General features: G+C 48.1%; 3 protein-coding genes and 1 pseudogene across 3 annotated transcripts in view; 3 read left to right on the top strand and 1 right to left on the bottom strand.

Annotated features, from left to right (window-relative positions):
- LOC140119837 (uncharacterized) overlaps nucleotides 1–3,777 on the bottom strand; it is a 17,913-nt gene extending 14,136 nt beyond the window's left edge. Inside the window, exons 1-3 of the mRNA XM_072139254.1 lie at nucleotides 3,684–3,777; nucleotides 2,021–3,079; nucleotides 1,887–1,944 (exon numbers count right to left, since the gene is read on the bottom strand). Coding sequence (XP_071995355.1) covers nucleotides 1,887–1,944; nucleotides 2,021–2,365 — 403 coding nt within the window. The 5' untranslated portion in view covers nucleotides 2,366–3,079; nucleotides 3,684–3,777. The remainder of the gene's footprint in view (nucleotides 1–1,886; nucleotides 1,945–2,020; nucleotides 3,080–3,683) is intronic.
- A 26,810-nt stretch (nucleotides 3,778–30,587) lies between these two features.
- LOC140116867 (uncharacterized) lies at nucleotides 30,588–128,339 on the top strand. Its single transcript, XM_072133303.1, has 3 exons — nucleotides 30,588–30,607; nucleotides 30,885–31,057; nucleotides 125,383–128,339. The coding sequence occupies exons 1-3, from the start codon at nucleotides 30,588–30,590 to the stop codon at nucleotides 126,957–126,959; spliced, it is 1,770 nt and encodes a 589-aa protein (XP_071989404.1). The 3' UTR covers nucleotides 126,960–128,339.
- Nucleotides 30,978–33,628, top strand: LOC140119847 (uncharacterized). The gene is made up of 2 exons (XM_072139270.1): nucleotides 30,978–31,057; nucleotides 31,534–33,628. The coding sequence occupies exon 2, from the start codon at nucleotides 31,701–31,703 to the stop codon at nucleotides 32,910–32,912; it is 1,212 nt and encodes a 403-aa protein (XP_071995371.1). The 5' UTR covers nucleotides 30,978–31,057; nucleotides 31,534–31,700; the 3' UTR covers nucleotides 32,913–33,628.
- LOC140119741 (uncharacterized) lies at nucleotides 46,030–104,683 on the top strand (annotated as a pseudogene).
- Nucleotides 128,340–144,179: the final 15,840 nt, after the last annotated feature.

Raw genomic sequence — 144,179 nt, 5'->3', positions numbered from 1 at the left:
ACACACAGTACATGCAGCACACACACAGTACACGCAGCACACACACACACACAGTACATGCAGCACACACACACACACAGTACATGCAGCACACACACACACACACACACACACACACACAGTACATGCAGCACACACACACAGTACATGCAGCACACACACACACACACACACAGTACATGCAGCACACACACACACACACACACAGTACATGCAGCACACACACAGTACATGCAGCACACACACAGTACATGCAGCACACACACACACACAGTACATGCAGCACACACACACACACACACACAGTACATGCAGCACACACACACACACACAGTACATGCAGCACACACACACACAGTACATGCAGCACACACACACACAGTACATGCAGCACACACACACAGTACATGCAGCACACACACACACACAGTACATGCAGCACACACACACACAGTACATGCAGCACACACACACACAGTACATGCAGCACACACACACACAGTACATGCAGCACACACACACACAGTACATGCAGCACACACACACACAGTACATGCAGCACACACACACACAGTACATGCAGCACACACACACACAGTACATGCAGCACACACACACACAGTACATGCAGCACACACACACACAGTACATGCAGCACACACACACACACAGTACATGCAGCACACACACACACACAGTACATGCAGCACACACACACACACAGTACATGCAGCACACACACACACACAGTACATGCAGCACACACACACACACAGTACATGCAGCACACACACACACACAGTACATGCAGCACACACACACACACAGTACATGCAGCACACACACACACACAGTACATGCAGCACACACACACACACAGTACATGCAGCACACACACACACACAGTACATGCAGCACACACACACACACAGTACATGCAGCACACACACACACACAGTACATGCAGCACACACACACACAGTACATGCAGCACACACACACAGAGTACATGCAGCACACACACACACAGTACATGCAGCACACACACACAGTACATGCAGCACACACACACACACACACACACACACAGTACATACAGCACACACACAGCACATACATAAGCACATCACACTATACTGGACATGTTTTGCAGTAAACTGCATCACAGTAGGCAGCAGCACTGCAGGAACAGTCCGTACAGACAAGCACAGGCACATGTCCTCCCCTTCCCTCTGTCCTGTCAGCCACTTCCTGAGCAAGAGCCTGTGGAGGGAGGGGAGACACAGCTAGTGTCCACATATACAGAATCCTGTGCACTCTGTCCTGCAGTGGGGCTCAGAGGCCAATGATGCAAGTGCTGCCTCTGATGTGTAAGGAACTTTCTTATGGATCCACATCAGAACTCATCAGTTCTCCTGCTAAGCACTGTCGGCATTCGCTGAAAGAGGAAAGTATCACGCATACTAATACACACAATACTATTTTTAAATTGGAAAACCGTTTGCTCAAGCGTCTTTCATACTTGTACAGGCATTAATGCGACCTCCACGCTCCTCATGTCACTTACATCCTCTCTGGGCATCACAAAGCTTACTCACATATAAAAGGAGGTCATAGCTTTGATCAGATCCTCTTCTCTATTGCTCAATTTCAGAAGATCCTCAATTACAAGGATTTTAATCTGTGCTTCACCTCCCCAAACAACTTCACCTCCCACCTCTATGTGATAAATAATACTTTCCCTTTTACCAGACACAGATTAGGAATAATTCACAACATCAATCTGTAGAGCGGCCTGTGTCCTCCGAGTGTAGAGGGATCCCAAAGCCATCGCTACAGAATATGATGGCGCTATATAAACATTTACTATTAACAAAGGCTCTTACCCTCCTCTGTCACTGATGAGGGGATTTCATCTCCACTTCTCGCTCCCCAAGAACTTTCCTGGAAAGATCCAACATGAAGAACATGAGAAAGATATCCATAATTCATAGAGTACATCAATCTATAGAAGATTTACCAAAACTTCCATTCCATCTATTGTATGACCCAACGGGATGTATTCCTCCGGTTCCTCTTTAATAACATGGAAATATAGAGGACTCTGAGATCTCTCTGGATCCTCTGGACAATCCCGGGAATCTCCAGGACTGGGACATCTCTCTGGTTCCTGTGTAATATCTCGGGAATCTCCAGGACTGGGACATCTCTCTGGTTCCTGTGTAATATCCCGGGAATCTCCAGGACTGGGACATCTCTCTGGTTCCTGTGTAATATCCCGGGAATCTCCAGGACGGGGACATCTCTCTGGTGGATTTCTCTGACTGGATCCATCTATAGGAAATATACACAGTGACTGATCCATTGTCTATATGTGATGATGAGATGATGGAGGAGGTGACCTCACACCTGCTCTGTCCTCTATAATCAGGAAGGTCTCCTCTTACCTGGTGATGTGAGGGGCTGGTGGTCCTCCATCATGATGTCCTTGTACTGGTCCTTGTGTCCTTCTATATACTCCCACTCCTCCATGGAGAAATAGACAGTGACGTCCTGACACCTTATAGGAACCTGACACCCACAATGACACAGTCATCACCCAGACCCCTCCCTTGTGTTATTGTACAATGTCCCAGCATTCCCGGCAGCGCTCACCTCTCCGCTCAGCAGCTCAGTGATCCTGGAGGTAAGTTCTAGGATCTTCTGCTCATGTATCAGTGAATGAGGTGGAGGCTCGGTGATGGGGCTCTGGGTCCATCCTCCTGACACACGGGGGGTCACACACTCACCAGACGACTTCTTCACTACTGTGTAATCCTGTGTATGGGGAGACACTGATCACTACATAGATCCTAAGAATCCTTCACCTCTCCAGTCATTTCCCGCTGTTATTCCTAGAGATAAGAGCCGTGTCCTGGGAGACTCTCACCTCTCCGGTTATCAAGGAGATCATCTCCAGGGTGAGCTCCAGGATCCTGGCCGCCATCTGCTCTCTGTCCTTCTCCCGGATCCCTGGTGGATCATTGATGGAAAGGATCATCTTTAGGAGAAACCTCTGGGAGTCCTGGATCTATAGAACCTGAGGAAACATGACAAGAACTAAGAGCAAACTCTATATGAAGCAATTGTGTCCATGACATGTGTGATGTGACAGATGGGGATTCTCCAGACACTGGAGGGGAGGTCACTGGACTGAGGGAGGAGTGATGGCGCTGGACTGTGCCGCTCCTCACTAATAGCACATACTGGACCCCACATGGAGGGACCTGGAGCATGCTGGGAGGTGTAGTCCCTCCATACAGTGTGTGTGCTCCTGGAGCATGCTGGGAGTTATAGTCTCTCCATATAGTGTGTGTGCTCCTGGAGCATGCTGGGAGTTGTAGTCCCTCCATATAGTGTGTGTGCTCCTGGAGCATGCTGGGAGTTGTAGTCCCTCCATATAGTGTGTATGCTCCTGGTGCATGCTGGGAGTTGTAGTCCCTCCATATAGTGTGTGTGCTCCTGGTGCATGCTGGAAGTTGTAGTCCCTCCATATAGTGTGTGTGCTCCTGGAGCCTGCTGGGAGTTGTAGTACCTCCATATAGTGTGTGCTCCTGGAGCATGCTAGGAGTTGTAGTCCCTCCATATAGTGTGTGTGCTCCTGGAGCATGCTAGGAGTTGTAGTCCCTCCGCTGGTCACTTACCTCTTCTCTCGTCAGTGCAGGACAATCTCTACCTCACACACGTCCTCCTGCTCACTGTCCACTAGTCATGTGACCCGGGGAGTGTGATGTCACTGAAGGGGCGGGATCTTCCGGCTGTATATTTGTATAGAGAATTGGTGGATGAAGGACCTGTGATGATGTAATAGATCATGTGATGAGTGTGGGCGGGGCACTAGGCTGGTATGCTGTGGCAGGATCTTTGTGTCAGGCAGTAGAGGCCTCTTCCCCTCGGTTATCGCTGGTCTCTTTGCTTCACTGAATTTATAGACAAGTTTTTAACTCCTTAACGCCGTAGCCCTTTTTTGTTTTTTCATTTCCCTTTTCACTCACCACCTTCAAAAATCTATAACTTTCTTTTCCCTGTGAGGGTTGTTTTCTGCGTAAGAAATTGCACTTCATAGTGATGGTAATTGAAATTCCATGGCGCAGGCTCACAATGAGAATTAATATATAAAGCTGAGTGTATGTATATATGTGTGTATGTATATATGTGTGTATGTATATACACTCACCGGCCACTTTATTAGGTACACCATGCTAGTAACGGGTTGGACCCCCTTTTGCCTTCAGAACTGCCTCAATTCTTCGTGGCATAGATACAACAAGGTGCTGGAAGCTCCTCAGAGATTTTGCTCCATATTGACATGATGGCATCACACAGTTGCTGCAGATTTGTCGGCTGCACATCCATGATGCGAATCTCCCGTTCCACCACATCCCAAAGATGCTCTATTGGATTGAGATCTGGTGACTGTGGAGGCCATTTGTGTCCAGTGACCTCATTGTCATGTTCAAGAAACCAGTCTGAGATGATTCCAGCTTTATGACATGGCGCATTATCCTGCTGAAAGTAGCCATCAGATGTTACAGGGTACATTGTGCTCATAAAGGGATGGACATGGGCAGCAACAATACTCAGGTAGGCTGTGGCGTTGCAACGATGCTCAATTGGTACCAAGGGGCCCAAAGAGTGCCAAGAAAATATTCCCCACACCATGACACCAGCACCACCAGCCTGAACCGTTGATACAAGGCAGGATGGATCCATGCTTTCATGTTGTTGACGCCAAATTCTGACCCTACCATCCGAATGTCGCAGCAGAAATCGAGACTCATCAGACCAGGCAACGTTTTTCCAATCTTCTGTCCAATTTCGATGAGCTTGTGCAAATTGTAGCCTCAGTTTCCTGTTCTTAGCTGAAAGGAGTGGCACCCGGTGTGGTCTTCTGCTGCTGTAGCCCATCTGCCTCAAAGTTGGACGTACTGTGCGTTCAGAGATGCTCTTCTGCCTACCTTGGTTGTAACGGGTGGCGATTTGAGTCACTGTTGCCTTTCTATCAGCTCGAACCAGTCTGCCCATTCTCCTCTGACCTCTGGCATCAACAAGGCATTTCCGCCCACAGAACTGCCGCTCACTGGATGTTTTTTCTTTTTCGGACCATTCTCTGTAAACCCTAGAGATGGTTGTGCGTGAAAATCCCAGTAGATCAGCAGTTTCTGAAATACTCAGACCAGCCCTTCTGGCACCAACAACCATGCCACGTTCAAAGGCCTCAAATCACCTTTCTTCCCCATACTGATGCTCGGTTTGAACTGCAGGAGATTGTCTTGACCATGTCTACATGCCTAAATGCACTGCCGCCATGTGATTGGCTGATTAGAAATTGTGTTAACGTGCAGTTGGACAGGTGTACCTAATAAAGTGGCCGGTGAGTGTATAACTAGTATGTAATTTAATCAATATTATAATATAATGAATATATAACCCTGTAATTTATTTATATACAGACCCCCATGTAACATAATTAAAAGCCGCAGTTTACAGCTCTTCATATTCAGACCCACAAGTAATTTATATACAGTTTCTTTAAAATCCAGCCCCAATAAACAGATACCCCCCAGTTTCATTCAATAAAGCCTTCCCCCTGGAAAACCGGTGGAGACTATAGCAACAAACTCAATTCAGACCAGGGAGGGGGCCAATGCCAACAAAAAGAAAGGAGAAGAGGCCCACGCAGTCTTCCGTCATGGGGGATTCACTTAGTAGTCTCGCCCGTACAATGGTAGTAGAGGCTCTATTGCGGGTGCGCCCATCTTTCTGGTGGACACGCCGAGAGGTATTGATGCCTAGCGCCAGAGCCACTGTGTTGCGCATGCGCCACTTAGAATCGGGGGACATAAGTTTTACGTGTACTGCATGGAGTACTTGGAGCCGGAGGTGAGCAAATCAAGCTCATGGCACACACATGTAATCACCCATCTTAAACGGAGGCACCACAACATACAGGCACCCCTGAAGAAGCCACAATTGGTGGCAATACATGTGGGGGATTTATCCACAGCCCCCCTTAGTGTGGACACTCACCGCACAGGTAACATAGGTTTACTCTTTTTGACTCATAGGGAGCGCTTGTGGTACCTTTTACTTGTACACCTATGGTAGACGTCTTGCATCACTTTCTAGCTCACTGACCATTGATTATAGGACACCATTGTTAAAGCTCCTTCTGTTTTACATAAGGCCTTCTGTCCATAGGGGAGCTGGTGGTTTCAGGATAACCAACACTATCATATGTTTGGTTTCCTTGTATCAGATCTCTTTTGTGACTTTGCTCACATTTTTTATGTTTTTATTCTTTTTTGTCTTTATTGTGGATTTTTTGTGATACTTATAAAGAAGTTCATTGTCTTGGTCATATGGCATGTACACTCACCGGCCACTTTATTAGGTACACCATGCTAGTAACGGGTTGGACCCCCTTTTGCCTTCAGAACTGCCTCAATTCCTCGTGGCATAGATACAACAAGGTGCTGGAAGCTCCTCAGAGATTTTGGTCCATATTGACATGATGGCATCACACAGTTGCCGCAGATTTGTCGGCTGCACATCCATGATGCGAATCTCCCGTTCCACCACATCCCAAAGATGCTCTATTGGATTGAGATCTGGTGACTGTGGAGGCCATTTGAGTACAGTGAACTCATTGTCATGTTCAAGAAACCAGTCTGAGATGATTCCAGCTTTATGACATGGCGCATTATCCTGCTGAAAGTAGCCATCAGATGTTACAGGGTACATTGTGCTCATAAAGGGATGGACATGGTCAGCAACAATACTCAGGTAGGCTGTGGCATTGCAACGATGCTCAATTGGTACCAAGGGGCCCAAAGAGTGGCAAGAAAATATTCCCCACACCATGACACCACCACCACCAGCCTGAACCGTTGATACACGGCAGGATGGATCCATGCTTTCATGTTGTTGTACCAAATTCTGACCCTACCATCCGAATGTCGCAGCAGAAATCGAGACTCATCAGACCAGGCAACGTTTTTCCAATCTTCTACTGTCCAATTTCGATGAGCTTGTGCAAATTGTAGCCTCAGTTTCCTGTTCTTAGCTGAAAGGAGTGGCACCCGGTGTGGTCTTCTGCTGCTGTAGCCCATCTGCCTCAAAGTTCGACGTACTGTGCGTTCAGAGATGCTCTTCTGCCTACCTTGGTTGTAACGGGTGGCAATTTGAGTCACTGTTGCCTTTCTATCAGCTCGAACCAGTCTGCCCATTCTCCTCTGACCTCTGGCATCAACAAGGCATTTCCGCCCACAGATCTGCCGCTCACCGGATGTTTTTTCTTTTTCGGACCATCCTCTGTAAACCCTAGAGATGGTTGTGCGTGAAAATCCCAGTAGATAAGCAGTTTCTGAAATACTCAGACCAGCCCTTCTGGCACCAACAACCATGCCACGTTCAAAGGCCACAAATCACCTTTCTTCCCCATACTGATGCTCGGTTTGAACTGCAGGAGATTGTCTTGACCATGTCTACATGCCTAAATGCACTGAGTTGCCGCCATGTGATTGGCTGATTAGAAATTAAGTGTTAACGAGCAGTTGGACAGGTGTACCTAATAAAGTGGCCGGTGAGTGTATCTTTCTTGTGTTTGTGATCTCTTCCACCATGGCTGCATCGTAAGGTGGATTGGAGAAAATGTCAGCTGCCCAATCTGCAGAGCTCTCGTCTAACAAGACTAGACGATCAGAATCCTCGGCCGGAGCATCTAAAAGCCGTCTACCATCGTGCCGCATACAGCTGCACATCGCAGGGGCCTAAACCTCAGACAGAACCCATCCAGAAACATCACTGCCTCTGCGCCAGGAGCTCTGTGACTGCTAATCCAGAGGCCGAATCAGGCAGCAACACCATCCCCTGCGCCAGTCCTTTATCTACTGCGCCAGAGGCCACGCCAGGAAAAATACAATAAAATTTAAAATCTTCAATTTCAAAATGTACTTTTTGCGTATGTTCTCCCTTGTAAGGTTAAATTTAGAGATATGGGGTCAGGTGCTGGGTTCTAGAGTCAGGGCTGGGTGCTAGACTCAAGGTTGGGTGTAGGAGTCAGAGTTTGTAGCTAGGGTCAGGTTGGGTGATCGAGATAAGGGTTTTGTTCTAGGGTCAGGATTGAGATCTATGGTCAGGGTTGGCTGCTATGGTCAAACTTGGTTTCTAGGCTCAAGGTTGATTTATAGGGTCAGTGTTGAGAGTTGTGCTCTGTGGTGGGTGCTATGATCAGGGTTGGGTGCTAGCATAAGGTTTGGGAGCAATGGACAGTGTTGGGAGGTATGGTCAGGGTTGGGAGCTATGTTCCGGGTTGAGTACTAGATTCAGGGTTGGATGCTAGAGTCAGAGTAGGGAGCTATGATCAGGATTGTGCATTAGTTACTTACCCACAATATTATTTGGAAGGAATCATTTGCAATTGGATTGAAAACTGGCTGAAGGATCGTATCCAGAGAGTTGTGGTCAATGATTCCTACTGAAAAGATGGGACATCCTATGAGGAAAGTAGGTATAATTTCTAGGCAATCGGAGCATTGCTCATCTGATATGGGTCCTTTCCAAGTGTCAGGCATTGCTCTGCTATTCCTCATCTAGTTTGCCTTGCCCTTAAGTTTGCCCTCAGTTAAGATGGTGGATGATGTCTCAACCGGATGCCATCTTACGGCCTCAAGCGGTAAATCAGTTTTCTTGACTACATTAGTGATAATTATATCCTGTTTTGGAAAGTCATCCCAAATTTTTGTTTTTTTCAGAGTCAAACTTTTAAGTTCTTTAGAAAGATTGAAACGTTTCTCAGGATCTTTCCATTTGTTCATGACCAGCCCTTTAAACGGGTGTTCCCACAAAGACAAGGTTCTTGTCTCTAGTTTACTGTTATTAACAAAAAATGCATTTCACAGATATAATTACAACCTGTCTCTATCAGTCCTGGTGTACACAATTTTGATTGTCTTTGGATATGACCAAAAATCTTCTTTTTTTTTAAACCAGGTATTTTTATTAAAAGTTTTCAGATTTTTAGGACACAATAAGATAAACACAAGAAATACAAGCTCACTACAGTGAGTAACAGCACATATAGCCCCTACGTAAACCTCTGGACTATGTTCGGATTCTTCTCATGAATAGCTTCTCTTGTCTGCACACTGCAGTGCTCTCTGCCTCCTGCCCCTCCCCCCTGCATTACAAGACCAGCTCAGACACAGGCACTTTCTGCCACCAAGCAGCAGTGTGCAGAGACTTACTCTACAAGCTTCAGATAAGATAAGCAGAGCTAACTGTGTATTATATTGATTGGGGGAGGGAGCAGAGCTGGAGTGTCATTGTATTTTATATCCATCTCATGGATCTTATCATCTCTCATCTCTCTTTCTATTTGTCAGATACTAGTGAATATTCAGAGGGTAAATGAAAGTGTATATAAACCTATACCCTGATAATCTAAGCACATTGTCAGCACACAGCATCTCATAGCACTAGAGGGATAATGAAGTGTCTGCTTGGAGAGTCCCCACTGTAACGGTACACAGACAACGGAAGGTACTTGGGAGTACCAGGGAGGAAAGTCTCTGTGGAAATAATCCCGAAGGAGGAGTCTGTGAACCAGTGGACAGTCTGGGCCACCGCGGGAAATGTAGATGGTACTAGCCGACACCCGGGACTGGAGTCTAAGTGGCACCTGGTCTTCACCAGAGCCCGCCGCAAAGTGTGATGGTCTTGCTGCGGCGGGATACCCCCAGAGAGGATTTCTTCTCAACCCTATTCCTTCTAAGGACAGGAAAACACAGGTGGCTGGTCGGGCGAGGGGCTATTTAGACTCTCGATTTCCTGACCCTACAGGAGAAAGGGGAGAAAAGTCCAGGGGGTCGTAAAGGGAGACGTGATGTTAAAGAGAACCTGTCCTGCAAATTAACCCAACCAAAATAAGGACTTCATTAAAAACTGTCTTTAGAAAGTATCGCCCTTATCCCTAAATGGTTCCTTTCCATGGCTGCAATGTTACACAACCTGTCTGTATCTGCAACATCTACTCTATGTATGTATCTGATCACATGAAATCACAGACAGTCTCCATGGAGGATGGGGAGGAGTAGAAATCCATGGAGGCTGCTGTGATTTCATGTGATCAGATACATACATGGGGTAGATGTTGCCAATGTAAGAGGACCTCAGATGATGTAATCCTGGTCACATGAGAAGAGGCATGGACATTGGGAGGAGTAGATGAAAGAAGCCGCCAAGTAGGACACGCCTCCTATGTTGCCAGGGAATGCAATATAAATTATGATTTATGGAGATGTGAGGGTAACAATTTTTAGCTAAAAGAAGGGGTCAGGTAGTTATTAGGGCTGTTACTGGCTGAATGTGTGAAAATGCGGGGACAGGTTCCCTTTAAATGTGATCAAAAAGCTTTATTAACCCCAGAAAATGAACAAATGCAGATCATTACTGAAACAAAACAAGAATCTTCCACGGCCACGTGTCCCAAGCCACGTTATGGCACTGGAAAGGAAATTATGCAAAAAGGGGTCCCCCTACCCCCCGATACTTATTTAATTGTACAAATGAAGGGCATGAGACAAATACACATTTAGTATTACTCTCCGTGAGGAAAAAATGGCTTTATTTTGTTTAGGTTCCAGAATGAAGACAGAAAATGTGTAACTGGGAAAAACCTCTGAATACTGGGCTTTTTTCTTAAATATACTGCATAGAAAGGGTTAATAAAGGTTCTGCAGCAGAACATTTAAAACCCAACAAAGGAAAAAACGGACACAATAACAACAGCTCAGGGACCGACAACAGCCGCGACAACACCCACCACCCACAGACAGCAGTCTACTCTGTACAGCACGTGATCGCCAGCACTGGTCACATGACATCGCCCCGCCCCATCCTGCATCATCACAGGTGACATCATCACAGGTCCTAGTCCTGCACCGAACGGATAATATATGATGTCATCACAGGTCCTTCCCCCAGCACATGTTCTGCACAGCACAGAGGAGGTTTCCTGCTCTACAGAGAGAAAGAGGAGACACAGAGGAAGAGGAGAAGTGTGTGAGGAGAGAAGAGGTAAGTGACCAGAGGAGGGACTACAACTCCCAGCATGCTTCAGAAGCACACGCACTATATGGAGGGACTACAACTCCCAGCATGCTGCAGGAGCACATGCACTATACGGAGGGACTACAACTCCCAGCATGCTGCAGGAGCACACGCACTATACGGAGGGACTACAACTCCCAGCACGCTGCAGGAGCACACGCACTATACGGAGGGACTACAACTCCCAGCACGCTGCAGGAGCACACGCACTATACGGAGGGACTACAACTCCCAGCACGCTGCAGGAGCACACGCACTATACGGAGGGACTACAACTCCCAGCACGCTGCAGGAGCACACGCACTATACGGAGGGACTACAACTCCCAGCACGCTGCAGGAGCACACGCACTATACGGAGGGACTACACCTCCCAGCACGCTCCAGGAGCACACGCACTATACGGAGGGACTACACCTCCCAGCACGCTGCAGGAGCACACGCACTATACGGAGGGACTACACCTCCCAGCACGCTCCAGGAGCGCACGCGCTATACGGAGGGACTACACCTCCCAGCACGCTCCAGGAGCGCACGCGCTATACGGAGGGGCTACATCTCCCAGCACGCTCCAGGAGCGCACGCGCTATACGGAGGGGCTACAACACCCAGCACGCTCCAGGAGCGCACGCGCTATACGGAGGGGCTACAACTCCCAGCACGCTCCAGGAGCGCACGCGCTATACGGAGGGGCTACAACTCCCAGCACGCTCCAGGAGCGCACGCGCTATACGGAGGGGCTACAACTCCCAGCACGCTCCAGGAGCGCACGCGCTATACGGAGGGGCTACAACTCCCAGCACGCTCCAGGAGCGCACGCGCTATACGGAGGGGCTACAACTCCCAGCACGCTCCAGGAGCGCACGCGCTATACGGAGGGGCTACAACTCCCAGCACGCTCCAGGAGCGCACGCGCTATACGGAGGGGCTACAACTCCCAGCACGCTCCAGGAGCGCACGCGCTATACGGAGGGGCTACAACTCCCAGCACGCCCCAGGAGCGCACGCGCTATACGGAGGGGCTGCAACTCCCAGCACGCCCCAGGAGCGCACGCGCTATACGGAGGGGCTGCAACTCCCAGCACGCCCCAGGAGCGCACGCGCTATATGGAGGGGCTGCAACTCCCAGCACGCCCCAGGAGCGCACGCGCTATATGGAGGGGCTGCAACTCCCAGCACGCCCCAGGAGCGCACGCGCTATATGGAGGGGCTGCAACTCCCAGCACGCCCCAGGAGCGCACGCGCTATATGGAGGGGCTGCAACTCCCAGCACGCCCCAGGAGCGCACGCGCTATATGGAGGGGCTGCAACTCCCAGCGCGCCCCAGGAGCGCACGCGCTATATGGAGGGGCTGCAACTCCCAGCGCGCCCCAGGAGCGCACGCGCTATATGGAGGGGCTGCAACTCCCAGCGCGCCCCAGGAGCGCACGCGCTATATGGAGGGGCTGCAACTCCCAGCGCGCCCCAGGAGCGCACGCGCTATATGGAGGGGCTGCAACTCCCAGCGCGCCCCAGGAGCGCACGCGCTATATGGAGGGGCTGCAACTCCCAGCGCGCCCCAGGAGCGCACGCGCTATATGGAGGGGCTGCAACTCCCAGCGCGCCCCAGGAGCGCACGCGCTATATGGAGGGGCTGCAACTCCCAGCGCGCCCCAGGAGCGCACGCGCTATATGGAGGGGCTGCAACTCCCAGCGCGCCCCAGGAGCGCACGCGCTATATGGAGGGGCTGCAACTCCCAGCGCGCCCCAGGAGCGCACGCGCTATATGGAGGGGCTGCAACTCCCAGCGCGCCCCAGGAGCGCACGCGCTATATGGAGGGGCTGCAACTCCCAGCGCGCCCCAGGAGCGCACGCGCTATATGGAGGGGCTGCAACTCCCAGCGCGCCCCAGGAGCGCACGCGCTATATGGAGGGGCTGCAACTCCCAGCGCGCCCCAGGAGCGCACGCGCTATATGGAGGGGCTGCAACTCCCAGCGCGCCCCAGGAGCGCACGCGCTATATGGAGGGGCTGCAACTCCCAGCGCGCCCCAGGAGCGCACGCGCTATATGGAGGGGCTGCAACTCCCAGCGCGCCCCAGGAGCGCACGCGCTATATGGAGGGGCTGCAACTCCCAGCGCGCCCCAGGAGCGCACGCGCTATATGGAGGGGCTGCAACTCCCAGCGCGCCCCAGGAGCGCACGCGCTATATGGAGGGGCTGCAACTCCCAGCGCGCCCCAGGAGCGCACGCGCTATATGGAGGGGCTGCAACTCCCAGCGCGCCCCAGGAGCGCACGCGCTATATGGAGGGGCTGCAACTCCCAGCGCGCCCCAGGAGCGCACGCGCTATATGGAGGGGCTGCAACTCCCAGCGCGCCCCAGGAGCGCACGCGCTATATGGAGGGGCTGCAACTCCCAGCGCGCCCCAGGAGCGCACGCGCTATATGGAGGGGCTGCAACTCCCAGCGCGCCCCAGGAGCGCACGCGCTATATGGAGGGGCTGCAACTCCCAGCGCGCCCCAGGAGCGCACGCGCTATATGGAGGGGCTGCAACTCCCAGCGCGCCCCAGGAGCGCACGCGCTATATGGAGGGGCTGCAACTCCCAGCGCGCCCCAGGAGCGCACGCGCTATATGGAGGGGCTGCAACTCCCAGCGCGCCCCAGGAGCGCACGCGCTATATGGAGGGGCTGCAACTCCCAGCGCGCCCCAGGAGCGCACGCGCTATATGGAGGGGCTGCAACTCCCAGCGCGCCCCAGGAGCGCACGCGCTATATGGAGGGGCTGCAACTCCCAGCGCGCCCCAGGAGCGCACGCGCTATATGGAGGGGCTGCAACTCCCAGCGCGCCCCAGGAGCGCACGCGCTATATGGAGGGGCTGCAACTCCCAGCGCGCCCCAGGAGCGCACGCGCTATATGGAGGGGCTGCAACTCCCAGCGCGCCCCAGGAGCGCACGCGCTATATGGAGGGGCTGCAACTCCCAGCGCGCCCCAGGAGCGCACGCGCTATATGGAGGGGCTGCAACTCCCAGCGCGCCCCAGGAGCGCACGCGCTATATGGAGGGGCTGCAACTCCCAGCGCGCCCCAGGAGCGCACGCGCTATATGGAGGGGCTGCAACTCCCAGCGCGCCCCAGGAGCGCACGCGCTATATGGAGGGGCTGCAACTCCCAGCGCGCCCCAGGAGCGCACGCGCTATATGGAGGGGCTGCAACTCCCAGCGCGCCCCAGGAGCGCACGCGCTATATGGAGGGGCTGCAACTCCCAGCGCGCCCCAGGAGCGCACGCGCTATATGGAGGGGCTGCAACTCCCAGCGCGCCCCAGGAGCGCACGCGCTATATGGAGGGGCTGCAACTCCCAGCGCGCCCCAGGAGCGCACGCGCTATATGGAGGGGCTGCAACTCCCAGCGCGCCCCAGGAGCGCACGCGCTATATGGAGGGGCTGCAACTCCCAGCGCGCCCCAGGAGCGCACGCGCTATATGGAGGGGCTGCAACTCCCAGCGCGCCCCAGGAGCGCACGCGCTATATGGAGGGGCTGCAACTCCCAGCGCGCCCCAGGAGCGCACGCGCTATATGGAGGGGCTGCAACTCCCAGCGCGCCCCAGGAGCGCACGCGCTATATGGAGGGGCTGCAACTCCCAGCGCGCCCCAGGAGCGCACGCGCTATATGGAGGGGCTGCAACTCCCAGCGCGCCCCAGGAGCGCACGCGCTATATGGAGGGGCTGCAACTCCCAGCGCGCCCCAGGAGCGCACGCGCTATATGGAGGGGCTGCAACTCCCAGCGCGCCCCAGGAGCGCACGCGCTATATGGAGGGGCTGCAACTCCCAGCGCGCCCCAGGAGCGCACGCGCTATATGGAGGGGCTGCAACTCCCAGCGCGCCCCAGGAGCGCACGCGCTATATGGAGGGGCTGCAACTCCCAGCGCGCCCCAGGAGCGCACGCGCTATATGGAGGGGCTGCAACTCCCAGCGCGCCCCAGGAGCGCACGCGCTATATGGAGGGGCTGCAACTCCCAGCGCGCCCCAGGAGCGCACGCGCTATATGGAGGGGCTGCAACTCCCAGCGCGCCCCAGGAGCGCACGCGCTATATGGAGGGGCTGCAACTCCCAGCGCGCCCCAGGAGCGCACGCGCTATATGGAGGGGCTGCAACTCCCAGCGCGCCCCAGGAGCGCACGCGCTATATGGAGGGGCTGCAACTCCCAGCGCGCCCCAGGAGCGCACGCGCTATATGGAGGGGCTGCAACTCCCAGCGCGCCCCAGGAGCGCACGCGCTATATGGAGGGGCTGCAACTCCCAGCGCGCCCCAGGAGCGCACGCGCTATATGGAGGGGCTGCAACTCCCAGCGCGCCCCAGGAGCGCACGCGCTATATGGAGGGGCTGCAACTCCCAGCGCGCCCCAGGAGCGCACGCGCTATATGGAGGGGCTGCAACTCCCAGCGCGCCCCAGGAGCGCACGCGCTATATGGAGGGGCTGCAACTCCCAGCGCGCCCCAGGAGCGCACGCGCTATATGGAGGGGCTGCAACTCCCAGCGCGCCCCAGGAGCGCACGCGCTATATGGAGGGGCTGCAACTCCCAGCGCGCCCCAGGAGCGCACGCGCTATATGGAGGGGCTGCAACTCCCAGCGCGCCCCAGGAGCGCACGCGCTATATGGAGGGGCTGCAACTCCCAGCGCGCCCCAGGAGCGCACGCGCTATATGGAGGGGCTGCAACTCCCAGCGCGCCCCAGGAGCGCACGCGCTATATGGAGGGGCTGCAACTCCCAGCGCGCCCCAGGAGCGCACGCGCTATATGGAGGGGCTGCAACTCCCAGCGCGCCCCAGGAGCGCACGCGCTATATGGAGGGGCTGCAACTCCCAGCGCGCCCCAGGAGCGCACGCGCTATATGGAGGGGCTGCAACTCCCAGCGCGCCCCAGGAGCGCACGCGCTATATGGAGGGGCTGCAACTCCCAGCGCGCCCCAGGAGCGCACGCGCTATATGGAGGGGCTGCAACTCCCAGCGCGCCCCAGGAGCGCACGCGCTATATGGAGGGGCTGCAACTCCCAGCGCGCCCCAGGAGCGCACGCGCTATATGGAGGGGCTGCAACTCCCAGCGCGCCCCAGGAGCGCACGCGCTATATGGAGGGGCTGCAACTCCCAGCGCGCCCCAGGAGCGCACGCGCTATATGGAGGGGCTGCAACTCCCAGCGCGCCCCAGGAGCGCACGCGCTATATGGAGGGGCTGCAACTCCCAGCGCGCCCCAGGAGCGCACGCGCTATATGGAGGGGCTGCAACTCCCAGCGCGCCCCAGGAGCGCACGCGCTATATGGAGGGGCTGCAACTCCCAGCGCGCCCCAGGAGCGCACGCGCTATATGGAGGGGCTGCAACTCCCAGCGCGCCCCAGGAGCGCACGCGCTATATGGAGGGGCTGCAACTCCCAGCGCGCCCCAGGAGCGCACGCGCTATATGGAGGGGCTGCAACTCCCAGCGCGCCCCAGGAGCGCACGCGCTATATGGAGGGGCTGCAACTCCCAGCGCGCCCCAGGAGCGCACGCGCTATATGGAGGGGCTGCAACTCCCAGCGCGCCCCAGGAGCGCACGCGCTATATGGAGGGGCTGCAACTCCCAGCGCGCCCCAGGAGCGCACGCGCTATATGGAGGGGCTGCAACTCCCAGCGCGCCCCAGGAGCGCACGCGCTATATGGAGGGGCTGCAACTCCCAGCGCGCCCCAGGAGCGCACGCGCTATATGGAGGGGCTGCAACTCCCAGCGCGCCCCAGGAGCGCACGCGCTATATGGAGGGGCTGCAACTCCCAGCGCGCCCCAGGAGCGCACGCGCTATATGGAGGGGCTGCAACTCCCAGCGCGCCCCAGGAGCGCACGCGCTATATGGAGGGGCTGCAACTCCCAGCGCGCCCCAGGAGCGCACGCGCTATATGGAGGGGCTGCAACTCCCAGCGCGCCCCAGGAGCGCACGCGCTATATGGAGGGGCTGCAACTCCCAGCGCGCCCCAGGAGCGCACGCGCTATATGGAGGGGCTGCAACTCCCAGCGCGCCCCAGGAGCGCACGCGCTATATGGAGGGGCTGCAACTCCCAGCGCGCCCCAGGAGCGCACGCGCTATATGGAGGGGCTGCAACTCCCAGCGCGCCCCAGGAGCGCACGCGCTATATGGAGGGGCTGCAACTCCCAGCGCGCCCCAGGAGCGCACGCGCTATATGGAGGGGCTGCAACTCCCAGCGCGCCCCAGGAGCGCACGCGCTATATGGAGGGGCTGCAACTCCCAGCGCGCCCCAGGAGCGCACGCGCTATATGGAGGGGCTGCAACTCCCAGCGCGCCCCAGGAGCGCACGCGCTATATGGAGGGGCTGCAACTCCCAGCGCGCCCCAGGAGCGCACGCGCTATATGGAGGGGCTGCAACTCCCAGCGCGCCCCAGGAGCGCACGCGCTATATGGAGGGGCTGCAACTCCCAGCGCGCCCCAGGAGCGCACGCGCTATATGGAGGGGCTGCAACTCCCAGCGCGCCCCAGGAGCGCACGCGCTATATGGAGGGGCTGCAACTCCCAGCGCGCCCCAGGAGCGCACGCGCTATATGGAGGGGCTGCAACTCCCAGCGCGCCCCAGGAGCGCACGCGCTATATGGAGGGGCTGCAACTCCCAGCGCGCCCCAGGAGCGCACGCGCTATATGGAGGGGCTGCAACTCCCAGCGCGCCCCAGGAGCGCACGCGCTATATGGAGGGGCTGCAACTCCCAGCGCGCCCCAGGAGCGCACGCGCTATATGGAGGGGCTGCAACTCCCAGCGCGCCCCAGGAGCGCACGCGCTATATGGAGGGGCTGCAACTCCCAGCGCGCCCCAGGAGCGCACGCGCTATATGGAGGGGCTGCAACTCCCAGCGCGCCCCAGGAGCGCACGCGCTATATGGAGGGGCTGCAACTCCCAGCGCGCCCCAGGAGCGCACGCGCTATATGGAGGGGCTGCAACTCCCAGCGCGCCCCAGGAGCGCACGCGCTATATGGAGGGGCTGCAACTCCCAGCGCGCCCCAGGAGCGCACGCGCTATATGGAGGGGCTGCAACTCCCAGCGCGCCCCAGGAGCGCACGCGCTATATGGAGGGGCTGCAACTCCCAGCGCGCCCCAGGAGCGCACGCGCTATATGGAGGGGCTGCAACTCCCAGCGCGCCCCAGGAGCGCACGCGCTATATGGAGGGGCTGCAACTCCCAGCGCGCCCCAGGAGCGCACGCGCGATATGGAGGGGCTGCAACTCCCAGCGCGCCCCAGGAGCGCACGCGCGATATGGAGGGGCTGCAACTCCCAGCGCGCCCCAGGAGCGCACGCGCGATATGGAGGGGCTGCAACTCCCAGCGCGCCCCAGGAGCGCACGCGCGATATGGAGGGGCTGCAACTCCCAGCGCGCCCCAGGAGCGCACGCGCGATATGGAGGGGCTGCAACTCCCAGCGCGCCCCAGGAGCGCACGCGCGATATGGAGGGGCTGCAACTCCCAGCGCGCCCCAGGAGCGCACGCGCGATATGGAGGGGCTGCAACTCCCAGCGCGCCCCAGGAGCGCACGCGCGATATGGAGGGGCTGCAACTCCCAGCGCGCCCCAGGAGCGCACGCGCGATATGGAGGGGCTGCAACTCCCAGCGCGCCCCAGGAGCGCACGCGCGATATGGAGGGGCTGCAACTCCCAGCGCGCCCCAGGAGCGCACGCGCGATATGGAGGGGCTGCAACTCCCAGCGCGCCCCAGGAGCGCACGCGCGATATGGAGGGGCTGCAACTCCCAGCGCGCCCCAGGAGCGCACGCGCTATATGGAGGGGCTGCAACTCCCAGCGCGCCCCAGGAGCGCACGCGCTATATGGAGGGGCTGCAACTCCCAGCGCGCCCCAGGAGCGCACGCGCTATATGGAGGGGCTGCAACTCCCAGCGCGCCCCAGGAGCGCACGCGCTATATGGAGGGGCTGCAACTCCCAGCGCGCCCCAGGAGCGCACGCGCTATATGGAGGGGCTGCAACTCCCAGCGCGCCCCAGGAGCGCACGCGCTATATGGAGGGGCTGCAACTCCCAGCGCGCCCCAGGAGCGCACGCGCTATATGGAGGGGCTGCAACTCCCAGCGCGCCCCAGGAGCGCACGCGCTATATGGAGGGGCTGCAACTCCCAGCGCGCCCCAGGAGCGCACGCGCTATATGGAGGGGCTGCAACTCCCAGCGCGCCCCAGGAGCGCACGCGCTATATGGAGGGGCTGCAACTCCCAGCGCGCTCCGGGAACATGTTGTCTGTATAAAGCAGGTGATATTATCCCGGGTTGGATTAGTAGGGTTTCCTTCCCTCCATCCGTGGTGGTGATGTTAGGCACCGGGGCTCCAGGCTTTTCTTCCGCCTCCAAGGATTCCGATGGTTAGTAACATCTAAGGGAAAGATACACAGACATAATTTCCTCGTTCTCTCGTGTAACATTTGTCTCCGGGTCTCCTGATCAGGAAGGTTCTGTCCTTCCCCGCTGCTATCACTCCTGCAGGAGGGGCTCCTTGGGTATTTTGGACCCAATATTTTAGCTCCCACATTGGTAACATCAGCAGAGCCTTTACCCCCCTTCTGGTGACTCCCGATGGGGCAGACCCTTCTCTTGGAGCAGTATAATTGATGGGAAGGAGCAATAACGGGGCAATTCTTTGATTTTTCTCCATTACTATCGTCTCTGTACCCGGATCATCTTCATCAGTGACTCCTCCCCGCACGACCCGTCCTCTCAGAGCAGAACCGGACCTTGTGGCTATGTGACCATAGGGATCTTTTACATCCTAAACCAGTGGGAATTGCCTGAACCTCACCTGAGGGGATCAGCTTCACCTCCACGGAGCCGAGATCCAAACCTGCCGGCTGTGGTGTAACCATACCTCCGGAATTCTCCAGTATACTACAGTATTGACTTGTATCGCAGTATATGGCATCTCTGCACAGTATACGTTACTGGCTCATTGTAACGAATCTTCTGAAACCATTCTGACGAAGACCCGAGGCTGCCCCGTCAACCCAACGCCGCCCCCCCCCCCCAATGACATTTGGGGATCAACAATTGGAGGTAACATTTTCCGCCGTTGCCAAAGAAGAGGTTAACAGCCGCGATCGATGCAAGCCCCGACCACGGGTGTTAGCGATGGGTGTTTGCTGCAAAATGCAGCCTGTGAGTCCTCTTCATACACCCTTCACAGCTCCGTGGCGGATATATCCGTCGCAGAGCGTGAAGGACTTAAGCAACCCACTCGTCCTTTCCCCGAGCCCTGCTGCGTGAGGAAGGCATATGATCGAATCCCCAAGAATTTTACCACCTGTGACGGTCCTTGAACTTTGGCTTCATCGATCTCCCACCCTTTCTCTCTCGTGTGGGCAATCGAGGCCGTCAATTGTTCTTAAACCTCCTCCTTGCTCTCCCTCTGAGTCATGATGTCATCAATATAATGGGGAAAAACGACATATTGATCCAAATGCCCTGCCACAATCCTGTGACCGATGGTTCTGGGCAAGTCTATGACGGCTATGACGGCACACCACTTACCTGAGTGACTCTGAATGGCTTCTACTATGGTAACGGTATCGGAGGTTCCATGACCCTTCACTCTTTTTGACAGGCCACACTGGTGGGTCTCATTACTCCCACCTCTACCAGAGATTTCATGGTTTCACCTATCCTTTTATGTCCTCCGGGAATTCTGTATTGTTTCATGGCAACTAACTTTGTCGCCGGAGGAATATATACCGGGGGCGTTTTTACTTTTCCCACAAAAACTTGGGACTTGCTTGAATTTTTTTGTTTTTCTAACCCCCCAAAAGCAAATTTTCCTTCTTTCAAATATAGTGCCATCCCTTAAAGAATATCGATGCCAATGGTATCGGGACCACCAATACGGGGTAGTTTCTAATGGGCAAGTTACCTATTTCAAGGAGCACTTTGGTTTGTACCCCTGTAATCTCCTTACCACCTAATCCTGCTATTTGTACTTTTAGGACCTTTTTAAATTTGTTGGGATTTCCACATATTAAAGTAGCCTCCGCCCCCGTATCAATCCAAGCTGGGACTCTTTGAACATTACCCTCCTTTCAATGGATGCTAAGATTAAAGGGGTTGTCTGAGAGTTTTGAAAAAAGCTAAAAGGTGGCCGGGAGGGGGCTACTTAAAAAAAAGTATAGATGTACTTACCTTGCAATGTCCTCCGGTGTCCCGCGCTGCTGTCGCTCCGGTCCGTGCGTCGGAGCAGCAATGGACTCAGCATCCGGCCGGCATACAGAGTGCTGTGAATAGGGACGGGTAGGCGTGGCCGGAAGCGGAGTCCAGCGGTGCTCCAGCGGCCATGTTTGTTTACATGGCGCACGGACCGGAGCGACAGCAGCATGGGACACCCGGAGGGCATCGGAAGGTAAGTACATCTTTATTTTTTTAAGCAGCCCCCTCCCGGCCGCCTTTTTGTTTTTTTCATAACTCTCGGACAACCCCTTTAACATAGAGGAGATCATCGCTTTTTATAAGCACGGGGGTTTGGCTGGCTGCTCATGCTGTTTCTTTATCTGATCCTGAATCTTTTCTCCATGTCTTGTGTTATTTCGGTTGCAACCGCGGCTGCCAGTTCCTCCCAAGGATCCACAGCTTGATAATCCGACCAAGACGTTTCCTTTGGCTTAGGAACGTCCTTCTTGGTTCCCCCCTATTTCTTCTTTTAGGGGCTCTCCTGTGCCTTTTTTGCTGACAATACTTTTTGTTTTATACGTTCCCCAGTTTCCATCCCATTGATATGTTCCTTTTTCACCCCAGCTTTCAGCAGAGCTTGGAACAGATCTTTCCTCGAGACCCTACTAGAATCCCCTTCTTATTTGTTCCTCCAATCTGAGTTATAAGGTTTTCTGTTCCCCGAGTGTTTTGGGGGCTGCGGGCTCTTTCCAATCTCCCATGTATTGGCTAACGTTGTGCTAATAGCTTCTCCAGTCATTGCTACCGTAAGGGTTAAAATGACAGCTTTATATGCTGGAGGCGCGGTCTAAACTAATCTATTTCTTATGCTGGCTGTGAGAGGGTAGTTCAGAAAATCATCCTCCGCCCCTAATACAGTCCTTCCTCTTTTAGTCTCTGAAGACCATCCCTTATAGCGGTGATGGCAAACCTTTGAGACCAATTGCCCAAATTAGTACTAAAACCCATTTATTTATAGCAAAGTGCCAACACCGCAATTTAAGCAGTAACTTATTGCTCTCTGTTCTACCATAACTTCAACAGAAGAAGGACCTCCATGGATAAACCGCCCGTCGGTACCTTCTCACTCTTTCTACAGTCCGAAGAAGCGAAGGATGTTTTGCGATCTACATTGCCTGTGACTGCAGGTGAATTCTTTAAGTTGTATCTGGTGAACTGGTTGGGGCAATGTGGCCTGGGTGCCCAAAGAGAGGGCTCTGAGTGCCACCTCTGGCACGCGTGCCATAGGTTCGCCACCACTGCCTTTTATAGTATACCAGGGTTTCTCATTCAACGGCAAATCTGACTCTGCCGGATACTTTTTCCGGAAACAGTGAGCCACAATTAAAAGTAAATTCTGCACCCTTATCCAGGTATCCACAAAGTGGGTCTTAAAAGAACACTGTATAATAGGGTTTCATAGTTTATACGGTTGAAAAAAGACACTTGTCCATCAAGTTCAACCAAGGAAGGGTAGGGATTGGATGAGGAAGGGATTTAGGGGAAACAATCCAATATAGCATAACAATCAATGTTATTTAGGTGTAAAAAGGCATCTAGACCCTTCTTGAAGCTCGCTGCTGTCCCTGCTGTGACCAGCGCCTGAGGCAGGCTATTCCACAGATTGACCGTTCTCATAGTAAAAAAGCCCTGTCGCCTCTGGGGATTAAACCTTGGTTTCTCCAAACGGAGACAGTGCCCCCTCGTCTTTTGATTTGATATAATCTGAAACAACTTACCACCATATTTTTTGTATAGACCATTCATATATTTATATAAATTAATCATGTCCCCTCGTAGTCGTCTCTTTTCCAGACTAAATAAATCTAGTTGTTTTAATCTTTCCTCATAACTAAGACCCTCCATACCCCTTATCATTTTTGTGGCTCTACGTTGAACCCTCTCCAGCTCCAGGGCATCCTTTTTATGGACCGGTGCCCAGAACTGGACAGCATATTCCAGGTGTGGCGGAACCAGTGCCTTGTATAGTGGTAATATTACATCCCTATCACGGGAGTCCATACCACTTTTGATACATGACATGATCCTTCTGGCTTTAGAGGCAGCTGATTGACATTGCATGCTGTTATTCAATTTATGATCTACTAGTACCCCCAGGTCCTTCTCAACAAGGGACTCTCCCAGATTTACTCCCCCAAGGACATATTTTGCCTTTGGATTATTGGCCCCCAGGTGCATAACATTACATTTATCCACATTAAACCTCATTTGCCAAGTGGATGACCAAACATTCAGTTTGTCCAAGTCACCCTGCAGCCTATGAACATCCTCCATAGACTGTATTACACTACACAGCTTGTACTACTACTCCCATCCTCCATAGACTGTATTACACTACACAGTTTGGTGTCATCTGCAAAAATAGACACAGTGCTATTAATTCCTACCTCTATATCATTAATAAATATATTAAATAGTAGTGGGCCAAGCACAGAACCCTGGGGTACACCACTCATAACTGGTGACCATTCCGAGTAGGAATCATTGACCACAACTCTCTGGATACGATCCTTCAGCCAGTTTTCAATCCAATTGCAAATGATTTCTGCCAAACCAATAGCCCTAATTTTACCCATCAGGCGTCTATGAGGGACAGTGTCAAATGCCTTTGCAAAGTCCAAGAACACAATATCCACAGCTGCTCCTCCATCCAGGCACCTGCTCACCTCTTCATAGAAGCAGATCAGGTTAGTTTGACAACTTCTTTTCTTAGTAAACCCATGCTGGCTGTCACTTATTATTCTATTTGATATCACATACTCCAGTATATAGTCTTTTACTAACCCTTCCAACACTTTCCCCACAATGGAAGTTAAGCTTACAGGCCTGTAATTGTCTGGCGAAGTTCTAGAGCCCTTTTTATATATTGGCACCACATTTGCCTTGCACCAGTCACTTGGCACCACACCAGACATTACGGAATCCCTGAAGATGTTAGACAGTGGTACAGCAATAATAGAACTGAGTTCTTTGAGAACTCTGGGGTGTAACCCATCTGGTCCAGGAGCTTTGTACATATTGATTTTATTGAGCTTAGATTGGATAATGCCTACATTTAGCCAGTCTACTATATTACAGGGTGCATGACCCGCACTGGCACCACCCAAGTCAGAAGTTCTCTCTTCTATTGTATAAACGGAGCTAAAAAACCTATTAAGTAACTCCGCCTTCTCTTGGTCTCCAGTCACCGATGCCCCATTTTCAGAATAAAGGGGTCCAACCTGTTCTGACCCATTTTTTTTTGCATTGATATACCTAAAAAATTTCTTGGGATTTGTTTTGCTATCTTTAGCCACCTGTCTTTCATTTTGTATTTTGGCTGATTTGATTTCCTTTTTACAGATTTTGGTAAGTTTTTTTGTAAGTATTGAAAGCCTCTGGTGACCCGTCAGATTTATATTTTTTAAATGCCCTCTTTTTCTCATTAATTGCCCTTTTAACTGTAGCTGTAAGCCACGCAGGGTGTAATCTCGCCCGTCTATACTTGTTACCTGTAGCCACGCGGGGTGTAATCTCGCCCGTCTATACTTGTTACCTGTAGCTGTAAGCCACGCAGGGTGTAATCTCGCCCGTCTATACTTGTTACCTGTAGCTGTAAGCCACGCGGGGTGTAATCTAGCCCGTCTATACTTGTTACCTGTAGCCACGCGGGGTGTAATCTAGCCCGTCTATACTTGTTACCTGTAGCTGTAGCCACGCGGGGTGTAATCTAGCCCGTCTATACTTGTTACCTGTAGCTGTAGCCACGCGGGGTGTAATCTCGCCCGTCTATACTTGTTACCTGTAGCTGTAGCCACGCGGGGTGTAATCTAGCCCGTCTATACTTGTTACCTGTAGCTGTAGCCACGCGGGGTGTAATCTAGCCCATCTATACTTGTTACCTGTAGCTGTAAGCCACGCGGGGTGTAATCTAGCCCGTCTATACTTGTTACCTGTAGCTGTAAGTCACTCGGGGTGTAATCTAGCCCGTCTATACTTGTTACCTGTAGCCACGCGGGGTGTAATCTCGCCCGTCTATACTTGTTACCTGTAGCCACGCGGGGTGTAATCTCGCCCGTCTATACTTGGTACCTGTAGCTGTAAGCCACGCGGGGTGTAATCTAGCCCATCTATACTTGTTACCTGTAGCTGTAAGTCACTCGGGGTGTAATCTAGCCCGTCTATACTTGTTACCTGTAGCTGTAGCCACGCAGGGTGTAATCTAGCCCGTCTATACTTGTTACCTGTAGCTGTAGCCACGCGGGGTGTAATCTAGCCCGTCTATACTTGTTACCTGTAGCTGTAGCCACGCGGGGTGTAATCTCGCCCGTCTATACTTGTTACCTGTAGCTGTAGCCACGCGGGGTGTAATCTCGCCCGTCTATACTTGTTACCTGTAGCTGTAAGCCACGCGGGGTGTAATCTAGCCCGTCTATACTTGTTACCTGTAGCTGTAGCCACGCGGGGTGTAATCTAGCCCGTCTATACTTGTTACCTGTACCTGTAAGCCACGCGGGGTGTAATCTAGCCCGTCTATACTTGTTACCTGTAGCCACGCGGGGTGTAATCTAGCCCGTCTATACTTTTTACCTGTAGCTGTAGCCACGCGGGGTGTAATCTCGCCCGTCTATACTTGTTACCTGTAGCCACGCGGGGTGTAATCTCGCCCGTCTATACTTGTTACCTGTAGCTGTAAGCCACGCGGGGTGTAATCTAGCCCATCTATACTTGTTACCTGTAGCTGTAAGTCACTCGGGGTGTAATCTAGCCCGTCTATACTTGTTACCTGTAGCTGTAGCCACGCAGGGTGTAATCTAGCCCGTCTATACTTGTTACCTGTAGCTGTAGCCACGCGGGGTGTAATCTAGCCCGTCTATACTTGTTACCTGTAGCTGTAGCCACGCGGGGTGTAATCTCGCCCGTCTATACTTGTTACCTGTAGCTGTAGCCACGCGGGGTGTAATCTAGCCCGTCTATACTTGTTACCTGTAGCTGTAGCCACGCGGGGTGTAATCTAGCCCGTCTATACTTGTTACCTGTAGCTGTAGCCACGAGGGGTGTAATCTCGCCCGTCTATACTTGTTACCTGTAGCTGTAGCCACGCGGGGTGTAATCTAGCCCGTCTATACTTGTTACCTGTAGCTGTAGCCACGCGGGGTGTAATCTCGCCCGTCTATACTTGTTACCTGTACCTGTAAGCCACGCGGGGTGTAATCTAGCCCGTCTATACTTTTTACCTGTAGCTGTAGCCACGCGGGGTGTAATCTAGCCCGTCTATACTTGTTACCTGTACCTGTAAGCCACGCGGGGTGTAATCTAGCCCGTCTATACTTTTTACCTGTAGCTGTAGCCACGCGGGGTATAATCTCGCCCGTCTATACTTGTTACCTGTAGCCACGCGGGGTGTAATCTCGCCCGTCTATACTTGTTACCTGTAGCTGTAGCCACGCGGGGTGTAATCTCGCCCGTCTATACTTGTTACCTGCAGCTGTAGCCACGCGGGGTGTAATCTAGCCCGTCTATACTTGTTACCTGCAGCTGTAGCCACGCAGGGTGTAATCTAGCCCGTCTATACTTGTTACCTGTAGCTGTAGCCACGCGGGGTGTAATCTAGCCCGTCTATACTTGTTACCTGTAGATGTAGCCACGCGGGGTGTAATCTAGCCCGTCTATACTTGTTACCTGTAGCTGTAAGCCACGCGGGGTGTAATCTAGCCCGTCTATACTTGCTACCTGTAGCTGTAGCCACGCGGGGTGTAATCTAGCCCGTCTATACTTGTTACCTGTAGCCACGCGGGGTGTAATCTAGCCCGTCTATACTTGTTACCTGTAGCTGTAGCCACGCGGGGTGTAATATCGCCCGTCTATACTTGTTACCTGTAGCTGTAGCCACGCGGGGTGTAATCTCGCCCGTCTATACTTGTTACCTGTAGCTGTAGCCACGCGGGGTGTAATCTAGCCCGTCTATACTTGTTACCTGTAGCTGTAGCCACGCGGGGTGTAATCTCGCCCGTCTATACTTGTTACCTGCAGCTGTAGCCACGCGGGGTGTAATCTAGCCCGTCTATACTTGTTACCTGTAGCTGTAGCCACGCGGGGTGTAATCTAGCCCGTCTATACTTGTTACCTGTAGCCACGCGGGGTGTAATCTAGCCCGTCTATACTTGTTACCTATTGGAATAAATTTAGAAGTATAAAAACCCAGGATAGATTTGAATTTCTCCCATTTAACATTAGTATCACCATGTGACAGTATCTGATCCCAGTCTATATCCTGTAGTGCAGCCCTGAATTTTTGGAAATTAGCCCTCTTAAAATTCTAAGTTTTCGATTTTCCTACCTGTTTCTGCTTTTTAAAGTTTAAGAGGAAAATAATTATATTATGATCGCTGTTCCCAAGGGGTTCCCGGATACTGACATTTCGGATACGGACAATCTCCGGGTCTTTGGATAGTGATAAACTTTCCCACATCTCCCTCATCCATCATTACTCCCGTTCCTCCATATTACTCTGACCAACCACTGCATCTCACTTTCTGCTGTTCTCTCTAATCTTTTTCTGATAGATCCCCCGAGTGTACTAGCTAAACCTATTATGGGATCTGTTGGATCCTCCCAATCCCACACATCCCACTTATCTGGATTCCAATATCCGGATGCTGCTGCAATCATTTTGTGCCCCTTGTTTTTGCTAACTTTGCCCTTTCTTTTCTTGTACTTATTCTGGGCTATTTTTTTTCAGCAGCGTTTTCTGCAATGTTCTGATAATGCTTTAGTTTATCATTCAGAAGGCGGCTATTACACTCCAACACCACCTTCGGTCACACGTCACGTTTACCGCATGCGTTTAAAAAACGCACTGCAACAGCTGAAGACAGATTTGCCTAATTAAACAGCTGTTAACGCTTGCATTCACTAAACGTAAATGTTAACGCTTGTGTTATCATTGCGTTTACGGTTGCGTTTGTAAACACGTGTTAACAGCAGTTTAATTAGGCAAATCACTCCATGCATTAAACGTGAAGTGTGACCGCACCCTCTGCCCTCCCAACTCAGTTAGTTTCTGCTCTAACTGAGACACTTTCCTTTCAAGTTGATTGCGCTCATGCAAACGTCTGTAGGCATTTGCCAATATCCAACATGGTCTGTCTAAAGCAACTGCATCACCTGACTTAACTGGGACCTCGTCTAGTATGTGTACTAGATCGAAGGGTTCCGACCCTTTTAATTTTGCTTCCCATGGTTCCACAGTATCATACAGAGTCTGGGACCAGCCCGGGACGGGCATGGTTTTGGTATCTTTCTTTTTCCGGAACATCTTAGCACCGTGCCAATTGTCAAAAATTTGCACCAATTTACGGTGTCCAATATGCTTCCACCCTATGTAGTTAATTTTAGGATATCCACTATGGTTCTTTAGATATCGCTTCCGATATCCTGCCGACTACGCCAATTTATGTATCACTGAGTCAGCTACGTGCGGGCAGAGCCCAAACATACGAAGCGCTCACCAACACACAGATTGGGATGATTAAAACCGTAATACTTTATTATTGAAAATTACATAAAACCGTATAATTATATCCTTATCACCTAGTTCTTATAATCATGAGAAGCAAACATCAATATATTTACCGGATAGTGTAGCATCACTTCCCTATCAGGGGACCTCGATATCACATCAGGGATGAGACAAAGGACAAGGTTTTACTCCATTTTGTATATTGCTTATTAGAAACTTAATAGGCCACATTGTCACATTCTAAATGATGTAATTATCATTCACACTCCAAATGCTTCACATTTGTATCACAAACTCCCAGCATGCTCCAGGTGCACCCACAAAGTCTCCCTCCATGCCCGTCCAGTATCTACTATTAGTGAGGAGCGGCACAGTCCAGCGCCATCACTCCTCCCTCAGTCCAGTGACCTCCCCTCCAGTGTCTCGAGAATCCCCATCTGTCACATCACACATGTCATGGACACAATTGCTTCATATAGAGTTTGCTCTTAGTTCTTCTCATGTTTCCTCAGGTTCTATAGATCCAGGACTCCCAGAGGTTTCTCCTAAAGATGATCCTTTCCATCAATGATCCACCAGGGATCCGGGAGAAGGACAGAGAGCAGATGGCGGCCAGGATCCTGGAGCTCACCCTGGAGATGATCTCCTTGATAACCGGAGAGGTGAGAGTCTCCCAGGACACGGCTCTTACCTCTAGGAATAACAGCGGGAAATGACTGGAGAGGTGAAGGATTCTTAGGATCTATGTAGTGATCAGTGTCTCCCCATACACAGGATTACACAGTAGTGAAGAAGTCGTCTGGTGAGTGTGTGACCCCCCGTGTGTCAGGAGGATGGACCCAGAGCCCCATCACCGAGCCTCCACCTCATTCACTGATACATGAGCAGAAGATCCTAGAACTTACCTCCAGGATCACTGAGCTGCTGAGCAGAGAGGTGAGTGCTGCCGGGAATGCTGGGACATTGTACAATAACACAAGGGAGGGGTCTGGGTGATGACTGTGTCATTGTGGGTGTCAGGTTCCTATAAGGTGTCAGGACGTCACTGTCTATTTCTCCATGGAGGAGTGGGAGTATATAGAAGGACACAAGGACCAGTACAAGGACATCATGATGGAGGACCACCAGCCCCTCACATCACCAGGTAAGAGGAGACCTTCCTGATTATAGAGGACAGAGCAGGTGTGAGGTCACCTCCTCCATCATCTCATCATCACATATAGACAATGTATCAGTCACTGTGTATATTTCCTATAGATGGATCCAGTCAGAGAAATCCACCAGAGAGATGTCCCAGTCCTGGAGATTCCCGAGATATTACACAGGAACCAGAGAGATGTCCCAGTCCTGGAGATTCCCGGGATATTACACAGGAACCAGAGAGATGTCCCAGTCCTGGAGATTCCCGGGATATTACACAGGAACCAGAGAGATGTCCCAGTCCTGGAGATTCCCGGGATATTACACAGGAACCAGAGAGATGTCCCAGTCCTGGAGATTCCCGGGATATTAAAGAGGAACCAGAGAGATGTCCCAGTCCTGGAGATTCCCGGGATATTAAAGAGGAACCAGAGAGATGTCCCAGTCCTGGAGATTCCCGAGATATTACACAGGAACCAGAGAGATGTCCCAGTCCTGAAGATTCCCGAGATATCAAAGAGGAACCAGAGAGAAGTCCCAGTCCTGGAGATTCCCGAGATATTACAGAGGAACCGGAGGAGAATGTCCCACTGGATCATCAGGTAGGTGGAGCTTAGGTTCCTGTGAATCCTCTATAGATGGATGTAATGAAGCTACTTACCTTCTCCAGCAGCAGTGGGTGAAGGGTCTATGGGGAGATGTTGGTTGGACATAACTATAAATGGTAGAAGAGCAGGAGAAGTGAATAATCTTGTCCCTGGTGTCCATGAGTCTCCACCTCAGGATCGGGTCACATCGGGTTATGCAGTAATATAACCGGAACATTGATGTTGATGTGTAAAATATTGGGATGAATGTGGATCCCGTCTCCTCCTGCAGGAGATTATTCCCCTTAGTTCCTGGTTCTGGAGGTTTCTGTCCATCACTTGGATATAAGAGAATCTCTGGAGACATCTCCTTGTTTTCTCAGGTCCTTCATGTTGGATCTTTCCAGGAAAGTTGTGGTGGAAGGAGGAGCGGAGAGGAAATCCCCTCATCAGTGACAGAGGAGGGTAAGAGCCTTTCATGTATCTTGTGGGTTATTCTTCCCTTATACATTGCAGGGAGAGGTCACATCCAGGGGAGGAGATGGAGATGACATAGACACCGGCTCATCTGTCTCTGGTCTCCTCCTCCCGTCTGGTATATCGGATGTTTCCTCCATGATGTCCAGCTCACACCTCACACCTTATCCCAACCCTCCCCTTCCTCATCCGCTATCACTCTCCTCTTTAACCCTTTGTTATGCACTGATCTTGTTCCCTCTTCCTGTATCTGTCACCCCATCCTATAGAATCCCAGAATCTCCGGCCTCGTCTCCTCTACTTTGCTCATCTTCTAATCACTGTCACACATCATCTCCAGGACTTCTCCTGACCAGGACTCGTTACCCTCAGATAACAGTATATTCCTGACCCCTCCCTTTATATCTGCCGGAACCTGGGAAAAGGGAAACTCACAATATTAATATCTTCCCTGTATATTCCAGGAGATGAAAGTCCAAGAGGTTCCCATGGACGTCCCCCCTCAGCTCCTTGTGGTGAAGTACAAGATAATCAGTCACATCTTTCCACCGGGGAGAAGCCATTTTCATGTCCAGAATGTGGAAAATGCTTTAGTAAGAAAGGACATCTTGTTCATCATCAGAAATCTCTAATGAATCAGATAAATCATCAGAAGACGTTTTCCTGTAGTGAATGTGGGAAAAGCTTTAAATCAAAAGCGCATCTTATACAACATCAGAGAACTCACTCAACGGAGAAATCATTTTCATGCCCTGAATGTGGGAAATGTTTTACCAATAAACCAGCTCTTGTTCAGCATCAGAGAACTCACACAGGAGAGAAGCCATTTCTATGTAATGAATGTGGGAAACGTTTCATACGGAAATCAGTTCTTGTTGAACATCAGAGAACTCACACTGGGGAGAAGCCATTTTCATGTACTGAATGTGGGAAAACCTTTAATAAGAAATCAAATCTTTTTGATCACCAAAGAACTCACACAGGGGAGAAGCCATTTTCATGCACTGATTGTGGGAAATGTTTTAACTATAAATCACGTCTTGTTCAACACCAGAGAACTCACACAGGGGAAAAGCCATATTTATGTAATGAATGTGGGAAATGTTTTACCCATAAAGTACCTCTTGTTATACATCAGAGAACTCACACGGGGGAAAAGCCATTTCTATGTAATGAATGTGGGAAATGTTTTACCCATAAATCAGATCTAGTTAGACATCAGAGAACTCACACGGGGGAAAAGCCATTTCAATGCACTGAATGTGGAAAATGTTTTGCTAATAATTCGGGAATCATTAGACATCAGAGAATTCACACCGGGGAGAAGCCATTTTCATGTACTGAATGTGGCAGATCCTTCAATAAGGAATCAAATCTTTTTGCCCACCAAAGAATTCACACAGGGGTGAAGCCTTTTTCCTGTACTGAATGTGGGAAATGTTTTACTAATAAATCGGAAATCATTGTACATCAGAGAAGCCACACAGGAGAAAAGCCATATTCATGTACTGAATGTGGAAAAAGCTATACAATTAAATCCAATTTTGTTGAACACCAGAGAACTCACACCGGGGAGAAGCCATATTCATGTACTGAATGTGGGAAATCCTTCAATAAGAAATCAAATCTTTTTGACCACCAAAGATCTCACTCAGGGGAGAAGCCATTTTTATGTAATGAATGTGGGAAATGTTTTAGTCACAAATCAAATCTTGTTCAACACCAAAGAACTCACACAGGGGAGAAGCCATTTTTATGCAATGAATGTGGGAAATATTTTCATCAGAAAGTACATCTTGTTCAACACCAGAGAACTCACACAGTGGAGAAGCCATTTTCATGAACTGAATGTGGAAAATGTTTTATCCGGAAATCACATTTTTTTGAACAGCAGAGAATTCACACCGGGGAAAAGCAGGTGTCATGTATCGAATATGGGAAATGCTTTAACCGGCGATCAAGTCTTGTTGACATCATCAGAGAATTCACACAGGGGTGAAGCCCTTCTCATGTATAAAATGTGGGAAACATTTTCACCGGGAATCTGCTTTTGTTAGACATAAGAGAAGTCACACAGAGGAGAAGCCATGTTAATGTTCATAATCCTAAGAAATGTGACTAGGTGAGATCTCTATTAATTTCCTGGCGGTAGATGATTTCTGCAGTATATATGTTTAACTAAAAGCTTACATTATGAACAATGGGGGGATTTATCAGGACTTTTAGGTCAGAAACGGGTGTGGGTGACCTGCAGTGGATGGGGGTGGGGGTGGCCGGCAGTGGAGTAGGAGTTCCTTTCCGCGCATGCGCCCCAGCTGCACTTTCACATGTGAAGGACCTGGCGCAGAGATAAACACTGCACAGCCGGGCGCTGGATAGATCTGGGGCCGGAGTTCCTTGATGTATAAGGCGGCAGTGAGGGGGCAGCGACGTCAGCGCATGAACGCCGGGATATGATAAATGACCCCCAATGTTTCTATAAAGTCCTGATCCCAATAATTTGTCAAGGTTTATTATTTATCTGTTACATTTTCAAATAAACAAGTGACCTAAGAACAAGAGACGCGCGGCCGTCATTTCTGATACATAATAGACATTACATACCGGGGAATGACCATAACAACAGCAAAACAAGACGTATCACATGGCAGAGACGATGGTCATATAAATACGGCCACTGCACGTCTCCAAGTCACACACCACACACCTGACATGTAGGAGAAAATAGACATCTCAGACGTCTCTACTTAGTGGGACCAGATTCTCTCTAATCTATAAGGACAATGCCGGTGAAGATCTAGAATCTGGTAGGAGACGCAGTTGTTAACCACCTCCAGGTTTCATCCAGGACATAATAACTTCTGCAACACCCCTGCCGATGCAAGGCAGAGGGGTTGTTGCGAATACGGCCCACCATGTAGCTTGCAGCCTGTGTAGGGTCTGATCAACCCCACAGCATGTCACTACATAACACAGATGAGCACTGCAGCGGTAGAGTCTGCCTGGTAAGGCAGGAGTTGAGTATTAAATGTGATGTCATATGTGTCAACCAATCACATGTGTTCAAATCTTGTATCTGTGAGCTGGGATGCAATTGGAGGAGTAGCCACCACCTGACCAGTGGGAGTAATAAAACCCCTGGTCAGGAAAGTTCTAGAGAGCAGTCTAGTCTAGTTAGACAGGAAGACAGACCAGAGCAGGAGAGCTCTGCTCCCTGCCTGAAGAGTGGAGTGAGTTAGCTAGTTAGAGGAAAGGGGTATCATCCTACCTTCAAGGGTGATATCTGAAGCAACCCAGGACAAGCTGAAGCATCCTACTAGGACACAGCTACCTCCCAGCCTGCCCTTTGCATCCAGGCTGGTGATCTACTCCTGTGGCTCCCTCCAACTGCATCTCCAGCATTCTACCATTTGACAAGGCACGTTGCTACTGTTCCTGTCGGTTCCAATAAAGAACTGTAAGTTATTTTTGTTCAACGTCTGCCTCCGTCTGGTCCCTGCTACTACAGCTGTCACCATCACGGGCACCCTGTCCACCACACAGAGACCCATACTCTAGACACCAAAGGGTTGCCCCAGGGAGATCCGCTATAGCAGCCTCTCCCTCATCATTTCTTGCTAACACCACCCTGCTGGAGACCTGCCAGGCTGTAGGAACGCCTTCCGGTTCCCCATACCAAGCACCGTGACACTAGCGTGCCTAGGCCGCAAATGCCAACCACTCAGGTACTGCGGGCCCCGGCTGTCTCTAGCCCCAAGAAAAGGCTAGGCCCCGGTGGGGGATGTTGCACTTCCAACAGAATAACAAAAACATTTTTTCATAATATCACTAAACCACATTGTTAATGATACCAAGAGTGAAGGACCCGCGGACAAGCGTATGTGCCTACAGATGCCGAGCAGCTGACGCAAGTATCATCTGAGATGGCCACCAACTTCTAGAGCCTAACAGGCGGAATATGGAAGGAGAGATTGTATCACTAGGTCCCTGGTGCTGAACACAGTTTAACAAAACTTCTTTCCAGTCATTCAGTAGGAAATGTCACAACACCGGCTTATAAATGCTTTGTCACATGACCCAGGGCCCGCAGCTTGTGTGACCTGAGAGATCAGCAGGTCCTAGGAGAGACTTCCTTACAGAGTCAGGTTATGGAACTCATATGGTCCCGCAAAATTGAGAACCCTAACTCTTTCCCATCAATAAGGAAGTGACCTTCAAATTTTCCCTTCACCGATGCCCATTTCTGCACCCAATCAGGGCCACATCTGCCATGAGCCAGGAAAAAGTTCCCACCTCAGGCGGCAGATTGTGGCTCCCCAGTGGGGGACAGCAGATCGCCAATAGCACGGCCTTACCAAGCGCTGACAAGACCACACTACCTAAAAAATCATAAACAGTGTTTTACATTTAATGTAATTGACAGACAAAGCAGTGAAGCACAGACCCGTCTGTGTACACCGCTGTGCATGACTCAGGCTGGCGTGCTTTATGGCCGGCCTGTGTCTCTTCACAGTAGACACGGCAGCTAGGAGAAGACGGTACGGAGCAGCAGGGGAGCGCTGGGGCTGGAGCGTGAAGTTAAGTATTATGTTTATAATTTTTTTTGGTTGTTATGGCTGTATATAATACTACAAGGCACTGTTCTACCATCACCAAAGAAATTTTTCTACACCTAGAGGAGAGGCGGCTCTACCATCACCATAAACAGGGGGCATCCTCTACACCTAGAGGAGAGGATGTTTTGCCATCACCATAAACAGGGGGCATCCTCTATGCCTTGAGGAGAGAAGGTTCTACAATCACCATAGACAGGGGACATCCTCTACACCTAGAGGAGAGGAGGTTCTACCATCAACATAGACAGGTGGCATCCTCGACACCTAGAGGAGAAGAGGTTCTACCATCACCATAGACAGGGGCATCCTCTACACCTAGATGAGAGGTGGTTCTACCATCACCATAGCCAGGTGATGGTAGTTATATTCCTGTACATAGGGGGCAGTATTATAGTAGTTATATTCCTGTACATAGGGGGCAGTATTATAGTAGTTATATTCCTGTACATAGGGGGCAGTATTATAGTAGTTATATTCTTGTACATAGGGGGCAGTATTATAGTAGTTATATTCCTGTACATAGGGGGCAGTATTATAGTAGTTATATTCTTGTACATAGGGGGCAGTATTATAGTAGCTATATTCTTGTACATAGAGGGCAGTATTATAGTGGTTATATTCTTGTACATAGGGGGCAGTATTATAGTAGTTATATTCCTGTACATAGGGGGCAGTATTATAGTAGTTATATTCCTGTACATAGGGGGCAGTATTATAGTAGTTATATTCTTGTACATAGGGGGCAGTATTATAGTAGTTATATTCCTGTACATAGGGGGCAGTATTATAGTAGTTATATTCCTGTACATAGGGGGCAGTATTATAGTAGTTATATTCTTGTACATAGGGGGCAGTATTATAGTAGTTATATTCTTGTACATAGGGGGCAGTATTATAGTAGTTATATTCTTGTACATAGGGGGCAGTATTATAGTAGTTATATCCTTGTACATAGGGGGCAGTATTATAGTAGTTGGCTTGTATATGGGAGAAGGTATTATAGTAGTTTTATTTTGTATATAGAAGGCAGGATTGAATGTGTTATTGTAGCATTATTCCTCCTGTACATAGGAGGCAGTATCAATATATCCTTTCTCTGAATTGTACATGTATAGCACAGGGGAAAGGTATTTATGGCTGATCGACAGGTCACATTCTTTGCACATTAGATTCACTTACTAGTAAAAGATGTTCTTGTTTTGCATTAAGGCCATCTACCAACACTTTGTCTGTTATGACCCCACCCACATTGTCTGACCACACCCACTTGTTTTGACTCCGCCCATAAAATGGGGCCACTTTTAAAGTTTTTCCAGGGCCATTTTAAATTCCCAGTCTGCCCCTGGCTGGATTGATCTGTGGAGGTCTTTTCACCCGTCATTACAAGAGTTCACTTGCCACACAGCTAGATTTCATGCTTTGTCTAGAATAGATTATATGTTTGGCACCCCTGGTATTCACGCAAATACGACCTGCCCCTCTGCCTGTCAGACCACAGCCCTATTATTCTCAGCTTATCATGGGGGATGGAGGGGAGGATGCTGAGTAACAGGATTCATCCCTTCTGGCTCACTCTTATTAAGGCTATAGATAGAATTCCAGACCAACTATCACAGTTCTCTGAGATGCACAATGCTGATCAAGATGACTTGCTAAGTCCTATCTTCGAGGTTGCCTGCGCTCGTCTATTTCTTTTGTTAAAAAGTCCTCGGCACTGCAAGAGGAGGAACTGGCCAAGGCCTGTAGAGAGGCGGAGTTGGCCTTTGCTAGGAACCCAGACGAGGCAAACAGGGAGCGCTGGCTATCATTGGGCAGGGATTATCTTACGGTGGTAAAGGAAAAGGCAGCTAGAAGGCTCTTTTTCAATAGACATATTTTGAAGCAGGCAATCAATCAGGTAAGCTGTTAACTTGGTTGGCGAAGAGGGCATCCTCCCCCCCCCCCCCGGTATTACGTATTAATTCCACAGCAGGCCCAACAGTATCGTCTTCGGATGACATTCTTTCTGAATTTGCTGCTTTTTATAGGGAGCTTTGCACATCCAAATTCTCACACACAACTACTGAACTAGCTGAATATTTAGATGAACTTACATTCCCCGGCCTTTCTCCCGAGAGTGTTCAGTTGTTGGAGGCCCCTATATCCGAAGATGAGATCACTGAAACGCTTCAATCTATGGCCAAGGGTAAGGCATCAGGCCCTGATGGTCTCCCCTAAGAGGTCTACCTACAATACGCAATATCTCTTACTCCACACCTATCGGCCATGTACCGAGCAGCATTTGATAGGGGTTGCCTCCCGCCCACCCTCAAAGATGCCACTATTGTGGTGTTATTGAAGCCGGGAAAGGACCCAGAGGAGTGTGGCTCATATAGGCCCATCTCACTCCTTAATAATGACTATAAAATATTAACTAAAATCCTGGCCAATCGCTTAAGTAGAGTAATAACGGAAATTATACATCCGGATCAAGCAGGCTTTATTCCTGGCAGGTGCACGACCAATAATATTCGTCTGGCCCAGGTTATCTCCCAAATGGGGTGGTGGGAACAACAAGATGGGCCTTGGCCTCGCTAGACGCGGCCAAGGCATTCGATTCAGTAGAATGGCCGTACCTGTTGGCAGTACTGGAAAGATTCGGGCCTAGGTTTCTCAAGTGGGTGTCTATACTGTACAGCTCCCCTATTGCCAAGGTGCTGGTGAATGGTTTACTTTCCCCCTCCTTTTGCCTCCATAACGGTACCAGGCAGGGATGTCCCCTTTCACCGCTCCTGTTCGCAATTGCGATGGAGCCCCTAGCCATCCAGATTCGCCTTGATGCCTCTCTTCAGGGGGTACAAGTGGGGGCACGGGAAAACAGAATTAGCCTTTATGCCGATGATGTAGCGTTGTATATGGCTAACCCTGCTGCCACTCTTCCCATGGCCATCTCAATTATAAATAGGTTTGGTGAGTTCTCAGGCCTCATTAATTGGGATAAGTCCTTTCTTATGCCACTACGTAGGGAGGGCTATGGTTGGGGTCCTGAGTTCTGCGGCCTTCAAATATGGGAAGGATTTCAATACCTGGGTGTACATATTGTATGGGACATCTCCCGCTCCTTCTCCCTTAATATAGCCCCTTTGGTGACTTACCTCAAAGATAAGGTAAATACTTGGAGGCTCTTGCCTGTGTCTGTGTGGAAATGCAAAATGATTGCATTGCCTAAATTGCTGTACACCCTAGAGCAGTGGTGGCAAACCTATGGCACGGGTGCCAAAGGCGGCACTCAGAGCCCTCTCTTTGGGCACCCGCGCCATCACCCCACCCAGACAGGACTCAAGGCCTCTTGCAGTCCCAGGCAGTCCAGGACCCTAGAAGGAAGCTACAATGATAACCAAAGCTTTTTCTCCTTATTTCTACTGTACTGGTCTCCTCAGGTGCCTATACAGATTAAACATGTGACAGAGCAGGGAGTAAAAAGTTACTGTTTAAATTGTCGCATCGGCACTTTACAAAAAATATGTAGGTTTTGGATGTAGTTTGGGCACTCGGCGTTGAAAAGGTTTGCCATCACTGCCCTAGAGCATGCAGATATCCCAGTGCCCAGACTGTTTTTCGCGCAGCTGGACTCTTTGTTCCCCTCTTTCATCTGGGGGAGTGGGCGTGCTAAACTCCGTCTGTCCACTTAGCGTCGCCCTAAGGCACAGGCGGGGGCTGCTTTGCCGGATCCCTTCTTGTATTACCTGGCGGGTCAGCTTTGCTATCTCCGTAGTTGGGTGTCACCTGGGCAGATGCCAGACGCTGAAAGCCACCTTGCCCGGTTCCTCCACCGACGTTCCCTGTGGCCCTTATTGGAGCCTGTTGATTATAAGCCTAACCAACTTCTCCCTTTGCATAGATTGGCCAGACCGGTTTGGTCTCATGCTGCACTGGGCACCCTTGTTCATGTTCCCCTCTGGTCCCACCTAGGGTTGCTCCATTTCTCAGATTTGCAAGATGATTCATATTGGACTGCCAAGGGCCTAGTGAACATAGCTCAACTTCTTGGGGAGGATGGGGAGGCAATAAGATCCGCTTTTGATGTTCCAGCCTACAGCTACGGCATGCTTTTCTGGCTCAGTTCCCTCCGACAGAGACTGCTTTCTCCTCATTCCCATTGATTGGAATTCTACGCTCTCAGGGTCCCAGAGGCTTGGTATCGCTGTTTTTGTACAGATGTTATCACACATGACAAATGATTGTATAAAGATATATGTTGTTATATCTGATGTACCGCAGCTAATGATCCTTGGGTTGTTATATTGTACCGTTTCATTTCTTTGGGTCGGTGCAATCACGGGGATAGCAAATTTGTATAGGTTTTATAATGTTTTCATACATTTACAAAAATTAAAATCTCCTGTAGAAAAACAAAATTCTTCATTTTGCCGTCTTCTGGCGCTAATGACTTTTTCATACTTTGGTGCACGGAGCTGTGGGTGGTGTCATTCTTTCCAACTTTTGATGACGTTTTCGATGCTTCTATATTTAGGACTGTACGGCCTTTTGATCACTTTTAAATCAATTTTTTATATTTTTCAAAATGGCAAAAAAAAGTGCCATTTGCGACTTTGGGCGCTATTTTCCATTACGGGGTTAAACGCAGTGAAAAAAGTTATTGTATTTTGATAGATCGGGCATTTTTAGACGCGGCGATATCTGATGTCTTTATGATTTTTTACTGTTTATTTATATCAGTTCTAGGAAAATGGGGGGGATTTGAATTTTTAGGTCTTTTTAGTATAATTTTTATTTTTACTTTTTAAAATTGTTTACTATTTTTCAGACTCCCTCGGGTATTTTAAGCCTAAGATGTCTGATTGATCCTACCATATACTGCTATACTACAGTACAGGGATTTTGCACATCATCTATTACTATGTACAAACCGCACAGTGTAATAGATGCCTAAAACATGCGCTGCTGGTTCGTTAACCCCTAGGCGCACCAGGACGTTATAGTACGTCCCCGGGGCTAGATGCTTAGCGCACGGGGACGTTCTATAACGTCCTGCTTCTGGCACCGGCTCACGAACGGAGCCGGTACCAGAAGCAGCGGCTGTCAGCTGTCTAGTACAGCTGACAGCCTGCGCTAACACCCGCGATCAGGTGTATTGTAGAGCAGTGTATTGGACTTAAACCAGTGATCAGAGCATCACTGGTTCAAGTTCAAGTATGTATAAGTAAAAATATGCAAAAACACTTAACACTACACATTATAATAAATAAAAAATAAATACATAAAAATATAAGCCCCTAAAATGTCACTTTCCCATAAAAAAAACTTAATAAAGTATAAAAAACATAAAAACACAAAAAACCCCCCGCATATTTGGTATTGCCGCGTCCGTAACAATCTGCATAATAAAACAGAATTGTTACTGGACCCGCACGGTAAACGCCGGAGGAAAAAAACGCAAAAAACATTCCGAAAAAAGATAATTTTTAATTAATACCCTATAAAAAATGCTCTAAAAAGTGATTTAAAAAATGTTATGCACTCCAAAATAAGCCCACTAAAAAGAACAACTGTTCTCGCAAAAAATAAGCCCCTAACAAGATTTATCTGCCAAAAAATAAAAAAGTTATGCATATAAAATGATGGTGATGCTAAAATGAATAAGATTTTCTCCAAATTAGTTTTTATTCAGTACAATTGAATAAAATACACAAAACCCCCACATATTTGGTATCCCTGCGTCCGTAACAATCTGTATAATAAAACAGAATCGTTATTAGATCCGCAAAGTGAACCCCATAAAAAACAACCTAAAAAAACTCTCTCTGATAAAGATGATTTTTTATTAATGCCCTTTAAAAATGCTCTTAAAAAGTGATTTTAAAAAGTTACGCAATCTAAAATAAGACCACTAAAAAGAGCAATCCTTCTCGCAAAAAATAAGCCCTTAAACAGATTTGTGAGGTGAAAAATAAAAAAGTTATGCATATGAAAGACGGTGATGCTAAAATTAACAACAATTTTGCCAAATTACTTTTTATTCAGTAAAAATGGGAAAAAATAAAAAAAAAATATATAAATGAAGTATTTTCATAAACGTCGCGACCCATAGAATAAAAATAATATACCATTTTCATGGTATGGTTAACGGCCAAAAAAAAAAAAACACATAAAAATTTTCCTAAAAATTGATGATTTTCATTTCCTCCACCAACAAAGAGTTAATTAAATCTCACCAATTAGCTATAGATGCCCCAAAATTATGTATTAGAAAAGTGCATCTCATGTGGCAAAAGAAATAAGCCCCTATAGGTCCTCATTAAAAAAAAGAAAAAAATTATAGCCTGTACAATGTGACAGCAAATCTGATCTGAATGGCGCCTCCTTCCCTTCTGTGCCCGGCCGTGCGCCCATACAGCAGGTTACCACCACATATGGGGGATCGGCTCTGGATGGCTCCTCCCATTCTATGCTCCTCCTTCCCCTCTATGCCCGGCCGTGCGCCCATACAGCAGGCACCACCACATATGGAGTATCCGTGTACTCGGGAGAGATTGGGTAACAAACTTTGTGGAGCCTTTTTTCATTTTATCCATTACAAATGTTTAATTTTCCACCCAAAATGAATGTATTGTGAAAAAATATTACAATTTGCAGACTGCACCTCCATTTTGTTTTAACCCCTATAAACATGTAAAGGGTTAACAAACTTCTTAAAAGTGGTTTTTCATACGTTGAGGGGTGTAGTTTCCACAATGGGGTAATTTACGAGTCTCGCTATTATTTAGGCCTCTCAGTGTCAATTACAAGTTGAGCAGGTCCATCTAAATACAGGTTTTGGCGATTTTACAAAAAATGTGAAAAATGGCCCCAAATTCTGAGCCTCATAACATTCTAGTAAAATATGTGGAATCTTAAAAAACCATCCAACATAAAGCAGACATTTGGGAAATGTAAGTTATGAATTTATTTGGGTGCTATGACTTTCTGCATCAAAAGTAGAGAATTTAGAACGTTGAAAATAAAGAATTTTTCAAAATTTTTACCAAATTTTGTTTTTTTTCATAACTAAACGCAAAAGATTTCATCCAAATTTTTAAACTAATTTGAAGTACAATGTGTCACAAGAAAACAATCTCAAAATCCCCTGGATATCTCATAGCGTTCCAAAGCTATAACCACTTATAGTGACACAGGTCAGATTTGAAAAATGGGGCCGCGTCCTTTAGGCCAAAAGATGCTGAGTCCCGTAGGGGTTAATGCTGGCGGCGATCACAGGGTTAACACACACTAGCACCGATCACAGGTGTTTGCTTCATTCATTCCCTCATATGCAGTAAGACGTAAGGGTACGTCTTTTTGGGCTATGGGGTAAAGAATAGATTGAAGAGGAGAGAGTTTAGCGAGGGGAAGATGATTAGTCGGGAGTTACAGGAGTCTGAGAGGAAGATGAGAAAGATCCAGAAAAGGAGACACTGAAGGTCATAGAGATAGGAAGAAAACCAGGAGACTGCGGGGTCCTTCAGGCCTGTGGGCGGGTCACACCTCACCTGCGGGCGGGTCATACCTCACCCGGGGGCGGGTCACACCTCACCCGGGGGCGGGTCACACCTCACCCGGGGGCGGGTCACACCTCACCCGAGGGCGGGTCACACCTCACCCGAGGGCGGGTCACACCTCACCCGAGGGCGGGTCACACCTCACCTGCGGGCTGGTCACACCTCACCTGAGGGCGGGTCTCACCTCCCCTGAGGGCGGGTCACACCTCCCCTGTGGGCGGGTCACACCTCCCCTGCAGGCGGGTCACACCTCCCCTGCAGGCGGGTCACACCTCACCCGGGGGCGGGTCACACCTCACCCGAGGGCGGGTCACACCTCACCCGAGGGCGGGTCACACCTCACCTGTGGGCGGGTCACATCTCACCTGTGGGCGGGTCACACCTCACCTGTGGGCGGGTCACATCTCACCTGTGGGCGGGTCTCACCTCACCTGTGGGCGGGTCTCACCTCACCGGGTTTTGGACTGTTACAAAAAAGATAAAGATGGAACAGAGATGTGAACTGAGCCCAAGAAATAAAGCCAAAGGGAAAGGCCAAACCCCCGAATCCTTGCCCCCCTCCCCCTGAGGAGCCTCTTATGGGGGCAGCGGCTCCTGTGTCCTGGTGATGGAGAAGCAGTAATTATATCTATTGTCCGCCATGTATTTGCTCTCTGTGTGTTATATCCTACATGGAGGCTCCTCCTCCCCTGCACTGCGCATGTACAAAGCCCCCGACTACACGGAGCCGACGTCCTGCTGTCTCCATCACTTGTACAGAGGAAGGAATCAGCCGCTACAGGATGAGACTCTACGTCACTAGTGATCACATGACATCTCTGTGCCCCGCCCCCTGTACTGACATCATCACAGGTCCTCATCTATACACATCTACACCCCGGAGGCCCCGCCCCCTATACTGACATCTTCACAGGTCCTCATCTATACACATCTACACCCCGGAGGCCCCGCCCCTCAGTGACATCACACTCCTGGGTCACATGACTAGTGGATTGTGAGCAGGAGACGTGTGTGAGATAGAGAGTGTCCTGCACTGAGGAGAGAAGAGGTAAGTGACCAGAGGGGGGACTACAACTCCCAGCATGCTCTAGGAGTGCACACACTATATGGAGGGACTACAACTCCCAGCATGCTCCAGGAGCACACACACTATATGAAGGGACTACAACTCCCAGCATGCTCCAGGAGCGCACACACTATATGGAGGGACTACAACTCCCAGCATGCTCCAGGAGAGCACACACTATATGGAGGGACTACAACTCCCAGCATGCTCCAGGAGAGCACACACTATATGGAGGGACTACAACTCCCAGCATGCTCTAGGAGCTCACACACTATATGGAGGGACTACAACTCCCAGTATGCTCCAGGTCCCTCCATGTGGGGTCCAGTATGTGCTATTAGTGAGGAGCGGCACAGTCCAGCGCCATCACTCCTCCCTCAGTCCAGTGACCTCCCCTCCAGTGTCTGGAGAATCCCCATCTGTCACATCACACATGTCATGGACACAATTGCTTCATATAGAGTTTGCTCTTAGTTCTTGTCATGTTTCCTCAGGTTCTATAGATCCAGGACTCCCAGAGGTTTCTCCTAAAGATGATCCTTTCCATCAATGATCCACCAGGGATCCGGGAGAAGGACAGAGAGCAGATGGCGGCCAGGATCCTGGAGCTCACCCTGGAGATGATCTCCTTGATAACCGGAGAGGTGAGAGTCTCCCAGGACACGGCTCTTATCTCTAGGAATAACAGCGGGAAATGACTGGAGAGGTGAAGGATTCTTAGGATCTATGTAGTGATCAGTGTCTCCCCATACACAGGATTACACAGTAGTGAAGAAGTCGTCTGGTGAGTGTGTGACCCCCCGTGTGTCAGGAGGATGGACCCAGAGCCCCATCACCGAGCCTCCACCTCATTCACTGATACATGAGCAGAAGATCCTAGAACTTACCTCCAGGATCACTGAGCTGCTGAGCGGAGAGGTGAGCGCTGCCGGGAATGCTGGGACATTGTACAATAACACAAGGGAGGGGTCCGGGTGATGACTGTGTCATTGTGTGTGTCAGGTTCCTATAAGGTGTCAGGACGTCACTGTCTATTTCTCCATGGAGGAGTGGGAGTATATAGAAGGACACAAGGACCAGTACAAGGACATCATGATGGAGGACCACCAGCCCCTCACATCACCAGGTAAGAGGAGACCTTCCTGATTATAGAGGACAGAGCAGGTGTGAGGTCACCTCCTCCATCATCTCCTCATCACATATAGACAATGTATCAGTCACTGTGTATATTTCCTATAGATGGATCCAGTCAGAGAAATCCACCAGAGAGATGTCCCAGTCCTGAAGATTCCCGGGATATTACACAGGAACCAGAGAGATGTCCCAGTTCTGGAGATTCCCAAGATATTACACAGGAACCAGAGAGATGTCCCAGTCCTGGAGATTCCCGAGATATTACACAGGAACCAGAGAGATGTCCCAGTCCTGGAGATTCCCGGGATATTACACAGGAACCAGAGAGATGTCCCAGTCCTGGAGATTCCCGGGATTGTCCAGAGGAACCGGAGGAGAACGTCCCACTGGATCATCAGGTAGGTGGAGCTGAGGTTCCTGTGAATCCTCTATAGATGGATGTAATGAAGCTACTTACCTTCTCCAGCAGCAGTGGGTGGAGGGTCTATGGGGAGATGTTGGTCGGTCATAACTATAAATGGTAGAAGAGCAGGAGAAGTGAATAATCTTGTCCCTGGTGTCCATGAGTCTCCACCTCAGGATCGGGTCACATCGGGTTATGCAGTAATATAACCGGAACATTGATGTTGATGTGTAAAATATTGGGATGAATGTGGATCCCGTCTCCTCCTGCAGGAGATTATTCCCCTTAGTTCCTGGTTCTGGAGGTTTCTGTCCATCACTTGGATATAAGAGAATCTCTGGAGACATTTCCTTGTTTTCTCATGTCCTTCATGTTGGATCTTTCCAGGAAAGTTGTGGTGGAAGGAGGAGCGGAGAGGAAATCCCCTCATCAGTGACAGAGGAGGGTAAGAGCCTTTCATGTATCTTGTGGGTTATTCTTCCCTTATACATTGCAGGGAGAGGTCACATCCAGGGGAGGAGATGGAGATGACATAGACACCGGCTCATCTGTCTCTGCTCTCCTCCTCCCGTCTGGTCTATCGGATGTTTCCTCCATGATGTCCAGCTCACACCTCACACCTTATCCCAACCCTCCCCTTCCTCATCCGCTATCACTCACCTCTTTAACCTTTTCCTATCCACTGGTCTTGTTCCCTCTTCCTGTAATCCTGTATCTGTCACCCCCGTCCTATAGAATCAGAGAATCTCCGGCCTCGTCTCCTCTGCTGAACTATCGTCTTATCTCACCTCTTCCATTCACTTCAAAACTCCTAGAACGTAAAATTGATCACAAAGTGTTTACTCTGATCTCTATAGAAGCTTCCAACAAAAAACAATGCTCTTTTATCAAAAGTATAATAGAAAAAGTCAATAACATAAAACAGGGACACATAATAATCCTAGTTCAAGCCTAGATGACCCCCCCCCCCCACCCGGCCCCAATTCTAGCAGTTCTTGTGAGTTTGAGATTCTCTAATCTCCTCCTGTCTGGAGAGTCTTACAGGATGATACGTTTTACTCTACCACACAATTCATATTCCAGGATGGATCTAATCCTAGTGGATAAATGGCTATTACAAAAAAGTCACGTCTGTAAATATTGGTCAAATTTCATGGTCGGACCACGCCCCCATCTCACATTCAACATCCCCCCCCAAGCAACCTTCATTTGGAGTATTAACTCTTATCTCAAACCCAAATATTCAAACTGTCGAAGAAAAACGATCAAAATTTTTAAAGTTTAACCACAGTCCAGACACGTCAGACGCTGATCTATGGTGCGCCCTAAAGAACTTCAGAAGAGGCCGACTCATGCAACAAGCAACAAGATGGCCAAAACCTCTTCATTATTACATCTAATAACAATACTAGAAACCAAAAACAAAATATCCCCCTCCCAAATACTCACCAAACAGATTCAAGAATTAAGATAGGAGCCAAACCAGCTCTAGCAAAGCCGACTAGAATGTAACATGAGAAGATGTAAAGCCAAATACTACGGGCAAAGTCCTGGCCAACAGGATGAAAAACTGACGTTCCAAACAAAAAATACCTTGTTCAGGTGATCCCCTACTTAAGGACACCCGACTTACAGACAACCCCTAGTTGAAGATGGACCCCTCTGCCCTCTGTGAAGCTCTCTGGATGGTTTACTGTAGTAAGTACGGTGTATGTACTGAAGCTTTAGTGATAATCCTCGGTCCTATTGCTGCAAAAAAATTTGAAACGCCAATTGTCATTGGGACAAAAACATTTTGAGCTACAATTATAAAGTTTCGACTTACATACAAATTCAACTTAAGAACAAACCTATGGAACCTATCTTGTACATAACCGGGGGACTGCCTGTATATTCAACCAAAACGAAAATAAAATGATTAATCTTCAAGGCAAAGCTAACACAATCTGTGAATATTATATCATCTAAAAGACGACTTATCCACCCCCCAACCTTCGGAGAGTGTAATCCATGATTTTCTATCCCAAATATTACTCCCAAAAGTTCTCAGAACAGCAAATAGAAACTTTAAATCAACCAATTAATAGCAAGGAACTTGATCTGGCGATTAAAAATCCCAAAAAATAACGAATGAATACAAAAATACAAATGAATATTTTAAAACATTCTACCATATAATAAAACCCCATTTCTTAAAAACTCTAAATTCTATAAAAGGGAAGAGATAAATCCCCGAGGAGATGTTACAATCTCTAATTATATCCCTCCCGAAACCCGTCAAAAACCGGGACAGGCCAATGAATTTTAGACCAATCACCAATCCACCAAAATCACAGCCAATAGAACTTCCTCCATCTTACCATTGGTTATCGACAAAGATCAAAGGGAGACAAACGCGAGACAGTACCAGAAGAACACGAGATATAATACAAATAGCCGAGTCTCCGCCCCTTTCTTTGGCGTTGGACAGGGTCCATTGGAAATTCATGCAGGTAACGTTAGAGAAATTTGGAATCAAGGGCGACATCCTAGATCGTCTATTACTACTATACTCTAAGTATTATGGATCAACCGACGGTACCAGACAGGGGTGCCCCCTCTCCCCATTAATATTTACTATGACCATAGAACCCCCCCTAGCAGAATCAATAAGGAGAACCCCGCAAATCAGAGGCATTAAAATAGGAGACACAGACCACAAAATAGACCCCTATTTACAGACGACACTATTCTAATCCTCTCAAACCACCTGCCGCAATGCAAATTATGGAAAAATATAGCCGAGTCTCGTACTATAAACTATATATATCAAAATGTCAAGTGCTAAACAAGGGCCTAAACCCCTCACAATTAAATTACTTAAAGGGGTATTCCGGGAATATGAACATCTGATACAAAAAACCTGTGATGCTATAAATAAATGAATAGAACAAAACTCAATGTCATTAGTCACAAAATGGAGCTTAAAGGGGTTATCCGGCTGTTAAAAATTACTGATTTGGGCTGGGGTGGGCTAGTTAAACATAATAAACATGTACTTACCTTGTCCGGCGCCGCCGATGTCCCACACCGTGGTCAGTCTCTTCTGTGCGCCGAGAGATAGGGACGGATGGGAGGAGCCGGACACATCACGGACTGGAAGTTACCTGTGCGTGGCTTCTGTGCCCCTGTAAACAAACAGGCATGGATCAAAGGGAACAAACAGGCATGGATCAAAGGGACTGCGGCGCAGGACATCGGCGGCGCCGGAGGAGGTAAGTACGAGTTTATTTTGTTTAATTAGCCCACCCCAGCCCACACCTAGGTAATTTTTAACAGCCGGATAACCCCTTTAAATATTTTGTTTTTATGATTCACAAGATTTATCTCTAAAGTAGGTGGAGCTTTCACCAAGATGGCCGCCACTTGAAACTACATGTCCCAGGATCCTTTAGTTCTCAGTGACTCCTCCTCCCTCTTATGCTCTGCTCCCAGTGATGATGTAACAGACAACACCTTCCATACTGGATGCACTGCAACCAACCGACTACAGCCAAACATAGTGGTGATCACATGACCTGCCCAGGCAGCTGCGTGTGATGTGGACATGTGACCAGCCGCCATCTTCTGTCCTGTGTCTGCTCCGCACTGAGGAAATCAACGGACTGATAAAAGGGCCAGTAGCATTTTAATTCTTGGTTTTGCTGATAAAACAGATATAACATAATGATAATGAAGCTCTGTCCCTTCTATGGCTGGTTCAGCGCTTCTCCTAGCACATGAGTTTTTCTCTGCAGGAGATGATGATGCAATCCCTGTTCTCCCTGCCAGACAGAATAATCAATTGCTGCACCATCCCTCAGCTATTGTGTATGAGTGATCCAGCTCAGGTTGATTAGTCAGGCTTGACTAATCTCCATTTGTAATTTCAAGCTTGTGTAATTTGCAATCCAGCCTGTCCCAGCTTTCCCAAGGTCCTGAATGGTATAATTGTTTTATCTGCAAAACCACTCAGCTCAGGGATTAACCAAGATATAATCCTGCATCAGTGTAGTGTGGGGAATTGCTCAAGTAGTGCAGGAAGCAGGGTCACATGCAGGGTTAAAGTTCAAATAAAGTTTTATTCACACTTCAAAAAACAACATAAATTCAGCCTTGGTTTTGGCACATATAAAGCAACACAAAAATAAATCCTGCCCGGCTGGACACTGCCTAATAAAATATCAGGTCCAAGCTATACGGGTACCAGGCTGCCTGGCACACGCTCAGATTATATCATGCTCTAACGAGGCCTGTGACCTGCACCTGTGGGTTATACAAAAGCCCAGGATCGAAACCCGAGTGGAGTAGGAGTCCCACTACCGGGGCTGAGTCCTCTTCATACAAGGGTAGGGGTTTTTGCATATTGCAGCAAACCCCCAACGCTAATAACCGCGGTCGGTGCTTGCACCGATCGCGGCTATTAACCCTTTCATTGCTGACGGCGGCGTTTAATAGACGGCGGCGCACGGGCACCGCCATCTTTAGTACGATTGCCGCGCCCCCGAACGTCATCCCAAAGCTATCTGGCTTCTGCAGATTCGTTACAATGAGCCAGTGGCTCATTGTAATGAATGATCTGCAAAAATGCCATATATTGCAATACAGAAGTATTGCAGTATATGGTAGGGGCGATCTGACCATCTAGGGTTAATGTACCCTAGATGGTCTAAGAAATAGTGGGAAAAAAAAAGAAAAAAAATTAATAAAATATTAAAAATTCTAATCACCCCCCTTTCCCTAGAACTTATATAAAACATAATAAACAGTAAAAATCACAGACACATGAGTTATCTCCGCCTCCCAAAATGCCCGATCTATCAAAATATAAAAGTGGTTACGGGCGGCGGTGACCTCCGAGACGGGAAATGGCACCCAAATGTCCGAAATGCGACTTTTACACCTTTTTACATCACATAGAAAATGAAATAAAAAATGATCAAAATGTCGCACAGACCTCAAAATGGTAGCAATGAAAACGTCGCCTCATTTCACAAAAATGACCCCTCACACATCTCCGTGCGCCAAAGTATGAAAAAGTTATTAGCGTCAGAAGATGGCAAAAAATTTCTTTTCTTTTTTGTACACATTCGTTGAATTTTTGAAAATGTATTAAAACACAATAAAACCTATATAAATTTGGTATCACCGCGATCGCACCAAACCAAAGAATAAAGCTGAGGTGTTATTTTGAGTGCACAGTCAAAGTCGAAAAAATTGAGCCCACAAGAACGTGACGTGCATTTTTTTTTTTCAATTTTTACACATTTGAAATTTTTTTCAGCTTCGCAGTACACGGCATGTTAAAATAAATAACATTACGGGAAAGTAAAATTTGTTACGCACAAAATAAGCCCTCACACAGGTCTGTACACGGAAACATGAAAAAGTTATTTATTTTTGAAGTGTGAGAGCGAGAAATGAGCGGAAAATCCCTGCGTCCTAAAGGGGTTAAAGGTCCTTACTTTTGCTGACCTGTTTGGGTTCTTTGTGCCTCCTCCATAAGCTCGATGACGGCCGCCACCCTATCCTGCATATCTGCGATATGGTCTATTACACTTTTGTGTGGGGTGGGCTCTTGTTCCCATGTCTCTTTGGCTATGTCTAGAAGGCCCCTGGGATGTCTGCCGTACACTAACTCGAACGACGAAAACCCAGTAGAGGCTTGTGGGACTTCTCAGAAGGCGAACATTAAAAATGGCAACAGTACATCCCAGTCCTTCCCATCCTTGTTTACCACCTTCTTTAGCATACTCTTTAGAGTTTTGTTGAACCGTTCTACCAATCCATCCGTCTGAGGATGGTACACAGAGGTGCGTAACTGTTTAATATTAAAGATCCGACATAGCTCCTTGGTGACTTTTGACATAAAAGGGGTCTCCTGATCTGTGAGGATCTCCTTGGGAAGTCCCACCCGGCAGAACATGGCAAACAACTCTTTAGCTTCACAGAGGTGTGCCATAGTGGAATGGCCTCAGGATATCTGGTAGCATAGTCCATGACTACCAGAATTTCCTGGGGCCCCGAGCAGATTTAACCAGCGGACCCACCAAATCCATAGCGACCCTTTCAAAGGGTACCTCAATAATGGGCAGAGGCACCAACGGACTTCGATAGTGTACCATGGGAGCATGTAATTGACACTCAGGGAAAGTCTCACAATACCTTTTTACCCTATCATACACTCTGGGCCAATAAAAACCCTGCAAGATGCATTCCAGTGTTTTTGTGGTACCTAGGTGCCCTCCCATCACATGCTTATGGGCAAGGTCTAATACCGTCTGACGATATGGCTGAGGTACCATTAACTGCTCCCGGTTTTCACCGTGCACCTGATCAACTCGGGACAACAGTTCTTGATTAACAATCATTCTAGGAAACTACTTTTCCGCGCCTGGGTGTTGAGGTACTCCATTAATCTCGACTACCTTTTCTCTGGCGTGGACTAGACTGGGGTCCTGGAGTTGTGCAGTACCAAAGTTGTCACGGGACAACTCCAGATCTGACAACTGTGGCCCTGTCACTACCTCCTCAGTTTCGCCTGCCATAACATCTAGGGGAGACATTACATTACCCTCTTCTTCTGTGGTGGCCACCCCTATGGCAGGAACCCCAGAGTCTGGGTCATCAGGCTCGGGTTCTGAGACCTGTCCAGACGACACAGGAGAATGTCCGCCCAACTCTTGTTTTCCCCACCATAAAGTCCAGAACATGGGACAGTCCCGACCCAAGATCAGATCATGGGGCAAATTCATGACAACCGCCGCCTCGTGTAGCGTCCTTTTCCCTTTATTTTATTGTAATATTGATAATCCCTGTGATAACTACACAAAGAAGAAACGACAACTCATACGTATCTTTGTAAATCATTTTTATTCATGCCTGTATGTAACATTATCCTGGGAAAATCTATAAAAATCAATGTTCAAAACAAAAACTAGAACAATCATCTGCTCTGATCAGCCAAACCCCATCCACTCGTAATCCAGAATCCTCACTAAACCTTCTACTCTACTAATCACTGTCACACATCATCTCCAGGACTTCTCCTGACCAGGACTCGTTACCCTCAGATAACAGTATATTCCTGACACTTCCCTTCATATCTGCCGGAACCTGGGAAAAGGGAAACTCACAATATTAATATCTTCCCTGTATATTCCAGGAGATGAAAGTCCAAGAGGTTCCCATGGACGTCCCCCCTCAGCTCCTTGTGGTGAAGTAGAAGATAATCAGTCACATCTTTCCTCAGGGGAGAAGCCATTTTCATGTCCAGAATGTGGAAAATGCTTTAGTAAGAAAGGACATCTTGTTCGTCATCAAAAATCTCTAATGAATCAGATAAATCATCAGAAGCCGTTTTCCTGTAGTGAATGTGGGAAAAGCTTTAAAACAAAAGCACATCTTATACAACACCAGAGAACTCACCTAACGGAGAAATCATTTTCATGCCCTGAATGTGGGAAATGTTTTGTCCATAAACCATCTCTTGTTAGACATCAGAGAACTCACACAGGAGAGAAGCCATTTCTATGTAATGAATGTGGGAAACGTTTTATCCAGAAATCAGTTCTTGTTGAACATCAGAAAATTCACGCAGGAGAGAAGCCATTTTCATGCACTGATTGTGGGAAACGTTTTAACAATAAAACACTTCTTCTTAGACATCAGAGAACTCACACAGGGGAAAAGCCATTTCTATGTAATGAATGTGGGAAATGTTTTATCTCTCAACAATCTCTTGTTAAACATCAGAGAACTCACACGGGGGAAAAGCCATTTCAATGCAGTGAATGTGGAAAATGTTTTACTAATAAATCAGGAATCATTAGACATCAGAGAATTCACACCGGGGAGAAGCCATTTTCATGTACTGAATGTGGCAGATCCTTCAATAAGGAATCAAATCTTTTTGCCCACCAAAGAACTCACACCGGGGAGAAGCCATTTTCCTGTACTGAATGTGGGAAATGTTTTACTAATAAATCAGAAATCATTATACATCAGAGAAGCCACACAGGAGAAAAGCTATATTCATGTACTGAATGTGGAAAAAACTTTACAATCAAATCCAGTTTTGTTGAACACCAGAGAACTCACACCGGGGAGAAGCCATTTTCATGTACTGAATGTGGGAAATCCTTCAATAAAAAATCTAATCTTTTTGATCACCAAAGAACTCACACAGGGGAGAAGCCATTTTTATGCAACAAATGTGGGAAATGTTTTAATCAAAAATCAAATCTTGTTCAACACCAGAGAACTCACTCAGCGGAGAAATCATTTTCATGCCCTGAATGTGGGAAATGTTTTGTCCATAAACCATCTCTTGTTAGACATCAGAGAACTCACACAGGAGAGAAGCCATTTCTGTAATGTAATGAATGTGGGAACCATTTTATCCGGAAATCCCATTTTATTGAACATCAGAGAATTCACACAGGGGAAAAGTAGGTGTCATGTACCGAATGTGGGAAATATTTTCACCGGGAATCAGCTTTTGTTAACATAAGAGAAGTCACACAGAGGAGAAGCCATGTTAATGTTCATAATCCTAAGAAATGTGACTAGGTTAGATCTCTATTCATTTCCTGGCGGTAGATGATTTCTGCAGTATATATGTTTACCTGAAAGCTTACATTATGAACAATGCAGGAGATTTATCAGGACTTTTAGGTCAGAAAGGTGTGTGGGGGGTGTGGGTGACCTGCAGTGAATGGGGGTTGCCGGCAGTGGAGTAGGAGTTCCTGCCCGCGCATGCGCCCCAGCTGCACTTTCACATGTGAAGGACCTGGCGCAGAGATAAACACTGCACAGCCGGGCGCTGGATAGATCTGGGGGCCGGAGTTCCTTGATGTATAAGGCGGCAGTGAAGGGGCAGCGACGTCAGCGCATGAACATCCGGCTATGATAAATGACCCCCAATGTTTCTATAAAGACCTGATCCCGATAATTTGTCAAGGTTTATTTTTTATCTGTTACATTTTCAAATAAACAAGTGACCTAAGAACAAGAGACGCGCGGCCGTCATTTCTGATACATAATAGACATTACATACCGGGGAATGACCATAACAACAGCAAAACAAGACGTATCACATGGCAGAGACGATGGTCATATAAATACGGCCACTACACGTCTCCAAGTCACACACCACACACCTGACATGTAGGAGAAAATAGACATCTCAGACGTCTCTACTTAGTGGGACCAGATTCTCTCTAATCTATAAGGACAATGCCGGGGAAGATCTAGAATCTGGTATTTGGAGACGAAGTTGTTAACCACTTCCAGGCAGTGTAACTTGTTTCCTTCCAGGACATAATAACTTCCTACAGAATAACAAAAAGCGCAAAACATTTTTTCATAATATCACTAAAGCACATTGTTACTGATACCAAGAGGGAAGGACCCGCGGACAAGCGTATGTGCCTACAGATGCCGAGCAGCTGACGCAAGTATCATCTGAGATGGCCACCAACTTCTAGAGCCTAACAGGCGGAATATGGAAGGAGAGATTGTATCACTAGGTCCCTGGTGCTGAACACAGTTTAACAAAACTTCTTTCTAGTCATTCAGTAGGAAATGTCACAACACCGGCTTATAAATGCTTTGTCAGATGGCCCAGGGCCCGCAGCTTGTGTGACCTGAGAGATCAACAGATCCTAGGAGAGACTTCCTTACAGAGTCAGGGTGTGAAACTTATATGGTGCCGCAAAAGAAAGAACCCTAACCCTTCCCCCCTCAATAAGGATGGGACCTTCAAATCTGTCCTTCACCCACGCCCGTATCTGCACCCAATCAGGGCCACATCTGCCATGAGTTGGAATAAAGTTCCCACCTCAGGCGGCAGATTGTGGCTCCCCAGTGGGGGGGGCGGCAGATCGCCAATAGCACGGCCTTACCAAGCACTGACAAGACCACACTACCTAAAAAATCAAAAACAGCGTCTTTAATGTAATTGACAGACAAAGCAGTGAAGCACAGACCCGTCTGTGTACACCGCTGTGCATGACTCAGGCTGGCTTGCTTTATGGCCGGCCTGTGTCTCTTCACAGTAGACACGGCAGCTAGGAGAAGACGGTACGGAGCAGCAGGGGAGCGCTGGGGCTGGAGCGTGAAGTTAAGTATTATGTTTATAATTTTTTTTGGTTGTTATGGATGTATATAATACTACAAGGCACTGTTCTACCATCACCATAAAAATATTCTACACCTAGAGGAGAGGCTTTATTGAATGAGCATAAGTCAAAGTTACATACATTTGCACAGACATACAGCGTATACTGTGTCACAGCACAGACCATGACTCCACATATACATTAAATTAAGTTTTGTATGTAGTGTGTACAGCACACAGGATTATAATCCCTAAGGAAGGGAACCTAGCAAAAGTCCACTTCCTGGTTTGGGCCATTTGCATAATTTATGTGCAACACCCTCGCCGATGCAAGGCAGAGTGGTTGTTGCGAATACGTCCCACCATGTAGCTTGAAGCCTGTGTAGGGTCTGATCAGCCCCACACCATGTCACTACATAGTCACTACATAACATAAATGAGCACTGCAGAGGTAGAGCCTGCCTGGTAAGGCAGGAGTTAATTGTTTTATGTGATGTAATTCCAGCAACCATTCACATGTGTTATACTGTATGTCTGTGAGCTGAGATGTAATTGGAGGAGTAGCCACCACCTGACCAGTGGGAGTAACAAGACCCTGGTCAGGAAACTTCTAGAGGGCAGTCAGACCCAGGAGTCTGAAGAAGAGAGTGCAGTGTGAGGAGAGAGTTCACTCTCTCAGATTAGAGACTCTGAGGAGTCAGTGCAGCTTGCACATCAGACCAGAGCAGGTGAGCCCAGCTCCCTGCTGAAGACTGTAGTGAGACAGTTAGTTAGGAAAGGGATATCATCCTACCTTCAAGGGTGATATCTGAAGCAACCCAGGACAAGCTGAAGCATCCTTCTAGGACACAGCTACCTCCCAGTCTGCCTTTGCATCCAGGCTGATGATCTACATCCTGTGGCTCCCTCCAACTGCATCTCAGCAATCTACCATTCTGTTAAGGCACGTTGCTGCAGTTCCTGTCGGTTCCAATAAAGAACTGTAAGTTGTTTTTGTTCAACATCTGCCTCCGTCTGGTCCCTGCTACTACGGCTGTCACCATCACGGGCACCCTGTCCACCACACAGAGACCCATACTCTAGTCACCAAAGGGTTGCCCCAGGGAGAACAGCTATAGCAGCCTCTCCCTCATCATTTCTTGCCAACACCACCCTGCTGGAGACCTGCCTCCGGTTCCCCATACCAAGCACCGTGACACTAGCGTGCCTAGGCCGCAACCGCCAGCCAGGTACTGCGGGCTCCGTTTGACTCCAGGCCCCGAGAAAAGGCTAGGCCCTGGTGGGGGATGTTGCAAGTGGCGTCACGAACAGGATATATACTTCTGTGCCTTATTCTGGCACTATAGACTGTACTTTATTACAAAGACTGTGCTGCCTAACCCTGCTGCCATCCGGGTTTAGGCCCAAGTGATTGTGTGTTTCTGCATTGAACTGTATTACTGCTGCCACGTGCTGTCGAGCACCGCTCCAGCACTCAAGAGGTTAAACCCTGCAAAGAATTTTGTCAGCTCTGCTACATCCGGCGCTGCCGCGCCTGAAGCGTTTACCTCAGAGGCGTGTGGCGCAGCAAGTATTTTCAGCCTGCCAAATCCTCACTGGCGGGAACTCTGGAGTCGTAACTGGGCTCCACCCCCTGCGCGAGTGGCGCGAAGTACCGTGGAGGAGGAGCTGGCCGGCAACGAAGAGGGTTAATCGGCCATCTTGGATTTCGGCGCAGGCCGCACCTAAAGCCTGCCAGCAGCGTGCGCCTCATCCGGAGTTCCGGCGCACGTGTCCTGCGACTGGAGAACACCGCTGAGCATCACCGAGCCCCTGCTGCCTGCCGGACATCGGGAACGGAGTCCTTCATGCACCGGAGCTGTCCTGTCACCGCGGCTGATCCTGAGTGAGTACCGCTGGAGAAGTTAAAGGGGGGTAGAGATTGTTTCCGACGCTAGGTTATTGGCTCACCTCCCAGGGAATAGTGACTGTGTCTTAAAGTGTCCCATTCTAGCCATCGCCCATAGCAACGGACAGTGTGTAATCCTACAGACTTCCCTCAGCTAGGCCAGTCATGTCCACCCAGGACGAAGATACGGGACTGGAGCAGGTCCCGTCCCCTGGTCCCTCCTCAGGGTACCGGAGCATGTTAAGCCCTCCAGAGAGTCCTTTCCCCCCTGCTACAGCCAGGGTTCCTGGGACCCCCACCATGATGCCTCTGACTTTGCCCTACTATCTGGGGGCCCCCTGGTTACCCCACTACGAGGGAGAATCACACAGTCTCCCTGAATTCAGAGACAAGTTGTTAGCCTCCTTCGCCCTGTACCCGTTCACAGAGGAACAGAAAGTGGGCATCCTAACCGGGCAGTTGAAAGGACCCGCTCTCCGGGAAGTCAAGTCTTGGCCCCGAGAACAGCGTCAGAATGTGGTCCAAATTCTTGATAGGCTGCGCAACACCTTTGACAAGTGTACTGCCTCAGAGTTGAAGCAGCAATTCTTCGCGACAGAAGCCCCAAGAGTCCCTCCAAGACTTCGCCCTCTCCCTACAGGAGACATGGAAGGCCATAACCCGTTTTGATCCCAAGGAGGCTGAAACCTCTGACCAAACCCTGAGGGAACAATTCATTAATGGACTTGTTGATAGAAATCAAAGGTGTCAACTAAAGATCATCTCTTCTCAACATGCCCAGGCCTCCTTCCTGGAGTTTAAGGAAATTGCCATTGACATATTAGGGGACCGACCGCCTACTGGACCGCAGAAAGAGCCTGAATCCGTGGAAATGGAGGACTCTGCTCTAGCTTGCCATCCAACGCAGTCGACATCACCTACTCCAGCGGCTACGGAAGTTGCTGGCTTAGCAGGACAGGTCCCTAATCTGGCGGACACCCTGCATAAAATACTCGATCGGTTGACCCAGTTGGAAGTGACTGTCTCCTCCATGAGGAGGAAACCTCCAGAGAACTCTGTACGGTCAGCTACCCCTCGTGACTCCCCGGCCAAACAGCGCCCAAGAGAAGCGAAGTCGTTAAGCACCTGGAGTCAGAAGGAACCCCGCCAGCGGTGCAGCTACTGCCGTAAATATGGGCATGAAGAGGATGGATGTCTTCAGTTAAACGACAAACCCTTGGAGCTAAAGGACGACCTCCAAGGGAAGAACCTGTAAGTCCCCGAGATGCCAACTGGATGCCCAGGTTCGTGGGGACTCGCCCCATGGTTCATGTAACCATCAACGGAGTTACCCTACCGGCCTTAATTGATACTGGCTCTCAAGTGACCACCCTCTGGAGTGCTGCCTTCGAAAAAATGCCGAGGAGGAGCATCCTTAGTCCAGCCTCCCAAGGCTTACTTGAACATTATTGTTACGAACGGAAAACCCGTACCCATCCGCGGCTACTGGGAGCCCACGCTAACCATTGGAGACACTGAGTTAACCAGACAGGGCGTAGTGGTGACACGAGTGCCCGAAAACGGTAACTTCTCTCTGGTACTGGGTACCAATGTCCTCCGCAACTGCTACCCTTAAGTGCTGAAGGCTCTCCACGACTCCCTGCCGACAGTGCCCAACGGTTCCCGGAAGGTAATTCAAGAGACTATGCAGGTTCTAGCGGCGCAACAGAAGTTTGCTGGCCCTAATGGAGAAATCTGCAGAGCCCGGATCAAGGATCCCCAACCTGTCCGTCTTCAACCTGGGACTGAGACGTTAGTATGGTGTCGAGCCTGCATGGGCGTCCAAGGTCAAGACTACCAGGCGATAGTAGAACCTTTACCAGCTGATGAAGACCTGCCCATTCTAGCCGCCAGGAGCCTGGTCACTGTATCCCGAGGACAAGTACCCATTCGACTACTAAATGTGGGAGACTCCCCAGTGGATCTGAGAAAGTACCAAGCCGTAGCCACTCTCTTCAGTGTCCATTCTGAAGACTTGGTGGAAACCTCTCTGTCTGACTCCCAACAATTGGAAGTGAAGCAAAGTGCTGAAGGTGAGCCTTCGGAGCAATCCTGGTGGCTTGAGCTCAATATTGGGGACGACGATTTTACTCCTGCAGACCAAGTAAAAGGTGTCCTGGATGTCGTTATGAAGCACCACCAGGCCTTCAGCAAACACCCACTGGATTTTGGGCAGACTACCCTGATCCAACATACCATCCCTACTGGCTCTCATCCTCCTATCAAGGAACGATACCGGCCCATACCTCCAGCTCGCTACCAAGAGGTGAAAAAGCTGGTACAAGAGATGAAGACAGCCAACGTTATCCGAGAGAGTCACAGCCCATGGGCTGCCCCGCTGGTCCTTGTGAAAAAGAAGGATGGAACCCTTCGATTCTGTGTTGACTATAGGAATATCAAGAATGTTACCAACAAGGATGCTTATCCTCTGCCTCTAATCGAGGAATCCCTCGCAGCCCTAGGGTCAGCTGCCTACTTCTCTACCCTGGACCTGACCAGTGTCTACTGGCAAGTGGCCATGGCGCCAGAAGACAGAGAGAAGACGGCTTTCACCACCCCAATGGGCCTGTTCGAGCTCAACAACATGCCGTTCGGGCTATGCAACGCCCCAGGCACATTTCAACGGCTGATGGAAAGATGTTTGGGTCATCGAAACTTCGAGACCGTCCTGCTATACTTGGATGACATCATCATCTACTCCAAGACTTATGAAGACCACCTCCACCATCTGGCTGAAGTCTTCCAAATCCTGACCCAACATGGGTTGAAGGTCAAGCCATCCAAGTGCCACCTGCTACAACCTAGCGTCAAGTACCTGGGACATGTGGTGAGCGCTCATGGAATTGAACCAGATCCACAGAAGATTACAGCTGTCCACGACTGGCCTACCCCATCAACCATACGGGACATCAAAAGCTTCCTGGGATTTGCCAGTTATTACAGGCGTTTCATCCCGAAGTTTGCCCAGCTGGCGGCTCCCCTGCAAGAACTTCTAAGGGGCCTGCCAAAAGAGAGCCAACGTTCCCGAGTATCCATTGAGTGGACAGCCGAACGAGAAGCTGCCTTCCAGATGCTCAAGCAACGGTTGACTGAGCCTCTGGTGTTGGGATATCCAGACTACAGTCTGCCTTTCACCCTATACACTGATGCCAGCAAGCAAGGCCTAGGGCAGTGATGGCGAACCTTTTAGAGACCGAGTGCCCAAACTTCAACAAAGTCCCGCTTATTTATCGCAAAGTGCCAACACAGAAATTTAATTTGTGATTTATACTCCCTTCTCTGTCACAGTTTTCATTGATACCAGCACCTGAGGCACCAATATAGCAGAAAATAGTCCCAGGTAGTGCTGTCACTTTAAAATACCTCTTTGCACAGCAAGTCCTGGGCTGTCTGGGACTGCAGGAAGATACCTGGAGTCATCTCTGGTGATGGCCTGAGTGCCCACAGAAAGGGCTCTGAGTGCCACCTCTGGCACGAGTGCCATAGGTTAGCCATCACTGGCCTAGGGGCTCTACTATCCCAGCTCCAAAACGGAACTGAAAGGGTCATAGCCTACGCCAGCCGTTCCCTCCGAGAACCGGAGCAAAACGACCAGAACTACAGTTCCTTCAAGTTGGAGTTTCTGGCGTTAGTCTGGGCTGTGACCGAAAAGTTCAAAGACTACCTGGCTGCATCCTTCTTCACTGTCTTCACAGACAATAATCCCTTGGCGCATCTGAACACCGCTCGTCTTGGAGCACTGGAACAACGGTGGGCCTCCAGACTTGCCAACTTCAACTTTACCATCAAGTACCGGGCTGGTAAGACCAATGACAACGCCGACGCTCTGTCCCGTCTCCCTGACCAGTGGGAGAGACCCTCCACGGATGCTCAGTGGGAAGATGTGGAGATGCCAGCGTTCTATGCCCGGTTTGTGCGTCAAGATGCCCAGGGAGTTTACTCCTTACTGTCAGAGGCAGCGCCAGCTACTCCTCAAGAAGAGTCAGAGCTCCCTGCGGAAAAGGACCTCTGGATAAGTCTTCAGGCTGATAGCCGCGCCATAGGAGAAGTAATGGACTATCTCTCTAGTGGGCGAGTGCCTGAGAGAATCCGCCGCAGAAGAGCTGATGGAGAACTGTCTCAATTGTTGCGCCAGAGAAAGACTCTGAACATGCACCAGGGTCTGCTAAAGAGAAGAACTCTGGACCCTATCACTTATGACCGGCTGTACCAGATTGTGATTCCCAGGAGGGACGTCAAGATAGTACTGGATATGTACCGGACACTTTGGCGCTCAGAAGACTGAAGCCACCCTCCGAAGGCGCTTCTACTGGGTCAACGTGAAGCCCGACATCGAAGCCTGGTGGCGGGAATGCCCAGCCTGCGCCATCGCTTGAGGAGAGCGACACAATCAAAGGGCCCCTCTACCTGTACAACAATACCACTAATTGCTCCACAGGATACACCCCGTATTATCTGATGTTCGGGAGACACGGCCATCTCCCTGCTGATATGACCTGGGACATGGAGTCCCCTGATTCCCAGTCTTTACTCCCCACAGACTGAATGGGTTCACAAACACCAGAGGCGCCTGGCGGATGCCAGAGAAGTTGTGGATCTGCGGTTGGAAGAGGCCCGAGAGAAACAAAAAAGGGACTTCGATCGTAATGCCTGTGCGGAACCTCTTGCCCCAGGAGATCGAGTGTGGCTGCGCAACAACCAACCCACCAGTAAGCTAGATGGGCGTTGGGAGCGTGAGCCATAACTAGTTAGGGACAGTCTCTCCCCTGAAGTCTACGAGATTTCAAGAGGAGACCGTCCACTACTCCGGGTACATAGGAACCGGCTGAAGAGATGTCTTCGTCCTTTTGCCCCTATGTCCACACCTCTCACCTCGACCCCCAACTTACAGACCTTCTTGTGTTCACCTACCCCCAGTTTCTTAGAACTTGTGACTGTGCCTCAACTCTGTTTTGTTGTTTCCACTCCAGTAAGAGGTACCCCAGAGAGACCATCATCCCCACCGCAGTCTCCAATACTGCTGCCTGTGGAGGATGATCCGGCTCCCGTGTCTGTAACCCCTGAAGCATCAGAGACAGCTGAGACTCCGACTCCAGCGCCTGACTCAGAGGGGGACGAGGAGGTTGTTATCTTCTCCTAGCCGGAACTTCGGAGGTCTCAAAGGGAGACAAAAGGTAAAGCTCCTGCGTACCTGCAGGAGTACCAACTGGTGTCACACAGAAGGAGGAGGCAGGTACGCTTTTCTGACACCGAAGTACTCACCCCCGAAGAAGATACTGAGTAAACCCTGATGGGCTGTAGCCCTCTTCAGGTACTGTGCCTATTGTAAATATTATTACTGCTATCCCATTTGGGCTGAGCGCCCCTATTCCACAAGAGCCAGAAACTTTCCTGAGACTCTCATCCTTATTTATCTCAGTCAAGAGACTCTCCTTGAACTGCCCACTGTCATGTGTTATGATAGCACCCCTTCCTCTGCCACAGCAGAGATTCCTTCAAAGGACTCTGTCCCTCTACACCTAGAGGAGACCCTTTGCATCTTTTATTGCACTTTTCCCCACATGAAGGGCTGTACCCAGAAGATGGACTTTGTTATTAAAGACCTTCTGTGAGACTTTTGCCAACTCCAAGGAAAAATTGCTACTTTATTGACTTATTTTTATATTGCACTTAATGCCTTCCTTTTTAGGTACGGACATTCTGCATGCACTACTATGCCTTTTCCTTTCAGGTAAAGAGATATTTTATTCTGCTACCCTGAGTAGCCTACCTCAGTAACGTTTGTAACGTTCAAGATGTGCACCCATTGGGCTTCTGAGCCAATGAGAGTTTACCAAAATGTTTGCACACTGTCAAGTTATGCCAGTAGTTTGCACTAACCTTTTATAGGCTTTTCAGATTGTAGTGTGGCTGTGTCGGACTGTTTATATGTAAACTCTGACCGCAATCTTATGCCTCAAACCGAAGCTTCGTAGGTGGGGGTAGTCCGTAAACTGCGGGTCCTTAGGGGACCGGGGGTGTTACAGAGTTAGCACCTGGATGCCACTCATATAAGGGTAAGAATGTCAGTCGGCAGGTACTTATACATTTGTATAATGTCTCATTGTGTCACATATGCCAATGTAATGCATATACACACTATATATTTGTCGCTAGGGAAGAAGTGTTTATATAACAAATATACAGGCCCTGGTGCAAGGAGTGGATTACAGTACATGACACCACACCTTTCCTACTGTACAGTTTGGTCTAATGGCGTCAGCAACCAACTGTCGCACATGTCCTTGTCTTAGTTCGACACCAACCCAGGTGCCTGTCTCCAGGACCATGGGCGGTTTGTCCCTACAGATCATGTAGCCTGCACTTCACAGAAGTGCCTTCTTTATATCTACCTCTACCGGCCATCACTTGCACAGACTCCCCAGAGGCTACCCCGTTGCTGTCCAGCGGTTGGTCCTCTGCACCCCAATCAGTCCAAAGTCGAGCCGAGGTCGGCTCTTTCAATTGCCACGGGGGTATGCAACACCCTCGCCGATGCAAGGCAGAGTGGTTGTTGCGAATACGTCCCACCATGTAGCTTGAAGCCTGTGTAGTGTCTGATCAGCCCCACAGCGTGTCACTACATAGTCACTACATAACACAAATGAGCACTGCAGAGGTAGAGCCTGCCTGGTAAGGCAGGAGTTAATTGTTTTATGTGATGTAATTCCAGCAACCAATCACATGTGTTATACTGTATGTCTGTGAGCTGAGATGTAATTGGAGGAGTAGCCACCACCTGACCAGTGGGAGTAACAAGACCCTGGTCAGGAAACTTCTGGAGGGCAGTCAGACCCAGGAGTCTGAAGAGGAGAGTGCAGTTTGAGGAGAGAGTTCACTCTCTCAGATTAGAGAGGAGTCAGTGCAGCTTACACATCAGACCAGAGCAGGTGAGCCCAGCTCCCTGCTGAAGACTGTAGTGAGACAGTTAGTTAGGAAAGGGATATCATCCTACCTTCAAGGGTGATATCTGAAGCAACCCAGGACAAGCTGAAGCATCCTTCTAGGACACAGCTACCTCCCAGCCTGCCTTTGCATCCAGGCTGATGATCTACATCCTGTGGCTCCCTCCAACTACATCTCAGCAATCTACCATTCTGTTAAGGCACGTTGCTGCGGTTCCTGTCGGTTTCAATAAAGAACTGTAAGTTGTTTTTGTTCAACGTCTGCCTCCGTCTGGTCCCTGCTACTACGGCTGTCACCATCACGGGCACCCTGTCCACCACACAGAGACCCATACTCTAGTCACCAAAGGGTTGCCCCAGGGAGAACAGCTATAGCAGCCTCTCCCTCATCCTTTCTTGCCAACACCACCCTGCTGGAGACCTGCCAGGCTGTAGGACAGCCCTCCGGTTCCCCATACCAAGCACCGTGACTCTAGCGTGCCTAGGCCGCAACCGCCAGCCACTCAGGTACTGCGGGCCCCGGCTGACTCCAGGCCCCGAGAAAAGGCTAGGCCCTGGTGGGGGATGTTGCATATGCATGACCCAGAATCCCCTGTAAATCAAGTGAAAAGTGAGTGTTTTCTGACATTTGCCAGATAAACACAGCCTGCATTTCCTAACACACCTAATCTAAGCAAAGTCCAGTATTTCATACAAAAGTCCTGAACTTGTGCAAAGCGTAGATGTCTTGTAAAGTCCAGAAAACACAGCTTCCACCTGGATTCTCCCTGAGGGAGGCGGCGGGCGCCCGGGGGAGTGGGGGTGGGGGATGCAAACCTAGCTCCCAGCAGGGGGTTGAAATCCAGTTCAGTGTTAGCTTGGCTTGCTCTTACTGTGTCCTTACAGATAAGACATAGACACCTGCTAAAGGCACTGTAGTGTTGTCGTCACTGCTCAGTGCACCTTAGCGGAGCTTCTCCTTCTTGTCTCACTGTCTCCCTGCTAGTGTATAATCCAGCAGGCTGTTGAGGACAAGTCTGTAGCAGCATCCTGCCCTCCACCTCCATCTCCTCATAGAGCTCCAGCAGGTCCGGGCAGATGAGGTCCCCCAGCACTACGTAGAGCTCAGCCAGGAGACCGTCACTGCCCGGAGTCCTGCCAGGTCTGAAGGATCTAGGGGCAGAGAGCAACTCAGCTGCCGTCAGAGGGGCGTCCGTGGCCTCGGCACCTGCAGGATCGAGGGTGTTAGCGATACCTGACAGGAACCTCTCGGCTTCGTCGTCCGTGGGCTTGCGGGAGTAGAGGTCGCCGTAGAAGTCACTGACGACTCCCATGACGGCGCTCTTCCCCCTCTGCATGCATCCGCTTTCGTCTGTAGCAATCTGGTGTCATCAAGGCTGACTTGTGCCATGTGAGGAGTCTCCTGGCGTACCAGATGGCGTCATTATAACAATTTATAAGGAGCCAGGCGGCCTGGATATCCTCTATGGCATGAGTGCCCTGGAACAGCCCGTAAAGCCCCAACAGGCTCTGGGCAAAGGGGCACCTGGGGCAATAGGGGGTGTTGCTCAGTCTTCGGGCATATGTGAAGGCCCGCAGGGGCAGCCCCCCCTGGATGGCCATCCACGATATTTCCTTGTGCCTGTTGAGCAGTCTGGCCCAGGACACGTTGGCCCAGATTGTCTGGGCCGTGTCCTGGGTGACTCCTGGGACAAATTCTAACAAATCTTTGGCTCGGATCAGCTTGTGCACGGTCTTTGGTTTCCCTCCAGTTGGTGCTCCCTCACGAAGCGGACGGCCTGGCCGTAGTACCAGGGTGCGTCCCAGTTGTAAGGGATGGAGCTGTCCCACTTGTCCCGGCCGAGCCCCCTCCAGAGGGGCAGGAGGAAAAAGCGGGACATGGACTTTCCCGCAGATCTTGCAGAGTTCCTCAGGGTCCTGCGCATGCAGTCGCAAACAAAGAAGATCCAGAGCAAAGTGGAGATGTCGGGGACACCTTTGCCCCCCTTGCTTGGCTCCTTGAACATGATCGCTCGCTTGACCCGGTCCATCTTTGAGCCCCAAACAAAATGAAAAACGGTCCTGGTAACCGCCTTGCAGACGGGGGCCGGGGGCGGCCACGCCTGAGCCGCGTACTGGAGTACGTTTAGCACCTCGTTACGCAGGATGAGCGTTTTCCCCTCCAAGGAGAGTTGTCTGAGGCTCCACAGGGTGACTCTGGTGTTGACTTTGGCCAAGCATTCTTGCCAGGTCTTCAGGGCTGCGTCTTCCTTCCCAAACCAGACTCCCAGAACCTTCATGAAGTCCTGCTGAATGGTGAAGGGGGCAGAAGAAGCAAGTTGCCAGTCTCCGAAAAGCATGGCCTCCAAATTCTTGCAGTTGACTTTTGCCCCCGAAGCCTGTCCGAACTCCTCGCAGGTCTGGAGGAGCGCCGTCACCGAGCTCCGGTCGGAGCAGAAGACCGTCACGTCGTCCATGTACAGCGAGCACTTGACCTCGTCGCGTCCGGGTCCCGGTTCGGTGATCCCTCTGATCCCTTCGTTCTGCCGGATAGACTACGAACAGCTCTATAACGCAAACAAAAAGAAGGGGTGAAAGAGGGCAGCCTTGCCTGACTCCTGAAAGCACAGGGAAGGGGTCAGTCTTCCAGCCGTTCACCAACACCGAGCTGTGGATGTCAAGGTACATTAGCTCGACGTACGAGCAGAACGTCTTACCCAACCCGAACCTGCGCAAGGCCTGGCTCATGAAGCGGTGAGAGACATGGTCGAAGGCCTTCTCCTGGTCCAGGCTGACCAGGGCCGCGTGGACGCGGCGGCTTCCAACGTAGTGCAGGGTGTCCCTCACCAGGGCCAGGTTGTCCGCAGGACGCCGCAGGTCTGGTTCGGGTGGACGATCTCTCCGATGACTCCCTTCAGCCTGCTGGTGAGCACCTTGGCCAGGATCTTGTAGTCCACGTTGAGCAGAGAGATGGGATGCCAGTTCTTCAGGTCGCATCTCTCTCCCTTGTGCTTGTAGAAGACCATGATCAGTCCCTGCCTCAGGGACGGCGGCATCCTGCCCTCCTCCGCCATCTCCTCATAGAGCTCCAGCAGGTCCGGGCAGATGAGGTCCCCCAGCACTACGCAGAGCTCAGCCGGGAGACCGTCACTGCCCGGAGTCCTGCCGGGTCTGAAGGATCTAGCGGCAGAGAGCAATTCAGCTGCCGTCAGAGGGGTGTCCGTGGCCTTGGCACCTGCAGGATCGAGGATGTTAGCGATACCTGACAGGAACCGCTCGGCTTCGTCGTCCGTGGGCTTGCGGGAGTAGAGGTCGCCGTAGAAGTCACTGACGACTCCCATGACGGCGCTCTTCCCCCTCTGCATGCATCCGCTTTTGTCTCGTAGTTCGTTCAGGGGCGTGTGGCCGGCGTGGACTTTCCTGAAAAAGAAAGAGTTACACTTCTCACCCTTCTCCAGGTTGTCGACTTTGGCATGAAAGATGATTCGCCTGGATTCCTCCTCAAAGTGCCTCTTGAGGCCCTTCTTGGTGTCCTCCAGCTCCTCTCTGACATCCCAGCCACAGCGCTGGAGATCCTGCAGGGATCTCAGCTGATGCTGGAGGTCTCTGAGGCCCCTCTTGGCCGCCTGCCTTTGTCCTGAAAGAAAGAATGGATTTCAACTTTAGCATATTCCCACCATTCGCTTACAGTTTCAAATAAACATTTGTCGTTTCTCAGGACCATTTAGATGTCTCTCAGCTCCGCCTGTACTCCCTCGTCCGCCAGCAGGGCGCAGTTCAGCTTCCAGGAGCCCGGGCCCGGCGGGAAGCCGTGGCCCAGGGCGCACTTTACCTGCACGGCCCTGTGGTTGGAGAAGAAGCAGGGGACCACGAAGGACCCGCACTGCCTGATCGTCTTGGAGGTGAACACAAAGTCGATCCTAGAACGGGAAGCGCCGTCGGAGCTGCTCCAGGTGTAATTCACGGTGCCGGCCCCGACAGCGTCCCTCAGGGATGCTTCCATCACTACCTCTATCAGCAGTTTGGACGTGGCGCCACTCTTCCTCTATGACGCAGTTGAAATCGCCGACCAACACTACCGCCCTAGTGGTGGCGAGTTGTGGCCTGAGGTTCTGGAAAAGCTCCTGTCGCTCACCCCTGTCAGGGAAAGCGTATACGCCAAAGAGCCGCACGGGCTCACCTGCCGAGGAGCCGTCAACGACCAGAAGTCGGCCGCAGACTAGCTCCTGGACGGAATCAAGCGTGAAAGCGCTCCCCCTGAGAAGGATGGCGGTACCAGCAGACCTGCAATCGCCCCCACCGGACTAGTAGGAAGGACTGTGACTCCAGCCCCTAGCCAGATGGTCGTAGGACCTAGAGGAGGGGATACCACATTCCTGTAACATGTAAACATCGCACGACTGGGAGGCAAGGTAAGTTAGTGCAGTCTGACAACAAAACTTTTCTCTAATGCTTCTAACATTGATGGAAAAAACGGTTAGGTTAGCCATCATGAGGGAAGAATAAGAGGGTTACCTTTTTGAGATTCTCCAACACCTCGTCCAGATGCTGTTCTTCCGCTGTCAGGTCGATGGAGCTGGAGAGGGGGCCGTGTTCCCTGAAACCGGCTTCCAGCTCCTCAAAGAACTCCTCCTTTCTGCGTCCTTTTCGGACGCCTGGGGCGGCTCCGGCGCCTCCTCCAGCAGTCTCTTGCTGGTGGAGTCGCTGACGGGTCTGTCCCTCTGTTTCCTCTTCCTTCGCCTTGGCTCTGGGGAGACAGGGTCGGAGACAAGGGCTTGGGGGAGGTAGGGGAAGTTTGTCTCTGTCATGGCAAGAGGAGAGGTGGCGGGGGAGGAGGTCATTAGTGCCGCCTCTCCAAAGGAGTTGGGGATGGACTGGGGCGGGAGGGTTGCCTTATGGGCTGGTGACAGAATTTCTGAGATGCTTGCTAGGGGGTGGGTGGCATTCTCAGCTGGGGAGAAGGGGGAGGAAAGGTTATGGGAGGTCAGGGAGGTGGAAGGTGTCACCTTCTTTGTCTTACCAGACTTGGGTTTTGACGCCTCCGACAGCTTGTTCCCACTCTTTGATGCCTTCTTCCTGGGCTGAGGTGTCGACACAGCAGGCGTCTGAGCTTCAAAGCCCTTGGCCGGAGCCAGTGCAGCCACGTCTGCCCAGATCTTTTTCCTCTGAACAATCCTTTGAGTTCCCCAGCGTGAAGGACTGGGGCAGGTGCTTGAGTCCATCCTTGGCTTCCGGGTCCGTCAGGAGCCGGACGGTCGCCGTCCACTTACCCATCCAGAGGCCGTAGCAGTTCAGGATCCTTCATCACTATGCAGTACCTCGAGAAGAGGGTGTTGATGTCGCTTCCGGGGGTCCACAGGTTCCACATGGACACCGTAATCTTCCTCTCTTCCCTCTGCAGCAAGCAGTTGCCGACAAAGTTGGAGAAGGGGCCGCCGCCTTGATCGCTTCCCAGTACCTTCTGCAGACGTTCACCGAGATGAACCTAACGTAAAAGAGTCCAGTGACCATGGCCTGGATTCCGAAGATGTCCGAGGCTTTCACCCCCTGATCCAGCAGCATTTTCTTGCAGAACAGTTCCTTGGTCATGTCCGGCACCCTTCCGTCTACCTCCTTCAGTCCCAGCGCCACCGTGTCCCTCATGTAGGGTGGGAGCTTGGTGGGCTCCTGGCTGGTCTGCTTAGCCGTTGGTGACTGCTGCTCAGAGGAGGAGGCTTCAGGGGTAGAAGCAGCTGCTGGGGCCTGGGGTTCCTCTTCCATCCTTTCTTCCTGGGTGTGCTTGGTCTTCTTTTGTTTCTTTGTTCCGGTGGCTTTGCTTGAAGAGGCCATGGCTTCTTTCAGGCTTGCTCCGGAGGTGTGAAGAAATTCCAGGGAGGCTTGCTTGCTCGGCTTCCAAGAAGGGGGCGGAGCTACGCAAATCTTCCCAGCAGAGTCTCTTCTCCAAGTGCTTCTTCTCCGGTTCTCTTCAGGTGCATCTAGATCTAAGCGAGTACTAGCTCTGTGTTCTTAAAAGAACAATACTGCGCTTAATCTGCAGAAATCCTCCAGTCTTCTTAGTAAAAGGCGAAAGATTTTTGCGTTTTGAAGAAGAACCAGAGTTGGTAGACACCTACTGTCTGACCCTAGTCAATAGCCTCTCACATAGCCATATCAGTTCCCTACACTGTACTGAGGAGACCCAACCAGGTCAAAACAGCGCTGTCTACAGTTGGGAGTCTGTTCCTTATTGAATAGATAGACTGGTTTGGCTTAATCCCACATGATGTCATTAGACTTCTTGTAGGTCATACTTGATGTTAAGGGGCTGCCATTCAAGGTAGCAAAAGGAGGCATTGTTTTCCATTTAACACCTTGGAAAACTTATTCACTTGTACAGAGGAAGGAATCAGCTGCTACTGGGAGGAGCCTCCACATCCCTAGTGATCACATGACACCTCTGTGCCTGCCCCCTGCACTGACATCATCACAGGTCCTCATCTGTACACATCTACACCCCGGAGGCCTCGCCCCTAAAGTGACATCACACTCCCTGGGTCACATGACTAGTGAATAGTGAGCAGGAGGCCCCGCCCCTCAGTGACATCACACTCCCAGGGTCACATGACTAGTGGATAGAGCAGGAGACGTGTGTGAGGTAGAGAGAGTCCTGCACTGAGGAGAGAAGAGGTAAGTGACCAGAGGAGGGACTACAACTCCCAGCATGCTCCAGGAGCGCACACACTATATGGAGGGACTACAACTCCCAGCGTGCTCCAGGAGTGCACACACTATATGGAGGGACTACAACTCCTAGCATGCTCCAGGAGCACACACAGTATATGGAGGGACTACAACTCCCAGGATGCTCCAGGAGCACACACACTATATGGAGGGACTACACCTCCCAGCATGCTCCAGGAGCACACACACTATATGGAGGGACTACAACTCCCAGCGTGCTCCAGGAGTGCACACACTATATGGAGGGACTACAACTCCTAGCATGCTCCAGGAGCGCACACACTATATGGAGGGACTACAACTCCCAGCATGCTCCAGGAGCACACACACTATATGGAGGGACTACAACTCCCAGCATGCTCCAGGAGCGCACACACTATATGGGGGGACTACAACTCCCAGCATGCTCCAGGAGCACACACACTATATGGAGGGACTACAACTCCCAGCATGCTCCAGGAGCGCACACACTATATGGGGGGACTACAACTCCCAGCATGCTCCAGGAGCGCACACACTATATGGGGGGACTACAACTCCCAGCATGCTCCAGGAGCACACACACTATATCAGTGATGGCTAACCTATGGCACTGGTGCCAGAGGTGGCACTCGGAGCCCTTTCTGTGGGCTCTCAGGCCATCACCAGAGATGACTCCAGGTATCTTCCTGCAGTCCCAGACAGCCCAGGACTTGCTGTGCACAGAGATATTTTAAAGTGACAACACTACCTGGGGCTACTGGAGGAGTGGGAAGGTGTGGGCAGATCTGGATTATCATTGCAACTCCGGCCCTGACTATTCTTCCTGTTTATGGGACCTTGGAGGGAAGCTACAATGATTATCCAAATTTCTTCTATTTTCTGCATTATTGGTGTCTTCAGGTGCTGGTATGCATGAAAGCTGTGACAGAGAAGTGAGTATAAATCTCAATTTAAATTTCTGTGTTGGCACTTTGCAATAAATAAGTGGGTCTTGGTTGTAGTTTGGGCACTCAGTCACTAAAAGGTTCGCCATCACTGCACTATATGGAGGGACTACAACTCCTAGCATGCTCCAGGAGCACACACACTATATGGAGGGACTACAACTCCCAGCATGCTCCAGGAGCACACACTATATGGAGGGACTACAACTCCCAGCATGTACCAGGAGCACATACACTATATGGAGGGACTACAACTCCTAGCATGCTCCAGGAGCACACACACTATATGGAGGGACTACAACTCCCAGCATGCTCCAGGAGCACACACACTATATGGAGGGACTACAACTCCCAGCATGCTCCAGGAGCACACACTATATGGAGGGACTACAACTCCCAGCATGCTCCAGGAGCACAGACACTATACGGAGGGACTACAACTCCCAGCATGCTCCAGGAGCGCACACACTATATGGAGGGACTACAACTCCCAGCATGCTCCAGGAGCACACACTATACGGAGGTGTTAGGATTATCCTCTATTACTGTGCACATGATAAGAAATAATTCGGACAAGTTGCTGATGTAAATCTCACTCCTGCTGTCATGGCCGCGGCACATCTGCACTGCTCAGGATTATTTGGTTTCACAAAACTACAGTATATAGAAATAATGAAGGAAGCAGAAGGGGCGGAGAATTCCCAGCTCATGTCGTCTCTTGATTGGAGAACTTCCTGCTGTTGCTTAGTGACGTCATGTTGACATTCCTTTAGCTTCAATTGTTTTCATTATGATCACGAGGCCGGCGCCATCTTATAATGAAGTCTCTGTTACAATGATTTTAGGAAAATAAGACAAGTAGAAATGACAGGATTTGATCAGCAGGTTTACCTTAACAGTCCCCCCAAAATCCTGGAATTTCTCTCAGCTACTGTTAGTCTAGAAGGACCTACAGATCTGCCCATATGTGCTTCGCTCTCCTCTTCACCAGTTGGATGACAGCAGACCCCTGTTGGGTGAGCCCCCATTTAGTGGACTTTCACATATGGAAATCAAATCTCTACTCTACCTCTCCCTACTCCAGGGGGCTGCTTGATATGTTTCAGGGGTGGTTGATCTCAGAGGGATATCTTCATTATGCAAATTTAGGTAACTTGAGTTAGGGGGTCTTTAGCTTGTCTAACTACCTATACCCATGATACTTGGTGACTTGATGAGAGGGACCACATAACACGCAATAAGTGACAAGAGCAAAATCACAATCCCCAATATCATCCCCACATAAAGGAAACCCTTCCAATCCCCCAACCACAAAGTGAAGGACAAAATGTTCCCCCCAGAGTTTCTCTTGAGTTCCCTGGACAGTCCTTCAATCTCTTCAAGTGCATGGGTAATGGATCCATAGGGGGCGATGTCATCTGGGATGTAACAAGCCACTCCCACCATCTTACAGACTCCTCCCTTCTCAGCAAGGATCATGTCCAAAGCCGTGCGGTTCTGGGAAGCATCTCCGATATAATTCACAAATCTCTGCTGAATACAATAAAAACAGTTACCCAACCAACATCTTTGCTCATAGCTCTCTGGGGAATAATGGACTCTAGACCTGCCCATATCTGATTGTGGGCCTTGTACTCATCTGGGACCCCCCTCGGTGCTCCCACTGTATCTATATAAACATTGTCATCTAGGTGCTTCTCTCAGACCTCCAGAATCCCTTGGGATTCTCTAACTGTTCTTAATATGTCCGATTAAACTTATCACGAAGAAGGAATGCACAAGTGTTATCACCGTACACTCACCTTCCCAGCCTCTAGGCCTGACCTGACTCTCCTATCCCCACAAATCCAGTACACATCAGACACTGCTAATACAGCGTTACCTGTGCTGTCAATGTTAAAGAAGGCCATTGTCTTGTTGTACCAACCGTAGGTAAAGTCTCCTACCCTGGGGGCATCCTGGTCACCCCTATAGTTACAGTGATAGTCATGGTTGGGGTGTCCCTGAGCTTACAGTCAGTCAGAAGAGACCAGCTAGCAAGAAGAATAAGTAAGTTTGCAATAGAAAGCGTGGAAGCATGCTGACTTCCCTCTAGCTTCACAAACGTGGCACTGGTTAGCAGGACTTGGAAAGGACCGTCGTAGCGAGGCTCCAGACTCTCTCTCTGGTGTCTCTTTACCACCACGTAGTCTCCAGGCTTCAGGTTATGCGTCCTGAGGTCTCTGTCTGGATCTGAAAAGGAATCAGAAACACTTTTGCGGACCTTTTCCAAGGCCTGGCTCAACTGGCATGTTCCACCTGGTTTCCTGCCATCAGCTATGGGGTCTGTGGGAAGTAGAGGCCTAGTCTGGGTGCACAGCCAAAAAGTACTTCAAAGGGGGACAATCCCATCTTTCTGTTGAAGGTGGTCCTAACTGAATAGTGGGCTGCAGGAAGCACTTGCGCCATGGTTTCCCTGTTACTTCCATGGCCTTTTGGATCTCTAACTTAAGAGTGCAGTTTAGTCTCTCAATCTTACTGCTAACTTGGAAAGGGCAAAGGGTGTGCAGGGCCTGTTCTACACCCAGGAGGGACAAGGTTTGAGTCTTTACCTGTCCAGTGAAGTGGGTTCTGCGACCGGACTCTATGGTCTCTGGAAGTCCAAACCTGCAGAAAAATCTCACTCACCAGCTTCTTGTCTGCAGCTCTGGCAGTAGCCTTGGTCATGGGAGAAGCTTCTGGCCACCCTGGAAAGAGCTCAATGCACACAAGCACGTATTCCTATGTACCACTATTTGGTAGCTGGATAAAATCCATCTGCAGTCTCTGGAAGGAATACAGTAGCTTAGGCGTCACCTTCTGTGGGGTCTTTACCACCTTACCCGGGTTGTGGCTTTCACTAGTCTAATGACAGGGGTAGTAACGCCTGGGGAAACCACTGATGGTTTATGAGCACTAGCATGGCCATTTTGGATGTGTGTGTGTGTCCGAGGGCTACTTGACTTACTGTTGGTCGCAGGGCTCCGGGCAGGCACACCCTCTCTCCCAGCATCCAGGTCCCATCGGCATCTGGGCTCCAGCTCTTCTCGACACCTCCTTCACTTCTGATGACTCTCGGGCTACCAGGGACTGGAACACCTGTGGTTCAAACTTTTAGCTCAGAACTCACCGCTGAGACTTCAGGACAGTCTCTGGGCTCCATCTGTGCAGCTGCCTTCGCCATCCCGTCAGCCACATACTTGCCCTTGGCTTGTGGAGTTACCAAATTGTGTGTGCTTTTACTTTTACTATCCCCACCTCTTGTGGAAGTAAGAGAGCATCCATGAGCTCTTTAACCAGCGTGCCATGCTTAAAGGGGGTCCCTGCAGAGGTGAGGAAATCTCTAGCCTTTCAGATGGGTTCATAGTCGTGTTTAGACCCTAGGACTATACCTTGAGTATAGATGTTTGCCCTTTTACCTTCCACCAGCTGTAGCACTTCCCTGAGTGCCATCACTTCACTTCCTGCGCTGACCTGTGTGGAGGGAGTGGTTCTGCTTGTACTACCTCATGTGCGCCACTGACCACTGTATATCCAGTGTAGAACCGTCTGTCTTCTCCTGCAGACCTGGAGCCATCTATGAGAAAAAAACTTAAAATCTGGGTTAATCACCCTTCTCCCCCCTCTCTTAATCCTGGAAGACTGACGATAGAATGAAGGATTCAGAGCTGTGCACCTTATCAGTGTATCCTGGGGCATCAGGAGTGCACACTGGAGTCTGAGCTGTCTGGCCTTTGCTCAGATGCTTGGGCTGTATTTGCAAGGTATGTGGGGTTTGCACTGTAACTGAGTGATCTAGGGTCTGGGATCAACTCACTGGCCTTGCTGAGCAGATTGCTGGCTGCAGCTACTGATACATGAGGGCTCCCCTCACGACTGAGTCTATCCGGGCCTAATAGTGGGTCACTGGGGAGGCCACCACGTTTCTGGGCTAAGACACCTGTCTCCTAGATACTCGGTGCAAAATAAAACAAAAGTTTGATCCAGTGGGATGTGCCTAGGGCCGGGGCAGACAGCTTAAGGCTATGGAATGCATCAATTACCTCCTGACTAGGGGCAAATGGGGAAGAGGCAATGCAGTCATCATAGGGGCAGCATCAGGCTGGAGGCAGCAGACCTTATCCCAGGCCTGCAGGAGCTGGCCAGTCCTAGAAACATGTGAAGAGGCTTAGGGCCTCAGGGCAGGGGCATATTCTGGACTGCCAGCTTTCTTTCCTATGTCAGGTATCTGCATGTGGCTGAGAAGCAGTGGCCTAGGAAGACCACCTTCCCCCGGCAATACTGGAGTTTGTCTCCGGAAACCTTGCAACCCTTCTGGAACAGAAAACACATAAGGTCAATAAATGCATCCTGGCAAACAAAACAGTAGGTCCTCCGCATAGTGAAAAGGAGAACATCCAGTAAGGGGCTAGTCTGCCAGTCTACTCCCTGTAGGGCCGTGGAGCACAGGCCGGGTGAGTTTTACCCCCCCCCCTCTTGTGGGAATCTTCATCAGTAATACTGGCATACTGAACTGGTGAAGGCAAATAGGTACTTGCAATCTTCATGTAGGGGCACAGAGAGGAGAACATTTGCCAAATCAATAACCGTGAATGATATGTCACTCTCGGGGACCACTGGGCTTCAGTACACTCATTGGCAGCTTGGAGGTCATGGACCATCCTACATGTATCCTGCTGTTCTTTCTGGGTCTTTTTCTTGACTGGAAATGGGTTAAAATCATCATCGGGCTAGCAGGGGAGGAGTCTCACATCAGTTCTTGTTTGTTAACACCCCCCCCATTATCATGTGGCCACTCACTTTAGTCACCTCAGTCATGTCTTCTCCCTGCAGTCGAAAGACGCCCACTTGGGTCGTGCTGTCAGCCGACCGCAACTTTCTCTCAGTCTCACTTTGCCATGGTCTGTGAAACTGGTCTCTGTTTCCCTCTGGCTTTCAGTCACAGTCTTATCAGTCCCTGCATACGCAAGTCTGGTAGAGATGTCTCTAGTCCGTTAACACCTTTGGTAACAACCCATTACAAAACAGATGTACACTACACTCTCAGGTCATCCCCCATGTGTCCCAAAGCTGCAAACCGTCAAACCGTTCCCATGGAACTCTTCCATTACCGTGTGAGTCTCCGCTTTATCTCATCCAAATATATAGGATTCTCTTAACTATCTATAACCTTCTGGCCAGACTCCAACATCTCAACAAAATCCAGGTACACTTATGTTGGTTTTTTTAGTCATAAAAGGTGTGAGAAGGTACAAGGGCAGATATGGCAGATATGTGTCACCAAGGTGCCTGGCCTCAGTGAAGTGAAAGCTGCTTAATGCAGTTGATCCGGGCCGGCTTTCATTGGAGTAGTCAAGAGCAGGGTGGGTGACTACTCCCACATATCCAGGCCAGGTTTTGGCTGACAGATAAAGCCAGGAAGCTCAGGTGAGCTGGGGGATGTGTGTTTGCAGTCTGGAAGTCTCTGCTATACTGCATGCAGGGCTGGAGATGTTACACAGCAAAGGATCAGCAATAGTGACATTGTCTGGTTATGCTGCTGGACGGATACACAACCTACAAAGGACTGTGAGTCAAGCCTGTTTATATGGACTGTATTTTCTGTTATATGCTGAAGCAAGCTATTCTGTTTCGTTACACTGTTTTGGAAAGAAATAAAACAGCTACCTGGACTGTTACTGAAGTTGCCATTTGAGTTGATCCCCTACAAAGGAATAAAAGCCAGTCATAGGCTCTGTAATACAGTTGGGGGGCTCGTTCTTGCTTAGTCTGTTCGTGGGGTATACAGGAGGACATCACATCATATTGTATTCACAAGCAGTTCCTTTAAGTTTTTTTTTTCTTTTAGATTGTCAGGGAGAACTCTAAACGCAGCGATCTGCCCCTCCCAATTGAAAATATTAGCACTAGCCTGTGAACCACGAGATAACAGAACACAGATTCCAAGCAACTCAATATGGAGAAATTAAGTTTTCCGTGAACGTCACGGTCACTGTCATCTCTCTCGTAGATAAGACACAGCATTCCAATCCAAACTACGCTGAAGTCTGCCCCCATGGGCTGCCTAATTAACCCCTTAAACACCAGAATGCAGGTACCAGAGACATTGCAACACTTTTTATAGCAATTTTTCTCTAATTGTCGGGATCAAATAAATTTTAATAATTCTCAAACAAACAACATCCCACACTCCAAGACCCTTAGCAGACGCCCGAAACGGTGAAATATCACCAGCCGGCGTTTGTTTTCAAACGTCTGCCAGGATGGTATAAAGTATGGTCAGCTGCTATCCTACAAAGCCCCACAACCAGCCTTTATGGCTGCCAACAGAGTAGAGTCATAGGCAATCAATTTTCAGGGACTTGAAGGGAACAGAACTTAAGATGGCCACCACTGAAGGATGGTAGGGCGTGTCATCTTCTCTAACCACCAGATACAGGGGTGGAGTCTGCATTACAGGGGACATTTTCCACTCCAAGGAAAATATAATAAAATCTCTTTTTCTCAAATTCTCTCCACATCAAAAACTTTGAAATGTCCCTATCGTCTGTCTCTTTCTTCAATGGGCACTCTGAAGGTTCCCTGTGACTCTGTCCTGGTCCGTCAGTCAAGGTTAGAGGCTCTCGGAGTCTGTTTGCATGTTTACAAGTTTTCTCACTTGTACAATCATCAGATCCTCTAACACAGGGGTCCCCAAACTTTTTTTACATAGGGGGCCGTTCACGGTCCATCTCAGACCGTTGGAGGGCCGGACTAAAGTTTAAAAATAAATAGCAGTACGGATGTGACCACATCCGTAATACACGTAATACAATTAATATACTGCACCCCCTTCTGAACTATTAATTATTAAATATACGGGTACCCCCCATTAAGTATTTTCTATGCTGCCCCCACCATTTCCCCATACTGCCCCTCCATCAGTAATTATTTCCTAAGCTGCCCCTCCATCATTTAATTATTCCCTATACTGGCCCACCATCATTTAATTATTCCCTATACTGGCCCTCCATCATTTAATTATTCCCTATACTGGCCCACCATCATTAATTATTTCCCATGCTGCCCCTCCTTTATTAATTATTTCTTATGCTGCCCCTCCATCATTCATTATTTCCCATACTGCCCCTCCATCATTATTTCCCATACTGCCCCCCCACCATTAGTTATTTCCCATACTGCCCCTCCTTTATTAATTATTTCTTATGCTGCCCCTCCATCATTAATTATTTCCCATACTGCCCCTCCATCATTAAATATTTCCCATGCTGCCCCTCCTTTATTAATTATTTCTTATGCTGCCCCTCCATCATTAATTATTTCCTATGCTGCCCCTCCATCATTAATTATTTCCCATACTGCCCCCCCACCATTAGTTATTCCCTATACTGCCCCTCCATCATTATTTCCCATACTGCCCCTCCATCATTAATTATTTTCTGAGGCCCCTCCACCATTAATCATTTTATATAATGACCCCATAATAAATTATTTTTTATATCAGGGCCCCCCGACCGCCAAAATCTATATTTGCTGCTGGTTAAAAAAAAAATCCTATACTCACCTCTGGCAGCGGCTCCCGAGTCTTCTTTCTTGGGGCTGCTGTCGGCCAGGAAGGGGTGTGCGGCCGCGTGGTGACGTAATCACGCGGACGCACATCCATGTTCAAGGAGCGATGTGCGCCGGGGTTGTCTTCCGGCCACATCTCTCCACCTGCAATAATAGTGCTCGAGCGGACACATCGGCGGCATCGAGCACTATAACAGTGACGGGCAGGAGCTTCCTGTCCGGACGGACGGAGGCCCCTGCCCGACTTCCGTGACCTGCCGGGGGCCTCAGTAGGAGCCCTGGCCCTCCGAGAGCTGGATGCATCGGGGGCCGGACAAAAACGGTCCGCGGGCCGTAGTTTGGGGACCACTGCTCTAACACATCCCAAAACTCTCAAACCTTCATTATTACTTTTTATTTCACCGCAAACCTACCAGCGCTTCTGTTCCATTATATCAAATTGCACTTTTCCAACAGTCCTACTTAATTCATCCTACTTGACTCAAGAATCTTCTTTCTACTTACATCAAGCCAATCTTCTGTCTACCTCATCTTTCCCTTCTTTGCACTGAACTATCACTAGCGCACCAATGTTTCTCTCCGGGAGGACGTCATTTCTATTCCGAAACCGCAGCATAATTTGTCTGAGACCCTTACCGTGCAGCTGCTCACGGCTTAAGGGCTGACCTTCAAGCTCCCCGATCACCAGTTATAGAGACTTGGCTCACTGCGTGTCAGTTAGAGGTTTATCAGAAGGTCTGACCTTCAAGCTCACCGATCACGAGAAACAGAGACTTAGCTCACCGCGTGTCAGTTACAGAGGTTTATCAGAAGGTCCCCGCTTAACGATCTCCCTTTTTCTCCTAATTCCTGTCAAAATCCCCAGACACCCGTTCTTTACCCGTTCTCCTATTCTGGCAGCCTATGTTTGGCGGGCAAACATCCGTCCTTTTTCTCCTTATTCTGGTGGCCTATGTCTGATGTGCAGACATACGTCCTTTTTCTCCTAATTCTAACGGCCCATATGTCTGATCTTCACTGCGGCATCGCTGTATTCCTCTCTATATGAACTTAGAACGTCCTCTCCCTCCCTTTCTGTTCTAGCTCAGCAAAGCGCATACACACAGCAGCCAAAGCACTTTTTCGTACAGAGCTATATAACAATTCAGACCCCGATGCAGGACACCAGGTGGCTATGCATATTTACCCTCCAATCCCAGCTGTCTACAGTCACAGGTATCACCATTCCCCGAGTCACAGGCAAGTAGCAGAACATATGTAATCTGAAACTTGATCTTGGGCTGATCAGACTTAGTTGGGAAACGGTGACCCCAAGACTGCAAACGGTGCTGGAACGAGGGGGCGTCCTGGTCGTCCTGATCGCGAAATCTCATCAGTGCCTCCAACTGTTAGGGTAGGATTTAAGACATCCTCTGCGTGTTTCTAATCAATAAGCATGTGTGCACATCATAAGAAATTAATATAGACAAATTGCTGATGTAAATCTCACTCATGTGATCATTGTTGTGGCACATCTGCACTGCGCAAGCTTTATTTGGTTTCACAAAACTATATAGAAATTATGAAGGAAGCAGAAGGGGCGGAGAATTCCCAGCTCATGTGGTCTCTTGATTGGAGAACTTCCCTGCTGTTGCTTACTGACGTCATGTTGCTCCTACTCATGACTGAGGCTGTTCCATGCTCCCGGCGTTTCCGTTTCCCATCTTTTTGCTACAACTTTATTAACAGATCGTAATAACAAAGCGTCTACAGATATAAATCCTACACATAACACATCGTCTCCTACTGTCATTCCAGTACAATATACATCCCATAAACACATATCCAAATGTACAATGAATATTCCAATGAGAGACGCCGGAGGAATCACGCGACGCTAATCCCTTTGCTCCATCACTTGTTCCTCTCACGTCGTATATACAACAAGTCTCCGTGTCGATCTCTCATGGGTTGTTATACAATCAGCAGGTAAGTGTCCATCCAGGACGTCGCTTCTTATACAGGTATGTAAATCATAATGATGACCTTGTATAGACGGGACGGTTGGTCGAACGATGGAAACCAATCTGTGTGAAATCTGTAAATTAAAATTAATATAAAAATCAAAATGTTAAAATGGGGAAACGTCGTTGTTCACACAAGTCACAGATTATACAAATATTTTACAACGTTGCCGTATTTTTCAGACTATGAGGTGCACAAAAAATTATTTTTGATTTTCTCAGAAATCAAAGGTGCGCCTTATACATGAACCGTACTTACAGACAACAACTGCCTTGAACAGTGCACAGGTCTGCCACCTGCTGGTCATTCATCCTTATTATCAGGTGCGCCTTATAGTTGAATAGAATACAATAGAATACAACTCCCAGCATGCTCCAGGAGCGCACACATTGTACGAATGGGGGGGTATTTATCATTACAGCCACATAATCCTCCATGTGGGGTCCAGTATCTGCTTTTAGTGAGGAGCAGCGCAGTCCAGCGCCATCACTCCTCCCTCAGTCCAGTGACCTCCCCTCCAGTGTCTGGAGAATCCCCATCTGTCACATCACACATGTCATGGACACAATTGCTTCATATAGAGTTTGCTCTTAGTTCTTCTCATGTTTCCTCAGGTTCTATAGATCCAGGACTCCCAGAGGTTTCTCCTAAAGATGATCCTTTCCATCAATGATCCACCAGGGATCCGGGAGAAGGACAGAGAGCAGATGGCGGCCAGGATCCTGGAGCTCACCCTGGAGATGATCTCCTTGATAACCGGAGAGGTGAGAGTCTCCCAGGACACGGCTCTTATCTCTAGGAATAACAGCGGGAAATGACTGGAGAGGTGAAGGATTCTTAGGATCTATGTAGTGATCAGTGTCTCCCCATACACAGGATTACACAGTAGTGAAGAAGTCGTCTGGTGAGTGTGTGACCCCCCGTGTGTCAGGAGGATGGACCCAGAGCCCCATCACCGAGCCTCCACCTCATTCACTGATACATGAGCAGAAGATCCTAGAACTTACCTCCAGGATCACTGAGCTGCTGAGCGGAGAGGTGAGCGCTGCCGGGAATGCTGGGACATTGTACAATAACACAAGGGAGGGGTCTGGGTGATGACTGTGTCATTGTGGGTGTCAGGTTCCTATAAGGTGTCAGGACGTCACTGTCTATTTCTCCATGGAGGAGTGGGAGTATATAGAAGGACACAAGGACCAGTACAAGGACATCATGATGGAGGACCACCAGCCCCTCACATCACCAGGTAAGAGGAGACCTTCCTGATTATAGAGGACAGAGCAGGTGTGAGGTCACCTCCTCCATCATCTCATCATCACATATAGACAATGTATCAGTCACTGTGTATATTTCCTATAGATGGATCCAGTCAGAGAAATCCACCAGAGAGATGTCCCAGTCCTGGAGATTCCCGAGATATTACACAGGAACCAGAGAGATGTCCCAGTCCTGGAGATTCCCGAGATATTACACAGGAACCAGAGAGATGTCCCAGTCCTGAAGATTCCCGAGATATTACACAGGAACCAGAGAGATGTCCCAGTCCTGAAGATTCCCGAGATATTACACAGGAACCAGAGAGATGTCCCAGTCCTGGAGATTCCCGAGATATTAAAGAGGAACCAGAGAGATGTCCCAGTCCTGGAGATTCCCGAGATATTAAAGAGGAGCCGGAGGAGAATGTCCCACTGGATCATCAGGTAGGTGGAGCTGAGGTTCCTGTGAATCCTCTATAGATGAATGTAATGAAGCTACTTACCTTCTCCAGCAGCAGTGGGTGGAGGGTCTATGGGGAGATGTTGGTCGGTCATAACTATAAATGGTAGAAGAGCAGGAGAAGTGAATAATCTTGTCCCTGGTGTCCATGAGTCTCCACCTCAGGATCGGGTCACATCGGGTTATGCAGTAATATAACCAGAACATTGATGTTGATGTGTAAAATATTGGGGTGAATGTGGATCCCGTCTCCTCCTGCAGGAGATTATTCCCCTTAGTTCCTGGTTCTGGAGGTTTCTGTCCATCACTTGGATATAAGAGAATCTCTGGAGACATTTCCTTGTTTTCTCAGGTCCCTCATGTTGGATCTTTCCAGGAAAGTTGTGGTGGAAGGAGGAGCGGAGAGGAAATCCCCTCATCAGTGACAGAGGAGGGTAAGAGCCTTTCATGTATCTTGTGGGTTATTCTTCCCTTATACATTGCAGGGAGAGGTCACATCCAGGGGAGGAGATGGAGATGACATAGACACCGGCTCATCTGTCTCTGGTCTCCTCCTCCCGTCTGGTATAGCGGATGTTTCCTCCATGATGTCCAGCTCACACCTCACTACTTGTGCTCTTGACCAAATCCCATCGCACCTTATCCCAATCCTGCATCTGTCACTCCCGTCCTATAGAATCCCAGAATCTCCGGCCTCGTCTCCTCTACTTTGCTCATCTTTTATTCACTGTCACACATCATCTCCAGGACTTCTCCTGACCAGGACTCGTTACCCTCAGATAACAGTATATTCCTGACTCCTCCCTTTATATCTGCCGGAACCTGGGAAAAGGGAAACTCACGATATTAATATCTTCCCTGTATATTCCAGGAGATGAAAGTCCAAGAGGTTCCCATGGACGTCCCTCCTCAGCTCCTTGTGGTGAAGTAGAAGATAATCAGTCACATCTTTTCATTCGGGAGAAGCCATTTTCATGTCCAGAATGTGGAAAATGCTTTAGTAAGAAAGGACATCTTGTTCGTCATCAGAAATCTCTAATGAATCAGATAAATCATCAGAAGACGTTTTCATGCACTGAATGTGGGAAATGTTTTGCCCATAAACAATCTCTTGTTATTCATCAGAGAACTCACACAGCAGAGAAGCCATTTCTATGTAATGAATGTGGGAAACGTTTCATCCGGAAATCAGTTCTTGTTAGACATCAGAGAACTCACACGGGGGGAAAGCCATTTCAATGCACTGAATGTGGAAAATGTTTTACTGATAAATCAGGAATCATTAGACATCAGAGAATTCACACCGGGGAGAAGCCATTTTCATGTACTGAATGTGGCAGATCCTTCAATAAGGAATCAAATCTTTTTGCCCACCAAAGAATTCACACAGGGGAGAAGCCATTTTCCTGTACTGAATGTGGGAAATGTTTTACTAATAAATGGGAAATCATTGTACATCAGAGAAGCCACACAGGAGAAAAGCTATATTCATGTACTGAATGTGGAAAAAACTTTACAATCAAATCCAGTTTTGTTGAACACCAGAGAACTCACACCGGAGAGAAGCCATTTTCATGTACTGAATGTGGGAAATCCTTCAATAGGAAAGCAAATCTTTTTGCCCACCAAAGAACTCACACAGGGGAGAAGCCATTTTTATGTAATGAATGCGGGAAATGTTTTAGTCTAAAATCAAATCTTGTTAAACACCAGAGAACTCACACAGGGGAGAAGCCATTTTTATGTAATGAATGTGGGAAATGTTTTAGTCTAAAATCAAATCTTGTTCAACACCAGAGAACTCACACAGGGCAGAAGCCATTTTTATGAAGTTAATGTGGGAAATGTTTTCATCAGAAAGTAAATCTTGTTCAACACCAGAGAACTCACACAGGGGAGAAGCCATTTTCATGAACTAAATGTGGAAAATGTTTTATCCGGAAATCAAATTTTTCAGAGAATTCACACATGGGGAAAAGCATGTGTCATGTACCGAATATGGGAAATGCTTTAACCGGCGATCAAGTGTTGTTGACATAAGAGAAGTCACACAGAGGAGAAGCCATGTTAATGTTCATAATCCTAAGAAATGTGACTAGGTTAAATTTTTATTGATTTCCTGGCTGTAGATGATTTCTACAGTGTATATGTTTACCTAAAAGCTTACATTATGAACAATGGGGGAGATTTATCAAGAATTTTAGGTCAGAAAGGGGTGTGGGGGATGGGGGGTGGCCGGCAGTGGAGGAGGGTGGGTGACCTGCAGTGGATGGGGGGGGGGGGGTGACCTGCAGTGGATGGGGGGGTGACCTGCAGTGGATGGGGGTGGGGGTGGCCAGCAGTGGAGTAGGAGTTCCTTTCCGCGCATGCGCCCCAGCTGTACTTTCACATGTGAAGGACCTGGCGCAGAGATAAACACTGCACAGCCGGGCGCTGGATAGATCTGGGGCCGGAGTTCCTTGATGTATAAGGCGGCAGTGAAGGGGCAGCGACGTCAGCGCATGAACGTCCGGCTGTGATAAATAACCCCCCAATGTTTCTATAAAGTCCTGATCCCAATAATTTGTCAATTATGTTCATTTTTTATCTGTTACATTTTCAAATAAACAAGTGACCTAAGAACAAGAGACGCGCGGCCGTCATTTCTGATACATAATAGACATTACATACCGGGGAATGACCATAACAACAGCAAAACAAGACGTATCACATGGCAGAGACGATGGTCATATAAATACGGCCACTACACGTCTCCAAGTCACACACCACACACCTGACATGTAGGAGGAAATAGACATCTCAGACGTCTCTACTTAGTGGGACCAGATTCTCTCTAATCTATAAGGACAATGCCGGGGAAGATCTAGAATCTGGTATTTGGAGACGCAGTTGTTAACCACCTCCAGGCAGTGTAACTTGTTTCCTTCCAGGACATAATAACTTCCATCAGAATAACAAAAAGTGGAAAACATTTTTTCATAATATCACTAAAGCACATTGTTACTGATACCAAGAGGGAAGGACCCGCGGACAAGCGTATGTGCCTACAGATGCCGAGCAGCAGACGCAAGTATCATCTGAGATGGCCACCAACTTCTAGAGCCTAACAGGCGGAATATGGAAGGAGAGATTGTGTCACTAGGTCCCTGGTGCTGAACACAGTTTAACAAAACTTCTTTCCAGCCATTCAGTAGGAAATTTCACAACACCGGCTTATAAATGCTTTGTCAGATGGCCCAGGGCCCGCAGCTTGTGTGACCTGAGAGATCAGCAGATCCTAGAAGAGACTTCCTTACAGAGTCAGGGTGTGAAACTCATATGGTGCCGCAAAAGAAAGAACCCTGACCCTTCCCCCTCAATAAGGATGTGACCTTCAAATTTGCCCTTCACCCACGCCCGTATCTGCACCCAATCAGGGCCACATCTGCCATGAGCCGGGATACAGTTCCCACCTCAGGCGGCAGATTGTGGCTCCCCAGTGGGCACGGCCTTACCAAGAGCTGACAAGACCACACTACCTGAAAAATCAAATACATCAGCGCCTTTACCAATGTAATTGACAGACAAAGCGGTGCAGCACAGACTGGCGTGATTTATGGCTGGCTTGTGTCTCTTCACAGTAGACACGGCAGCTAGGAGAACGCAGAATTGAGCGCTGGGGCTGGAGCGTGAAGTTAAGTCTTATGTTTGTAATTTTTTTTGGGTGTCATGGCTGTATATAATACTACAAGGCGCTGTTCTACCATCACAATAGAAATGTTCTACACCTAGAGTAGAAGTTCTTCTACAATCAATATAAACAAGTAGCATCCTCTTCAACTAGAGGAGAGGAGGTTCTACAATCACCATAGACAGGGGGCATCCTCTACACCTAGAGGAGGTTCTACCATCACCATAGACAGGAGGCATTCTCTACACCTAGAGGAGAGGAGGTTCTACCATCACCATAGACAGGGGGCATCCTCTACACCTAGAGGAGAGGAGGTTCTACCATCACCATAGACAGGGGGCATCCTCTACACCTAGAGGAGAGGAGGTTCTACCATCACCATAGACAGGAGGCATTCTCTACACCTAGAGGAGAGGAGGTTCTACCATCACCATAGACAGGGGGCATCCTCTACACCTAGAGGAGAGGAGGTTCTACCATCACCATAGACAGGGGGCATCCCCTACACCTAGAGAGAGGAGGTTCTACCATCACCATAGACAGGGGGCATCCTCTACACCTAGAGGAGAGGAGGTTCTACCATCACCATAGACAGGGGGCATCCTCTACACCTAGAGGAGAGGAGGTTCTACCATCACCATAGACAGGGGCATCCTCTACACCTAGAGGAGAGGAGGTTCTACCATCACCATAGACAGGGGCATCCTCTACACCTAGAGGAGAGGAGGTTCTACTATCACCATAGACAGGAGGCATCCTCTACACCTAGAGGAAAGGAGGTTCTACCATCACCATAGACAGGGGGCATACTCTACACCTAGAGGAGAGGAGGCTCTACCATCACCATAGACAGGGGCCATCCTCTACACCTAGAGGAGAGGAGGTTCTACCATCACCATAGACATGGGGCATCCTCTACACCTAGAGGAGAGGAGGTTCTACCATCACCATAGACAGGGGGCATCTTCAAAGTATATCTTTTCATGTATCAACATTCTCTTAGAACACAGAATCCAATCCCTCACAGATGGTGGATCATTTGATCCCTTTATTCATTATAACTTTCCGTGCCCAACTTAACAGTTTATTTACCCTTCCCTCAAGGTTATATCAATCATTTCTTCCTGGTTCTCCAAAGAGACATATTAATGGATCCCAAGCTACTTCAATTCTAAGACGAAGATTGATAGTTTCAAAAACGCCCTTCCAATAATTTTGTATATGGATACAACTCCAAACCAGATGAGCGAAATCCGCCCTCTCCTCTCCACACCAATTACATTTGGATTCACGCTCCTTATACATTCTAGATAGTCTATATGGCGTATACTATAACCTATTGACAACAAAATATTGCATAACCCGCAATTGTGGATTGAATGATACCTTTCGAAGTACTTTTCACAATTTGATTCCACCTATTAATCCCTATTGGGCCAAGTTCTTTTTCCCACATTTTTAAGGCTCCAAGATAAGGATCTTCATATTTTTTTTTCCATCAATTTGGCATAAATAAATGCCAATCTACCCTTTCTAGGACTACTTTCACATGTCTTCAGTAGCCCATTAGTAGGGTTCTTGCCTTTGTTAATATCCAACTCCACGGGTTCTAGTGCATGTCTTAGCTCAGTGGTGGCGAACCTATGGCACGGGTGCCAGAGGTGGCACACGGAGCCCTCTCTGTGAGCACCCAGGCCACCACCCCAGAATGAAGTTCACCAGACAGGACTCAAAGAATCTGCCTGCAGAATCTTCCTACAATGATAGGCGAATTTGCCCTCCTCCTTTCAACTTTGTTGGTGTCCTTAGGAGGCTGAACGATTGAAAGTTGTCAAGGAACAAGAAGAAATAAATGACTGCTTAAATTGCTGTGCTGGCACTTTGCAATAAATACTTGGCTTTTGGTTGAAGGTCGGGCACTCAGGCTCTAAAAGGTTCTCCGTCACTGTCTTAGCTGAAAGAACCTGAACATATCTTTATTATTCAAACCAAACTCCTCTCTCATATTCATCCAGGTCTTAAGAATTCCCTCATCATAAATTTGGCCCAGCATCCTAACCTCTTTATTAATCCAAAAATGATATTCATGACTAACAAAAAAAATCACCCCTCCATCTTATATTTCCCCATATGGGAGTATCCTCATATATCCCTCGGGCTTTAGCATTATATACCTGTATAAACATTCCTAGTGTTGGTAAACCTTTTTATAACTCTTACTTACCCCCATTTCGAGAATCTGTAACAAACTATAATGCCTCCAAATCCCCAAAATTGATCTCAAATGTCCTTCCCCTATAGGCCTAATATCCCCATCTACCATTTTCCCAAACTGTGCAGCCAAATAGTAATTTTTTAAATCTGGGATACCCAAGCCACCATCCTGGGTACTTCTTTTGATTGTCTCCAATTTAATTCTAGGTTTTTTTCCCTCTCCATACTAAATCAGATAAAATCCCATCTATAGTCTTATATATCCCTCGATCAATCCATATTGGGGAGTTAACAATTACATAAAGAAATTTCGGAAGGAGTATCATCTTTTTTAATGCTATCCTAGCAGAGACGCCCAACATTAACCCCTTCCGTGCTTGGACCTTATTCCTAGCATGTCTTATTACTGGAATAACATTTAAAGGGAACCTACCACCACGATTCTACCTATAAAGGTAGATCGGGTGGTAGGTGGATGTAAGGGACGTGAGGATAGCCCTTTTTAGAGCTAATTCTCACGTCCCTGCTAACTTTTGGCAAACTTGTAAATTCTGTTATGCGGCTACTGGGGCGTGGAGTAGCCGGGCACGAGGCTACACAGCGCGGCTACTCCATGCCCCAGTAGAGTACTCCTCCTACCCTCGTAGCTGCGCGCCCTCATCTGACAAGCCAGGCTACTGCGCATGCGCAGTAGCTCCGGCTTCGGAGCAGGGGCTGCTCAGCCTCGTGCCCGGCTACCCCACGCCCCAGTAGCCGCATAACTAAATTTACATATTAATTCAATAAAGTTTGCCAAAAGTTAGCAGGGACGTGAGGATTAGCTCTAAAAAGGGCTATCCTCACGTCCTATTCATCCAACTACCACCACGATCTACCTTTATAGGTAGAATCGTGGTGGTAGGTTCTCTTTAATTCCACATATTCATTTATGTCTCTTGAGACGTTCACACCTAGATATTTAAAGTGTTCACCATGCTTTATTATCTTCAATGGGATTTGAGGTAATTCCCTACCTTGGTCTATATCCATGATCACAGATTTATCCCAATTGATGGTAATACCTGATATAATCTTAAATTCTTGAAATACCCTCAATACTCTATCCACAGAGTCTACATTTCCTAGATACATCAAAATATCATCTGCAAAGAGTGATATCTTCTCAATTCTCTCCCTATAGTGGTAGCCAACAACCTCTTGATCATTTCTAATTGTACAGGCAAGTGGCTCCATCATTAAATCAAATAGCAGGGGCGACAAAGGGCACCTCTGCCTAGAGCCCTTCCTGACGATCAATGCTTCTGAGACAGATCCATTGATTAACAATCTGGCCATTGGTTCTTTATACAGAACTTTGATCCATCTAATGAAATTGGGACCCATTCCCATAGCCTCCGATACTTCCCACATATATCCCCATTCTATCGAGTCGAATGCTCTGGCTGCTTCTAAGGATAAACAAGCCTTTCTCCTCCATTGTCAGGTACCATTTGTATGTTCGAAAATAATCTGTTGAGATTTTCAGTAGTACTTCTTCCGCTAATAAAACCAGCCAGATCTCTATGGACTAAATCTACCAATACTTCCCTTAATCTTTGAGCCAATATGGTAGCCAATAGTTTTGCATCTGATGTCATTAGGGAAATCGGTCTATAAGCATCTGCTAAGACCTTATCCTTTCCCTCTTTCGGAATTCGAATTACAAGAGCTTCTTTCATGGTCCCCAACGGACCCCCTTTTTCATAAGCTTCTTGAAAGCTTATCGAAAATTTCCCTTAATAACACATCCTCAAACAATTAGTATACCTCAACAGAATAGCATCCAAACCCGATGCTTTCCCTCTCTTAGACGCAGCCAGAGCTTCCCTCAATTCCCCCATTTCTATCGGTCTATCTAACCAAATGGCCTCCTGTTGGGTCAACTTTGGAATATTCGCCCTAACTGCAAACTCCCTGGCCTGCCCTCTATGTTGGTATTGAGGGGCCGAATATAAATTCCTAAAGTACTCAAGAAATTTTTTTTTCACTTCCTCTGTTCCTACTGCCCACGCTCCGTCCTCCTTTTTTATGGATGCAATATAATTCTTCCCTTTTTGATTTTTAACCAGGTTGGCTAGTCTCTTCCCACCCACTGAGATATCCACATCAGAATAATATTGTAAAAGACTTCATTCTTGTTTTCGATTTGGTAATCATAAATTACTCATACTCAACCTACATACATTGGTTTTACCTGATGAAGGCATTCGCTCAATGCCGAAACGCGTTGTTTGCAGACCTGTATTATGAACAAGAATAAAAATCCTTTCTACTCTTGGAAGATGCGCTTGTAGAGTGGTTTAACCCTTTCTTGCAAAAAATCTCTATTCTATTCTGCCAATTATCCCAATTACCCTCTGTAGGTGCATTACATACCTTCTGTTCAGCCTCACGAATTCCTTTTCTTAATTTATATTTAAAGACAGAGGGGGTCATTTACTAAGGGCCCGATTCACGTTTTCCCGACGTGTTACTGAATTGCCCCGGGATTTTGGTGCACGCAATCGGATTGTGGCGCATCGGCGCCGGCATGCACGTGACGGAAATCGGGGGGGCGTGGATGAACGAAAACCCGACGGATTCGGAAAAACCACCGCATTTAAAATAAAAAGTTGCACTTACCTTCACTCAGCCCGAGCCGGTGAACTCCAGCGCGTTCCGATGCTTTTCAGCACGGTGGAGGAACTACCTTAATAAATCCCGGCCGGACCCGAATCCAGCGCAGAGAACGCGCCGCTGGATCGCAAATGGACCGGGTAAGTAAATCTGCCCCACAGACTTGCTTTGATAATATCCTCCTTATAAACCCTTTACATACTTCCCAAACCACCATATGTGAAGCTGTGCCTCTATTTTTCCCTCTCCAGACCCTCTTTATTACCAATCCATTTTAACCATCCCGCATTGAACCGAGGCATTCTATATTTTTCCTGCCCTTTCATTAATAATTTAACGTGTACCGGAGTATGATCCGAAATCCCCCTTGTGTCATAAGATACATTTACCAAATATTCTAGTGTATATTTATTCCCAAAACAATAGTCTATCCGTGGAAAACGTAGATGAGTTTTAGAAAAACAAGAATAGGCCTTTCCATTAGGATTTAATTCCCTCCAAAAATCAATCCAACCAAATTCCTCTAGCAAGTTTCCAAATTTTTTATTACCCCCCTTGATGTGGATATCTCTTACCTCGACCGTGTCCCATCTAAATTCAAGTGAATTATTGAACTCTCCTACTATTATCAACATTACATCAATTCAAAAAGCTTATACAATACATCTGAACTATAGGGCGGTGGGATATAAACTGAGGCTAATACCATTTTTTTCCCATAGACATTACAGAAAAGAAAAACAAATCTTCCCTCTTTGTCTATTCTGGAGGAAAAAATTTCCACCAGAAGAGATTTATGAAATAAAATTGACCCCCCCCCCCCTAGAGTATGAGGAGTAATACGAATGGAAGCTTTTCCCTACCCAACCTTTACACATTGTATTGTCTCTTTGATCAGATGGGTCTCTTGAAGACATACGATAGCTGGTAGATAGTTCTTAAAGGGGTATTCCAGGAATCGGCATAATTCATATACAAATGGGTACTCAAAATAGAAGCTTATATGTAATTAATTGTTATTTAAAATTTTGCTCCCCTTAGCAGAAAATGCTGATGACATAGACCAGTGGTGGCGAACCTATGGCACGGGTGCCAGAGGTGGCACTCAGAGCCCTTTCTGTGGGCACTCAGACCATCGCCCCAGGACAGAGTTCACCAAACAGGATAAAATCCATCAAATCTTTCTGCTGTCCCAGGCAACTTGGAGAGAAGCTATAATTAAAGTCTGAATTTGCCCACCTTCTTTCAACTGTATTGGTGGCCTCAGGCGTCCAATACAATTGGAAGATGTGGAATAACAGGTAGCAATAAGTTACTACTTAATATGCCATGTGGCACTTAATGGTAAATAAGTGGGTTTTGGTTGTAGTTCGGGCACTCGGTCTCTAAAAGGTTCGCCATCACTGACATAGACTGTAATGAAGAATTAAAACGCTACTGGCCCTTTAATCAGTCCGTTAATTTCCTCCGCCCGGTCCGTTGCAGAGCATACACAGGACAGAAGATGGCCGCTGGTCACATGTCCACATCACATGTCCTGCACCTGCCTGGGCAGGTCATGTGATCACCACTACGTTTGTCTGTAGTCGGTTGGTTGCAGTACATCCAGTATGGTCAGTGTTGTGGTGATGGCAGTTACACATCATTACTATGGTAACAGAGCAAGAAAACCTGTTACATCATCACTGGGAGCAGAGCATAAATGGTAGGAGGAGTTACTGAGAACTAAAGGATCATGGGACTAGTAGTTTCCAGTGGCGGCCATCTTAGTGATAACTCCACCTACGTAAAATCAAACTATTTAAGCTCCATTTTGTGACTAATGACATTGAGTATTGTTCTACTCATTTGTTTATATCATCATGGGATTTGGGGGAAGATGTTCATATTCCCGAAATACCCCTTTAATGACAAACATTTCATTGCTCATTTCCAGCTCTTTCTAGATGACTCAAAAAACTTTACATACCAATTAAGTATCTATACACATTAGGAGAGAGGAGAATACGGGGATATAGATGGAGAGGGAGGTAGAGACAAGTGAGTAGAGGAGAAAACACGAAAAAGAAAGAAAAAAGAAAACCCACCCCAGATATCTACCATTGTTGGCAGATCCTGACCTTAGCATGACACTGAAACATCCCTGCCCCAACGCCGCAATAAAATTTATTTAGCAAGATGTCTCAACCGTTCTTCCTCCTCCTCCGGTAAATCGCAGATATGAATTGTGCCTTCATAAAATATTTTCACTCTAGCCGGGTAGATTGCAGATTACGTCCTTAAACCCGTAGCGTTTCTTTTGGACATCGACAGGGCAATCAGGAAAAAACAATACTTTATTTCCATTCCATTTTACATCTTGTTTCCCGATTTCCTTAAGAGTCGCCTCCTTATCCCTACTGGACATAAACCTGACCAAAAAGACTCTCGGTGGAGCTCCTGGTATTCTTATCGTAGAGGGGACTCTATGCGCTCTCTCAATATGGAAAACCTCTGATAGATGTTCAGGGCCTACAGTCAGTAAAGAAACCCACTGGATCGTCCCCTTCCTCCTTTTCAGGCAGGCCTATTACCCTCACATTATTCCTTCTAGATCTGTTTTCGAGATCCAGAAGTTTATGAGCCAAGTTTTTATTTTCTACCGAGGCCTCTTTTCACTCCTTTTTTAGTACTGAAGTACAATCCTTATTTTTACTTAACCTTGACTCGACCTCCTGCAACCTTTCCCCAAAGACCCCAAATTCATTCCTCATTGCAGCCAGATCTGACTTGACCTCTTTAACCACCTCAAAACATTGTTTCATTTGATCCGATATATCTTTTAAGGATATTCTCTCCCTATTTAAGGCTTCCTGGGAGATCAGACTCTTGAGGCTCCTCCATAGTTGATTTGTTCAGGTATTTTTAAATTTTAGAAATTTTTTCCCCCTTTACTTTTCGCCCCGGGAGAGAGAGTCTTTTCCGGGGTCCCCCTGTTTTTAGGCCCTCTGTTTTTTTATGCCACACGGATTTTTCTATTCCCCCTCCTCCAGAGTTCCCAATCTTAGCTTATAATAGGCCAAATCAGTATACTATCCTATAGATAATATCCCTGTTGCTGTACAATATAGTACAATAATAACAAACGTTAACCCCCGTTATTATAAGGTATGCAGCGCGGCTGCCAAAGCACCTACTAATATTAGAAATGCCACTCAACGGTTAATATCGCCTATTGGTATTAGTTATACAGTTTAACAGACAATATCTCCTGTTATTATTCGGTATACTACTCAGCGGTTAATGTCCTCTGTTAGTATTAGATATACAGCTCAGCAGATACTATCCCTCGTTATTATCAGATATACAGCTCAGCAGATACTATCCCTCGTTATTATCAGATATACAGCTCAGCAGATGCTATCCCTCGTTATTATCAGATATACAGCTCAGCAGATACTATCCCTCGTTATTATCAGATATACAGCTCAGCAGATGCTATCCCTCGTTATTATCAGATATACAGCTCAGCAGATACTATCCCTCGTTATTATCAGATATACAGCTCAGCAGATACTATCCCTCGTTATTATCAGATATACAGCTCAGCAGATACTATCCCTCGTTATTATCAGATATACAGCTCAGCAGATACTATCCCTCGTTATTATCAGATATACAGCTCAGCAGATACTATCCCTCGTTATTATCAGATATACAGCTCAGCAGATACTATCCCTCGTTATTATCAGATATACAGCTCAGCAGATACTATCCCTCGTTATTATCAGATATACAGCTCAGCAGATACTATCCCTCGTTATTATCAGATATACAGCTCAGCAGTTACTATCCCTTGTTATTATCAGATATACAGCTCAGCAGATACTATCCCTTGTTATTATCAGATATACAGCTCAGCAGATACTATCCCTCGTTATTATCAGATATACAGCTCAGCAGATACTATCCCTTGTTATTATCAGATATACAGCTCAGCAGACAGTATCCCCGGCAGATATTAGATATACAACCCACAGGTTTGAATGTGGACTTTAATGTAAACACTCTGAACTAAGTTTGCCTTAAGGTTCCCCCTAGATATACTGGGGCAGATTTACTTACCCGGTCCATTCGCGATCCAGAGGCGCGTTCTCTGCGGTGGATTCGGGTCTGGCCGGGATTCATTAAGGCAGTTCCTCCGATGTCCACCAGGTGGCGCTGCTGCGCTGAAGAGCATCGGAACGCACTCAAGTTCACCGGCCTATTCCTAGTGAAGGTAAGTGCAAGCTCCACGACACTTTTCTTTTTTTAAATGTGGCGGTTTTTCCGAATCCATCGGGTTTTCGTTCAGCCATGCCCTCCAATTTCCGTTGCGTGCATGCCGGCGCCGATGCGCCACAATCCGATCGCGTGCGCCAAAATCCCGGGGCAATCTAGGGGAAATCGGCCCAAATCGGAAATATTTAGGTAAGAAGTTGGGTAAATGACCCCCACTGATCACACAGAAAACGCTGTCAGGAAAGTCGTTTGGTTCTATTCACACACGTTTTTGTATTTTTTTTTTGTAATTTTTCTCATTTTCTTCCTTTTGCTTTAGATCACTATTCACACAAAGCCTTTTGACAATCAACCCCGAGCGCTATCCGTCAGCCACCAATTCTACATTATTCAATCCGGAATCCTTAATCTGCTTGATATTAAATGTTTTTGGAGTTTTTTCCTTGTTCGGCAAATGTAACCTGTATGAATACGACTACTGTATATCGCAGCTATGGGAGTATAATATCGTTGGCTAGTACGGATTCGTCTGGCAGTACAGCTGTGTAATCAATAGTCCTGGATGACTGATCATCGCACCATACCCTGTCTATTGAGCTTGATATCTCCCGCTGTATGTACCTGTTCACAGGTTGTATGTACGATTGCCCGCTTCCAAGATGGCCACGGACCCATCCGGTAGATCTCACGAGAGTGGGGCCAATACGGTAATCAACAGTGCTGAGTAATATGGAGCTGGTTCCAGTCCTGTAATGCGATCGCATTGTCTTGGCTAGTCACCTCAGGATCAAGCCTCTACCAGGGTAAGGACAGGCATTTTCTTGATGTGTGACGCCGTCAGTCGTACTTAGCAACCCCTTTGGGCCATGCGCTATGTTGTTATTTACAGACAGTGGCATGACGGCGCGCAGGGAAGACTGTCGATTGGTCACACTGTATATTGATTAATACTATAAATTATTTCGCACTGGTCGTTATTATGACAGTTATAAATAGTGCACATTGGGATTATATGAATGTTTTCAATAAGTTGTCGTTAAAGTTTTTTTTTATATTCATGATGTCACATCCTGCGGGGGATATAAACCCGCCTTGTATCACTTTATACTATGCTTGAGAATGGCTGCATAGAGCTGGACGGAACGTTGTATTTTACCATTGGTGGAATAAAAGATTGTCATTGATTCTGGACTGCTGCTTCCGTATCTTAGACGATGGATTATTGACAGATTGAAAGTGGACACTGACGGATGAAAATAAGGGCAAAATGATCAGTGACATGGGCTGGCGCAGACGTTACCTTGTCAGGCTGCGTTCCCGCTTTGCTTATTGGGTGAAGTTGGCCCCTGTAAGTGCACATGGAAGTGAAGAGTGAAGCGATTCTAAGAGCGGCGGCTGTCATGTGCATGTCATACTAAAACACAGCATTGTTTGAAGACCAAACCACGCTCGCTATGCATATTTACCATGGCACAACGTTCTACAACACCCTACAGGCTCTCTGCAGCCAGAAAAAAATCTGTTTTTTAACATCATTCGTCATGATTCGATTCGGGTCGAATCAAATTTTTTCCGAAAAATTCAGCGAATCGGGACGAACCGAATTTCAACAAATTTGCCCATCTCTAAAAGCAGGTGATATATCTATTGTCCGCCATGTATCTGCTCTCTGTGTGTTATATCCTACATGGAGGCTCCTCCTCCCCTGCACTGCGCATGTACAAAGCCCCCGACTACACGGAGCCGACGTCCTGCTGTCTCCATCACTTGTACAGAGGAAGGAATCAGCCGGGAGGTGACTCCACATCACTAGTGATCACATGACACCTCCATGCCCCGCCCCCTGCACTGACATCATCACAGGTCCTCATCTATACACTTCTACACCCCGGAGGCCAGTGACATCACACTCCCAGGGTCACATGACTAGTGTATGAGGAAGTGTGTGAGGTAGAGAGATGATGCTTTCCATCAATGATCCACCAGGGATCCGGGAGAAGGACAGAGAGCAGATGGCGGCCAGGATCCTGGAGCTCACCCTGGAGATGATCTCCTTGATAACCGGAGAGGTGAGAGTCTCCCAGGACACGGCTCTTATCTCTAGGAATAACAGCGGGAAATGACTGGAGAGGTGAAGGATTCTTAGGATCTATGTAGTGATCAGTGTCTCCCCATACACAGGATTACACAGTAGTGAAGAAGTCGTCTGGTGAGTGTGTGACCCCCCGTGTGTCAGGAGGATGGACCCAGAGCCCCATCACCGAGCCTCCACCTCATTCACTGATACATGAGCAGAAGATCCTAGAACTTACCTCCAGGATCACTGAGCTGCTGAGCGGAGAGGTGAGCGCTGCCGGGAATGCTGGGACATTGTACTATAACACAAGGGAGGGGTCTGGGTGATGACTGTGTCATTGTGGGTGTCAGGTTCCTATAAGGTGTCAGGACGTCACTGTCTATTTCTCCATGGAGGAGTGGGAGTATATAGAAGGACACAAGGACCAGTACAAGGACATCATGATGGAGGACCACCAGCCCCTCACATCACCAGGTAAGAGGAGACCTTCCTGATTATAGAGGACAGAGCAGGTGTGAGGTCACCTCCTCCATCATCTCATCATCACATATAGACAATGTATCAGTCACTGTGTATATTTCCTATAGATGGATCCAGTCAGAGAAATCCACCAGAGAGATGTCCCAGTCCTGGAGATTCCCGGGATATTACACAGGAACCAGAGAGATGTCCCAGTTCTGGAGATTCCCGAGATATTACACAGGAACCAGAGAGATGTCCCAGTCCTGGAGATTCCCGAGATATTACACAGGAACCAGAGAGATGTCCCAGTTCTGGAGATTCCCGAGATATTACACAGGAACCAGAGAGATGTCCCAGTCCTGGAGATTCCCGAGATATCAAAGAGGAACCAGAGAGATGTCCCCGTCCTGAAGATTCCCGAGATATTACACAGGAACCAGAGAGATGTCCCAGTCCTGGAGATTCCCAGGATATTAAAGAGGAGCCGGAGGAGAACGTCCCACTGGATCATCAGGTAGATGGAGCTGAGGTTCCTGTGAATCCTCTATAGATGGATGTAATGAAGCTACTGACCTTCTCCAGCAGCAGTGGGTGGAGGGTCTATGGGGAGATGTTGGTCGGACATAACTATAAATGGTAGAAGAGCAGGAGAAGTGAATAATCTTGTCCCTGGTGTCCATGAGTCTCCACCTCAGGATCGGGTCACATCGGGTTATGCAGTAATATAACCGGAACATTGATGTTGATGTGTAAAATATTGGGATGAATGTGGATCCTGTCTCCTCCTGCAGGAGATTATTCCCCTTAGTTCCTGGTTCTGGAGGTTTCTGTCCATCACTTGGATATAAGAGAATCTCTGGAGACATTTCCTTGTTTTCTCATGTCCTTCATGTTGGATCTTTCCAGGAAAGTTGTGGTGGAAGGAGGAGCGGAGAGGAAATCCCCTCATCAGTGACCGAGGAGGGTAAGAGCCTTTCATGTATCTTGTGGGTTATTCTTCCCTTATACATTGCAGGGAGAGGTCACATCCAGGGGAGGAGATGGAGATGACATAGACACCGGCTCATCTGTCTCTGGTCTCCTCCTCCGGTCGGTCGGATCAGTCTATATCCACATGTTGTGCTATTATGAGGCTCGGAGGAATGTTATCAGATATTGGGGCTAGAAATGTAATAATTGGAGAAACTTCTCTCCTCCTGGATGTTATTATTACTGGGAAGAATTCAGGTGACAGGTAATTCCAGGATTTCTCGGTTCCGCTAGAGGAGGGATAAAACCCTCTACAGAGACAATGACAACGATGCCCAAGAGACAGAACATGAACCGTATGAAGTAACATCTTATCCCACATTTTACCATTTTTGGGGGATTTGGCTTATCTTATAGTCTTGGGGTATCGGGGAATATTTGGACAGTATCGGGGTCCATGTACCCGTAATTTTTACACATTTGGGCTTTATCAGAGTAAATCTAGGTCCCTGAAGGTTCTCCTTCCTTGTCTCCCTGATGACTCTTTCTTCTCTATTTCTGGGGTCGGTCCTGTCCCCGATGAGAAAGGTAAATGGGTGTTTTATTTTTGTGTAATTTCTAAAATTTACCCGACAATGTTTAGAGAGAAGACTTATTTACTACGGATAAAAAGTAAAAAGATGCAGGGGGGGGGGGGGGCGACTATTGAAGGTCTTCATGCAAAAAGTGTGGGGCGGGCAAAATGCATAAGCCCTTAGGAGACAGACAATGTATTATCTACAGTCTTCAGTGTGGTGCTCAAACTTATAGCAGAAAGTTCATATGCAACATCTTCGAAACGTATAGAAGGAAAAAGTTGGCACTCACCACCTCTTGTAAAAATTCTTTCTTTATCAATCCATTAAAAACTTGGCATACACAGCAGGGGAGGGTAACCGGAGAGGATGCGTTCTAATGCTGGGACGAATTGTTTCGCGCTTAACCTAGCCCTTCGTCTTGCTCGTCCTCACCTGCCTTTTAAATGAGGGCGCCAAGAGATACCACTGCAGCCACACCTACAATTCAAACACAAACCATTGGCTAAAAACAATAAAGGGCGGGGACAACACATTCATTAGTCCCGCCCCTATAGAACAGCAAGACAGAGCGTCGGGCCCAATTGAGGACTGTAGTCGGACCTGAATGAAAACCAGTGCTTACTAGTACATACAATCGGGTCCGACTAACCGGAGGAGGCGGGGAAAGAGGGTGTGTCAACAGATAGTGATGTAAGCCACTGAACATCAGTGGACCCGAAAGGAAACCACTCGCCATACATGGATTATGGATTATGCGGACAGAGGCACTAGGTGCATTGGACCTCAATGACAACACCCATCTTCTCAGCCCATTATTGCATAAGGCATATACGCATGAGTTAAAACCAATAGAATGAAAACAAAACATGTTACTAACATAGATGCAGGTTAGTAGTATTATACAACTGTAACAATAGATATTATGGCTCTAAGTTATTAGACAGTTCATGATATTATGCTAGATTGCATGGCATCACCAGACCCCCGAGAAGCTCAGAGCCCCCGCACCTCCTTTGTGATTCATACGAATATGTTCAATTAGCCGGGGGCTACCATTACCTTTTCGTTATAGATTTTACATGCTCTCTAAAATGGGTGAAGAGCTTTTCTTGACAGTTTTACCAATATAGAATCGTCTACACGGGCCGTACACAACATATATTTATTCGTTTTTTTTTCTTTTTTATACGTACACAGCATACACCACATGTTCAGATCGACACATAATGAAGGATTTGACCGCCTGACTGAAACCCCCAAAAGTGACCGTCTTAAGTTGGCTATTACAATGCCAATGGTTGTAATATCCGCAGTGGTAATTACCGATGGGGACACATTTATTTAGCCATGTGCTTCGTGAGGACGTGAATCTACTATGGACCAACTTATCCCTGAGGGTGGTGCTCCTCCTAAAAGTGATAAGGGGCCTTTTTGATACTTCAGTTGTCAGGTCAGGCTCTTGCTCTAGAATATGCCAATAGCAGAGCGGATAAAACTCTCACAAGGATTATAGTCGAAGAACACAGAACGAGAACTGGCATCTCACCTTTGACTGCTGTCCATATTCCTTCCCCTGGGGTGTAGCAGGTCCTCTCTTGGCACCGCCCTTGCCTTTTTCAAGAGAATGTGGTGGATATCCCCGATCTGTTAGTCTGGATTTTAATTCTTCTGCCTGAAAGTCATCACTGTTTATTCTACTGAGGCGCAGAAATTGGGAGACTCTCTTTTGTATGTCCCGGGTGGAAGCTATGAAAGTGTAATAGGGAATTTGTTGTAGTCGATTTCCTGAATGCTGTGGAAAATAGATTACCATCTCTTTCGCTCACCACAACATCCATAAACTCGAAGCTTTTCCCACCTAAGACGTCTGTAAATCCCATATTGTTTTGATATTTTGTAAATGCCAGAAACTCCCAATTCAGAGCCTTCCCCCACCAGGAAGACGTCATCGACATAACGATAATATGCCTTCACGTTTGACACAAATGGATTGTCCAGAGAGAATATGTATCGGCTGTCCTCTAAAACACTGCCATCTGTGGACGGTGCCGGCCCTATGCACTTGCTCTTGGAGTGGACCCACTATTACCTCAGGCCTGGGCTCTGCAGACCCCCTCATGCACACGCAGGATTAATTCATTAATATTATCTCTACTCTGTATCAGTCCTTCAACTTCCTACTGCTACCTCTGACATCCCAACCGCTTCTGGGGACAGCACCCGGGAAAGCTTCAACCTCCAATCCCTTTAACCCACCTCCCTAATGCCCCTCCCATATGTATAACTGCACTTCCCTTAGGCTACATGCACATGAGCGTATGCATACGGGAGGCACGATCACCCTTCAACTCTCCATCGGAAATGGAGCCACATGGCTGTTCTTACGGCCAAGGATGGAGCATGATCTATCTTTTGTGAGGATATGGCCTGGAGCGTTGTGCTCACCCTACCGAGCCCAGGCGCCATCGCCGTCTATGGAGGACAAATTTGTAGCCGTATATATGTGTTCCCAGACAGTGGTGTAAATGCAGCCATACTGAGGAGCATGTTTCCTCCATGATGTCCAGCTCACACCTCACTACTTGTGCTCTTGACCAAATCCCATAGCACCTTATCCCAACCCTCCCCTTCCTTATCCCCGCTATAACTCACCTCTTTAACCTTTTCCTATCCACTGGCCTTGTTCCCTCTTCCTTCAATCCTGTATCTGTCACCCCCGTCCTATAGAATCAGAGAATCTCCGGCCTCGTCTCCTCTGCTGAACTATCATCTTATCTCGCCTCTTCCATTCACTTCAAAACTCCTAGAACAATCATCTGCTCTGATCAGCCCAACCCCAACCACTCGTAATCCATAATCCTCACTAAACCTTCTACTCTACTAATCACTGTCACACATCATCTCCAGGACTTCTCCTGACCGGGACTCGTTACCCTCAGATAACAGTATATTCCTGACCCCTCCCTTTATATCTGCCAGAACCTGGGAAAAGGGAAACTCACAATATTAATATCTTCCCTGTATATTCCAGGAGATGAAAGTCCAAGAGGTCCCCATGGACGTCCCCCCTCAGCTCCTTGTGGTGAAGTACAAGATAATCAGTCACATCTTTCCACCGGGGAGAAGCCATTTTCATGTCCAGAATGTGGAAAATGCTTTCGTAAGAAAGGACATCTTGTTCAACATCAGAGAACTCACTCAATGGAGAAATCATTTTCATGCACTGAATGTGGAAAATGCTTTCGTAAGAAAAGATATCTTGTTCAACACCAGAGAACTCACTTAAAGAAAAAATCATTTTCATGCACTGAATGCGGGAAATGTTTTGCCCATAAACCATCTCTTGTTATTCATCAGAGAACTCACACAGGGGAGAAGCCATTTCTATGTAATGAATGTGGGAAACGTTTTATCCATAAACAATCTCTTGTTATTCATCATTTAACTCACACAGGGGAGAAGCCATTTTTATGTAATGAATGTGGGAAACGTTTTATCGATAAATCACATCTTGTTAGACATCAGAGAACTCACATAGGGGAAAAGCAGGTGTCATGTACTGAATGTGGGAGATGTTTTAGCCGGAAATCACAGCTTGTTGAACATCAGATAATTCACACAGGGGTGAAACCCATGTATTAAATGTGGAAAAGGTTTTCACCAGGAATCAGCTCTTGTTAGACATAAGAGAAGCCACACAGAGGAGAAGCCATGTTAATGTTCATAATCCTAAGAAATGTGACTAGGTTAGATCTCTATTAATTTCCTGGCTGTAGATGATTTCTGCAGTATATATGTTTAACTAAAAGCTTACATTATGAACAAGGGGGGAGATTTATCAGGACTTTTAGGTCAGAAAACTGGTGCAGAAGCCTACAAACAATCGCAATTGCTAGTACTTGCGATTATTTCCCTCTTCATCCCCCTTGCAGATGGCCGGCAGTGGAGAGGGGAGTGGAGTGGCTGGCAGTGGAGAGGGGAGTGGAGTGGCTGGCAGTGGAGAGGGGAGTGGAGTGGCCGGCAGTGGAGAGGGGAGTGGAGTGGCCGGCAGTAGAGGAGGGTGGGTGACCTGCAGTGGATGGGGTGGGGGGGTGACCTGCAGTGGATGGGGGGGGTGACCTGCAGTGGATGAGGGTGGGTGACCTGCAGTGGATGGGGGTGGCCGGCAGTGGATGGGGGTGGCCTGCAGTGGAGTAGGAGTTCCTTTCCGCGCATGCGCCCCAGCTGCACTTTCACATGTGAAGGACCTGGCTCAGAGATAAACACTGCACAGCCGGGCGCTGGATAGATCTGGGGCCGGAGTTCCTTGATGTATAAGGCGGCAGTGAAGGGGCAGCGACGTCAGCGCATGAACGTCCGGCTATGATAAATAACCCCCAATGTTTCTATAAAGACCTGATCCCAATAATTTGTCAAGGTTTATTTTTTATCTGTTACATTTTCAAATAAACAAGTGACCTAAGAACAAGAGACGCGCGGCCGTCATTTCTGATACATAATAGACATTACATACCGGGGAATGACCATAACAACAGCAAAACAAGACGTATCACATGGCAGAGACGATGGTCATATAAATACGGCCACTACACGTCTCCAAGTCACACACCACACACCTGACATGTAGGAGAAAATAGACATCTCAGACGTCTCTACTTAGTGGGACCAGATTCTCTCTAATCTATGAGGACAATGCCGGGGAAGATCTAGAATCTGGTATTTGGAGACGCAGTTGTTAACCACCTCCAGGCAGTGTAACTTGTTTCCTTCCAGGACATAATAACTTCCATCAGAATAACAAAAAGCGCAAAACATTTTTTCATAATATCACTAAACCACTGTCAGGCTTGCAGGTGTGGCTCCTCTGGACCACTGCGGACGATGACACAAGCCACTACCTGGGACCGGAGTCTAAGTGGCACCCGGTTTTCACCAGAGCCCGCCGGAAGGCGGGTTAGACAAGCTGCGGCGTGGTACCACCAGGTCGTTCCTCAGGCGTGACTTGTCTGCAGTGGCGGCCAAGGTTGTAGTACAGAGACGGCAGTCAATCTCGTGGTCGAAGTCCAGGCACAAAGTCAGGGCAGGCGGCAGAGATGCAACATCGAAGTCCGGTCCGGGATCAGCAACAGGAGGTCCAAGCAGAAGGGTACGGGAACACAGCACACAGGACAGTAGCACGGAGGAACACTGGTACACGGGAACACAGAGGAGCTCAGGTGACACTGGAACACGGAGGGACTCAGGAACGCAGGAGACACAGGAATGCAGGAATCGCAGGCAAATTGCAGAATAGCTTTCTCTCAGGCTGTGAGGCACAAAGATCTGGCAAGAGACACAGCAAGAGGCAGGTTTAAATAGTTTAGCTGAAAATTGCCAGCGCCAATTAATGGCGCGCTGGCCCTTTAAATTTACTGAATGTAGCGCGTGCCCTAGGAGGCGGGGACGCGCGCTCCATGCTGCTGGAGTCGGCATGGGAACGGGACGGGGTAAGTTAGAAGCCGGGGACCGGGGCAGCAGTGAAGCGGGGCACGGGTGCACCTGGGACCCGGGAGAGAGGTCGCAGAGGCACCCGTGACAACCACATTGTTAATGATACCAAGAGGGAAGGACCCGCGGACAAGCGTATGTGCCTACAGATGCCGAGCAGCTGACGCAAGTATCATCTGAGAGGGCCACCAACTTCTAAAGCCTAACAGGCGGAATATGGAAGGAGAGATTGTATCACTAGGTCCCTGGTGCGAAACACAGTTTAAAAAAACTTCTTTCCAGTCATGCAGAAGGAAATGTCACAACACCAGCTTATAAATGCTTTGTCACATGGCCCAGGGCCCGCAGCTTGTGTGACCTGAGAGATCAGCAGATCCTAGGAGAGACTTCCTTACAGAGTCAGGTTATCGTTCCGCAAAAGAAAGAACCTTCAAACTTGCCCTTCACACTTCACCCAATCAGGGCCCCCAGTGGGGGGCGGCAGATCGCAGATAGTACGGTTTTACCAAGCGCTGACAAGACCGTACTACCTGAAAAATCAAATACATTGGCGCCTTTAAGGCACCAATGTAATTGACAGACAAAGCGGTGCAGCACAGACCCGTCTGTGTGCACTACTGTGCATGCCAGAGGCTGGCGTGCTTTATGGCCGGCCTGTGTCCCTTCACAGGTGGTTAGGAGAAGACGGTACGGAGCAGCAGGGGAGCGCTGGGGCTGGAGCGTGAAGTTAAGTATTATGTTTATATATTTTTTTGGGTGTCATGGCTGTATATAATACTACAAGGGGCTGTTCTACCATCACAATAGAAATGTTCTACATCTAGAGTAGAGGTGCTTCTACTATCAATATAAACATGTGGCATCCTCTTCAACTAGAGGAGAGGAGGTTCTACCATCACCTTAGACAGGGGACATCCTCTACACCTAGAGGAGAGGAGGTTCTACCATCACCATAGACAGGGGGCATCCTCTACACCTAGAGGAGAGGAGGTTCTACCATAACCATAGACAGGGGGCATCCTCTACACCTAGATGAGATTTGGTTGTAACATAACCATAGACAGGGGGAATCCTCTACACCTAGGGGAGAGATGTTCTACCATCACCATAGACAGGGGGCATCCTCTACACCTAGAGGAGAGGAGGTTCTACCATCACCATAGACAGGGGGCATCCTCTACACCTAGAGGAGAGGGGGTTCTACCATCACCATAGACAGGGGACATCCTCTACACCTAGAGGAGAGGAGGTTCTACCATCACCATAGACAGGGGGCATCCTCTACACCTAGAGGAGAGGAGGTTCTACCATAACCATAGACAGGGGGCATCCTCTACACCTAGATGAGATTTGGTTGTAACATAACCATAGACAGGGGGAATCCTCTACACCTAGGGGAGAGATGTTCTACCATCACCATAGACAGGGGGCATCCTCTACACCTAGAGGAGAGGAGGTTCTAACATCACCATAGACATGGGGCATCATCTACACTTAGAGGAGAGGTGGTTCTACCATCACCATAGACAGGGGGCATCCTCTCCACCTAGAGAAGAGGTGGCACTACCATCACCATAGACAGGGCATCCTCTACACCTAGGGGAGAGACGTTCTACCATCACCATAGACTAGGGGGCATCCTCTACACTTAGAGGAGAGGAGGTTCTATCATCACTATAGACAGGGGACTTCCTCAACACCTAGAGGGGAGGTGGCTCTACCATCACCATAGACAGGGGGCATCCTCTACACCTAGAGGAGAGACAGTTCTACCATCACCATAGACAGGGGGCATCATGTACACCTAGAGGAGAGGTGGTTCTACCATCACCATAGACAGGGTAAATCCTCTACACCTAGAGGAGAGGAGGTTCTATCATCGCCATTGTGAGAGATATATTTCTCTACAGGCGCCATTTTGGACCAAACGGGTCTTAGCCGGGGGTCATGCTGACCACTGTCCAGCCATGTCATGATTCAAACTTCATTTTGTGTGAAATGTTTTTAAAATGACTATGTCTTTGCTATTGCTACCTTATCTTTTCTGCAGCTTCTCTGTTTGAAGGCCATGTTGTGACTTATACAAAGCTGAGACAAGGGCAATTAGTATAAACATTCTGTTAATATGAGAACAAGGCCTTTGGAAGGAACAGAAAGCTGAATTCCACTTGAAGCATTATTCTACCACACAAGAGACATTCAAAGAAGGCCAGGTAAATTGGTAAACATCTATACTCAAGATATAGTTTGGGGGTCTTTATACGACTATGAAAGGCTAGAGATTTCCTCACCTCTGCAAGGCACCCCTGTTAGCAAGGCACCCTGATTAAAGAGCTTATGGATGTGCAACATCCCCCACCGGGCCTAGCTGCAGCTCTGGATTCCTGGGATTGGTTTCTGTGACAGCACTAAAGGTGTGCTGTGCACTGTCTCCACTGCCTCTCTGTTCACTCTCAGACTTCTGTAGTCTGGACCGGACCATGAGGTCTGGGCTGCTGACAGCTAAGATCGGACTAAGCCCATGTGCTCCCACTGCAAAGGGGTTTTATACTACCCCTGGTCAGGTGGTAGAACCTCTCCAATCACAGGTCTGGAGTCCCTTATTCCCCAGATAGCTATGAGCAAAAATGTTGATTGGGTTAATTGTTTTTATTGTAATCAACAGAGATTTGTGAATTATATGCGAGATGCTTTCCAGAACCGCATGGCTTTGGACATGATCCTTGCTGAGAAGGGAGGAGTCTGTAAGATGGTGGGAGCGGCTTGTTACATCCCGGATGACATCGCCCCTATGGATCCATTACCCATGCACTGGACTGTCCAGGGAACTCAAGAGAAACTCTGGAGTGGACACTTTGTCCTTCACTTTGTTGTTGGGGGATTGGAAGGGTTTCCTTTAAGTGGGGGTGATATTGGGGATTGTGATTTTGCTCTTTGCCCAGATGGCCGTTCAGGCGGTAAGAACCACGACAGGAGAAGTGCCCGGAGTGGAGGATGATGTTGCCTGTTGGAGAACCAGCCTGTTTACAAACCTGTGAACTATGGGAACTCAGTGATGTGATGTGAGTGTGTAGACCTATAGCCCTTTTAGTGACTGATCTCTGGGGAATCTGGTGAAGCCATAAAAAAGTCCAGCAGGTGGGAGTTTAGCCCACCTGAAGGTATCTGGAGTTTGAGGAGGTTGCTTTAGGAGGTTATTGGTCTGCAAAGTTCAAACAGGGGGGAAATGTGAGAGATATATTCTAGAGATGGGTGAATCGATTCTAATGATTCTTACTTTGGTTAGAATTTCAGGAAAAAATTTGATTAATTGGGAAGCTAAAGTTTACGGTGATTTGTGGGAACAAAGTTTTTTTTTCCTCCTTTATTACCAAAATGGGCGCGAGTACAACGTGTTACATGGGGCAGAAAACTCTGGGAAGGAGAAAGGAACACCCTCATTTACATGTGCAGACTGGCAGGCTTATGTGATGTCACACAGACTATAAAAGAGGCAGACATTTTCAAATCTCGGCACTTCACACTGCATGTGCTGCCTGTAGCGTCCAGCTGCTTCTATTGTACTGTGCTGTTTCATGCTCCAAGGGTGTCCGTTTCGGGGGATCTGTATACCCCAAATAGCCGTTCTTTTTAGTTGCTGAAGTGAATAGGAAGAAATCAGTGTGAAATCCACATACTTTCTGTAGTGATTTCTGCTCCAAACCCAGGGTGTCCGTTTTGAGGAATCTGTATACCCCAAATAGCAGTTCTTTTTTGTTGCTGAAGTTAACAGGAAGAAATCAGTATGAAATCCACATGCTTTCTGTACTGATTTCTACTCCAATCCCAGGGTGTCTGTTTTGGGGGATCTATATACCCCAAATAGCAGTTCTTTTTTGTTGCTAAAGTGAATAGGAAGAAATCATTGTGAAATCCACATAGTTTCTGTAGTGATTTCTGCTCCAATCCCAGGGTGTCTGTTTTGGAGGATCTGTATACCCCAAATAGCAGTTCTTTTTTGTTGCTGAAGTGAACAGGAAGAAATCAGTGTGAAATCCACATACTTTCTGTACTGATTTCTGCTCCGTTCCCAGGGTGTCCATTTTGGGGGATCTTTATACCCCAATAGCAGTTCTTTTTTGTTGCTGAAGGGAATAGGAAGAAATCGGTGTGAAATCCACATACTTTATGTAGTGATTTCTGCTCCAATCCTAGGGTGTCCGTTTTGGGGGATCTGTATAACGGAATTCCAATACTTTTTGTTGATAAAGTTCATAGCAAGATTTATGTGTCAAATCCACGTAGTTTATACAGTGATTTTCGCTCCGATTACAGGGTGTCCATTGTGGGGTATCTGTATAACGCAAATTCCAATACTTTTTTGGTGCTAAATTTGAGAGCAACAAATAAGTGTCAAATCCACGTAGTTGATTTACCACTATGTCAGACAGAAAGGTGGCAGGTGGAACAGGCAGAGTAAGGTGACGTTGCAGCAGGGGTGACTCTGTGGGGCCAGAACTGTCGTTGTCATCTAGCGGCAGTGTGTTGATCAACAACCCAAAGGTTGTTGATTGGTTGACTAGGTCACCCAATTCCTCAAATATAACATCTGACAACCCCAGCCAAGAGTCTGTGGGTTCGTCAGATACAACAATTAGTTGGCATGGTCCAGGAGTAGGTCAGCGGCCCTCACCTGTCCTCAACCAGTCTGGGGTCAGCGCCACTATTCAGCGAGGACCAAGTGTTTGAGGACAGTCAGTAGCTGCTTGGCAGTGAAGAGATGGGGCAGACATCCTCTGCTTTGTGCAGTAGGCAAGCTGTGCATAGTGACACCGTTGAGGAGAGTAGCAGTGACAGGGAAACACAAAATGACGATGATGTAACCAATCGCACCTGGGAGCCGAATGTAGCAAGGGATTCATCATCGTCGGGCAAAGAGAGTGTCAGCTTGCAAGTCAGGCAGAGGTGCAGGCAGCAAGTCGCTGTGGCCATGAGTCAGAAGGGTGGCAGCAGTGAGAGCACGGGAGCCAAATGGCCACGGGGTACAAACCCTGCTTCGGAGGTCCAAGTAAGCAGTGGTACTGGGGCTCAGCGAGGCAGCGGCGTTAGTAGTCGCTCAGTGCAGAGTGATGTCAGTAAAATCACCACCTCGGCGGTGTGGCAGTTTTTTGTTGCTAATCCTGCCGCAGCAGCAACAGCAGCAGCAGAACCTAGTGGCACACATGCCATTTCAGCCAGTCAAGGCTCCAGCACCTCTGCCGAAGGGAGCTGTTTGTTTTTGACATCATCTCCCGGTCCAGATGCTCCTGCTCCTCTCTACGCATGGCGCCAGCAGTCGTTGAAAGAGGCGCTTACAAAGAGACAACTGTATGCGTCCATCCTAAGGTGCAGAAGCTGACCATGCTCTTGTCCAAGTTGTTGGTACTGCAGTCCCTCCCTTTCCAAGTCGTGGACTCTGCACCCTTCAGAGAACTAATGGCTTGTGCCGAACCGAGGTGGAGAGTTCCAAGCCGTAATTTTTTTTACTAAAAGGCTGTGCCAGCCCTTCACCAATATGTACAACAGAAGGTGGGCCAGTCCTTGAGCTTATCAGTTTCTTCCAAGGTGCAAGAAATCGCGGACGTGTGGAGCTGTAACTATGGTCAGGGCCAGTACATGTCCTTTACAGCCCACTGGGTGAATGTGCTTCCCTTTCAGCCACACCAACAACTTCCACAAGAGACGGCGCTTTCTCCTCCACGTTGTCAAACTGCTGCTCCTGTGCCAGTGTCCGCCTCCTCCTTCTCCACCACCACCTTAGCCTCCACAAGTGCTGCTCCATCATACCACATGTGCAGGGCACAGCGGTGTCATGCATTTCTACACCTGGTTTGCCTGGGCTAAGTCACATAGGGGAGGAACTGCTCCGCGTCATGCAAGAAGAAATCAATGTGTGGCTTTCTCCGCGACAACTAAAAATCGGAACCATGGTGACAGACAATGGGAAGAACATGGTGTCCGCGCTGCACCGAGTAGGGATGGTCCATGCGCCCTGCATGGCGCACGTGTTTAATCTGGTTGTCAACAGATTCCTCAAGTCTTCCAACCATCTGCAAGACATTCTAAAGATGGCCAGGACACTGTGCACGCACTTCAGCCATTCTTACAAAGCCAAGCACACCTTCCTCGAGTTGCAGTGTCAGAACGGCCAACCCCAACATAGTCTGATATGCAATGTTTCCACCCGTTGGAATTCCAGCCTCCATATGTTAGACCACCTGTATGAACAGAGAAAAGCAATTAATGATTTTTTGATGATGCAAGCGGAACTCCCTAGTGTAACTTTGATTTCAGCTACTGGCAGCTCATGCGTGACACCTACCGTTTGCTCAGGCCCTTTGAAGAGGCCACGTTATTTTTCATGCTGCAAAATCTGTCTGGTTGGGCCACTGGAGAAGTGGAGACTACATCTCATGTCCACATGAGTCCGCTGGGGGCTTAACTGGAGTAGGAGGACATTGGAGCACAAGCAGAGTCTGGTAAATTCTGTAGTTTTTCCACTCAGGTGACAAGGAGGAGCAGGAGCATCCGGATAAGGTAGAAGACGAGGCAGATGACCCAGAAGCACCGTGGCAGTATACAGTGGAGATGGAGGCCGAGAGTCACTTACGCAGATGGCCCGCAGCATGCTGCCTTTCTTAACTAGGGACAGCCAAATAGTCAACATCTGGCATAGGAATTACTTTTGGCTTTCCACCCTCTTGGACCTTCCCTACCGATCAAAAATTGGTGACTTTTTTTTTCCGGCTGCTGAGAGGGAGGAACAACTGGCATACTATAGAGCAGTGATGGCGAACCTATGGCACGGGTGCCAGAGGTGGCACTCAGAGCCCTTTCTGTGGGCACTCAGGCCATCAGCCCAGGACAGAGTTCACCAAACAGGACCAAATCCATTAAATTTTCCCACAGTATCAGGCAACTTATGAGATGCTGCTCTCAGCACTATTTTACAGCGACACATCATTGACTGTTTGAAACTGTTTGAAAAGTGAGAAGGTGCTGACAGAGCTGCATTATCTTTGGAGGTCCTCCTGCTGAACCCACCATTCTTCCTGTACCGAGAGACCCTGGAGAGCAGCTACAATGAGAGTCTGAATTTGCCCTCCTTCTTTCAACTGTATTGGTGGCCTCAGGCGACCGATACAATTAAAGAAGTGGAAGAGCAGGTAGCAATAAGTTACTGCTTAAAATGACACGTTGGCACTTCACGATAAATAAGTGGATTTTGATTGTAGTTTGGGCACTCGGTCTCTAAAAGGTTCGCCATCACTGCTATAGAGAAATACTGTCCAGAAATGCTGCTGCCTATGTGTGCCATTGTCCATCCTCTGTCAGGTCTAACCAGGGGATTCCGGGCAGTCATCGCCCACGTACTACTGCCACGGCTGCTGTGGGCTAGGAGCAGTAGCAGCAGCTTAAGTCTGGATTCCTTATTGAGCAACTTTCTTCACCCGCCTAGTGAGGGCTCCTGCTGCTGCCAACTCCACACTATATCATTGTGCCACTCTGTGGGCTCCTGCTGCTGATGCCACCTCTGCACTATATAATTGTGCCACTCTGTGGGCTCCTGCCAACTCCACACTATATCATTGTGCCACTCTGTGGGCTCCTGCTGCCTCTGCCACCTCCGCACTATATAATTGTGCCACTCTGTGGGCTCCTGCTGCTGCCAACTCCACACTATATCATTGTGCCACTCTGTGGGCTCCTGCTGCCTCTGCCACCTCCACACTATCATTGGGCCACTCTGTGGCTTTCCATGTTGCGGCCACCTGTGGGCTCCTGCTGCTGCCGCCACCTCCACACTCTTATTATTGTCCCACTTTGTTGCCTACCATGTTGCCACCGCCTCCACACCTCTGACCTCATGTTGCTGCTGGTGCCACCTTTGCAGTTCTTTTTTGGCAAAGACCTGATATTTTCAGGAAAACTATAATGTATGATGAATGTTGAATTCATGTATTATGAATTAAACTTCAAATTCATTTCATTGTGGCACAATGTGGCCTCCTCTGCTGTGGGCAATGTGGGCTCCTGCTGCTGCCACCTCCACAGTTTATCATTGTGCCACTCTGTGGTTTTCCCTGTTGCTGCCACCTGTGGGCTCCTGCTGCTGCCACCTCCACACTATATCATTGTGCCACTTTGTGGCCTCCTGCTCGTACAAAGCCCCCGACTACATCACTTGTACAGAGGAAGGAATCAGCCGGGAGGATCACTAGTGATCACATGACACCTCCGTGCCCCGCCCCCTAAACTGACATCATCAAAGGTCCTCATCTCTACACATCTACACCCTGGAGGTCCCGCCCCTACAGTGACATCACATTCCCTGGGTCACATGACTAGTGTATGAGGAAGTGTGTGAGATAGAGAGTGTCCTGCACTGAGGAGAGAAGAGGTAAGTGACCAGAGGAGGGACTACAACTCCCAGCATGCTCCAGGATCACACACACTATATGGAGGGACTACAACTCCCAGAATGCTCCAGGAGCACACACACTATATGGAGGGACTACACCTCCCAGCATGCTCCAGGAGCACACACACTATATGGAGGGACTACAACTCCCAGCATGCTCCAAGAGCACACACACTGTATGGAGAAACTACAACTCCCAGCATGCTCCAGGAGCGCACACACTATATGGAGGGGCTACAACTCCCAGCATGCTCCAGGAGCACACACACTATATTGAGGGATTACAACTCCCAGCATGCTCCAGGAGCACACACACTATATGGAGGGACTACAACTCCCAGCATGCTCCAGGAGCACACACACTATATGGAGGGACTACAACTCCCAGCATGCTCCAGGAGCGCACACACTATATGGAGGGAATACAACTCCCAGCATGCTCCAGGAGCACACACACTATATTGAGGGATTACAACTCCCAGCATGCTCCAGGAGCACACACACTATTTGGAGGGACTACAACTCCCAGCATGCTCCAGGAGCACACACACTATATGGAGGGACTACAACTCCCAGCATGCTCCAGGAGCACACACACTATATGGAGGGACTACAACTCCCAGCATGCTCCAGGAGCGCACACACTATATGGAGGGACTACACCTCCCAGCATGCTCCAGGAGCGCACACACTATATGGAGGGACTACAACTCCCAGCATGCTCCAGGAGCACACACACTATATGGAGGGACTACAACTCCCAGCATGCTCCAGGAGCACACACACTATATTGAGGGATTACAACTCCCAGCATGCTCCAGGAGCACACATACACTATATGGAGGGACTACAACGCCCAGCATGCTCCAGGAGCACACACACTATATGGAGGGACTACAACTCCCAGCATGCTCCAGGAGCACACACACTATATGGAGGGACTACAACTCCCAGCATGCTCCAGGAGCACACACACTATACAGAGGGACTACAACTCCCAGCATGCTCCAGGAGCACACATACTATATGGAGGGACTACAACACCCAGCATGCTCCAGGAGCACACATACTATATGGAGGGACTACAACTCCCAGCATGCTCCAGGTCCCTCCATGTGGGGTCCAGTATGTGCTATCAGTGAGGAGCGGCACAGTCCAGCGCCATCACTCCTCCCTCAGTCCAGTGACCTCCCCTCCAGTGTCTGGAGAATCCCCATCTGGCACATCACACATGTCATGGACACAATTGCTTCATATAGAGTTTGCTCTTTTGTCTTTTAAATCAGATTGATCTTTATTGATTTTTACATTTTAAGGCAAACAATACAGAGTCAACAGTGCCCACAATTGGGAAAAAACAACCCCCCCCCCCCCTGGTTCCGGCCCCTGAAAGCTTCACCTTCTGCAATTCTGGGATGGAGCTTGTCTGGTCATTGTTATTCAGCACGTTACCAGACCCACAGAATCATTCATACCCCGACATTCGTGCCCCCCATGCTAATCCCACCCCTCAGCAATGCTTGTGATGCCAGTCCCGGTGTATCCAACCACTCACTCCACAATTTCTCAAATTTCACCGGTTTCCCCCTTTTTTGGATATCCCGCACGTTCGTTTAGCAACAGCCCATTCGCTTTTGTGAGGACTTCCGCCTCGGTGGGCGATACTGCCTGTATCCAGCGGCCCGCGATTGTCTTTCACGCAACCAATAGTAGGCGACCAACAGCCGTTTTACGTCTCTTAGTCAACTCCATGCAGCCACCACGCACCGCAGTATGTTCCTCGGCAAATGTGTGGAAAGAACCTTATCCAGAAGATCCAGCACTCCGGACCAATAGGATGACAGATGTGTGCAGGTCCACAACATGTGAGCCATATCTGCGGGAGCTTCCTCACACTTTGGGCACTTGTCATCGGGACGGATACCTACATCATGCAATAGTTTAGGCGTACAGTAGGCGCGGTGTGAAATATAGACTTGAGACAGTCTACCCAATACCCTGATGGACATAGACGGGATCGCCTCCAGTATCCCCTCTCATTGGTCATCCGTGATGTCACCTACATCCCTTTCCCACTTCTGCCTGACCCTAAAGGGATGACTGTCCAAAAATGTATCCAATAAAAGACGGTACACCAAGGATATCAGTCCTGGTAGATGGGTCGCACTGGCCACACATCGGATAATTGGATCCTTCCTGATCTGTAAGGGAGTTAGTGGCTTTGGTGCATCTAATGCGTGGCGCACCTGCAGATACCTGTAGAAGCTGCTGTGCGGTAACGATAGCTCCTCCTGCAGTTGCTGAAATGGTTTAATGCTACCCTCCTCGCATAGCTGGGACAGGCCCACCGAAATCCAATACTCGCTGTCCTCCATTTTGGCAAATTCCCCAGGAGTCCCATTATCCCATAAAGGGGTATATTCTGTATGGCCTGTAACCCCTCTGATCTGCTTCACTTTCCCCTATAGGGTGTGAATAAGCTTCATTGTCGGAAGTCAATCAGTTTCCCAGCAGAAGCCCCCCCCCCATCCAAGGTCATGAGTAGCCTCGTGGTACCTAAATAGTAGCTAACCATCCCTGCTGAGACCCCAACCATTCTGTCAGCCCCCCACCCCCGTAGGCATTGGAGCTGTGCTGCCAGATAGTAAAGCCATGGATTGGGGGGGGCTAATCCCCCCCATTCGTCTTTGAGTGCTGCAATGTTTCCACCCCCACACCAAATCCCTTATTAGGGCATTTATCCTATGAAACCTATTAAGCGGTAGCCATATCGGGCGTTGTGCAGGGCGTACAGCAGCTGGGGCATCACCACCATCTTTACAAGGTTCAGGCGGCCTATCACCATCTAGGGAAGCTTCCACCAAGCTGCTATCTTGGTTCTTATTTACGTAAGAAGCGGCGTCAACTTAAGTTCTTCAAAGTCCCATGGAGAGACCTCAATCCCCAAATATCTAAATCTAGAAACCACTGATATGGGAGTCACCAATCGCGCCAAGGCACCATCCAATCGATCCACGGCCATCAAGGCCGACTTATGCCAATTAACAGTAAGGCCTAATAGGCCAAAGAGGGCCCGGTGTCTCCCAGGAACAGTAAGGCATCGTCCGCGTACAGCGCTATTTTATTGTGTAACTGGCCATATCGAAACCCTTCAATATCCGGAGGCAGCCTCACTGCCGCTGCTAATGGCTCTATGGCGATGGAGAACAGCATGGGTGACAGAGGGCTACCTTGTCGTGTACCCCTAGTAAGGGGAAGCCACTCGGGCAATTCTCCATTTGCCCTTATCCTCGCTCTGGGTGCAGAATATAATACTTTTACCCTTGATATAAAATCACCCGCATGACCTCCCAAAGATATTGCCATTCCACGCTATCAAAGGCCTTAGCGGTATCTAGTGTTAAAACTGCTCTCTGACCGGTGTTGTCTGCGGGGAACTGTAGACTGAGTAGCAATCTCCGGATATTGATAGAGGTCGATTTCTTGGGCATAAAGCCCGTCTGGTCAGAATGAATAATGCAGGGGATGATACGTATAGAGTTTGCTCTTAGTTCTTCTCATGTTTCCTCAGGTTCTATAGATCCAGGACTCCCAGAGGTTTCTCCTAAAGATGATCCTTTCCATCAATGATCCCCCAGGGATCCGGGAGAAGGACAGAGAGCAGATGGCGGCCAGGATCCTGGAGCTCACCCTGGAGATGATCTCCTTGATAACCGGAGAGGTGAGAGTCTCCCAGGACACGGCTCTTATCTCTAGGAATAACAGCGGGAAATGACTGGAGAGGTGAAGGATTCTTAGGATCTATGTAGTGATCAGTGTCTCCCCATACACAGGATTACACAGTAGTGAAGAAGTCGTCTGGTGAGTGTGTGACCCCCCGTGTGTCAGGAGGATGGACCCAGAGCCCCATCACCGAGCCTCCACCTCATTCACTGATACATGAGCAGAAGATCCTAGAACTTACCTCCAGGATCACTGAGCTGCTGAGCGGAGAGGTGAGCGCTGCCGGGAATGCTGGGACATTGTACAATAACACAAGGGAGGGGTCTGGGTGATGACTGTGTCATTGTGGGTGTCAGGTTCCTATAAGGTGTCAGGACGTCACTGTCTATTTCTCCATGGAGGAGTGGGAGTATATAGAAGGACACAAGGACCAGTACAAGGACATCATGATGGAGGACCACCAGCCCCTCACATCACCAGGTAAGAGGAGACCTTCCTGATTATAGAGGACAGAGCAGCTGTGAGGTCACCTCCTCCATCATCTCATCATCACATATAGACAATGTATCAGTCACTGTGTATATTTCCTATAGATGGATCCAGTCAGAGAAATCCACCAGAGAGATGTCCCAGTCCTGGAGATTCCCGAGATATTACACAGGAACCAGAGAGATGTCCCAGTCCTGAAGATTCCCGGGATATTACACAGGAACCAGAGAGATGTCCCAGTCCTGGAGATTCCCGGGATATTACACAGGAACCAGAGAGATGTCCCAGTCCTGGAGATTCCCGAGATATTAAAGAGGAACCAGAGAGATGTCCCAGTCCTGGAGATTCCCGAGATATTACACAGGAACCAGAGAGATGTCCCAGTCCTGGAGATTCCCGAGATGTCAAAGAGGAACCAGAGAGATGTCCCAGTCCTGGAGATTCCCGAGATATCAAAGAGGAACCAGAGAGATGTCCCAGTCCTGAAGATTCCCGAGATATTAAAGAGGAACCAGAGAGATGTCCCAGTCCTGAAGATTCCCGAGATATTAAAGAGGAACCAGAGAGATGTCCCAGTCCTGAAGATTCCCAAGATACTAAAGAGGAGCCGGAGGAGAACGTCCCACTGGATCATCAGGTAGATGGAGCTGAGGTTCCTGTGAATCCTCTATAGATGGATGTAATGAAGCTACTTACCTTCTCCAGCAGCAGTGGATGGAGGGTCTATGGGGAGATGTTGGTCGGACATAACTATAAATGGTAGAAGAGCAGGAGAAGTGAATAATCTTGTCCCTGGTGTCCATGAGTCTCCACCTCAGGATCGGGTCACATCGGGTTATGCAGTAATATAACCGGAACATTGATGTTGATGTGTAAAATATTGGCGTGAATGTGGATCCCGTCTCCTCCTGCAGGAGATTATTCCCCTTAGTTCCTGGTTCTGGAGGTTTCTGTCCATCACTTGGATATAAGAGAATCTCTGGAGACATTTCCTTGTTTTCTCATGTCCTTCATGTTGGATCTTTCCAGGAAAGTTGTGGTGGAAGGAGGAGCGGAGAGGAAATCCCCTCATCAGTGACAGAGGAGGGTAAGAGCCTTTCATGTATCTTGTGGGTTATTCTTCCCTTATACATTGCAGGGAGAGGTCACATCCAGGGGTCAGGTCACTCTACATCTCCAGCCCCAGATAGAGAGCGATGGCTTCATAAGGCTCTTGGCAATTTTTGGAAATAGAAAACAGGATGACGTCTCTGTGGCCGTAAGAACCTCAGACACCGGGACATCCATGACCTCCGATACTCTCTAACCTCTCTCTGCCATATCTGACTACGACAACACCACTAATATAACTCACCTCACCCATCCTCTCTCTGCCATATCTGACTACGACAACACCACTAATATAACTCACCTCATCCATCCTCTCTCTGCCATATCTGACTACGACAACACCACTAATATATATCACCTCATCCATCTTCTCTCTGCCATATCTGACTACGACAACATCACTAATATATCTCAGCTCACCCATCTTCTCTCTGCCATATCTGACTACAACAACACCACTAATATATCTCACCTCACCCATCCTCTCTCTGCCATATCTGACTACAACACCACTAATATATCTCACCTCATCCATCTTCTCTCTGCCATATCTGACTACGACACCACTAATATATCTCACCTCATTATCTTCTCTCTGCCATATCTGACTACGACACCACCACTAATATAACTCACCTCACCCATCTTCTCTCTGCCATATCTGACTACGACAACACCACTAATATATCTCACCTCATCCATCCTCTCTCTGCCATATCTGACTACGACAACACCACTAATATAACTCACCTCACCCATCCTCTCTCTGCCATATCTGACTACGACAAAACCACTAATATAACTCACCTCATCCATCTTCTCTCTGCCATATCTGACTACGACAACACCACTAATATATCTCACCTCATCCATCCTCTCTCTGCCATATCTGACTACGACAACACCACTAATATATCTCACCTCATCTATCTTCTCTCTGCCATATCTGACTACGACAACACCACTAATATATCTCACCTCATCCATCTTCTCTCTGCCATATCTGACTACGACACCACTAATATATCTCACCTCATCCATCTTCTCTCTGCCATATCTGACTACGACAACACCACTAATATATCTCACCTCATCCATCTTCTCTCTGCCATATCTGACTACGACAAAACCACTAATATAACTCACCTCATCCATCTTCTCTCTGCCATATCTGACTACGACAACACCACTAATATAACTCACCTCATCCATCTTCTCTCTGCCATATCTGACTACAACACCACTAATATATCTCACCTCATCCATCTTCTCTCTGCCATATCTGACTACGACAACACCACTAATATATCTCACCTCATCCATCTTCTCTCTGCCATATCTGACTACGACAACACCACTAATATAACTCACCTCATCCATCTTCTCTCTGCCATATCTGACTACAACACCACTAATATATCTCACCTCATCCATCTTCTCTCTGCCATATCTGACTACGACAACACCACTAATATATCTCACCTCATCCATCTTCTCTCTGCCATATCTGACTACGACAACACCACTAATATATCTCACCTCATCCATCTTCTCTCTGCCATATCTGACTACGACAACACCACTAATATATCTCACCTCATCCATCTTCTCTGCCATATCTGACTACGACAACACCACTAATATATCTCACCTCATTATCTTCTCTCTGCCATATCTGACTACGACACCACTAATATATCTCACCTCACCCATCTTCTCTCTGCCATATCTGACTACAACACCACTAATATATCTCACCTCATTATCTTCTCTCTGACATATCTGACTACGACAACACCACTAATATATCTCACCTCATCCATCTTCTCTCTGCCATATCTGACTACGACAACACAACTAATATATCTCACCTCATCCATCCTCTCTCTGTCATATCTGACTACGACAACACCACTAATATATCTCACCTCATCCATCTTCTCTCTGCCATATCTGACTATGACAACACCACTAATATATCTCACCTCATTATCTTCTCTCTGCCATATCTGACTACAACACCACTAATATATCTCACCTCACCCATCTTCTCTCTGCCATATCTGACTACGACAACATCACTAATATATCTCACCTCACCCATCTTCTCTCTGACATATCTGACTACGACAACACCACTAATATAACTCACATCACCCATCTTCTCTCTGCCATATCTGACTACGACAACACCACTAATATATCTCACCTCATACATCTTCTCTGCCATATCTGACTATGACAACGCCACTAATATATCTCACCTCATCCATCTTCTCTCTGCCATATCTGACTACGACAACACCACTAATATATCTCACCTCATCCATCTTCTCTCTGCCATATCTGACTACGACAACACCACTAATATATCTCACCTCATCCATCTTCTCTCTGCAATATCTGACTACAACACCACTAATATATCTCACCTCATCCATCTTCTCTCTGCCATATCTGACTACGACAACACCACTAATATATCTCACCTCATCCATCTTCTCTGCCATATCTGACTATGACAACACCACTAATATACCTCACCTCATTATCTTCTCTCTGCCATATCTGACTATGACAACACTACTAATATATCTCACCTCACCCATCTTCTCTCTGCCATATCTGACTATGACAACACCACTAATATATCTCGCCTCACCCATCTTCTCTCTGCCATATCTGACTACGACACCACCACTAATATATCTCACCTCATCCATCTTCTCTCTGACATATCTGACTACGACAACACCACTAATATATCTCAGCTCACCCATCTTCTCTCTGCCATATCTGACTATGACAACACCACTAATATATCTCACCTCATCCATCTTCTCTCTGCCATATCTGACTACGACAACATCACTAATATATCTCACCTCATTATCTTCTCTCTGCCATATCTGACTACGACAACACCACTAATATAACTCACCTCGCCCATCTTCTCTCTGCCATATCTGACTACGACAACACCACTAATATATCTCACCTCATTATCTTCTCTCTGCAATATCTGACTACAACACCACTAATATATCTCACCTCACCCATCTTCTCTCTGCCATATCTGACTTACGACAACACCACTAATATATCTCACCTCATTATCTTCTCTCTGCAATATCTGACTACAACACCACTAATATATCTCACCTCATCCATCTTCTCTCTGCCATATCTGACTACAACAACACCACTAATATATCTCACCCCATCCATCTTCTCTCTGCCATATCTGACTACAACAACACCACTAATATATCTCACCCCATCCATCTTCTCTCTGCCATATCTGACTACGACAACACCACTAATATATCTCACCTCACCCATCCTCTCTCTGCCATATCTGACTACGACAACACCACTAATATATCTCACCTCATCCATCTTCTCTCTGCCATATCTGACTACGACAACACCACTAATATATCTCACCTCATTATCTTCTCTCTGCCATATCTGACTACGACAACACCACTAATATATCTCACCTCGCCCATCTTCTCTCTGCCATATCTGACTACGACAACACCACTAATATATCTCACCTCATTATCTTCTCTCTGCAATATCTGACTACAACACCACTAATATATCTCACCTCACCCATCTTCTCTCTGCCATATCTGACTACGACAACACCACTAATATATCTCACCTCATTATCTTCTCTCTGCAATATCTGACTACAACACCACTAATATATCTCACCTCATCCATCTTCTCTCTGCCATATCTGACTACAACAACACCACTAATATATCTCACCTCACCCATCTTCTCTCTGCCATATCTGACTACGACAACACCACTAATATATCTCACCTCACCCATCTTCTCTTTGCCATATCTGACTACGACAACACCACTAATATATCTCACCTCATCCATCTTCTCTCTGCCATATCTGACTACGACAACACCACTAATATATCTCACCTCACCCATCCTCTCTCTGCCATATCTGACTACGACAACACCACTAATATATCTCACCTCATCCATCTTCTCTCTGCCATATCTGACTACGACAACACCACTAATATATCTCACCTCATTATCTTCTCTCTGCCATATCTGACTACGACAACACCACTAATATATCTCACCTCCCCCATCTTCTCTCTGCCATATCTGACTACGACAACACCACTAATATATCTCACCTCCCCCATCTTCTCTTTGCCATATCTGACTACGACAACACCACTAATATATCTCACCTCACCCATCTTCTCTCTGCCATATCTGACTACGACAACACCACTAATATAACTCACCTCATTATCTTCTCTCTGCCATATCTGACTACGACAACACCACTATTACCTCAGGCCTGGACTTTCCAGCCCCTCTTATGCACGTGCGGGATTAATTCATTAATCTTATCTCTGCTTTGTATCACAGCCAATTATTTTCTACCTTCAACTTCCTACTGCTGGTCTTGTTCCTTCTTCCTGTAATCCTCTATCTGTCACCCCCATCCTTCAAAACCCCTAGAACAATCATCTTCTCTGATCAGCCAAACCCCATCCACTCCTAATCCATAATCCTCACTAAACCTTCTACTCTACTATTCACACATCATCTCCAGGACTTCTCCTGACCAGGGCTCGTTACCCTCAGATAACAGTATATTCCTGACCCCTCCCTTTATATCTGCCGGAACCTGGGAAAAGGGAAACTCACAATATTGATTTCTTACAGCTGCTGAGTGACGTTGCCCCCCCCCCCCACCTTGTGGCAAACGTTTGTGCTGGTTTGTGCTGCTATCGTTTTTAAGATATTAATAAAAGTTTCTAGAGGTCAACAGAGGTCAATCAGCCCCCCCCCCCCCACATTACCTAAATCAAACAAAACTGGTGCCAATTGATTCTGCTACGTTTGTGCTACTCAAATATTTGTTTGTGCTGGGTTTGTTTTGAAGATATTAACTAAATTCTAAAAATCAAAAGGTCAGCCAGCCCCCCCCCCCACACACACATTAACTGAATCAAACTAAAGTGGTCTCAAACGTTTGTGCAGCTATAGTTTTTAAGGTATGTTTAGGTGTTTACATAAGTAAAGGTGTTTAGGATGAACTGTTAAAAAAAAAAACCTATTGACATTTCTCTCGGCTGATCCCCAGAGGGAGCTAGCAAACACATTGTACTTTGGAAGGAATGAACTCTGATGACCTCTGGGAAAAAAATGAAACGTACATTAAAAACGATAGCGGCACAAACAAAAACTTTTGCTGCACAAACGTAGCACAAACGCTTGAGGTCAGTTTTGTTTGATTTGGTTAACCTTTGGCTTGCTGACCTTTTTTACCTTTACAGTTTCATTAATATCTTTGAAATACAAGCAGCACAAACAAAAATTTAAGCAGCACAAATGTAGCACAAACGTTTGACACCAATTTTGCTAGATTTGAACTTGGTGGGGGGGACCAACTTCACTCAGGTATTTCTTACCTGTATATTTCAGATGATGAAAGTACAAGTGCTTCCCATGGACATCCCTCCTCATCTCCTTGTAGTGATTTAGAAGATAATCAGTCTAATATTTCCACAGAGGAGAAGCCAAATCATCAGAAGTCATTTTCATGTACTGAATGTGGGAAATGTTTTACTAAAAAATCTAATCTTATTCAACACCAGAGAAGTCACACAGGGGAGAAGCCATTTTCATGTACTGAATGTGGCAAATTTTTCACTAAAAAATTACATCTTGTTCGACACCAGAGAATTCACACAGAGGACAAACGGGTTTCATGTACAGAATGTGGAAAATGTTTTGCTTTTAAATCACATTTTATTGAACACCAGAGAAGTCACACAGGGGAGAAGCCATTTTCATGTACTGAATGTGGACAATCTTTCAGTAACAAATCACATCTTGGTCGACACCAGATAATTCACACAGGGCAGAAGCTGTTTTCATGTCGTAAGTGTGGGAAACGTTTCAGTCAGAAATCACATCTTCTTCAACATCGGAGAACTCACACAGGGGAAAAACGGTTTTCATGTACTGATTGTGGGAAATGTTTCACTTTTAAATCGCATCTTATTCAACACCAGAGAAGTCACACAGGGGAGAAGCCATTTTCATGTACTGAATGTGGCACATTTTTTACTAACAAATCCATTCTTGTTCGACACCAGAGAATTCACACAGGGGACAAACTGTTTTCATGTACTGAATGTGGGAAAAGTTTCAGTCAGAGATCATATCTTCTTCAACATCAGAGAGCTCACAAAGCTGAAAAACGGTTTTCATGTCCTGAATGTGGGAAATGGTTTACTTTTAAATCACATCTAGTTCATCACCAGAAAAGTCACACAGGGGAAAAACAGGTTTTATGTACTGAATGTGGCAATTATTTTGCTAACAAATCAGTTCTTGCTGTACACCAGAGAACTCACACAGGGGAGAAGCCATTTTTATGTAGTGAATGTGGGAAAAGCTTCAGTCAGAAATCGCAACTTATTCAACACCAGAGAACTCACACAGGTGAAAAATTGTATTCATGTAATGAATGTGGGAAATATTTTTTCCACAAATCATATCTTGTTCACCATCAGAGAATTCACACAGGGGAGAGGCCATTTTCATGTCCTGAATGTGGCAAATGTTTTACTTACAAAGCAAATCTGGTTAAACATCAGAGAATTCACACAGGAGAAAAGTCATTTTCATGCACTGAATGTGGGAAAGGCTTTACACAAAAATCACATCTTGTTCTACACCAGAGAACTCACACCGAGAAGAAGCCATTTTCATGCACTGAATGTGGCAAATGTTTTATTTACAAAAAAAATCTCGTTAAACATCAGGGAATTCACACAGGAGAAAAGTCATTTTTATGTTCTAAATGTGGGAAAGGCTTTACACAAAAATCACATCTTGTCCTACACCAGAGAACTCACACAGGGGAGAAGCCATTGTCATGTAATGAATGTGGGAAACGTTTTCGCTGGAATTCAGTTCTTATTAGACGTTACAAAAGACACGCAGCGGGAAAGCCATTTCTATGTAATGAATGTGGTAAAGGTTTTTCCTAGGAACCAAATCTTGTGAACCCCTTTAGGACGCAGCCTGTCTGTACGTTAAGGCTCAGTCCTTTTTTAAAACAATTTGACCAGTGTCTCTTCCTGCGGTAATAACTTTTCAAACATATTCCTGTGATTTTAAAATTGTTGTCTAGTGAGACATTGTATTCTACGTTAGTTGTATCATTTTGCTGATCAGTTACTTTTTGGGGGGGTAAAAATTCAATAATTTTGGAAAAATGTTTAAAAAAATTACAATTTTCAAAGTTTTGGGATCAAAGCACGAGGAAGGTTCTTTTCGGAGTCGTAAGGACTGGCGCCTCATACACTTCATGTAAGTTTTAAAAGGCGATGTCTTTATTGGCTTGCAACGCGTTTCGATCCTGTACTAGGATCTTCTTCAGGCATTAAATAAGCTTATATTTAAAAACCCCATGTTTTATACAAATCTAAAGGGAAATGACATCTGATTGGCAGTTACGACCGGTTTTTACGAACACTTGATTGACAGGTATCTGCGACTAATCACATATCTTGTCTTTGAGAATTTTTTTCGTTTTTTTATTTTATTTTGTCAATGGAGTTACAACTTTATTGTGTGTAGAACCAATTCATCTAAGTATAAGACCTACACGAATTAATATGTTTAAGGTACGGAAAAAGAAAAGGAATTTTATAAAAAATATGTTTTGTAAAAATATACGAACAATCTTTTTTTTATACATAAAATGCAAGTGTATATATATAAAAGGTCAATACATGAATTAAAAGATATATTTCTGACGAGATATTATTGTTTCGTGCAATTACGTGGACTCGATAACTTCGGTTAGACCAGCTGGTTGTAAGGTTCTCAGTCGGAAGATCCAGAACGATTCTCTTTTATTTAAAGTTTTATTTCTATTATGTGTTTTTTACCAGCCAATCCATTCTTGCCCGCCCTAAATCTGAACGCATCATATCCTAACAATAGAAATGCGTCGAAGAACAGAGAAGATTAGATGGACTTAAATGAAACAATATTCACGATACATGATGTAGACACTGTGAGAAAGTGGGAGGTGTCATGTGGGAGAACCGCTATCTGCCCTACAGACAGACAAAAAGTACGTGGTAAAAGCCCTGGATTTGTCTGCAGTAAACCAAGGGTTAATGCAGACATATAGTAAGCAGGAATAGTCTGTTTGGTCTGCGTTGGCCTCGCTAGCATAGACACATTGGTAATGTCCGTACTGCTTATTATGGAGTAGGGGTAGGCTGGTAGTGGGACTCCTACTCCACCCGGGCTTCGGTCCTGGGCTTTTGTATAGCCCACAGGTGCGGGTCACAGACCTCGTTAGAGCCTGATTTAGTCTGCAGGCCAGAAGCAGTAGGTGAGGCACTACCTGCAGAGCTGAAGGCTGGACCATGTTCACACAGCAAAGGTAACTGATTGCCTCCTGTACTAGTGCTGGCCAAGAGCGTGTGCCAGGCAGCCTGGTACATGTATAGTTAGGTGCTGTTATTGTATTAGGCAGTGCCCAGCCGGGCAGGATTTATTTTGTAGTTTGTATTTGCCTAAGCCAAGGTTGAATTTGTGTTTTGACAAAGAAGTGTGACTAAAACACTTGATTTGGACTTTAACCCTGCGTGTGTCCCTGCTTCCTGCACTGCTACAAGGCATCGACCAGAGCAATTCCCCACACATGGTGGATTGTAGTGGGCAAAGTGCAGTGAAGTACACACTAGTTGCATGTCCTGAATGTCGACAGCGCTGAAGCTGCAAGCCACAGCCATGGAAGAGTTAATAAAGCAGCTTGTCCAGTCCAATGTGCAGCAGCAACAGGCTATGGCGGCTCAGCAACAAACCATAGTGGGTCAGCAGCAGGCCAACATGCAGCAACAGAAAAGGCATGAGAAGGCAATTGCAGTGCAGCAACAGCTGCTCCAGCAGGTGATAGCCCTGGCAACTGCTCAGCACAGGACTGTCCCAACGATGACTGTGAATGACCCCAGGAAAGAGGTCCGCAAAGCCATGACAAAGATGACAGCAGAGGACGATGTGGAGGCCTATCTGACAGGATTTTAGAGGGTGGCCACCTGTGAGAGGTTGCCACATCAATACTGGGCAGAGGTGTTGGCCCCCTTCATCGTCGCTGATCCCCAGCAGGCATACTATGATCTGAGCGAGGAGGATGCCCTGAACTACCCCAAGGTTAAGGCAGAGATCTTGGCCCGACTAGGAGTGAATCTGCATCTACTCGCTAAAAGAGTGCACAGCTGGAGTTAAAAGGAGGCGCTACCACCGAGGGGGCAGATGCAACAACTGATTCACTTGGTCCACAAGTGGCTCCAGCCAGAGACATCAATCCCAGCCCAGATTGTGGAGAAAGTTGTTTTGGACTGTTTCCTGTGGGCCTTGCCGGGTGAGATCCAGCAAGGGATCCCACCTGTTGGACCTCCCATGAGCCAGGTCATATTGCAGCCCATTGCCCCAATTCCTCAAGGCCCATGGACTGCAGTTCTGCCAGAAGGGTTTCTCTTTATGCTGCCCCAGTCTACACAGCTACTAGTCCCGACTCTGCTGATGAGCACCACTTGTGTCGGGTGACTGTGGCAGGGCATCCAGCGTTGGCCCTGCTGGACTCAGGCAGTCAGGTGACCTTGATTAATGGGTCCCTCATAGACCCCAAGACAGTCACAGGGCGCACCATTGGTGTCCTGTGCATCCATGGGGACGTAAAGGACTAACCCACTACGGTTATTAACTTCCAGACCTCCTGTGGAGAGACGCTACATGAGGCAGGAGTTGTCATGAACTTGCCCCATGACCTTATCTTGGGACGGGACTTCCCCATGTTCTTTACTTTATGGCGGAGAGTTGGGGGTTCATTGTCCTGTGTCGATCTCAGAACCCGAGCCCAATGACCCAGACTCGGGGGTTCCTGCCGTAGGGGAGGTTGCCATTGAAGAAGATGGTAGTTTAACATTTCCCCTAGATGTTATGGCAGGCGAAACTGAGGAGGTAGTGACAGGGCCGCAGTTGTCAGACTTGGAGGTATCCCGTGACAACTTCGGTACCGCACAACTCCAGGACCCCACTCTGGTCCGAGCCAGGGAACATGTAGTAGAAATGAATGGAGTACCTCAGCACAGAGGTGCTGATAAGTTGTTTCCTCAAGTGGTGGTTAATCAGGAATTATTGTACCGATTTGATAAGGTACACAGTGAAACCCGGAAGCAATTAATGGTTCCCCAGCCATATTGCCAAATGGTATTGGACCTCGCACATAAGCATGTGAGGACACCTAGGCACCACAAAAACACTGGAACGCATCTTGCAGTGTTTCTATTAGCCAGGAGCGTATGATAAGTTAAAAAAATATTGTGAAACTTGCCCTGAGTGTCAATTACATGCTCCCATGGTACACTTTTGAAGTCCGTTGGTACCTCTGCCCATTATTAAGGTACCATTTGAAAGGGTCGCTATGGATTTGGTTGGTCCTCTGGTTAAATCTGCTCGGGGGCATCAGCATATCCTGGTAGTCATGGACTATGCTACCAGATATCCTGAGGCCATCCCACCACAGCACACATCTGCGAAACTAATTGCTAAAGAATTGTTTGCCATGTTTTGCAGAGTAGGACTACCCAAGGAGATCTTCACAGATCAGGGAATCATGTCGGCTCTTTAATATTAAACAGTTACACACCTCTGTGTACCATCCTCAGACGGATGGATTGATAGAACGGTTTAACAAAACTCTAAAGAGTATGCTAAAGAAGGTGGTAAACAAGGATGGGAAGGACTGGATGTACTGTTGCCATTTTTAATGTTCGCCTTCTGAGAAGTCCCACAAGCCTCTACTGGGTTTTCACCGTTCGAGTTAGTGTACGGCAGACATCCCAGGGGCCTTCTAGACATAGCCAAGGAGACATGGGAACAAGAGCCCATTCCCCCTTCCCCATTAGGCTATATTGTAGATATGCAGGACAGGGTGGCGGCCGTCATGCCCATAGTCAAGGAGCTTATGGAGGAGGCACAAAGAACTCAAAGCCAGGTTTATAACAGGTCAGCAAAAGTAAGGACCTTTAATCCCGGTGATCGACTTGTGCTAGTCCCCACTGTAGAGAGTAAATGGCAAGGACCGTATGAGGTTCTAGAGAAAATAGGAGAGGTGAACTTACAGGATACGTCAGCCCGGACCGAGAAAACCCGAGCAGACTTATCATGTAAATCTGTTAAAGCCCTGGAAAGACAGAGAGAGTCTGCATACAGAGATGGTTCTGGCTAGTCCACCTCCTGCGATACCCTCACAGGCTGCAGGTAAGCCAGTGCCGGATGCAGAAGTGCGATTAGTCGATACCCTTACCAAAGAGCAAAAGCGAGAGGCTCGAGAGTTTGTAGCAAGAAATACAGATGTGTTCTCATCTGTAATTAAACATGATATTGTCACTGAGCCAGGGGTAAAGGTAAGATCAAGGCCGTACCGAGTCCGTGAGGCACGTAGACAAGCCATTTCAGAGGAAGTTCAGAAGATGCTGAAACTACGGGTTATTCAGGAGTTATTCAGGAGTCCAAAAGTGAGTGGGCCAGTCCAATTGTTCTAATTCCCAAACCTGATGGGACGTTGCGATTTTGCAACGATTTTAGAAAATTGAATGAGGTGTCTAAGTTTGATGCCTATCCCATGCCCCGGGTTGACGAGCCTATAGAGAGACCAGGGGGAGCTCGGTAATTCACCACACTGGATCTAACCAAAGGATATTGGCAGGTACCCCTGACAGATAGGGCTAAAGAAAAGACAGCCTTTATCACCCCTGAGGGGCTTTTTCACTATGTTGTGTTACCGTTCGGGCTTCATGGGGCCCCCGCCACCTTCCAACAGTTAATGGACATAGTGTTAAAGCCACATAGGAGATACGCCTCAGCCTATTTGGATGATATCATCATCTTTAGCCATGACTGGGAGAGTCACTAGACCAAGGTACAGGCCATAGTAAACTCTCTAAGGGCAGCCGGCTTGACCGCAAACCCCAAGAAATGTGCGCTGGGAATGGAGGAGACACACTATTTGGGGTATGTGATCGGTCAAGGCATAATTAATCCTCAGGTCAATAAGATCGACGCTATCCAGGGTTGGCCTCAACCAATGAGCACCAAACAAGTCAGGGCGTTCCTGGGCATTGTTGGGTACTACAGACAGTTTATTCCAAACTTTGCCACAGTATCCGCTCCCCGCTAAAAGATCTGTCATGGTGCGGTGGAATGAACAAGAGGAAGGTGCTTTTCAGGCATTGAAGTCTGCGTTGTGTGGATCTCCCTACCGACTTTAACTCTGCGTGTGTCCCTGCACTGCTACAAAGCATCTACCAGAGCAATTCCCCACAACACGAACACATAGAAAAATCCAAGTTGTCCCTCTTGCAGTTCAGATATTAAAGCCACTATACTGGAATCCCCTCCTTCAGCTCTCTTCATAAGTATATCCTACAACAAGTCTTTTTTAAGAATTGTACCTACCCCTCCACTTACTCCATTAAAGAAAATCACAGATCCAAGCAGCTGTCACTCTCCTTTAAACCCCAAAAGAATACTTACAGACAGAAATCAAAAAGAAAAACCACAGGGTCAAATAATGAAATTCTTAATACCCCTATACACGCAGACTCCTCAAAGTAGCCTGCGCTACTCACCTACGTCCTCGTTCCGGCCTCCGGTCCAGCGGCCGTACACGCGTCCCCATCTCCTTGGGCGTGCGCAAACCTGCTTCAGAAGATTTAACGGGTCAGCCCACAGGCACTGGCCACTTCCCAAAATCTTTATATTCTCCCTGCATACCTTGTCAGATCTTTGTGCCTCACAGCCTTAGAAAAAGCTTGTTCCCATGTCCTCTGCTATTAGTGTGCTTTCTAGTTGTGACCCCGTTCTGTTCCTGACTATGCTCCTCTGCTGCCTGCCTTAACCTGTTGCTATGTCCCCGACTTTGATCCCGTGCTGCCCGTCTTGACCTCCTTCCTGTCCCCGACTACGATTCTGCTTGACGTCTGTGTACTTTGCCTTGGCTGCCAACGCAGACAAAGTTGCACCTGTGGAACGACCTGGTGGTACCACACCGCAACAAGTCCAACCCACTTTGCGGCGGGCTTTGGTGAAAACTGGGTACCACTTAGATTCCGGTCCCAGGTAACAGCTTACGTTGTTGTCTGCGGTGGTCCTGTGGGTCCACTACCCCTGGGGCTTGACAGTAAGATCCGGCCATGGATCCCGCCAAGGTTCCACTTCCTGAACTGGCTGATCTTACCATCAATCCCAGAAGATTGCCACGCAAAGTTAACAGCTATGACAAGTTTCCGCCATGTTGCAGCAGATGATGGCTCAGCAACAGCTTTAGGTTCCTGCGACTTCTTTTGCTACTCCGGTTTGCCTGCCTGTCACAGATCCCAGGTTGTGACTTTCCATGAACAATATTTATATAGTTGGGTCTATCAAACGGTAAGACACCCAGTACAATAGCTTGAATTAAAGAAGAAAAGCGGATGTCTATGAAATTTTTTAATGCAAAATAACAATATATAGGGTACTCACCCCCAGAGTCTAACATTCAACAGCTGTGTCCAGTGAGTGCCTGCGTGTGGCGTGCGTTTCAGTTGGCCGGATGTGACGCAATGCGTTCCAGCCGGTCAGTAAGGTGTCAAATTAGGCGCTGCTGCGCCATAAAATCAACACATTCGCATAAGTGGTATAGCAATAAGTGAGCAAGCGCCGAAAGCATTATAAGCCCTAAAATACCCTAGGGCTGAAAAAAGTGCCTAAGTGCAATCAAAGATAATAAAGAGTTTTTTGGGTTTAAAAATTACAGAGTATTGACACAGCTGCCAAAAAAGACTCTGGGGGTGAGTAGGAAACATAGAATAGATACCATATATAAATCTTATCAGCATAATGAACTTACAAATATAATAGTTAAACACAATGGGGCAAATTTACTTACCCGGTCCATTCGCGTTCCAGCGGCGGCTTCTCCGCTCTGGATTCGGGTCCGGCCGGGATTTAATAAGGTAGTTCTTCCGCCGTCCACCAGGTGGCGCTGCTGCGCTGAAAGTAAACTCATCGCGCCGGAATGCACCGAGCTGGACCAGGTGAAGGTAAGCGGTCCTTATGCGACACATTTTCGGTTTTTAAATGCGGCGGTTTTTCCGAATACGTCGGGTTTTCGTTCGGCCACGCCCCCCGATTTCCGTCGCGCGCATGCCAGCGCCGATGCGCCACAATCCGATCGCGTGCGCCAAAATCCCGGGGCAATTTAAGTACAAGCGGCGCAAAACGGAAATATTCGGGTAACACGTCGGGAAAACGCGAATCGGGCCCTTAATAAATGACCCCCAATGTGTTGGAATTGGCTAAAATGGATAGATAGTGTGCATAATAATCAACAGTAATGAAAATATAAATAATATAGTTTTCGTAGTTTTAGGACTCAAAAAGTCAGAGACGTAAAGAGTTAGAGCGTTTAGTACCACAATATTTAAAATTTAAAGCTTGGGACACATGGCGAAGTGAGAAGTATGGACGAGAAGAGAGAAATCATATCCATGAAGATGTCAACTGATGTACATTCTTGGGGAAGTTTGAAACCAGGGGTGGAGCCTCCAATGCGGACAAATAATTAGCAAGGTAGCGAGGAAGTCGAAGGTTTGAGGATCAGATGGAGTAATAAATTCATAACGTACAGGGTCATAACCATCTAAAAAGAGTGTTCCAAAAGAAAATGTAAAATTAGTAAGTGATAGATATGTGGAAAACCTAGTGAACATAAAAAACGTGAGGAAGAACATATAGAAGCAAGCCGACTACACGGCGGTGACCCGAGAGATATCAAGTTCACCGCCGCGTAGTAGCCGGCAACAATGTAGGAAAAGGTCCATTAATAAATGTATATCTAAATCATAAGAGGACCAATGTGTGATGGAGTGATAAGTAAACGATGATGAGGATGATTCCTGTGAGCAAACTGCAATAAGAGAGGAGGAAGAAGGGAGAAGGGGGGGGGGGGGAAGGGAGAAAGTAGGGAGAAGAAGAATAGAAAGAAAAGAGTAAAAAAGAGAATGGACTAATGAGTAAGTGAAAAATGGGAGACGATAAACCCTTACATAAATAGAAATTGTATATCTAATCCTTATAAAAACCCGCATATAGAAGGTCTTCGTTTAATCCAGAGGGGGCCAGTGAATTGAGTTGATAAATCCACTTAGATTCTATTCGGAGGAGCTCTTTAGTCCGATTTCCCCCCCGTGGATTCCAGTGTAACCTCTCCATTCCACAAACCCGAAGACTGTGGTTTTTGCCCCGGTATACCTGATGGAAATGGGCAGCCACCGATGAGAGGGTCTTACCTTTCATGAGGTCATTGGCGGCCGTTGTGATGGAAGAGAGGTGCTGTTGTATTCGTTTTCGCAGTTCTTGTCCCGTCTGTCCAACGTAAATCATGGGGCAGGAGCATGTGAGCACGTAGACCACTTCTTTGGTCCTGCAATTTATATAGTCGTAAAGTCTATATGATGATTGGTTGTTAGGATGAACAAAGGTACTGGTCTTTAGAATCCGTGGGCAGACCGAGCAGTCCCCACAGGGGAATGAACCCTTTAGGCGTTGACCCCTAGCGAGCGATGTGGTAGGTCTCTGAAAGTGACTGGAAGTAAGTACATCTTTAAGATTCCGTGCCCTTCTAGAGATCAACCTCGGTTTATCTGAAATATGAACATGTAATCTTTTGTCACTCAGCAAAATATCCCAGTTATTTTCCAAGATGTGGTAGATATCCGACCACTGATTGTTAAAGGTAGTGATCAGGCAGGGTTTGGATTCAGTGTTCCGTACCTGAGGTTCCAGTAGGGTCTTGCGGTCACTGTCCCTGGCCCTGATGAATGCCTTGGAGATAACCTTCTTCGGGTATCCCCGTGCTTGGAATCTTTCAGTTAGGTCTTTTGCATGTGTGCGGAAATCCATATCATCGCAGCAATTTCGACGGACACGGAGGAGGTTGTGACTTTCCATGCCATCAAAGTATGATGGTGACCCCAAGTTGTTCAGGGGCTTTATTACCCAGTGCTCCTTACACATTGAGCTTATGCCAACTCAGTTCATCACGGAACAGTCCAAGGTGGCATTTATCATCAGCCTCCTCTCCGGGGAGGCCCTGGCATGGGTTACTACTCTCTGGGACAGAAAAGACCCGGTTACAGCGGACATCACCTCCTTCTTTACGGAGTTCCTGTCCCTCTTTGAGGAACTTGCACAGGCATTTTCAGCTGAGACCACACTGGTGCATCTACGTCAAGGGGACTCATCCGTTGGTGACTATGCAGTTCAGTTCCGTACTTTGGCCTCTGAGCTAGCCTGGAACAAAGCAGCCCTGATTACAATTAAAAAGGGACTTTCGAGACCTGTCATCTACTCTTAGTGGTCTCATCTCTCTAGCCACTTGGATAGATATCCGGTTAATGGAGCGCTCTGAGGAACAGCATCTCGAACAAGCACAAGTTGGCTCCTGCCTTCCAAAGGCCGCTTCAGCCTCCTGCCAGGACAGCTACAGAAGAACCAATGCAGGTGGACAGAGCCTGACTTTCTCCTCAGGAACACTCCAGACAACGTCAGGATGAACCCTGTCTGTACTGTGCCATTCCATAACATTTCATTGGGCTTGTCCTGTTCGCCTTCAGTGTCCGGGAAATGCCCGCACCTAGGGTGCGTCCCCAGGTGAGAGCAAAGCTTCTCCATGTCTGAACATTCCCGTTCTCCTCAGCTTTGGCACATGTTGTCAGTTTCAGGTGTGTTCCTTCTTGGACTCTGGTTCTGCAGGAAACTTTGTTTATGCTGCTCTGGTCTCACAGCATCACATCCTTTTGCTCCGCCTCGAGATATCCTCTCTGATCCGTTACCGCACAGAGCACTTGTTCCTGCAAGTCGGAGCTCTACATAAAGAGACTGTCTTTCTCTCCACCTTTTTACACCTGTGAGGTCTTCCGTGGTTGCAGCTCCACGCACTTGTACTTAACTGGAAGACAGGGGAGATTTTTCTTTGGGGATATGATTGCCAGTCTGTATGGTGATTCCTCATCCAGTACCCATCATGGTCTTTTCCGTGGTCTCCAAGGCTTTGGAGGTTCTTCCAGCTTCCGATGTAGACTTTGCAGATGTCTTCTCAAAGAAGCAAGCAGATACTTTTCCACCGCACCGTCCCTATGACTTTACCTACTCGGGGTCGGGTGTGCCCACTCTCTATGCCCGAAACCGAAGCAATGTCGGACTACATCAAAGAGAACCCGCAGAGGCGGTTCATACTTAAATCCTCTTCTCCAGCTGGTGCAGGTTTCTTCTTTGTGACTAAAAAGGATGGGTCATTACGTCCCTGTATAGACTATTGCAGTCTTAACAAGGTCACTGTTAAGAACTGCTATTCTTTGCCTTTGATCACTGAGCTGTATGATCGCCTACGTGGAGCCAAAGTCTTTTCCAAACTAGACCTCGTTGGGCCTACAACCTCATCCGCAAGGCGGATGAGTGGAAAACCGCTTTTGATACTCATGATGGCAAAAAAGGCCTTCTTCACCTTTTTCTCACGGTGGCGAGGACAGTGATCCCTCGACACTGGAAGAGCCCTCATCCACCCACGGCTGTGGAGTGGATACAGGAGCCCCATTACATACGAAGGATGGAGAAGCTGGTGGCTGAGGACATGCCAGACCCGAGTAAAACAGCAACGGTGTGGACCCCCTTGGAGGAATACCAGCTAACCCCTGCCTTTCAGGATCTTTTTGCTTATAATAATAAGATCTTTACTTGAAATCGTAACTTTTCAAGACCCTTGCATTGGAAATTATAGGCGGTATGTTCAGTGCGTATGACCAAAGAATGACTCAGAAGCCATCCTTAACCCCAGACACCCCCCTCCCCACCCTGCTTTGTCCTACTCGTCTATGTCTTGTGCTGTCTGCCCCCTGTTTGTATTTTAGTCTTGTTCTATCATTGAAAAGGGTGGGCGCATCCCCACGGTCGTTACATTATGATCTTCGCCTCAGTGTGATCTCACAGTCTGCCGTCACACCGCTATATGATATTGAATGTGTCTTAATGCTGGGGTCCTGCGAGACCACCCATCATGCCTTGAAAATTCTGTTTGTAACTGTTCTTCATTTTCACCAATAAATGTGGATTGAACATAATACTCACGATGGACACTTTGAGTACCTTGTTATACCAGCTGTCTTTTATGAATTCGTTAAAGACATCTTCAGAGACTTGCTTTATACCTTGTGAAGCAGCCAAAATTCTATGTTATCAAAAAAAACAAAACAACCTCTAGTACATAACTCGAATCAGACAGCAAATAGGGGTGATGGAGGATATAAAACATAACTTTTAATAAATAATTATGTAAGACCGCATCCAAGTGGATGCTAAGATTCTAAGTATTAAAAAACACCTACACGATGTCATACAAAATGCGAGGAAGTGCAATCATACGTGTATATCGTCCACTAGATAGGATTGTAACCACCTGTAGTTCAAGGTAACTGTATCGCAACCTGCAAATGGGGGTAACCGAGTCCTACCGTGATTTAGACGTCTATGATGATGATGGGCTGAGTATCCTGGGGCATAAGGACCTATACTCTCCCTATAAATACCCCAAACTCATGCCCTAACAAGGGCAGTCCACAACTGTCCTTAATAAATGATACGCATGCCCCCTGTACTGCGCCACCTTCCCTGACGCGTTTCGTCTTCTGACTCTAAAGAGGGATTTCATAGGGACTCGCCGCCCATTTTGGGTTACGGCTATGTCCGGCATAAAGTGGCATGCACCTAGAACCACTTAGCTGTATGCTAAATTGTGGAGAGGTAATTCCTGCTTGGTCCACAATCCTGGTGGTGGACTTGTGGACTGAGTATGCAGGCAAAACTGGCTGGTCGCGCCAGATAGATGGCACTTCCACCTTTTAACTTTATTGCCCCGCCCCTTAAGGACGCTCATTGGTCACACCCCCGTCTGCTGATTCGTCCTATTGGTGGATGACTGTGCGCTGTGAACAATACGGCGAACCGCAGTGTAAACCGCCAAGGACTCGGTATACCTTGACAATATTCTGGTGTTCTCTATGGACCTAGAGTCCAATCGGTCCCAAGTCCTCTGCCGTCTAAGAGACAACCGACTCTAGGCCAAGCTTGAAAAGTGCCAATTTCATCAGAAGAGTCTTCCTTTCCTTGGCTACATTATCTCTACAGATGGATCCTACTAAGTTGTCTGCAGTTCTTCAATGACCATGCCAAATAGGACAACGTGCAAAACAGAGATTCCTGGGCATTGCAAATTATTACCGGCAGTTTATTCCGCACGTCTCCTCCCTTGTGTCTCCCATCGTGGCACTCACCAAGAAAGGTGCCACTCCCCGACTCTGCCCTCAGGCGGCTGATGAGGCCTTCTCTAAATTAAAGTCTGCCTTTGCCTCGGCTCCAGTTCTCACACAGCCAGATAGAGAGAAGCCTTTCCACCTGGAAGTGGATGCCTTCTCAGTAGGTTGCAAGAGCGGTTCTCTCCCAGAAAGGGCCCAAAGGTTGAACTCTTACTTGCGGTTTCTTTTCATAGACTTTCTCCTCCGCAGGGAGGAATTACGCCATAGGAGATCGGGAGCTATTGGCGATAAAAATTGCCTTAGAAGAGTGGTGCTATCTTCTGGAGGGAGCTAATTTTAGAGTCTGCATCTTCACAGATCACAAGAACCTCCGGTATCCCCAGACTGCACAGTGACTCAATTTGCGACAAGCCCGTTGGTCACTCTTCTTTTCCTGTTTCAATTTCCTTATCCATTTCCGTCCGGCTGAGAAGAACATCAAGGCTGACGCCCTCTCTCGTGCCTCATATGTCATCTGGGAAGAACCAGCTCCTTGGCATGTCATCCCTCCTGAACGACTGCTCCAATGGACCTTCGACAAGACCTCCTGGAAAGAACTACGTCTGACCTGCTTTTTGGAAGAAAATTCTGACTTAGGGACATTGGGACATTGCTCACATGTTGTTGGGCACCCTGGGGTGCAGTGCTCTGTCACCCTCATTTCCCGATTCTATTAGTGGCCAGATCTGGTCAAGGATGTATGGGACTTTGTGGGTTCCTACGATTCATGTGCCTGGGATAAGCTATCACATCTCAAGCCTGCGGGTCTTATTCTGCCTTTGCCGATACCCAACTGCCCGTGGTCTTACATGGCATTGGACTTCATCACGGACCTTCCGACTTCTGGGTGGTAACTGATTGTTTTTCCAAGGTGTCCCATTTTGTTCCTTTGCCAGGTCTGCCATCTGCTCCACGCCTTGCCAGTCATTTCTTCGATCACATCTTCCACCTCCATGGACTTCCCCAGCACATTGTTTCTGACCAGGGGCGCAGTTTGTTTCTAAATTCTGGCGTTACCTCTGTAACCACCAAGTGAACTTGGACTTTTCTTCTGACTATCACCCACAGTTGAATGGACAAGTAGAGAGAGTTAACCAGAGTCTGGGCTGCTATCTTTGGCACTTTGTTTCTGCATGTCAGGACAACTGGTCAACTGTTGCCATGGGCCGAGTTTTCTTATAACTCTCTGGATTCAGCTTCTGCCGGCTCCGTTCCATTCTTTTTCAATGATGGACTGCATCCTCACCCTTCTCTGCCTCTACCTGTGTCTTCAGACGTTCCTGTAGTTGAAAAATTGGTACAGGATCTGAAGTCCATTTCCAGGCTGATAGAAAATGCAGGCCTCCTCCTATCTTCTCTCAAGGTGACAAAGTCTGGTTGTCCTTCAGGTATGTCTGGCTGAAGATCCTTGGCTACAAACTTAGTCCTCAGTTCCTGGATCCTTTTGCGGTGCTGAGCCGCATCAATCCACTTGTCTACAAGTTGCGCCTTCCTACCTCCTTTCATGTATCATTGCTCAAGCCTGTCATCCTGAACCGCTTCTCCTGGCAAGCACCTGCTCCGGAGGCTGACTCCACCGACATCTTCGAGGTAAAGGAGATCCCAGATATGAAGCCTGTGAGAGGTATTAAAACATTATGGGGCACATTTACTTACCTGTCCGATCACGATCCCCAATCCGGACTGTCCAACGTTCCTGCACTGTGCTGCGATTCAAGTTGATCATGCACTGATATCCTGCTTGTGTCGCTTCCCCGCTCAGGTCTGCCGGAGTTCACCATCTTCTTCCCGATGCATGTAAGTACATGGTCAAAATCCCCTTCTAAATGCGTCCCAAATCGGCGATAATGCGGTCCGCGGCCCCTTAGTAAATGAGCCCCTATACTATCCTTTTGCGTTCTTGGGGAGAGACATGGTGCACTAATAAACCCTTCCATCTTTTAAGCAGTTTCCCCTTTATCCTCGACTTAGCATGTTCTGCTTCCAATCTCTTCAGATGGTAGAGTTGTTTCATCTGCTCCAGCACTTTAAACACCAGGGGAACTCTGGGTTCCAACTAGTGTTGTAACAAACATCTCTTTGCCACCAAACTGAGCAGCGGGGGGTAGTACACCCGTCAAGGGCTGGGATTCCTCATGTTGTCCTTCATCATAGTGAAACATGTATGTAATGGGACACCTAGGGATCTCTCTTCCCCACATGTAGTGCCCAAATCTTGCACCACCGACCAAAAGGCTGTGGAGTGTGGGTAGTCCCAGAGTCCATGATATAGGTCAGTACCTGGGGCAGATTGAATGTGAATATCGCCCAGTGCGTGATACAAAACTAAGTGTCTCTCTATCTCTCATTTATCACGTTCTTCACAGCCCGCCATCCTTTGATAATTTTCTCCCCTATATCATCTTTGGCTAACTGCCACCCAACTGGAGAAGACGAGTTCTTTGCGCCCGGTCTCCTTGGGTAGGAACCTGTATAGAATGGATATCCCTCCCTTTTGTGTGGGTTTAAGCAACCAGTCAAAAGTGTTACCCGCCACTTCCAATGACACATCTCAGAGTTTGTCTAAGTAGAATTTAGTCAGTTGTGCAAACTGCAGCTTCTGATCCCCCCTTAGCTTATATTTTTGTTTCAGTTCCAACTTAGTCATCCATCAATGCTTTTGCATGTGAAATAGATCCTTAACTGTCCTGATCCCTTTCTTTCTCCACTCCACAAACAGTCTACTCTGTCGCCCCTGTGGAAACCGTGTTGGAGATGATAAGCTTTTTTCACTGCTTTCCAAGCCGCCATGGTGTCTCTGAAAACGGCTGAGGTTTTAAACTCGGGTTGTAGTGAACATGCAACCGGGTGCGGGGGATCCCAAGGGGGGCAATAATCCGATTTCAGTTTTAGTATCTGAGTGGCAGCTGCTGTCCTTCAAGTAGTCAAGTATATGACGTGTGAGACAGGCCAAGTTGTAACATCTAACATCGGGCAGATTAATTCCCCCTTGGTCTTTTGTCATTGTCAGCTTTGGGAGCTCTATATGTGGCTGTTTGCCCCATCACAGAAAGAGTCAACAATTTTGAGTTGGTTTCTTCCCAGTAGTGACAAGGGTAGCGACTGCCATTGTCGCAGTTCTTGTGCTATACGTTTGAAAAGAGGGGGATTTTATACCCAAGTAGTTCATCCAGGAGGAGGCTACTGAGATACCACTTATGTTGGATACTTGTGAGCCCGTCTGTTTTGAGCCCCCTAGAAAGAGGATGATGCACTTTGCCCTGTTTATACTGTACCCCGAACATTCTCCGTAATCATAGAATAGCTGTAGGAGTGCTGATAAATGTGTTTGTGGGTCCGCCATAAACAGGACAATGTCATCTGCAAATAGAGCTGCTTGTAAAGAGGAGCCGACCACCTGTATTGCCTCGAATATTTGGGTTCCCGTCAATAGTCTGGCCATCGGTTCCAGAGCTACGTTAAAAAGTAATGGCATAAGGGAGCTCCCCTGCTGTGTTTCTTTCTGTAGTGGGAAAGGTTGCGACAGAAAGCCCGGGGTGTGTACTCTAGCCCATGCATTGTGGTATAGCACCCTCAGACAATAAAAGTCATTCGTACCACTGACTCAATGCTTCACATTTTCACTGCTATCCGCAGTTAAATACTTTAATTTTATACCAAAAAATTTTTTTGCGATCAGCAAAACATGGCAAAAACTTTAGGGTACTCATCTCAGTCCATAAGTTCATTAATATTAAAGTGCCATATCAGACACAATCGCAGGCTGTTTCACCGAGGGCTCCGCATACTGTGTGACGTTTCGGAGGTCATCCCTCTTTCCTCAGACATGACCTTCGAAATGTCACATGGAATGCGGAACCCTCGGTGAAACAACCTGCGATTGTGTCTGGTATGGTGCTTTAATATTAATGGACTTACGGATAAAGATGAGTACCCTGAAGTTTTTGCCATTTTTTGCTGACCGCAAGATGGGAATGTTTTATGAAAAAAAATTTTTTGTATAAAATTAAAGTATTTACCTGCGGATAGCAGTGAAAATGTGAAGCATTGAGTCAGTGGTACAAATTATTTCTATTGACTGTGTATTTGCGAAATCGGGAGGTGACTCGCTGTTGTGCCCTGACATAAAGCTTGCCATACGTTGTGAAACACACACTGATTTATTTTATGGACTATAGCACCCTCAGATAAAGTAAGTTCTGAAAGTCCCCTAGAATCTCATACTGTCCAGCACCTGCCCTAGCCACTCTCAGCGCACATTGTCAAATGCTTTTTCAGCATCGAGAGTGACCAGGGCCGGCGCCAACCCCCAGGGGGTAATCGGAAGGAGACGTTCTGGGCCATCAGGACCCTTCAGACATTATTGAGTGACGAGCATCCCAGGGTTAACCCCACCTGACCAGGTGATATGAGTGAGGGCATTATCATGGCCAACCTATTCGCAAAGATTTTGGATATGAGCTTCAGATCCAAGTTAATTAACGAGATTGGTCGGTATGAGGCCGGGTCTTCTAGGTTTTTCCCCTCTTTTGTAATTAATTTGATATACGCCATATTTAAGTACATCGAGGGGGGTTCCCTGTATTATTTTGGAGAATTAGACTGGCTAATAGACTTGCTTGTGCATAGCCTAATAGAATTGTCCCGAATACCCATCTGTTCCCGGCGCTTTCCCGTTCGCCAGGTTCTTTATCGTGCGCTGGATCTCCTCCACAGAAGAAGTGATTGTAATTGATCAGGAGTCATCCTAGGCAGCTCCATGCACTGTAGGAATTGCTGCCCCAGTGTAGCCTCCCC

The sequence above is a fragment of the Engystomops pustulosus genome, chromosome 2 (genome assembly GCF_040894005.1).
Source record: "Engystomops pustulosus chromosome 2, aEngPut4.maternal, whole genome shotgun sequence".
Taxonomy (NCBI): domain Eukaryota; kingdom Metazoa; phylum Chordata; class Amphibia; order Anura; family Leptodactylidae; genus Engystomops; species Engystomops pustulosus.
Note: the sequence above shows the minus strand (reverse complement) of the source record. Positions and strands in the feature narration are given on the sequence as shown.

What these genes read in the sequence shown, in the direction of transcription:
- LOC140116867 (XM_072133303.1), top strand. Translation starts at nt 30,588, where the DNA reads ATGTCCCACTGGATCATCAG. An exon ending in ATGTCCCACTGGATCATCAG is followed by an intron (nt 30,608 to 30,884) that starts GTAGGTGGAGCT and finishes CTCCTCCTGCAG; the next exon opens with GAGATTATTCCCCTTAGTTC. An exon ending in CTCATCAGTGACAGAGGAGG is followed by an intron (nt 31,058 to 125,382) that starts GTAAGAGCCTTT and finishes TGTATATTTCAG; the next exon opens with ATGATGAAAGTACAAGTGCT.
- LOC140119847 (XM_072139270.1), top strand. Translation starts at nt 31,701, where the DNA reads ATGAATCAGATAAATCATCAGAAGACGTTTTCCTGTAGTGAATGTGGG.